The 144,179-nt window shown below is 39.9% G+C and overlaps 3 protein-coding genes across 5 annotated transcripts in view; all 3 read right to left on the minus strand.

Annotated features, from left to right (window-relative positions):
• Nucleotides 1-9,370: 9,370 nt before the first annotated feature.
• ypel1 (yippee-like 1) lies at nucleotides 9,371-46,303 on the minus strand. Of its 3 annotated transcripts, none has more exons than XM_086206922.1 (5): nucleotides 45,778-46,303; nucleotides 36,401-36,685; nucleotides 16,319-16,362; nucleotides 12,099-12,207; nucleotides 9,371-10,371 (listed from the first exon to the last, which is right to left on the minus strand). In XM_086206922.1, the coding sequence occupies exons 2-5, from the start codon at nucleotides 36,515-36,517 to the stop codon at nucleotides 10,282-10,284; spliced, it is 360 nt and encodes a 119-aa protein (XP_086063048.1). In that variant the 5' UTR covers nucleotides 36,518-36,685; nucleotides 45,778-46,303; the 3' UTR covers nucleotides 9,371-10,281. The 3 variants fall into 3 exon arrangements, with proteins under 3 accessions (XP_086063048.1, XP_086063050.1, XP_086063049.1); XM_086206924.1 differs by lacking the exon at nucleotides 45,778-46,303 and adding an exon at nucleotides 43,507-43,878; XM_086206923.1 differs by lacking the exon at nucleotides 45,778-46,303 and adding an exon at nucleotides 43,503-43,877.
• Nucleotides 46,304-49,241: 2,938 nt separating this feature from the next.
• On the minus strand, nucleotides 49,242-96,472 carry mapk1 (mitogen-activated protein kinase 1). The gene is made up of 9 exons (XM_086206925.1): nucleotides 96,120-96,472; nucleotides 62,729-62,911; nucleotides 59,217-59,406; nucleotides 58,118-58,234; nucleotides 57,109-57,223; nucleotides 56,240-56,371; nucleotides 55,230-55,339; nucleotides 54,918-55,046; nucleotides 49,242-52,791 (listed from the first exon to the last, which is right to left on the minus strand). The coding sequence occupies exons 1-8, from the start codon at nucleotides 96,263-96,265 to the stop codon at nucleotides 54,930-54,932; spliced, it is 1,110 nt and encodes a 369-aa protein (XP_086063051.1). The 5' UTR covers nucleotides 96,266-96,472; the 3' UTR covers nucleotides 49,242-52,791; nucleotides 54,918-54,929.
• Nucleotides 96,473-103,049: 6,577 nt separating this feature from the next.
• LOC147260366 (uncharacterized) overlaps nucleotides 103,050-144,179 on the minus strand; it is a 187,672-nt gene continuing 146,542 nt past the window's right edge. Inside the window, exons 25-55 of the mRNA XM_086206927.1 lie at nucleotides 139,529-139,669; nucleotides 138,173-138,405; nucleotides 137,380-137,465; nucleotides 137,223-137,258; nucleotides 136,653-136,694; nucleotides 135,370-135,496; nucleotides 134,983-135,079; nucleotides 133,495-133,638; nucleotides 131,677-131,754; nucleotides 131,278-131,355; nucleotides 131,007-131,027; nucleotides 130,645-130,683; nucleotides 128,343-128,375; nucleotides 128,220-128,234; nucleotides 128,090-128,119; nucleotides 124,832-124,858; nucleotides 123,578-123,592; nucleotides 123,419-123,439; nucleotides 123,126-123,146; nucleotides 122,696-122,716; nucleotides 121,083-121,109; nucleotides 115,929-116,017; nucleotides 115,703-115,840; nucleotides 115,128-115,251; nucleotides 114,282-114,326; nucleotides 112,769-112,840; nucleotides 110,325-110,472; nucleotides 110,181-110,237; nucleotides 109,832-109,915; nucleotides 107,576-107,735; nucleotides 103,050-107,205 (exon numbers count right to left, since the gene is read on the minus strand). Coding sequence (XP_086063053.1) covers nucleotides 106,923-107,205; nucleotides 107,576-107,735; nucleotides 109,832-109,915; nucleotides 110,181-110,237; nucleotides 110,325-110,472; nucleotides 112,769-112,840; nucleotides 114,282-114,326; nucleotides 115,128-115,251; nucleotides 115,703-115,840; nucleotides 115,929-116,017; nucleotides 121,083-121,109; nucleotides 122,696-122,716; nucleotides 123,126-123,146; nucleotides 123,419-123,439; nucleotides 123,578-123,592; nucleotides 124,832-124,858; nucleotides 128,090-128,119; nucleotides 128,220-128,234; nucleotides 128,343-128,375; nucleotides 130,645-130,683; nucleotides 131,007-131,027; nucleotides 131,278-131,355; nucleotides 131,677-131,754; nucleotides 133,495-133,638; nucleotides 134,983-135,079; nucleotides 135,370-135,496; nucleotides 136,653-136,694; nucleotides 137,223-137,258; nucleotides 137,380-137,465; nucleotides 138,173-138,405; nucleotides 139,529-139,669 — 2,532 coding nt within the window. The 3' untranslated portion in view covers nucleotides 103,050-106,922. The remainder of the gene's footprint in view (nucleotides 107,206-107,575; nucleotides 107,736-109,831; nucleotides 109,916-110,180; nucleotides 110,238-110,324; nucleotides 110,473-112,768; nucleotides 112,841-114,281; nucleotides 114,327-115,127; nucleotides 115,252-115,702; nucleotides 115,841-115,928; nucleotides 116,018-121,082; nucleotides 121,110-122,695; nucleotides 122,717-123,125; nucleotides 123,147-123,418; nucleotides 123,440-123,577; nucleotides 123,593-124,831; nucleotides 124,859-128,089; nucleotides 128,120-128,219; nucleotides 128,235-128,342; nucleotides 128,376-130,644; nucleotides 130,684-131,006; nucleotides 131,028-131,277; nucleotides 131,356-131,676; nucleotides 131,755-133,494; nucleotides 133,639-134,982; nucleotides 135,080-135,369; nucleotides 135,497-136,652; nucleotides 136,695-137,222; nucleotides 137,259-137,379; nucleotides 137,466-138,172; nucleotides 138,406-139,528; nucleotides 139,670-144,179) is intronic.

Below are 144,179 nucleotides of genomic sequence, written 5' to 3' on the forward strand. Positions count from 1 at the left end.
CAGGACCTGTCCGTGGAAATGGAATGTGGACAAAAGAAAAAAACGTGATATGAACAACACCCCCTCTGCCTCTCAGTGTGAACCCCTTAAACATGTAGAGACCCTCCTGTGGAAAAGCATGAACTGTGTAACTGAGTGTTGCAGAGAAGTCGGTCAGAAGACATGAGTGCTGTGAGACTAACACAAGGCGACATAAACAGCCAACACCACTACGTCCTGTCTATCTGCAGACACCATAATACAAACAAACCCATTTCTGCTCCTCCCTGTCTCTCACTGAAGGTTAGATTTGATTCACTCGAGGGCCAGCCACTCTGAAATATGTATGCTCTAAAAGTGGCTTGAGGTCCTCCAGATAAAAGCGTTCTACAACTGGAATATGCTGTTTCTCATGTCTGCACTCAGACGTCTTCAACCTACATGAACGCCAGCAGAGAAAGACGGATTCCATAGAAATTCAACTTCATTGGTCAGCACTTGACCAAGTGTCAAAAAATGGCAAGTACAATGTTATATACTATGTATGTTATATTATTATGTCTGGTGTTTCCAATCACTATCCCAACCCAGAGAAATCTGTTGCTGCAGCCAGGGTTGACCATGGGATTGATTTGACTTCTCCAAAGGGGATATGAAAGGGGGGGGGGGGTGGTCAATGACTGAAAAAGTCTACTTTGTGAGATCCCATAACTAACAAAAGCAAAAAAATAAATAAATAAAATAAATAATGCCTAGTAGGTGATTGAGCAAAGCTTCAGTCTATCATCTCTACCACCAGAAGCTAACTTCATCCAACATATCAATGAATTAATGTAGAGATCGAAGCAAGATGATAGAGCAGCAAAAACAGGTTTGCTTGCTGGGAGTAATGATGAAATGTGTGTGTGTGTGTGTGTGTGTGTGTGTGAGAGAGAGAGAGAGAGAGAGAGAGAGAGAGAGAGAGAGAAATATTGAAACACTTCATAACTTAATCTATTAATAGGTATAGGAATTTATACTCCAACTTCTCAGACATCATTGAGGGGTCACTAGTTGCCAAGATGAAAGTATACTCATGCATTTTATGCATGTAGTTAGCCTGTTTATAACCAAGTCAAATAAAAATACAGTCATATAAAATTTCCTCATCTTGTCAAATAATAACCATGCATTAGGTTTTAAAGATGTCGTAAGTTATTTAAAACTGTTTATGAAGTGTTTACAATACAACCCTGATGGCCAATCACCAAATTGAAAAAAATATGTTTCCTATCATATAGATATGGAGCCCCCCAGTGTCAACTGAGGACACATGCATTACCATGAGTATATTTTTGAAACTGCCCTCAGATTAATCATTTGTACTCCTAGGGCACAGCAGCACAGTGGTGCAGTGGTCAGCACTGTCCCCTCACAGCAAGAAGGTTCCGGGTTCGAGTCCTGGCTCCAGCACAGGATGTTTCTGTGTGGAGTCTCCATGTTCTCCCTGTTCCTGTGTGGGTTCTCTCTGGTACTCCAGCTTCTTCCCACAGTCCAAAGACATCAAGAGGGGACGAGGCTGATTGATACTCTAAATTGACTGTAGGTGTGACTGTGAGTGTGAATGGTTGTCTGTCTCTATGTGTTGGTCCTGTGATGGACTGGTGACCTGTCCGGGGTGAACCCCGCCTCACGCATGAAAGCCGCTGGGATAGGCTCCAGCCCCCCGCGACCCTGAACAGGATAAGCAGAAGAAAATGGATGGATGGATGGATGGACTCATACAGTAGGGCACTTTCACATTGGGCCCTAGTTAAAGCTGCAAGTAGCGATGAATGGGCCCATTCTCTGGCATGGGTGTCTTAGTTTGTCACTGTTCACAACGATCAACCAGTTCAATGCACTCACAACCATTTATATATTCTTTGTAAGGGAGGACTTACTATAAAGTGGTACAAAAATAAGTAACTTTGGAAGAAAGCTTTTTTTTGGCTGATAGTGGCATCTCTGCAACCTGACCCCAGATATGTGGTGTAAGATGGATGGATTTGAAGACAGTACTTTGTGCAAGGGGGGACACGTGCAGTCCTGATTGAAGAACAAATTGAAAAACTCTGGAAATGCTTCAAAACTTGCCAAATGTTCCTCCATTACCTTGCAAAGCAGCTGGTTTTGTGAGATCACAGTGTCACATGATCATTCATCACGTCAGGCTTCAAGTATTCATTTTTGTCCAGTTTGAACCAATCAATTTACAATAATGAGATGGGGGTGTGGTTTAGGTGGGACTAAAACAAGCCTGTTGGTTCGAAACAAATATAACTACCACATGGAAACCTTGCAGAACTTTTTGGGTTATCAACCTGAGAAGGAACTAAATACAACACTAATGCTAAATGCTTAATTCAGTCATATTCAGTGTGCATAGACAACAACAATAATTAAAGAAATGAGTTGTTGTCGTGATAGGTGACATGGTTATGGCCTAATCAGTTGGTAGTGCCAGTGCCAATAAAATACCTGCCTTGAGACAGTAACATTTTAGCCTCAAGCTTTATGCGTGTAATGCCATCAGGTTCTGAATTCAGCTATAGGATGCAAATGAAAACAAGGTTCTTTTCCTCATCATCAGCTGCATATCAATTATTTAACATTGTCTCATACTTCCTGCTCTGTGACTGCCAATCGAGGACACAGACTAAAAGGGATTTCTGTTTGTTAGGTTCTTCTTGTAACTTTAAGATGAAGGCAAATGGAGTGAAACAGACAAAAGCTGCTGTGTGCTTGAAGTCTGCCACCTCAAGACATCATAACTGTGTGGGCATCGGGCAAGGAGACAGTTTCTCAGAGTAATCTAAATATGTACTGCCATAGCAACGGCAGTCCTTAAAAGAAATTACAATGTACAATTTGTACTTTTATCAAATGATTCACATTTAAATAGCAGTGTAACAGTACTCTCAGCAAAATGAACCTACTGATAATCACAGAGCTTCAGATGCATTTACATCTTACATTTTGATTTGACATTTATGAAGCCACCCAGTCTCCTTCTTGAGCTACCACCTTATTGTGGGGGAGGAGTTTGTGTGTCCGAACGATCCTAGGAGCTAATTTGTGGGGGGGGGGGGGGGGGGGGGGGGTTATGCCCCTGGTAAGTCCACCCAAGACAAACAGGTCCTTGGGAAGGGACCAGACGAGGAGTAGCACAAAAGACCCAATGATGATCGACCAAGTTTGACCAAGTTTTCCCTCACATGGGTCACTGGGCCCCCGCTCTGGAAAAGATGGATGGATGGATAGATAGCATTTATGAAATCGAGTCACTTGCCTTTCAAATGTCTCCCCAGGATCAGACCATTGGTCTTTTTAAACAAAAAAGATGCTGTGTCAATTCCATTTAGTATTTCCTGATGAATCAACATGGACTTGAGAGAAACCATATTTTCCTTCATCAAGAAAGGACTGGAGACAAAAATCAAAACCTCAAAACAATTACAGTTACACATAAGACATTATCCTAACCACCCCAGTCCATCCATTCATTTAATTAATGTTTTCTTCCAGTCAAAAATGTTCTCCTCGTTCCCACAGTTGAATTTTGGAGAATAACTAGTCAGAATGATGAATGTGCACAGCTTGTTTCCAGTCAGTTAAAGTGTAACATTGTCTCTCAGCTTCGTGAAAACCTGGTTTAAGAGGCAGTCCTACAAGCATGTGATTGGTAAGTTCACAAATACTTTCGAAGCAGATACTGATCCAAAAATGTAAAATAAAAAGTATAAAGTAGAGTTTTGAAGCATCCATGTCACAAAGATTGTAAATTTTCTTTATAGAGAATTACAATTTTTTTTTGTCTGATCCATTTTGTAGGTTATACTTTAATATATGCTCCTATCACTCAGATAGTTTCATTGTCCAGTGTGTTGGCAAATGAGAGGGACTGCACAAGTCACTGCCTTGATTGATGCTGTGAGTAAGAAAAAAGGATTTTACTATTTTAAGTTTGTATGATTAAGAAAATATGGCACTGGGTGGGTGTATCCCGCCTCTCGCCCAATGTCATCTGGGATAAGCTCCAGCCCCCCCTAGTAGACCCCAAACCCTTAAGTGGTGTGGAAAATTGATGGATGATTAAGAAAATCAATGTGAAGTTGGCGCTCAGTGATCAACTTCAACAGCTTCTATCATTGTTTTACATTTAAAGGGCATTTTTTGACATATTCGCTGCCTGTAATATTTACCCCAGTTGGATCCTGTCAGGTAAATTCCATCACTTCTTCCACTGCAGATCAGCTCTTTTTTAAACTCTTGGTTCCTGTTTTTTTTCTACTTAATTTTAACATGCTAGTGTTTTGTTTTCATAATGTGAAACTTTCCAGATGCATTTCTGCAGTGCCCCTACAGGGGAGGAGAAAATAAACACTTGAAAACTAACAGCTTTATTTCAGTCAATGTCCTCATGGCATGGCTCAGGGGTAGAGTGGTCGTCTAGTAACCAAAGAGTCGCTGGTTCGATCCCCGACCCCGGTGACCATGCTGAAGTATCCTTGAGCAAGATACTGAACCCATAATTGCTCCTGATGAGTAGGTTGGCGCCTTGCATGGCAGCCTCCACCATCAGTGTGTGTGTGAATGGGTGAATGAGATGACACTGTAAAGTGCTTTGAGCGCCGCTAAGGTAGAAAAGCGCTATATAAAATTGAGTCCATTTGCTGGAATCTGAATCAAAGTAGTGTGTGCACACACCCTCGTCAACCATTCACTGATTTTATGTGATTGGTCTGAAATTTAAAGACATCAAAGCTATGTTTGCCAGCAGGCATGGTTCTAAGTTAAGTGACAGACATTTAATTGATGACAATTTTTTCAATGAATTGAGTCTGAATTAAGGGCTAGTAGATAAAAGCTGTCTTGAGAAAAGAAGACAACTCCTCCTCCTCTTCCTGAGTTTTCCAAGTACTTCACTTGGATCAACAGACAACTTTTTGCGAATACTCCCATAAGTTTTTGTTGTTTTGTTCTGTTGTTTTAAAAAAGGCACAGAAGGGCAAAAAAACAAAAGTATGTTTTTATACATTCCAGTAGCCAGACAAAATCAGAGAAAGTAAATCTGACATTTGACAGATATTTCATGACACTCTAAACCTTTTAAGAGTATTTCAATTATATACTCCTGAGATGTCGAATGAAACAAAAATCCATATGTTTGCTATATGAAACATGAATGACAATTTCACACAATCCACCAATCAATGCCATTGAAAATTTATTGTGATATCCGATACTTTACATTAGAGTGAAAACAGACATGTGACATGGTTTTACTAAGACAGAATGCAAAGCAATGTAGTCAAATAAAAAGCATATAATAATTTTGTTTTAAATTTAGGAAAAATAATAAAACAGGCACAACATATAGCCATTATAAATACAACATGCTTCAGACCTTAAACTGTATTGTAATACTCCTAAGAGAAGAACCCATACAGTCTTTTCCCCTGTATACCCATCTTGCCCTTGATCAACATCCTTCAGGTACATTTTAGACAGTAAATAAGTAGGTAGCCAGTGTCACAAAAATAAACACAAAATAACAATAAAAGTAAACAGTTTCAGCAGCAAATATCTACAATTTCTAAATCCAGGCTGCTTTGATGCTGTTAATTTCATAGAATCAAAACATTCTACAGAAAATCTGTCATACATGACAGGATTTTTCATCTTTAATTTTGGTATAGCAGTTGAATCTCCAGGAGACACTTGAACATCATCCCTGGCTTCCTTCCTGCCAGTGGGCACTGACGCATTCGATATAACCTGGCAATTATTTGGTACAAACTCTCAATGACACTGGCAACTGCTTTTTGTAGTTTCAACATCATCTGACTGATCAAAGGGAGAGTATTGAAGCTCTGCATTTGTGTCACAAAACTCCCAGCAAGCACTGCTGGTGCCATGTTGGAGGTCCTCAGGAAAAACTGGCTCTGTGCATATAGCAGGTCATCAGAGGAGGGGGTCTGTTCTGAAGCAATTTAAGCTGACATCAATGAGCTGGTAGATTTATTTCCAGAAATACCATTTGGTTGTCTCATTGCTACTCGTGTGAGAGAAGTACTTCTCCACAAGCAAAAGTATGTTGATTTTGAGTGAATGAACATATCTTCACTTACAGTGAAAACTGGCTGACTGAACAAAAGCTCCATCCCACTTCAGAAGCTGTAACTTTTGAAAGACGATGAATAAGAACTGACCCCACATCAATGCAACATCAGGATGTCAAATTATGACCCATGAATGTGTAAACATCATCATTTTTGGACTATAATTGCCGCATACTCTCCCAAAATGAGACTGTCCGATCTCACCGACGAACAGTTGCGCTCAGGTGCTCCTTTTCAACTTGTATAAGTCAATAATTTTCAAGTTCAACTACAAAAACAAGCAAATAACACAGCTATGAATACCAAGTAGAAAATTCCACAATACCCGAGTTCACGAAAAAGTAGCCAGGTTACCAGAACTGATGACCACAGGAACACTAAAAACCTGGTAAACACAATGAGGTCATGTGATAGCTCCTGACTTTACAAATTGGAAACAACCACCTAATTGGAACAAAAACCAGTTCGAAAGGAGAGGCATCTTCAGGTCAAAAGGCTTTCCCTGGGAAGCATCTAAGACAAACTTCAAAGGTTGCAGCTCTTGCATTTGGGATACAGCAACTTAAGTTGCAAATAAATTAAAAATTAAAACAATCTATAAAATCAAATCATTTTCAGTCAAAACCAGCAAAAAAATTCACTTGAGACTGCAAAGTTGTCCAGAAATACAATCAAGTGTACACAGCCAAAACAAAAACCGTATGCTAAGGACCTCCAACACGGCTGCCCGAGTGTGTGTTTCATTACCTGAAAGCTCTCAGCACAGGAGACACTGACTGTGGTGGCAAAACGGTCTTGGTAAAGGCTCTCCCTGTGACATGGTGGGAGATTCCAGCTCACCATCAACGTCTACACGGCTCAGCAGAGACCTAAACACCAAGCCTATGGGCTTTCACCACACGTGCTAAATAAACAAGCTACCCACCCCCCCCCCCCCAAAAAAAACAACAACAAAAAACCCTAACAAAATGGGGCAAAAACAAACAAACCTCGCAGATCACCGGGAGGGACGGTAAACCTCACAGCAAGGAAAAACAATTCTCAACTAAAAACAGGAGAAAAGAGAAATAAAACAGTTAGAGGAAAAGAAACTAAACATTCACTTTCCTGTGCAGGTGTGCATGCATGTGAGCAAATTAACACACACGCACACACACACGTGCACGCGCACACACAAGCACGCACACACACAGAGGTACAGTGAACAAAAGTGCTTCAAGTTGGGGAAGTAAAAGAACTAACCCAGTAGAAATGCGTATAAAACCTTAAATATTATGTACAAAATCTGTAACACGGGCCATTATCTCAGTTGTTTATGTCTTTATATCTTCAAGTAGATGTCACTGTTAACTATTTAGGATTTGCATTGTCTTTATTTTATAAGATAAAAGGTCTTGTGATCTGACTGACCTTGCCGGCAAAGTAATCAGTCACTGCTGATTTTTAAATCTCTCCCATCCCATTCCACCCTGACCCACCTCCACCTGCTGCTAACAACAAACCAACATATTTCAGTCCTCTTAACTTAGAAATAATATACTGAATAGCCATCTGTTTTTGCACCTCTAAATCTTTAAATAAAAAATATATGTATGTATGTATACCAAAAGTCATTTTTGTCCAAAAAAATTTGTGCACAGCTCTATGAGGATTTGTTGAATGTGATATTGTTGGCCACTTTGATCCAGAAGAGAGAAGACACATCGGTTCACATGAATGTTTTCCGAGTTATGCACTGCACAACAGAAAAACGCTGGGTTCATGTTTTGGAGAGGTTAAAGATTCATACTGCTTAGAGGCAAATCACAGACCGTGCCAATACAGACACAACTCTCATATAGAAAGAGATGTGTAAGCTTAAAGTGCAAAAGACCTACAAGAATGAGAAGAAATGAGGAGGTTTCAAGGGTAGCAGCAGAGAATAAGGAACCCTACTCTCCAGGAAACATTGAAAATGACAATCAATATTACAGGAAAGGGCATTAAAAGCAATACTTCACCCAGTATATTTTGTTTATCAAGTACTTGCAAAGGTGTGTTGAGTACACAAAGACATTTTCCCCTCCTGCATTACTTCTCCGAAATGCAAAATGAGGGTTTACAAAAAACTGCAAGTGCACCTTCTCATATAATCTACATTCAGTGTTATAAAATCAGATTCCCAATAACCCACAAACATTTTGATGTGAGCCAGGAACTAACAAACTAGGACATCTGACAAGCATGGGCGAGTTGGTTCACCTGAATGCACCAGCTGGTAACACTCCGTGCCTTTTCACTGTAGCAGTGAACACAAAGTTGTTGTAGTTGTTCTTTTGTTTTGGTTTTTAGCTCAAATAATTATGTTTGTGGTTTACTGAGCATAAAGCTGGATAAAAAAAAACATGGATTATAGCAAATAATGCACTTGCGAATTTGTAACCTTTCTTGGACAGTTCTGCTGTTTTGAGCTGAGTTACCATTTGCCTCTAGTTAAATAGACGTGGCTTGTTCTTTCTCCACTCTAGAGTCACAAATAAGTGTTGTAGGAGGGGTAAAGATCTTTGTGAGTTTAACACGCCAATGAAAGGCAAACTTTTAGATAATGACTTTAAATAAGGTCAAATGATTGAATAATATCTAACAAGAGAGCTCACACTCTCCTCTCACATCTGACAATCTGTCATTCATGTGTAAGAAGGCCATTAATAACTAGATGAGAGCCATTTGCCTCTAAACTGCAATGAAACAACAGCCTCTGCAAAGTGCAAATGAAGTACTGCGTTCAAGTACGCCGCTGCGTAATGTGTGACACCAAACACAATGCATATAGATATACACACACACGTTATATGCATATATATACATGTGCATGACAGTGTAAATAAATATAAATGTATGTATACACACATATACATATATGTGTGTATACATATATATTTATATAGATATATACATATATAATCCATGTTCCAAATCTATGTTCTACAAATATTTTCATAGTATATGGATATGTCATCATAGTATGTGTTTATATATTCATATGCAGTTGTGTTTTCATTCTGGACAATTGAATATTACAGTCGGCCATAATTTTTTATGATTCCCCTGTCTCAGATTTCTCACTTATGATATGATACTGTTGCAAAAAGGGACCAGCCACAATTGCATTTAGCCACGAACAAATATATATATATATATATATATATATATATATATATATATATATATATATATATATATATATATATATATATATATATATATATATATATATATATATATATATATATATATATATACACACACACACACACACACCAGGTGCTGCTTTTGATGCTTTTGGTGTGAACAGTACCACAAAAGGAGGGGTGGAGGTTGTTCCTCGTCAGAAAGAGAAAATTTACACACAGGAAAACAAAAATAGGTGTACAATCCCACACTACTGCAATCCCATCGTATGCCACTTTTTTTTCTTTTTTTTTTTTTTAAAAAGCACAATGTTGCTACATATTTGTAACTACAATAAAGTCCCTTTCCCCCTTGCTCCTCAACCGTCCCTGATTGCTCATTTGGACATTAGCAAAGAAAAGCATGCTCAGCTACAGGCAAATATACAACAAGCCAGTCTAACAAATAAAAACATGACAGACTTGAAAGGGAAATAAATGCTAACCAGTAACATCCATCTGCCATCAAAGCAAAACCTTAACCCAAATGTAAAACGGCAAATAATGTAACCGTTGAGGTCATCCCTCTCACTGGATGAGAGAGATAAAGAAAAATGTTCTTTCAGTGAAGTCTATCTCCTTCCGCGTAGTGGTCGGCATATTACCACAATCACTTGTAAGCGTGGTTCGTGAGGGGGAGGAGGAGGTAGGGTGAGTGTGAGTGGGCGGGGGCATTCGAACCCAAAAGCTCCAGAGCTGCGAAAGAGAAAACACAATCTTCAACCGGGACTCCTGTGATTTCTGCCCCTCTTCCTGGTCATCATTTTTATGTCATTTCGGTTTTTAAAATGAGCAGGTGTGCGTGTGAAGGAGGTTAGGTATGTAGGTTGGGTTTTCTTTTTTAAAGGGGGAGGGTTCTTTGGGGGGGGGGCAGGGTTGTTGGTGGTTGTTGTTCCACACAGTTCAATATTAAAGAGCATTCCAAGGTCAGAAAAAGAACAGCAGGAGCATCACTCCCATCCGTTGTCTTTGATCATGTGAGCCAGCTCGATGATGAACTTTCCCTCTTTGTACTTTTGACTGCTCTCAAATGCGTGCTCCTGAAAAAGCACACACACATAACACACCCCCCCCCCCCAAAAAAATCTTTAGTTCCAGGACATACGTACAAAGAAACAAGATGCAATACAAGCTCAGGTACTCCCAAGTAATATTACACACAGGAAAAAAAACTCTTCTTTGTAGCTCTAAAACAGTGGTCTAAGCCTACATTGGAAGTGGAACTGAGCTTCCACTGGCAACTACTGCTTTAGAACAACTGAGATGAAATAACTGACAGGTAGCGTTAGTTGGATGGAGCTCGCTGTCCATCTGTTAGCAGAGTAATGCAAAAATTACCTGCCAGGTTTTGAATCAATATTTATGGAAAGCTGCAATGCAAGTCCAAGGACAAATCAATGACTTTTTGGTGCTGCTCTGGGTCGAAGGGCAGATCCTTGACATTTTTCTCCAATTTCTTTAATATACAAGTAGGACTAACCTGAAGGCTTTGGGGCTTGAAAACCTCATTCACTGCCATTGTGACCACATCGGTAATTGAGTTGTGTGTTTTTTTTAAATTAGGCTACATCAATAGTAGTGGTACAACATTATGCGTATTATTCATGATGCACAGCATGTATTATCATGACCTTTTCTTAGACAGAGCTTAAACGTCATGGTTTGGAGAGTCACAGCTCTCATCTAAAGTCACCAGCAATGCGCTGTAATTAACCACTCAACTGCCAAGTTTTGAACACCATCACACTGGCAAGAAAAAGTCAAGTATCCGGAAAAAACTCCCAAATTTGCAGACCCCAAAAAGTCTGGGAATAGAAGCAGAATCCAAAAGTTTGTCTAATCAACTGAAAACTGTCAGTCACTGCTTAGCTGTCATACTTGCTAGAAATTTCTATGGCAACTGTTTGCTGAGTTAGTGTGATCTGCATTCCATTAAATATTGATTTGGGTGAATCTCTGATTATATGCAAGTAAATTAATACCCAGATTTTGGAAGGTTACCTGGGTTTTATGAAAAAACAACAATCAAATATTTATAGAAAAGGGTCCACATATACATGACAGTAGCAAATTTACATTGAATAGAAGAATGGATTGTTCCTGCTCTCTGAGTGGTTTTCTTGCTATTACATGAGAAGGGGAAAACCATTGAGAAGAACTGAAAGGAAAGGTTTGCTTCAGTAATCAAATGTATCCAAATGTTGCGCCTAAACTTGGTTCAGGATATCATGAAGTGTCTGACAATTTTCTCCACCTGCTTTATTTTGTGAACCCCCTCTACTCTACTGTGGGGCATTCCTTATACTCTTGAATTGTTTGAGTCACTAAAGGAACAGATCTAAGTAAGTCCCAGTGTCATGCTTTGCTCAGTCAGTTTACAACCTTCCAAAGTTTTTTTCAGACAATTATCAGACAAGCCTCTTCAAAAAAAATGGCCTGACATTTAATCACTGTAGACTCTCAGAGGTACCAGTCTGGCCGTCTGCAACCAGCCTTTCAGCACTGTAATTATCTCACATGCTTGGAGACCACAGAGTGCTCAATCTTTAAGCCTCAATACAATCCTAAGTAAAAAACAAACAAACAAGAAACAATTGTTCGTCAATATGGCTTTATCAAGTAAAACTTTAATAAGCCCAGTTTTGTTATTTTACCTGTACTAACATCATTTTTCCTGTTGGAAAACCAATTAGGCAACAACACAACAGCACCAGGAAACAGTAGGATCAGAAACCCAAAAGGCCCCAGTGAAAGGTGAAGGACTTACATATTTCCAGCCCAGGGTGGTTTTACAGTTTTCACAGTAGATATCAGCCACAGCATGTAAACCTGTGAGGAGGACCCGCTCCTCAGCTGGCCCGCAGCCAACATTCACCCTGGAGAGGACAGAAAGGACAGTAGAGAACAGTTACAGGGCATTGGTCCTTTCAAGAGTGACTGGATACCCAAAAATTAAATGTAAAACACTCACACTTAGACACAAATGGGCTAACAGCTCAACGATTGTAATTTGTATATATATATGATTTCTCCAAATAAGAATTATAATGCTCTTAATTGTATCTTAGTTGTAGTTAGAACAGTTTGACATTCTACTCACATTTTTTTATTTAAAATCTCTCGTTATTTTAACCAAGTACAAAAAAAAACCATAAATAATGCCATCAAACTGCAGCACGACCAATTTTCATGTTTCCTTGGAAATCAATCATTTTAGAGACAGAGCTTACTTCTTTTCTTTTAAAGAATACACCAAATTTTTGGAAAATTAGTCAATAATAAATCATTTCCAGAGCCAGAGCCAGACCAGACACAGATTCTTTTCTCTCCTCTGCATGTAAAAAAGGGAGCTGAGCCCCACAGAGATCAGCTGACTGCTAATCAGCTTAGCACAATGAATGGCAGTGGGTGGGAAGTGTTATCATTACCTCATAAGTCATCAAAGAGACAAGATACAGAATCTTCACTTGTGACTAGTTATATACAGAGTAGTGGAGGGATGAATCTGAACTAAGTTAGCATTGTTGAATGTTGCTGTCTAAAAAAAAACTACAGGATTATAGAATGGGTTTTCAGTTAAAAGATGTACATTCAGAGTAAACCACTGAACCTTTTTCAGGCATTTAACATTTGATTCTATGGAATATGATATGTCCCTAAGCACAGCACTCATGCATTTGAAAGATTGTATACCTTTTCAAAGTGGCAGTTCAAAGTGGCAAAACGTGACAACAAACATCATTGTGCTGAAAGCAGAAGCCTGAAGCTTGTTGTGGAGATGTCAAAGTCATGTGCCCACAGCATAGTTCATGAACATTAGCTTATCTACGGCAACATTAGTTTGATGTTGTATTCAATATGAGTATTGTAGTATGATGGTAGACTATTCCAAATGACTTCCAACCTTGCAGCTATATTACTTTCGAAGTAGCAAGTTACAATTACAATTTTCACAGCATTTGGTAACATCAATAAATTCTCCAACCGCAGGTCAGATCAAGATGATACCAAGTGCTACCCATGGGTGGCGATATTAATTTGGAATATTCTGGTCCAGTTTGTGTGCGACCTTTCCACTTGTGCAACAGCAGCTGTCATGTTAACAATAGTAAGGGCACTGATAAAAGGCCTAACAGATGTGTTAACTGTGAGGCTTCCATGGCATGCTGTGGAAGGTGGGAGCTGTTTTCCATTCTCCACTAACTTTAATCAACTTTCACCTCCACATTTGCTCGATATGCCACACAGAGCAAAGCTTTCACCAAAACAGGAAATACCTTCTTTAATTCATTCGCTAATGTCCTATTTAAGAGTTTGCCTATAAATTCTTCAACTGTAAGTCTTTTAAGCTTGTTCTCCTATTGTCAATTCATTCTGAACATTCAAATAAAAATTCTCTGCAATTCATGCCATGAACAACTACAGCTGCCTGATTTTGGAACATCTAATTGTAATCATTTTGACTGTTATAATTCTGCAAGGGAGACATTTTTGTGGGGCAACCACGAACTTAGCTACCATCTATCTTGAGCTCTTGTTATTTAGCCAAAAGATTAACTTTCTTGCAGGTTGTAGGATACATTCCTCCACCACTCTACTGCAATTATGATGGGATTTGTGATACTAGAAGGGCTGCTAATTTCTACCAAATTGTTCTCATTTTCATTAACAAAACATCACTTGATGTATCTGATCCGTATCAAAAAAATCTGTTTTCTTAAGTGAATGTATGTGTGTAGGCAGGACATTGCTGCAGCACCATGATATTTAATTTGAAATTATATTTTGGCACGCAAGTAGACTTTAACAAAGATTTGAAAATTGCAACAGACCATGTTGGGATTTTGATTAAATTTCAATTAATGGTGCAGGTCTATTAACAACCAGTGGCCTGAATTACAAAGCAAGATCAACATCAGGGATATATCCGAGTAAACTAACTTAACAAACACAAACAACCACAATTGCACATTCGTGGTGTCATAACAGTGGTCAAGTCAGTCAGGAGGACACCTCTCAATCTTCACTGACAAGGCAACAATCAAATATCAGTGTTTCGGATACACTTTTAGTGCTTTATCAGACCACCTGTCATAAAAATGAGAAAACAAATACTTTAAAAATCTTTCAAATATTAAAAAATGTTGTTTTATTTGTTTGGCAAATAACAAACGGAAATAACTAAATGATCCCTTTCTACACATAATAACCACAGAACTTCATATTTTGTATGGCCTCCTTTGGCTCTAATAACAGCTTGCATTCTTGCTGGTATTGCTTTTATGTACTTTTTGACAGTTTCTTTCTTTCTTTTTTTTTTTAAATTGAATTCCAAATAGTTTCTAGCTGTTCCCAGACTTGCTTTAGACGAAATTTTTGTGTGATCAATCTTTGAACCTGCTAAATCCAAAATTTATTCAATAGGATTCAAATCTGGACTTTGACTTGGCCAGTCCATCTGTTGCAGTACTCTAGATTCCTTTTTCTTAGTCAAGCAGTCTCTGCACAGCTTTGAAGTATACTTGGGGACATTGTTTTTGGTATATGAACCCATGACCAATCAGATTCAGTCCATGACACCATCAATTTTAACTAATGTGCACAAATAGAACCCCATACCATAATCAGATCTCCACCGTGTTTCACTATGGGTGCAATGCATCTGCCATTAAAACATTCTCCAACTTTTCTGAGACATAAACACGACAAAACTGACCAAAGAGTTCAAACTTGGACTGTCTAGGATAACTTCTTACAGTCATCAACAATCAAAGCGCTCCCTGGCAAATCCAAGGCGTTTCTGGGTGTTTGCAGGCCTCAAAAATGGCTTCTTAGCAGCTATTCTTCCTTTTAAGCCTTGTTCCAACAGTTGTCTTCTTCTGGTCATTCTGGAGACTTTCTCAGACTCTGATCTAGAAGCATTCATCACTGTTGAAGATCAGCACTGTTCTTCCTTGCACCTCTAGTACTTCAAATCTTGAGGTGTCTGACATCTGCTTCAGTTGACTTTTGTTTCCTGCCTCTTCCTTGGTGCAATTTGTAAGTATCATTCTTGACAACTGACTCCAAAGCATAATTGACCACAACTGTGAGAACACTTTTTCTCTCCCTATTTGTCTAAGAGACATCAAGCATTATCCAGTGCTTTAATGCGGACTCTTTCAGTTTCAGTGAACTCTCCACATTTAACCATTTTGAACAAGAATGAGGAATTTCAAACTGAATGAACCCTTTATACCCAAATTTGAGCCAGCTCACTGGGCTTCTCTGAGAAGTCAGATATAAATTAAGGGTTAGGTTCAACCACTAAAACAAGAAATAATAATGTGCTTAAACATTTTTTCTGTAAAACACTAAATTTGAAAATTCACAGATAACAATAATAATTGTATTAAAGCATTAGAAATATACTTTTAATTCAAGAGCTTCTACATATTTGTGTATTAACCACAACATAAGAAATGATTTTGGTAATTACCAATGCAGTTAATTCAGGGCAGCTGTGCCATAAATCTTACATTGGGTGGTAAATATGCTGAGCACTGTAAATACTGTCTGTGATATCACAGTTTGAAATCAAGAGCATCACGATTTAATAGCTACATGTCAAAAATACAGTACCGCTAGTCTTTGTTTATCATTTTTATTTGCGCCATAAGGTGTTTTTTTAAAGTGCATTTGTAGGTGTTCATGCAAAAATCAATTTGTTTTCTTGAAACTTGGAATGACATGGGCCTGTTTGGAAATGTTGTTTTGTGCACGGGCATAATGTCAAAATGACTTTCATAAAGGAGTTAATGAAGAGAGAACCAAGTTCAACTTCCAAATCCCGTATTTCACAACTCTGTACCGCTTATGATTTTCATTTACAAGTCTCAGAGCATTTGTAAATTTCAAGCATGTTCACAATAAACCAAAACAGAAAAAAGGCTGGGAACTAGGATCAAAATACATGAGGTGAATTGCAGGAGTAAGGCTTATACTTACACTGAATTGAACAGATAAGCTCTTCCTTGACTACCTTGAAATGACTGAAATGACAAAAAGAGACAGAAAAAAAAATAATTTAAGATACAATAAAATGCTGTACCACATTACCAAGAGTATGAAGTGTGAAGGAATGTCAGTGCCCTGAGGCCCTTTTTTCCTGGAGCCTGTTGAACATACCGCACTTCTTCTTCCACCTTGTCAAGGTTCCTATACAAAACATTTACCTGGAGTTAAATAAAACTGAGGCTGGGAGAAGAGAGCAGAGCATGTAAATGTCTATCATCTCCACATCATGCTGGATGCTGGGAGAGATCTTTCTTGATTCTGAAGAACTGAGGGTGTTATTTATGGAAGGTATGCATTCAGTTAGTGCTGCAGGATAAATCAGATCTCAGTTTCAGCCTGTGCAACTACATAAGCAAAAAAGCCAAGCAGTCATTTGGGTTTTATTTTGTATAAGATATTTTTATTATTGTTACTTACCTAATTTAGTAATTAAGATATTCAGAAAAAATCCCTGCACAAAAGCTTGTTTTACATTTTTTTAAGCATTTTATGTTTGAGTTGAGAAACACCAAATTTTGAAATCTTCAGTCATTTGTGTGGAATTTTCTTGATAGTCAAGTAGAATCATACCATTTATTAAATCGCAACTGAAATATTATACACAATAATGGCTCCATACATAACTTCCTCTACAAATTGTGCACATTCCTCAGAGAACTGATGCCAATTAGAGAACTTCTTTACCAACGTTCACACCACATAAATTTTATACATTTGCAGAGCAACAAAGCAGCTTTAACAACAGTAATTTCTAGTTTACAAGAACAAATCTGTGGATACAATCTTGCCATGGGCGGTTATTTCAGTTGGTCTTCTGTTTTCTGCAGTTATGCCCCTAACAACAACCTCAGTGCTCGCTATCAAGCTAATAGCAACCTACACACTAAAAATGGAAAGTTTTAACAAAGATTTTGATGAAATAGGGAAAGCTGCTGGGTTATTTCAGTGAACTGAATTAAATGTAAAAATGCCATTGGTTTTTGGTTGAGTGAGCCCATAGCCATGCTGACTTACAAAACCAACTGCAGTTGGCCACAAGGCTCTGTGCTTGGACCAATCCTCTTCACCCTTTATCTGCTTCCTCTCGGTCACATTATTAGGAAACACTCAATTAATTTTCACTGCTATGCTGACGACACACAGCTGTACTTATCAATGCATCCTTGTGAAATACATCAGCTGACTAAACTGGAGGCCTGTCTAAAGGACATAAAAACTTGGATGACCCATAATTTCCTTTTATTAAACTCTGATAAAACTGAAGTTATTGTCCTGGGCCCAAAACATCTTAGAGACACCCTATCTAATGAGACAGGTACCCTGGAAGGTATTACCTTGGCCCCCAGCACGACCGTAAGGAACCTAGGAGTTCTCTTTGATCAGGATCTGTCCTTTCATGCCCACATTAAGCAAAGTTCTAGGACTGCTTTCTTTCATTTATGAAACATTGCTAAGATCAGACACATCCTGTCTCAAAAAGATACAGAAAAACTAGTCCATGCCTTTGTCACTTCCAGGCTGGATTACTGCAATTCCCTCCTATCAGGTTGCACCAGTAGGTCCCTAAAGACTCTCCAGCTGGTCCAAAATGCTGCTGCCCACGTGTTGATGAGAACTAGTGGAAGAGACCATGTCTCTCCTGTACTGGCTTCTCTGCATTGGCTCCCTGTTAATTTAGAATAGAATTCAAAATTCTCCTTCTAACATACAAAGTCCTCAACAATCAGGCACCTTCATATTTTACAGAGCTCATTGTCCCCTATTATCCAGCTAGAACCCTTCGCTCCCAGGATGCAGGGTTACTGGTGGTTCCTAGAGTTTCTAAAAGTAGACTGGGAGCCAGAGCCTTCAGCTATCAGGCTCCCCTCCTGTGGAACCGTCTCCCAGTTTCAGTCCCGGATGCAGGCACCCTCTTGACCTTTAAGAGCAGACTAAAGACCTTCCTTTTTGATCAGGCTTATAGTTGGGCTGCTTAGGCTGGCCCTTAGATATGCTGCTATAAGCTGAGACTGCCAGGGATCTCCCATGGTGCACTGGGCTTCTCTCTCCTCCTCTCTGTCCTCCTATATTTGTCAAACATAAATCATACTCATACGTGTTACTAACTCATCTTCTTCTCGAAGCCTTCAGGCTCCCCTCATCCCAGATCCCTGGTGCTGCTGGAGGAGGCTGCAGCCCTGAAGAGGCTCAAGCTGCCACCTGTAGCTCCACCTGCTCATGTCCCCATCTGTCCATCAGTCTCTTCCTTTCTCTCTCTGTTCATCTCTGTCCCACTCTTTCCTTCTGCATATCTGTCTTCCTACATTATCTGTCTTTGTCTCTGTCCTGCTCTCCTGCTCTCTTTCCCCCCAAACCGGTCAAAGCAGAAGGCCGTCCCCATTGAGCCTGGGTCTGCTCGACGTTCCTGCCTGTTAAAAGGAAGGTTTTCATCCCCACTGTTGCAGGATGTGTTTGCTGATGGAGAATTGTTGGGTGTAAATTCATTGAAGGAGTGTGGTACTGGACCTGCTCTACCTGTAAAGTGTCATGAGATAACTTTGGTTGTGATTTGGTGCTATATAAATCAAATTGACTTGACTTGACAGTTAAAAAGCTTATAGAAGAGAAGAATATGATACTGAAATAATTATAGACATGTGAGCGTCCTGCATGAAGTGACAGTAACAGCACAGACACAGTTTACACACACATTATAGATTTAATTACTGATTTAAAACACTGCTGTTGCCTCCAATGAAAACTGTGATTCAGTTTCCTTCCTCACAAGGCTAGAATAAAAGAAATACAAGTAAGTGTCTCTAGGGGCTACAACAGACCAGATGTCCCAAATGCAATGTGCGCTTGTAAAACAACAGAATCCATGCAAAGCAACCCCTTTCAGAAAACCTCAATGTCCGAAGTAAACCTATTCATCTAAAATAGTTGGCAATTTTTCTTGCCCAACTATGCTGGTGTACTGGGATGTTTCATGGTTAAAAAAAAAAAAGATTGTCTACTGTTGGTTGGAATGTTAACAATGTCCCCAACAAATAACTTTTGGAGCATTTTCTCCTTCAATGCACAAGGTTTAAACCAGAGAGGCAGAGGAAGCAGCAAAATCTCCCCGGAATCAAACTGGGGACATTTCTGTTTAATATAAATCATCAAACCAGATCGGGTGAGAACTCAAAAAGAGACAAAAGCCAAAATTAATTCAACCTATATAAATAATCAGCACTCTTTGATGCTGCATGCCACATCTGGTTTGTTTACTACTGCTGATGAACTTGCTTTCAAATATGTGTTTGTGTGCATGCTGTACCCTGCATTCCTTCAAAAATGTGGTTGCACAAGACTTCAAAAATGAACTTCGATATATATATATATATGTATATATATATAAAATATATATTTTATATATATATATATATATATAAAATAAATATATATATAATATATATTTTATATATATAATAAATAAATATATATATATATATATATATATATATATATATATATATATATATATATATATATATATATTTTATATGCAAGTTGCAGTTAAGCACAAAAATGGTGGGAAAGACTTTTTGGGATCTGATATGCAGCAGGACTAACCAAGTCAGAATAGTTGGCATGAATCTTTTACTTGTCAGTGTGGAAACCTGCTTCAATTAAAGGAAGCAGATCTTAGACTACACGTGAGGACACCTCAGCTGGACATGATAAGCTGGGAATATGAGGGAGAAAACTCTAACTTAGATGCACTGTGATTCAAGCTTAAAAGGAACAAGCCAACTTTTTTGGCTTTTGCCAAGAAAAAAAGATATCCCTCTTTCTTGTGTGCTTCATTAAGGAGCTGAAAACCAAAGACAACAGCTGACCAATGGCGTAGCACAGGATTTTGCAAACAATTGCCCTGTTTCTTTAAACATTATATTATTATTAAGAAACACCTTGTGATGCAGCTTATACACATCCTCAGTAGAGTTCCCGGGCTCATTGGGTGTTTTGGGTCTTTACTCTCTATACACCCTCGCCTAGGTGACCCAACCGGGGGCGGTTAAAGCAGCGCGCTCCCTGCGTCTCCCCTCTTGATCCACAGCCACCTTCAGGCTTTCTCAGCAGCCTCGCTGATGTTTCTGGTGGTTCTTCTCTCCGGCAACCCTCCGATTCCAAGAAGTCTGAATGCTCGATGCACAGATTGCCCTAGGAAGCCCCTGCAGCCCACTTCTATTGGCTCACAGCGGGCCCTCCAGCCACTCTCTCTGCATGCCTCAACCAGCTCAAGGTATTTGACCTTCTTCCGCTCATGGGACTCCTCTATCCGGTCTTCCCAGGGGACAAGTTATGAGGTGTATTGTTGATAAAAAGTCCGGGTCTGGGTCACGGGGGCAGCAGCTTCAGCAAGGAAGCCCAGACTGTTCTCTCCCCAGCCATTTCTACCAGCTGTTCTGGGGGAATCCTGAGGCATTCCCAGGCCAGCCCAGAGATATAATCCCTCCAGCGTGTCCTGGGTTGGCCTCAAGGCCTCCTCCTGGTCAGACATGCCTGGAAGACCTCCCGAGGTAGGCATCCAGGAGGCATCCTCACCAGATGCCCAAAGCAACTCAACTGACTCCTCTCGACATGGAGGAGCAGTGGCTCTACTCTGAGTCACTCCCAAATGTCTCAGCTTCTCACCCTATCTCTAAGGGAGAGCCCAGCCATCCCACGAAGGGAACTCATTTTGGCCGCTTGTATTCGAGATCCTGTTCTTTTAGTCATCAAGCAAAGCTCAGGACTATAGATGAGGGTCGCAACGTAGATTGACCGGCAAATCAAGAGCTTCGCCTTTTGGCTAAGTTCCCTCTTTACCACAATGGACCACTTTAGCACCTGCATCACTTCAGACGCTGCCCCAATCCACCTGTCAATCTCCTGCTCCATCCTACCCTCATTTGTGAACAAGATCCCCAGATACTTAAAACTCCTCCACCTGAGGCAGGACCTCCCCCCTGACCTGGAGTGGGCAGGCCACCCTTTTCCATCTGAGGACCATGGCCTCAGACTTGGAGGTGCTAATTCTCATCCCTGCCTCTTCACATTTGGCAGCGAACTGCCCCAGCAAAAGCTGGAGGTTGTGAGTTGATCGAGCTAAGAGGGACACATCATCTGCAAAAAGCAGAGACGATATCCTCCCGCCACCAAAATCCAAAATGTAAAAACAAAACAAAACCAAAACAAAACCTCTTGTTGACCAAAGTGCTTCACAGGAACAGTGTGGGTACATTTAAATGTACAAAATGAATACAGGAAATAATAATGGTTCATATGGGTGTAATTGTGGTGCAGCAAAGCCATCACATTGGGTGATGACAGTCGGCCAGGCCCAGTCATCCTCGGCTAGCAGACAGGCCCCAATCGGCTTTGCTTTTTGCAAATGAGTGCAGCTGATAACTTTGTGGCTGCGGTTGAGGGCACTGAGTTAATACCACTTAATAGGAGCACCAGCTGCCTCTTCCTCTGACTGCAGCCACAGTCAGGGGTGAAACCTCCATTGAGGCTTAGGGTATGTCTTTAAACTCTCTGGCTGTTGTCAGTGTTTTTTCCAACCTGGAAAACTTTTAGTCTAGATAAAGGTGAGTTTCAAGATTATATTTTCTGTTCCCTCTTCTTATTATCATCATCAGCATTAACATCCTCAAGTTCAGTGATAGTATTTTAAATCTGCACACTTACAGTGCAGAGCCAGAAGACATGTGACCTTTAGCTGCCACAGGGAACTAGGCCAATCCCTGCCGAGTTGACAACAAGTCCTCTCCATGGTGTTAAGGCAGGGTGTGGGGGGTTTACTCCAGTTGACAAGTGCTGGGTGTCATATCTGGTCTTCACTGTGGCCTCGGCTTTGCCATCAAAGTAACCACTGGCTTGGAGGGTTGCATATCTTGCTGCTGTTATCTGTTTCCCACATTCTATTTTTACTTTGGCAGTGTTTTCTCTACAGCTCCTCTGTAGATTGCTCAGCTACAACACCATCAGGAGCAGGAGGATGCTTGCCACACAGCTTAACAGCAAGATCTTATGCATTAAATCCTTTTCATATTTTTTTAATGCTGCTTTTGAGGTTGCACTAAAACCCTGCAGACTCCTAACAATCCTACTAGAAAGCTCAACAGGATACTGCAATTGTTTCTGAAATTCAAAACAATCAAACTTTAAGTACTGCCACAGGTCTTTTTTATTGCCTTTCAAATCAAAACATTAGTGTGGTTCCCAAGCTTGTAGACTAAAACAACCACAGTTGTGCTCTTTTTAAAAATTCTGGTTCCCAGTAAATTAATTCTACACAACAAATCTCAAAATCTCTGAATCCTCTTGACCACATGGAGTTGAATGGAACAATAACTCGCACTGAGAAATCCACTGCTTTAGCCAAACACATATCTACCCCTGAGAAGCAAAATATATCATTGACTGCAGTGAGTGGTGAGTTTAGTGACAGCCTTGCAGGTAGATTTAATTTGATCCACAAGATGATTTTTTTTTTTTAACTGTTCAACACAATAAATCAAACTAAGTTTCAAAGTAAAGATTACCTCTGCACCATTGACAAACCTGTAAAGGTCAGCTTTTAACAATCTGTCTGTTAGCAGCAACTGTTACAGGTGCTCGGTTCTAATTTAAACCCCAAAACTCCATCGAAATACAATGTAGCCATTTTGAGGATTAAATGTCTTATATTGTAGCCTGTAAATTACCATGTGTCCTCCTTCACATCCGATGGTGCTCTTGATGTTGGAGCAGACAAGTCCAGGAATTTCACCAGAGAAACCCATTGTGTTTTGGCTTTTCCAGACCTGGAAATTGCTTTTTTCAAATTCCATGACTTTTCCAGTTTTTTCATGACAGTTTGAAATCTGAAAGGACTTCTCAATTTATTTTTCTGGAATATGAGATATAAATACAGTTTTACAGATTGACTGACTTGGTTAAATTGAATGGGGCAAGTCCATAAGCAAATTGACGAATTCAACCAAGGCTCACTCACGGTGGCAGGACTTTTAAGGTGGACCAGTGAGCAGACTCCTTCCTAGTGGCACAGAAAGTTGTTGCAATGGTTGTAACCATGAATGCTGCATCATATAAAAATAAGTAAATAATAATATTCCCTATTAGAATCAGTCTTGTTCCAGCTGTTATGACTTTTGCACCCTGGGCAGTAACGGAAGCAAAAGCAAATGTTGAAAATCTAATGCTCTGCATGCATGGTGTAAACTGTGCACTACATGAGATGCAATAACCAATTCATATGAAATAAAAGTCGTGTTTTTATAATGATAAAAAGGAGAGCACAGTAGCATTAAATCAGCCGCTACGTCTCAAACACCCCAGTCACATTTAAACTACCAGAGTCTTGGCAAACTTCATGCTGGATGGCAATAAATAGCTGAAGAATGGCGTCACTTAATAGCAAGAAAGGAAAAGTGTGATCAATCCATTAGAGGGGCTTCCATCAGTCTGATGGGTGAGACGAAGCCAAGGTTCTGAATAAAGTTCTCCTCCTCCTCCTCAGTATTCAGGCTGCATCGTCCCACAGGACCACGTTCACAGAGTAGGCCTTCACACTCTGTTCTCAACTGCTGCTCATGCTGCTATCTGATCTGTTTTGGAGTGGAACCCATATCTGGTTACAATGGGAAGGGAACTGACAGCAATGTTGAAAAGATGCGGTATGATCAGGATGACAAGAATGACTCATTTCCAATTTTGTGCCTGCACTTTATGTTTAAGTTGAAGATGTTGACTGAAATGACAGGATGTAAATATGTATGCATTGTAAACAATGCACACAGTTCTCAAACGATGGTGATAGGTCCAAACAATGTGGTTCGGACACAAAAGCATAACTTGAAACCTGAGAAGATGGTTTCTTGTATGATCTTGTGATATTGTGATCTTGCTAAGGCAATGAGAATGGCAAGAAGCATGAAAAAAAACTTGAAAAATAGTTTAATCTTTGCAGTAAAGTATAATGTCTATTTCCTACGTGAACCGCTTCCAAAGTTTTGCATCTACAAACTGCAACAACAATCAGAGGACATCCTTATAATATGTCTGTAGCTGACAGTGATGTAATATTTCACAACACTCTCTTTAATGTTAACAGTGTAGGAGGCTTCAGAAATATCTCAAGTCATCCTGCACTGACATGACTACACCACCTCAGTAACATTCATAATCCCACTAAGCTTTATCAGGGAGTTTTACTGCTAAAGGAGAATTTCATTTCAGAAGGTTGCCAAAACGAAGGGACGGCATGGCTCAGAGGTAGAGTGGCTGTCTAGCAACCAAAGGGTCGCTGGTTCAATCCTCACTTCCCCCGGTGACCATGTCAAATTATCCTTGAGCAAGATACTGAGCCCCTAATTGCTCCTGATGGCCCTGCAATGGACTGGCGACCCGTCCAGGGTGAACCCTGCCTCTTGCCAAATATCAGCTGGGACAGGCTCCTGGGATAAGCAGTATAGAAAATGGATAGATGGATGGATTGTCATATTTAGTTAGGTGGTTAAGGGCATTGAGGGTAGGGAAGGAGGGAGGTGCTGCCATATTGGCTGTGTGCTCAGGTTAATCCTTTCTTCTTTTAGGCTGCTCCATCTGCATCTTTGCTTGCCGGCTGGCAAGCCTTGAAGACTTGACACATAAGCCCATGGAGGGGAAACAGTTTTTCGTTTTTTTTTAAATAACTGGCTCAGATGATTTCCACCATTCAAATTGCTGCAATTGTGGAGGGAAATCTGCCATAACCTGCACAGTGCTGTGTTGCTGCTGCTGTATCTTTTGTTTTGTTGTTTAAAGTTTTCAGAGAGCAGAAATGTAATAGAAACAGGGCACTGCAGCACAGGGCACTTTAAATCTCACACGGGATAAGAATCAAACATGGATGTGGCAGGTGGCTCTGGGCAGCATGTAGTGGAAAACACCAGACTACAGTGTCATCTTCTCCTAAGTAATGTAATCAGCTTAGAAGGGTGGATGCTGAGGGCTGGTGATGTTGCCAAACCTCTGAAAGCACAAACGGTAACAAGGTGTGTCAGAGAGTAAAGGACATATTAAGAGACTTGTGAGCAGTGTGGTCACAAAATAGTAAATATTGATAAAAAAAATGGAAGTAAAAAGTATGTAAAGATACATGTTAAAGTGTAGAAACAATCAGGTGAAAAAAATAAAAGTAACCAATAGGGTTGAGTACTGAATGAATAACACCCCTTGGCATGTGGCAGTGGGTGGCTGTTCCATAGGGCAGGAGGGAGGTAGAACCTGATCGTATTTTGATACCGAGAGATGCAGCTGACTAATTTGTGGACTGTAGTACAAATATCACTTCCCACATCTACTAGGTGGTACTAGATAACATGTAAAATATATCATGTTGCATGTTGTACATAATACAACACAGTGTTATTTTGATGTTTGTTACATTAGGCTTACTTCTTGTAACCACTAGGTGGCCCTATGACTTAAATTAACACTCTTCACAATGACCAATCACCAAATTCTTAAGGTTTTTCTGGACAAATTTGAGGGGGATCTGTTCCAATTAGAGAGGTACATCAAGTGTAAAAAAAAAAAACCCTTGATGAAGTTTCCCATTGCCACCATGTGGCACTTTGATTAATCTGCCCCAAAATGGAAAGGATTCTTCCTTTCACACATTCTAAACCCCTCCACCATATTGAGTGAAATTCTGTTTGTACAAGTTTTTTCATAATTCTGCCAAAAAACAATGAACAAGCCCTGAAAACATGACGCTCCTCAGCAGATGTAAACAGACTGTGCTTTATGTAAACCAATTGTAAATAACTAAATTGGCGAATATCAATGTTATTTTTGTTTTTCTTTGTTCATGATTTTTCTTTTTAAATTATTCTTTCTTCTTCTCTCTGTAACTATGTAAATTTCCCCGTGAAGGGAAAAATAAAGTATTCTTATTCTTATCTGTTACGATCACTGTCTATCAACCAAACTAACAACATACATTTCTGCACCAAGACAGACTGCCTGCGAAAGATTCCCTCATTTAATCCAGTTATTTTTTTAAGTGGATTGTTCTAACTGGTGAGGTCATAAGAGCAAAGCGTTGACTGGGTCTTGGTGCTTATTGCGTTAACTCCATCAAGTGACTCTTGACAAATAGGCATCAGGTTGCCAAGACACTTCATTGACCCCTGATTGGGGTGAGGGGAAGTTCTACTTCTCTGCAATTACAGGGGTGTCAAAATTCCGTAACAAGGGAAAACCCCTGGAAATGTCAAGCTTGAGGGAACTTCAGCCAGGTGGCAAAGAGACTTAAACAAATAATCAAGATGGTTTCATTTCATTCAAAGTCTTCTTAGACATGATTTATCTCCAAATGAGGTAAGCAGTGGTAGTTGAGCCAACTGATAAAGGAACTGCAAAAACTATAGTAGCCTTCAAGTGAATGATCCTAATCCATAGTTGTGATACATTATTATCAGCGTATTAGGGCTGGGCAATGTAGAAAATAAAAGTCATGATTCTTAAATATTGTCTGATTGTAATGTTGTTATTGTCATTTATTTCAGAATTGATATATACAAATATATTACCCAGCCCTACGATGCATCCTCTATAAACCCTGTAGGCGACAGCTTGCAGCTCAGCCAATTAAAGTGACACATCATCCAAAATTTAGCTGTTGAAGTACTCACAAATAAGTGGATTGAGCTCACAAAAATGGATTTAAGATTTTTTTTCATTGCTGTGTCACTTCCTTTGTGACTTCAAAATACTGAAAGAGACAAATATAATTAGCTAGAAGCAAATGGTAACTTACAGCTATCAATGGCAAACCTGCCCAAAAAGGTCAATTTACAAAATCTCACCAGTATGACATGACTAACACATTCCTGTTGGCCCCCGTTCCTGTTGGGTTGTGCCGTACACGACACTTCGCCAATAAACCTGGTTCAGGGCAATGGGTTTTTTTCAGTTGTGCCCAAGTCAGTCTGAAAAATCTCTCCAGTCGTAGAGATCGAAGGAAATGACACACAGTTGAAGTTATTTTACAATTCATTTGTCATGATTGGATTTCATCACAAAATAATGTGATACATGACATCATGACTATTGTGATGCTCAACCTAATTTACAAAAAAACCTGAAAATAAAGCTGAAATACAATTTGCTGTGTACTGCATTCCTCAACAGAATAAAAAGACCTAAAACTTCCTTTGCAAATTATTACAATGACATTTGCTAAGTTGCACAGTTTGTAGCTACTATAACTTACACGACTCAAAATACAACTCTTATCAAAATAAGTTGTGATTCAATACTAGGGGCTACAATATCAATACAGTACGATGAAAAAAACATTGTAATATACTGCTGTATCATTCTATTGCACAGCTCCATCCAGAAGCCCAGCAGATCTTTTTGAAACAAACTGCAGTAGGTAGTGGAATCCACAGTTGCTCACAGACTGATGAGAAAAAGTCAATTACTGCCTGAGCTCTTGACAAAATGCCAATAATTTGTTTCGCTGCCTCCAGAATTCTTTTAAATATATTTTGTTTCAACCTGCAGGATAGTGGCAGCAGCTGATGTTGAGCATTAGCAAACTCAAACAAACAGTCTTCCTGAGCACTTATAAACATCTGCACAGTTCAAAGCATTTTTTTTACTATGCCTGAAGCAGGGCATCACCAGTCCTTGTTTCTAAACAAGACATACAAAACAGCAGAATAAAAACTCGATGTGATATAAATGGTTTGATAATGCACCACTATACAGGAGATATGTTCCTGTCGATAGACACAAACCATAGACCAAACTTTTCTACAATAACAAATGACTTAAGTAGCTGTGTCCAACACAGGTACTGTACTGTAATACATCCAGATTGCCTGCATTTCCTAGTTGAGGCTCCGGTGCAACTGGTTGTCCAACATGACTGCTCCTTTTACATCACCAGCCTCTCCCAGTGTGACGTCAGGAGCACCAAGGACTGAGCTCACAAATATCTTATTGAATTATTGATAATTCAGTAAGCACTTATAAATGTCCATCACAAGTCATAAGATAAGAAGAGTGGAAGAAGAGTCACCGCTGGGCTATTATGTACCTATTATGTATATATTATGAAGTGCGGGGAGTTTTGGACTTAATTTCCAAGACGGTTTAAAATTTGTAGTCCAGAGAAGTAAAATGCCTTTATTATCAGACGTTTGCTAATTAAGTAAAGTATGTGTTACAAGGAGCGACAACACGGTGGTGCAGTTGTCAGCACTGTCGCCTCACAGAAATAAGGTCCAGGGTTCGAGTCCCGGCTCGGGCGCGGGATCTTTCTGTGTGGAGTCTCCATGTTCTCCCTGTTCCTGTGTGGGTTCTCTCTGGTACTCCAGCTTCTTCCCACAGTCCAAAGACATCAAGAGGGGACGAGGCTGATTGATACTCTAAATTGACTGTAGGTGTGACTGTGAGTGTGAATGGTTGTCTGTCTATATGTGTTGGTCCTGTGATGGACTAGTGACCTGTCCAGGGTGAACCCTGCTTCTCGCCTGAAGGCTGCTGGGATAGGCTCCATCCCACAACCCTTTATAGGATAAGCAGAAGAAAATGGATGGATGGCTGTGTTGCAAGGATTAAATCAGTTTTGCGGTTTTCATGATTCCATCAACTAACCAAGTTGCAATTTACATCCCCATCTGTCAAGATTCCAAAATATATCATGAAGGTGTTAAAGGAATTAAATAAAAAGGTACTGAGTTGCATGATTACTATGAATAATTTCCAACAATGATGTTAACTGCAAAAGAGTTTTGTCACATACACCTGGGCCATAAACCTGATATTAAAAGAACATGAAGTTGTAGCCATTGAAGAAGGCAATGTGAAAACATACACCTCAAAATTCCATCTGTTCCTGAGTTATAGCCCTAAATAATGATGATTGATTTTGCAGATCACTGTGTTGACGTGATAAATTAACATTTTGGTTTCAGAATGACCTCACAGCACCATTGTTTCAATGAGATATTTGAGTGAAACTGTAATATTCAACATGTGGACTTGTGCTATGGCGCCAAATTTAACAAAACCAAAAAAACAACAACATTTAAAGTGTTCTTCCCATCAAGGATGGGTTTAAGTGTCACTGTTATGAGGAATCTAAGATTTTATTTTTTTGTCTGTCTTGTCACATATGATTCTGGATCAGTTAGCAGTCCAAATCACACCTATTGCAGTTACCTTGCCCCCAAAATAAAAGCAGAAATGTGTCTTTACTCTCATCCTTTTTTTTTTTTTACAGCTGACTTTGAGTACTTTAATCTGAAAAAATCTGCTAATTTATGAGAACAGGACAGATGGACAAGATATACTGTCTACTGAAAAGCTTCAAAATCTAAGTGCAGATTCTGAGAATGACACTTGTATGCAAAACCCCCAAACTTCTTGCACTTTATCCCCAACATATGAAGTATGAGCACTGCATCTGTGGCAAACTGGGGTCTGTCATCAATACAAAATTGATTTTCTACGTATTCTTAAGCATGAGCCCTGAGCATGTGCCACTCTGAAACCTTTCAGACAAACCTCATTCACAATCTGACTTCTTGTGCACATTTCCACCAATGTGAATCTGGCGCAGAGTTGAATCTGTCAACTTTGGACCCCATTTAAGTGATCTATGGAGTCGTGCTTTTGGGGCGTGTTCATTGTCATTTTGGTATTTAAAGGGCATGTTATCAGAGGGCAAACCATGACTAATGGTGCCAAGAGGTAGTCATTGGCACCTTGTTATTCATAGGTTTGTCTAAGATGCAACATCAATCAACCAATGAGTACCTCAGGTCATTCCGCTTGAAACCCAAGCTGTGCCAGAACTTGGCATGTTGCTATTTCAGTGGCGCACACATTTCAAGTTGGAAGAAGAGAATGCTTCTCATTGGAATACACAGAGGTACCAGGTAAAGGAACATGAGCACATTATGTTTACATACTGGGGCAGCAGGCATCCACCAAAGCCATAGGACGTGAAGCAGGACTGAGAGGAGGTGGCGGCCTGTGTTTCCATGTTGTTGGGCATCCACAGAACCATATTGTGGTACCACACATCTGCTCGTCTGATTGATGCGCCCTTTAAATAGCACTTCACACGTAACGCCATTGACTACTAACTAGCCTCTTCATGGTCTATGGTGCAAGCATGTTCTGGTGTATCAAAATGACAATGTTCATGCAGCAAGTTCATTTGCTTGTGTGAAAATGTCATTTGCACTGGCTTGAAAACAGTAACAATGCTTTTGCCAGCTTGCGCCATGCATAAAATTGGGCTCTTAATTGCAAAACATGCTCACTTTTCCATTATGTCACTGTATGCGGTATGTCTGTATTCATCCATGTATGTTTTCCATTAAGACTAGCTCCAAAACCACAATGGAGGACTACATCGAGTTTTAATGTGTTACTTCTGGCTTTTAGAGCTTGCATCCAAACACACGACTGGTTGTCTCTTTTTTTCTCATTTGGATTAGGGAGCCTATAAAAACTTGGAAACGGTGGTCAAAAAGTTCTAATATGTCTAACTGGTAATGATAATCCTGGATTGAGCTCCTGAAATAACTAGTTTCTAGTTCTAGATTAGCCAAATGCCATCCTGGAACCCATTTTACTGGCCAAAAGCCAGTTCTTTGGATATGTAAGTAAACCTGTTTCAGATTTGACTAAGGCATTTGAACTGTCTTGTAAAAAGGTTGTTTTAAGAAGGCTACATACTTAATTCAACTGACAAATGTTTTTTTTGTTTTTAAATAAAATGAAACTCGGTTAGAGTTGAATAAAAAAGAAACAGAATTACTTCCTCAACAGGAATGCCAAACAATCATTAACAGTCAATCTGAGTTTGAAGGAGATTAATTCCTCATAATCTCTGAGGCTTGATAGGTTAAGTGAGGTGAATATAAACAAGGAACACAAGGAACGATGATGCGCATCTTTAACAAGTAAAGCCTGTGAAATCCTTGTTGTGCAGAGGTTACAACTCCAAAAATTACCATCTTGAAGCCCCTGATCTTGCTGAGAAGAACAACAGTCTGCTGGTAGATCTGTTTACTGAGCTTGTTGTCCGGCTTTCACTAACAAGCTTCCAAGTCTGCGTGCTGCGAGAAGCAAATCTGTGTTGACATGAAGGAGGCAGGACTGATCATCTTCGCCCAGTCTGAAAAATCTGCTTTGTGTATATTGCCATTGCAACAGTAGCACTGTGACTATCTTATTATAGGACATGAAGGTCATCACTTCAGTCAGTGCGGTTCTGATCCTCTGATCATTTAGAAACTTGATTCACTCTTGGCTCATCAGCTGTCGGTTTTGCAGTGACCATGAAAGCAGCACTTGGCAGTGGTGTGTGTTTGTGGCTCCAAATGTCTGTTAGTGAGTGTTAACTGGACAATGCAGACTTCAATACTCAGATATCCTGTAACAAACTGAGACTCTAGAAAAGCAAACAAAAGGATGTAATCACTGTCCTGTTTGTGTAACACTCAGGGTTGGACTCAGTGCTCCCTGTGAACAATTCTGCCAGGACAATTTCATTCCAGGCAAAAAGGCTGAAGCACTGACTACATTTAAAAATCATTAATTCTAGTGACCTTATTCTACTTCAGACAATATCTCAATTAAGACACTGAGATTTTCTTATTAAAATTCAATTCATATTCCTGTTTACATGCTACAAAGCAAAACCCAACTTAGGAGTGGTATGTCCCCGTCATTACATCATTAAGTCTGAATTTGACCTGAAACCATATCTGTCATGTTGTGATCTTTGTATATTTGGAGTGGTTTTGTTTTGGTTTTTTTTAAATAATGCAAACAGTGTGCTTGGAGCCAGGTTAGTGACACTTTCTGGAAGGTGGGCCATGTATCAAAGCATTTTGACTGCCGTACATGTCACAAAAATGCCTGTCCATAGGGCTAGTGTGGGAATATTGCTATGACTGTCTTTGGCTACTAGACACGGAGAGCCATTATACAACACCAGTCTGATTAAGACAATACACCTAACCTGAAGTAAGCAATTATAAGATTGACATGGCAAGTATTCTGATTTTAGTAATAAGATTTAAGTGATCCATGCATTGCTAGTCCCATGTAAACAGGGCTGAATTTGCAATAGATATAAACAGTTCAGAAAAAGTATATAATATCCTCCAAAACAAACAAAAATTCCCAACAAGAACCTAAGGAATTTGGGAAGGGGCTGCAATTTCTGCATATGTTCCCCCCATCCCTGAGAATAATGGTTTCCACCTGGAAAGCTATTTAAGGGGAGAACTTTCCTCCTCACAAAACCAATAATGTTGCAATGTTGAGCTTTTTGTATTGACAAGAAAATATAAACTAGCCAACTGCTATTACTGCAGGCCTAGTTTTGAACTTCAACTATATATCTCTTCTAAAATCAACAGTGTTGTTTGGGAGAGGATGTGGGGGGATTTACATGCAGGGATCCACAGATGCAGCCACAGTGATTCATGGTTGAAGACTGATTGACAACACTGCACGGTAGCTTCATGATAGGATGAGAATAGAACAATTTACAGAGATTTTTGGAAAAAATATAAGAGAATGATGCAATGTTCCTTTTAATCAGAGAGCCTCTTAAAACTTCATTCACCTTGACTTCATCTCCGAACTGATATTGATCAACTGATATTGACAGCACAGTAAAAGAAAGACAAAATACAGGCAAAATCCTCACTACTATACAGAGACAATGTGGAGACAAATATTACAACTGTTCTCATCAGAAATACCTCAATAAAAACGTGAGTCATGTGAGACACAGTTACGGCTCAAGCTCAAGTGATTTCAAACCACATCATAGTGATTTCAACAACTGTAACAGCTTCCTCTATTTTGTGTGATATCACAGCCAGAGAACACGTGCAAATTCAAAGCTCAGCACTACACTACCAGCAATTTAATTCAGCAATTTCTGACTTATTTCAGGAAATCAAACAGAGTCCCAAAGAGTTACTAAATCTCATAGATGTTAGAGTGAATGCTGCCAGAAAAATACCGACATTTCTATTGATCTCTTGCACAAAGTTGGAGTAAATATATTGCAAACATTTGGGCAAAATTAGACCTGAATCAGTTCATGTTTTCTATACTTACATATAGAAGGAGGTGTTAAGTCAGTATCAGAGGAATTTCACTGCAGGGATCTTGCAGTTGTATACACAACATTTTTTCTCTCCCTTTTCTTCTCCCTACATTGGGTTAACTTCACTCAAGGTACACCTCTCTTTTTACAGTTTCCTTCTGTCATCAACCATGACAGAAATAACCTTCATGCTGCCCTGTAACAGTGGGCCAGTATGTATGTCAGTGTGTGTGGAAAACTGAACACTGTCCTGTCTGTCTGTAACATTATCCAGAGGCAGTTGAAATGACGAACTTATGGCGCACACAGCCTGGTCAGCTCCAGGAACAGCTGCTCCTAACTACAATTTCACCATGATTTAATTAGAATAAACTGATCAAAATAATGCCAAAATAAGGACATCATGAGGCTGACTTGTGCTAAATATAAATTCATGTTTTTTCAAGTCTTTCCACAAGATGACAAACAACTTTGAAATGTTACAGTTCTGTAGACTGAAGAAAACATCTCTGTTTGATACCAACACCCCCCCCCCCAAAAAGTTTATCTAACGCCTTTTCTAGTTTAATGGGATTTTCAATAAAAAATGAGTATAAGGACGTAAAAATTAACATTCCCTCAATGCAAAACCAGTTAAAATAATCGCAATTTGATATTTTGTAAACGTCGTGTAGCACAAGTACTACATGTGAAATCTGTTTTCTTACCATTTTTTTTCTTTCCACTGGGAAAATAAGGTGTATAAAAGGGATCATGGAATTGAGAATTTTTTTTTAGCAATGTACAAGCTTTGAAAATAGCAACATGCTACCAGTTTAAGCACGGAATTTTGTGCATCTTTTTTTTTTTAAATGAAAAGGCTGTGAAAGGAATCGTCATTTGCCTGTCACATTCTGCAACATCCCCCAGCACAAGTACATCCTCAACCTTTGGAAAACATTTATGGTGTAACTAAATGACAATGGGCATACTTGAGACTCTGGTGTTCTGAATGACTGGACACAGACGACTATATTTGAAGTTGAGCCTTTTTCCACAGTTACATGTTAACTTTGTAAACATTTTCAGATGCAGCTTTGATACATTTTCTTGGAATATTTGATGTATAAGAACTGGTTTTAACTTAAAACCAGCACACACGGATGCTTATTTGATACAAATTTGGATTCTGTTCAGGCCATTGAGGAAAGCCTTTCTGACTTGAAACAATACAACAATGTAGAAGATGATCGGAAGTTTCTGTGTCAGCAACTTTTGGTGATATTTGACTATATATACTGAGATTGCATTCATCAAATTCAATAAACAAAATTATAAACACAAAAGGCAACCTCTCTGACCACTAAACACAACAGGCTGAGTTTCTAACAAAGAAAGATTACAAATACGATCAAATAAACATAAAAACAACATAACCTGTTTCAGAGAAAACATGAGCAATCAGACACTGATTTCTTTGAAAATCAGCCTCTAAGGTTACCAGAGGTGTGCAGTGAGGATAACTAGCTCTTTCATTTTTCAAACTACAAAACAGACATAAAAATAGCCAAGGAAGCAACACTTGAATGACTGACCAGCTCTTTTTGTGCACTGCAGAGATGACTCCATAATAATAGCAGCTCAGGCTGTCAGCAAAGCCTCTGAGAATTTACTGGCAGCAAATAAAATAGAGATGCAAAAGCAGACAGGTGAGCAAGCTTTGGAGATGCAAGAAAGAAGGTGAATATCAATTAAAATGACATCGCTGTCAGCCCCCGAGTGCCATTAACCACGACTAATACCTCAATCGGTGCCGTAAGACTTCAGGGTTTAACCAGCCACAGATTTATCGTTCCCAAATATTACACTAGCACTGTCACATTTATATCATCCACAATGTCAACTCCAATGTAATTAACAACAACAAAAGTGTTGGTATGCTATTGCAAGAAACAAGGAAACGCTAACTGATTTAGCACGAGATAAGGATGAAAATAAAATGTAACAATAGATGCAAAAAATGTGTTCTACTCATGTTCTGCACTGCAAAGACTGGTGGAAAAACGAGTCCTAAAACACTGATGTGTGTCATTCGACTGTGGTGTAGTGCATTCATAGAAACGGCATTTGCTTTGCACTTCTATCAATTGAATTTAACCATGAAGATTTTGCTCTGGTGAAACAAAACAAATCGCATAAACCTTTATTTACGTTCATTTTTTTTTTAGAAATAATCCAAAATCCAGTGTAAAATTCCTTTAGCTTTAGGCTGAAAGAAACCAAAATATGTCATCTGTGCAGCAGTTTATTACTGTGCAAAAGCAATTTCAAATACATGCATGTGTATAATGAGTAGAAATAGGCAGGAAGTTTTAGACTTGAAAACTGTAGAGCAGTAAAAATAGTCAGTGGATAAACTACAGTTTTCTGAAGCTCCTTGTATGCAGCTTCAAAGTGCTGCTGTTATCAGCTGTCTGCACAGAAGACATACTAACCCAAATCTACTGAGGATAAGACCCATACTATGAAGGACTACCTTATACAAGCTCACGTAGATGAATCTTAAATTGGCCCAGTACCAGTACCAACAAACTTGGAAGATGACAGGTGATGGCACTACAACTGGCCTTGCCACTAGTCTCTTCCTGCATGCCTTTAGATTAACCAGCTTTACCCTCATTGTTATTAACAATATTTCAACTTTCTTTTGTATTGCAGGTTTATCTTGTGTTTATTAACCTTGATGATGGCACCAAACATGGCTGACATGAGATCCAGTGTGGTCCTTTACCATGTACAAGAAAGACCAGTTGAATGTCATGTGCAACACTGCAGGGAATGTGGAGGAGGAAGAGGGGCAAACTTGGCTGCGGTACCTTTGAGATGAGCTCGTCGTGATTGGCCAGGTGTGCCCGGCAGTGGATGCAGCTGTAGGTGCGATGGCAGGACGGCAGGTAAGCCTGGAAGGTCTTGGACTTGGTCATCTTCACCATGTCAGTGGGGCAGGGCTCCTCGCTGGTGTCAGGGCTGGCACTGGAAGAGTTGCAGCTCTGCTGAACTTGCTGACAGAAGAAGCACTGGAAGATGCAAGCAAAAGCCGTCGTTGTTGTGGAGTGGGTGTGTGGCAGACTCCACACAGACACCACGGGAGAAAATCAAACCTGCAGGAGGGAGAAGGAAAGTTGATTCAGTGAGATGCATTCATATCTCCTATTTTTAGAGCTCATGATCTTGATTGCATTTTCAAAAGAAGTGCAGCTCATTTCTGGGACAATCACTGGATCACAATCATCTATTATGTGATTAGAATCTTATGTTGTTGACCACTACATGGCTAATCGGGGATGTAATATCATGACGGGTCAAACGAACTATTGTCTCGTCAAACCCACTCAGCTTGTGTCACTTCAAAACCAAATGCAACTTTATTTTTAGTGGCAAACGTGAGTCTTTGTTTTTCCTCCCTGAACCAAAAAAATGAGGAGTTTCTCAGATAAAAGGAAGCTTTTGTTTATTTTCCTGTCTGCATAAAGTCTGTCCAAGCAATTACAGGAAATTAGGAACATCACATTTCTGTTGCCTGTTTGAATGCGATTTGCCTGTCACATTGACCACGACCACCAAAATCTTTCACTTCATCCTCGAGTCCCAAAGAACTTTCGAGGAAAATTTAAAGAATTTTTCTCAAGGTGTTATTGAGATCTATCATGTTCAGTAGGATGACACAGTACTTACAGCTTTTGTCAGTGCACACCAGAGTTAGATAGGGTTGCAAAAGGGTGGAAATTTAATGGAACATTTTTGGAAAAGTTACTGAAATTTTTGGAATATTTTAAACTTGTATTTTGGTAAAAGAGGTGGAAACTTTACATGGTCATCCCTGTGACTATATGTGAATAACAAAAATGTACAGGAGAATTTGGGGTAATCTATACCACCTATATTTCACCATGCACTATACATTCTTCCATCACGTTGACAGATTATTAGCATCCTGCACACTACTTCAGGTAAGACTTAATTTCAAAAACGTGTATTACAAATTTTTGCATGTTTATCTGCTTATGTGAACAGAATGTTTGTGTTTATATCTGTGTGTCTGTATATGACAAGAAAACACAATATATATTAGCCTCAAATTCCCACATATTTCCTTTGAAAATTTCCAATGTTGAATATTCATTGATCTTTTGCCATTGCAGTCTTAAGAACTATTCTAAATTGTAGCTAGCAAGTCAAATCACTCTACTGAAGGCTTTGTTTAACCAGTGATATATAATCACCGTGTGTAATCTCTAAATAAAATTGACTATTTTTGCTGAACATCAAGATCTGTACAAAAAAAACCCCAAAATACTTTAATCTGTGTTTCCTTTGAGACTATTAAGGGGACAATATTTATAAAACTGTACGAAACCAATTTTTTTGTCAAATAACATCCAACTTTATTGGAAGAAGCACCCACCGAAGCCTACCACCCTCCAGAAGGCTGCAGACAACCCTTAGATTTTCTTTTCTATGTAGGTATCAAGGTAGAACTGCACCCACAAACCTGTTAAGATCGGCCTAACACACCTCCATGTACTTTAGATACACTGGCAAGCACAGTCTAATTCTGTGTCTGTTGTTATATGCAAGTGATGCACCGTGAGAGAGCAGCAGAGGGTTCACACAAGCAAGGGAGTTTCACAGTCCTCTGAATGACTGTTGCTTCTAACTTCGATTTGACCATTACCAATTTAAAACTAATGCTAAGTATCTCCATCATTATGCTGATTTGTACAAAGTGATAACTGATGCCAGTCATGTTTTTTCCACCAGAAAACAAGCAAACACCCACTAAAAATGCTTGTTTTCTAAATGGAGTTTGGATTTGAACAGCAACATGGTACAACAATAAAATTGCCCAACTAAAAAGCAAAGGTTTTTGACTCAAACAACCTTTAATATGAATAGGATTCACAATTAAATTCTTTCAAGGGCTACAGCAACTAGTTTAAAAAATGGGTGAAATAAAATTCAATAAAAAAGGAGCTCTTGTGTTTCTCCGTGGAGTTGAATAGGGTTGGTGACCACCGGTTTGCCTAAACATCACCTTTCCTACCCTGTATGAGCTTAGTGATGTCACAGAACTCCCAGACCACAGGAATAACTTGAAAAATATATGATATGATATATATTATATATTATAATGCAATATAGATAGAAGGGACAGCCAAAACTACACATATATTCATGTGATTACTCTGAGCTTTCCTTAGAAAACCCAAAACAAAATAAAGCACAGAAAGCTGTATACAGCTTGAACAATGAGGTCTTACCACGGGTTTGGTCATATTATTGGAGTTTAATTCAGCGGCTGAGAAACACTCACTCGCTCATATGAAGGTCAGACCAGAATAGCAGATGAGACAATGCAGCTGAATCACTACAACGATGTGAATTTAGGAGACACAAACACTGCTACATGTCTACAGTATGCCAAAAATCTACCAGCGCATGGAGACCTGCAACATTGCCATGTGGAGACCGAGGGTTCACAAAACTAGGTACGAGATCAACCAGGGTTCAACGGAGGTCCTCTGCAAAACGAAGCACAAGAAATCAGACACAGCATCACTGACCTGACCTTTGAATATGTCATTTTGGATAATCATAAATATGGTTTTCCAGTCATACTTCAAGCTACATTTCATGGTTTAGGTTTTTTTTTTATTATCTCATATTTTTAAAAGAAATTACCGGAATTTGCTGGGGGAAAAGTGATTAGCATTTGAGCAAAGATAATAAGTTACTAAAGCATGACCAAAAATAACAACTTTTACAAAACAAGTAGCATAACAAAAATGCTAAATGATCTCTAAAGATTCCCTAAATTTATGTTTTTGAGGGCCAGACTAGTTGTGTTGGATAAAATTTTTGTATTACAATGCTTTTGAAAGACATCTGAACATTTACCAAAATATCCTCATATTCAAGGGTCCCTACTGGTTTAAAATGGGGACTGAACATCTCTGGAACTTTTATAGGCTAAGGGAGTCCTAAGCTAAATAATGTGAGAACCCCGGGTCAAGAATTTCCAAATGGCATATTTCTGTTGAAACCAAATATTTCTCTCTTTAACCAGGACAATCGAGGGGTAAGCTGTCTTCTGAAATAACCTGACATGAGGAGAAACCGAGAAACCTGCACCGTAGGCCAATACCTCAGAAACAACTAACAAGCGCTGTATTCCTTGTCCAACATCTGTTCATGCACAAGGAATAGCATTTCTTCCTGCTGCCCCTGACAACCCCTTTAGTTTATCTTGTCTATTTAATTATGGTTATAAATTATTGTATTTGTGTCTGTGGTCCACTGCAGCTGACTGAATATATGCATCAGTTCTCTCTGTGAACAAAGATGGAGATGGAGAAAGATGGATTTGGTAGAAGTGAACAATGAGACTTCAGGTTAGGGTGTTTTGCTCAGAGAAGCATTCTTCTACTTTTTTCACACAGCTTGTTATTACAGATGCACAATATTACCTGTGCATCATCTGTATCGACCAATACTGGCTTTAAAGGCAAATTATCAGCATGAGCAAAACTGCTGATATCTGTCAATATTACTAACCACGAAAAAAAAATCATGGCATGGCTTATTTTTCCTGGACTGAGTGCTTGTCATCATGTCTGTGGGGTGAGTGAGCTGGGCGCAGTGTGACGAGGTCATCCACTTGCTAAAACTGCTGATGGGCGAAGAGAGGGAGAGCTCCAAATGTGGGTGGTATGTATGGATTTCAATTGTCGGAAACAGACCGAAAATTAACTATTTGCAATGAATACTTAGCATCAATCATACCAGGAGGAGCCAAGACGCAGCCCGACAGTTACAATTTTGGGACAACAAAGATGGACACGGAGACAACATGTGCCCTTCAGGTAAAACCTGAGCAGCAACCTCTTCTCCATTTGTGTACAAAGCTAGCGATTCATTCCTGACTGGCCCGGGGTCAAAGGTGTCACTCTGAAACTGATGGAAAAACGATTATGTTATTGCTCTGCTAGCCCTCTTACAGCATGCTAACATTAGCTTGTTTTGCTAACTCTGTGTTCATCCTCATCTCAAATATATGGCAAATGTTCTTTTTTTTGTTTTTCCTTCATACTTGAGGGAAAACTGAAGTGAAAATATGTGTGAAGAGAAGCTTTCACAAACACAGCAGAGATCAGGGAGTGTTCCATAGGAACTGAACAGATTTCCAATGGTATTAACGGAGGGACAAGACACTCCATTTGGAAGTATCTGACTGATGTAGATTTGAAGTGGAATTAAAAGCAGCCATTTACAGCAACATTGAGAAGATTGTTGGTGATGTCACATGTTGACTCTCCGTTTGCTATAAATCCAGTAAATGTACAAGCCCTGTGGACAGATGTTCTGTTCCCTTCGTTAACTTTCAAATAGGCCCAAATTACCCTGATCGTAAGGATTGTCTCTGGGAGATCATCATCCAAGTATTCTTTTTTAGGAGTGATATGAACACAATGTGTATGAACTCGGTCAGAAATTAAATATGACATGTTCTACATGACGTATTCATAACGATTGCTCTTATTTACACAGTGAATTAATAGTACATCTTATTTATTCAATTTGCTGAAAGTCCTCTGCCAGTAGGACATCACAATAAGAGTATATACATCATATGTTAATCTGCTACAGAAGAGGGTTGATGATCTCTACGGTTAGGTAGGTGGATGTATCGCTATCTGTTACAATAATCCAATATTTGTATCCCTACTTGTAATGGTATCTTGTTTAATAATCTTTTTCTTCATAGGTGCAAAAATTAACTTCAGTCCTGACTTTTCACTATGACTTTTGACAGAGGCATGCCAACATGTCCCACCCACTACCATTCATTGTGGTAAACTAACTAGCAGTCAGCAGCTATCTGTGGGGCTACTTCATGCACGCACAGGGGAGAAAAGGGTATTTTTATTTTCTAGTCTGGCAATGGGGAGGGTGGCAAATAGGTCTATTTCTAAAAAAGTTAGCGTGCTCCTCTATGCTTCTCAAATAAGCAAAAAATAATATTTTCATAGATTTTGGAAAAAAGGTGAAAGAAAAGATGGTATTTGACAGATCTGAATCAGGACCTCCTGTTTCTTCAAAAAACCCAACTCTGAGACACATTATTACTCTGATAAGAACAAATTTAATAGGTGAAATGTGTGGAGGGGTTGTTACATGATGGCTCTGACTCACACTGCTTATCCCTAAGTGTAGTGCCTGTCAATCAAAGAATGTAGGCAGTACTGTGGCATCCAAGTTCTTCAGTTTCTGATGATAACAGGGCTGCTTAAGGGTGGTGCTCAAGAACAGTGGCATTCAATTCTTCCCCAACATAATCATAAAACACACTTGTTGACTGATGAGAGTTGCAAAAGAAACTTTGACGGAAATATAAGGACTTTAAAAAGTGTTAAAATACAATAAAATCCTGAGATCAAGTTTTCAGACCTGATATCTTTTGTACTGAAAGGAAGGAAAACTACCTGTTGCCATACAGAAAAACTTTGATTTTAAAAAAAGCATATTTATGACTAGTCTACAGTCTCACTCTCTGGCAACTCTGCACAACAAAGGTTGCACCTTGTAAAACAAGACTGCATCCCAGGGAGTTCAAACACAAAGAAAACCAGGGGCTCTGGAAGTTTCCAGTTCAGCTCAACGTGCCGCAACAGGAAGAGCAGCACCGCCGCTGAGACAGAAGCCAGCAGCCAGACAAGAAAACAAAGAAAGGAGCTTCCGCAACTCAACAGGAAACAGCCACAATTTGCTGCAAACACAAGCGCGCTTGCACGCGCGCGCGCACACACTCACACACACAGGTGGTGGTATTAGTGGTGGAGGGGTACATTCAAAGTTGCAAACTGCCCCCTGTCCAGCCATATTTATATAAATACAGTATAATCGGCACAGGTGCCCGAGGTATAATCCCTGCATGAAAAGATTGAAATCCCCTTTCTTAAGTAGCCCAGTTTAACCCCATCAGCTCTAACACACACACAAACAAACAAGACGTGATGTGTGTGTCATCAATGATTACATGTGCTTCCTTAAGATGGAAAGGGGAGATTGCCATTCAAACTCACACAATAGCATGCTGTTATTTGCAAAAACAAAATCATGCGTGCACACACACACACACACACACACACACACACACACACACACACACACACACCTTACTGTTTTATTCATAACTGCCAAATAAGGAAGTCAGCAGTTTGTTTGTTTTGGGCTCTTGTGAATCCAACTTGCTGACTTCTGGGTATTTGAAAGCAGCACATGGTCCTATCTGAGTCAACTTTTTATTGCATTGCATTTACTTTTTTTTCTTCCAGCAACACAAATTAACTAATTCTTTAAAAAATGTAGCTACGAGGTCAATTCGTGTCATGTCAATTTGTTGTTTTGTTTCAGCTTTCTTTGTCGTCTGATATGAAGTCTGTTTTTTTTTTTTTAACTTGTTTTAAGGGTAACATTAAGAGCGTTTGTCTCAGTCAGAAAGTGAGTGGAGTCGACAGGTAACCAAGGAGGAACAGCTGATATTCTAACTGAGCGAAGTGAAAACAAAGAGCTGTGCGTCTTTGGTAACCAACAGGAAGAAGTGTCCAGACAATAGCCTCGCTCCTTTCACAGAATCTCAACGACAAAACACCACATTTCCAACAAAGCCTGACTCTAATTTGCATTTCTATTGACACAAACAAGTTCCAGCCTCTTCATAAGCGCCGTCTTTCCTCTTTTTCATCGGCGATTCCTAAATGTGTTTAACAAAGAGCACGACGCCAGCAACAGTGTGACTGCGTGTGCTGTTTGTTTTCCGATCCTGGTGCAGTCTGTGAAGCCAGCACGACACCAGAACCATGTTTGCTGCTTGCCTCTCGGGTTTATTGAGCTAAATGTTGCCGTTGCTGTACTTACTCACCACCTGGATCAGTTCTGAGCAAAACGCAGCTTGGTGGCCAACTGCTTGCTGAAGAAAGAGATTTTTTTGTTGTTATTGTTTTTGGTTGTTTTTTTAGTTAAATAAATGATTGTCTTCGTCCCGAGTTCTGGTCCATGTGTGACGCTGCCAGACGGGAACTTATTGTTGTGTCCGCTGGGTGCTGACTGATCTCATTTTTCTCAACACGAGCTTTTGTTGTGTCTTTTGTGTGCGTAATGGACTAGCCTGCTTACTTTGGCACGGAAACGTCATCACGTGGGAGGGAGCTACAACAGTGAATGACAGCTAGGCTGACCAATACAAAGCTGCGTTGCATTTGGGTCCTGTGTGACAGATGAAAACCATTCATTTTTATGTTGTACTGCTTTACTTTTAGTTCGAAACAACTATATTTTTCCATTAAATTAACCGATTTTTATCAACGTTAATAAATGTAATCTCTTCTGCTAAATTTGTCTCAGTACACTTGGAAGTTCATATTAATTTCAACCGAATTATTAATTAGTTTGTATCAATTAGTTTGTATCAATTACTTTGTATCATAGATGTTCATAATATATGCGATTTTTACCACTTTATTATCCTTGTCTTGGATGACTGTATTGTTAATTAACTTACAGTGGGCATATTAGCCTCTGTTGATTTGTTGCTTTTTCATTTCCCCTCTTTCTTTTTAGTTTTTTTTTTAAACTGTCAGCCTTGTACAGAAGCCCATACATCACTTGAGGAATACGTTTGGTATCATTTTGGGATGTCAGGTGGTTACATTTTACATTTTTACATTCTAAATCCAAACTTCTCTTTTTTTTCATACAGCGTGTAACGTGAGCGAATTAGTGATCACCAAAAATACGTAATTACAGGAACAACGCAGAAAGTTTCACACGTTGTCGTCTTTGAAACGTGGTTTCTTTCATGCTGAAACCATTATTTCCCATGTACCGTGAACGCACCAATGACGGGAGGCGTGAGCTCACACATCCCCGGATGTGTAAATAAATACAAGATGAGAATATGAATCCGACTGATTCTTTTTCTGTTAAATGATTTTGTTTATTTTCATCTGTGACTCTCTCTATACCATCTCTACGTCACTCTGCAAAAAAAGGAGACCAGCCCATTTTAGATGCAAAGTGTGTGGGCTGATTACTGATTTAAACCTCGGAAAAAAATATAAAAGACGCCACAGTCTGTTATGAAGATGACACAAACTTAATGACAAGCAAAGAAATGTATATTTAAAGTATTACTGATCCAGGACTAATAAACTACAGTTTGGAAGAACAAGCTCCTTGAAAATAATCCAGTTCCCTTGAGCTAATTTTAGCAACAGATCGATAATCCTGGAAAATGTAGCCATCTGTGGGGGGCAACGCTGTATTTTATTTACGAAAAATCAATTATGGCGCTTTCTCCTCCTGTTGCAACTTCACAATTTGTATGTCAGTACCGCATCACAATGCACACATCTGAAACACAACACCATGAATGACGGCATTAATAGGTCCCAAAATAAATATACGCCAGATCATAATAACAACGCCCCCTACTCAGGTTTCATGCATTGCAATACATGCAATGTAAAACGACAAGAATTTTTTTTGTTTTCATTAAATCCCAAACATGCAGCACGACGTGTGGTTGCACGTAAACACATAAGCGCGCACACCGCAGTGGGGCGCGGGCCGTGCGCGCAGGAGCGTTATGAAATGCGTCCTTTCACTGTGTTTTTGTCGCCAGTTCACGTGGCATGAAGCCCCCCATCCCTCCCCTCCTCCTCAACAAAGACCAAAAAAAAAAATTTGACCGACATCTGCAGCCAAATAGGAACAGATATATCGCAAAAGATGATCTACTGGAAGAGCTAAGTCTTTGAATCTAACATGAGGACCAGATGAACTGTGACTCATTAAAGACACCAATGCAAACGGGAGCTGTAATGAGCGCGAATCCACAGAGGTATCATACTTGAGATAGGGGGAATATGACAACTTAAATAACAAACAACATAAATAACAAACTTTAGGACTCTGGAGAACATTATGGAAATAGGCCAGAATACTGTTATCATGCATAAATGGCATCGTCAGTTTAGAACATTATCCTAAAATAACATCATCCTATGATAGGAAGGAAGCAGCAGCAGGAAACAAACCTACAATACAAGGCGACCCATGTTTTAGAATATAATAAGACCAGTGTTACTTGATAAACACCTGTCCTCCAGCAGGTCACTGCCACTGTACTCACCCCAAAAACACTTCGCCTTCCCCCCCTTGGAAACAAAAATAACCCGAAGAAGAAATCAGCTGGAGCTGCTTGAGTCTGGATCTATCACAACATAAGGACACCTTCACCGTCCCACACAGCCAGCGGTAGCAGCAGCTTGACTAGGTCGAGTGCCATCAAAAACTCTTCAAAAAACATCGGTGTCCTCGGTGGATCTTCGCTGCGCCAGACGATGAAATCTGCGGGAAATCTCGGCCGCAGTAGAGTCACATCCGTGAGTCGGCTTACAGAGGGCGCATGTTGGAGCAGCCTGCAGCTTTAGGAGGATATCCAACCTCAGTAATATCAAGCTGAGCTGTCCTGTCTGCGGCCTTATTTATACTGAAATCCTAATCACTCGGTGATGCGCAGCGCGTTTCAATAATTCACTAAACATCCAGGACGCCAATTCCGTGGAGTTTCTACATCCGGATGAACCCAGCGAGCAAGCCACAGAGTCAAACTTGTACAAAAGTGAAATTGAAGCAGTTTTTCAATTATAATCAGCGGTGTTGCCTTTAAGTGTTGCGGGAAAATCTAGATTAGCAGGATTGGGCAGAAAAAAAGTCATCGATGGAAATATAACAATCGATTTATCCCAAGAAAGATTTGTACATTAAGTGACGAAAACATCAAGTACCTACACAAACGGCAGCAGCGTTATTTTAAATGTTGGAAAGGCAGTTTTAGATATTTATAAAAAGTACAAGTATTTTATGTTTTAGACTATGGGTCAACAAAAGAAAAAAATACATTAAGAGGGCAGAACCTGATTTATCTTTTCCCAACTTGGAAGTTCATTTTTTTAGAAGCATTTTTTTTATTTGGTGCCTTTATTTAAGCTTCCACTTTTATTCTGAAAACTTTGAAAATAAACTGATGAATTTGGTTATTGGCTATTTTTTGCTTTTTTTAATTCTTTTAATATTTTGATGAATAAGAGAAACCTCAGATGCCTTGTATAAAGCATGTTTGTCTCCAAACAGAATTATTCAAGTATAAATTGAAGAACGGAGTCTTTTGATGCCGCTGACGTAGGTAATTTTATTAAATCACCTGAAAAACACATTTATACTTCGAAATTTGAGCATCGTCGAGGCACTAGAAGGCATCAGGAGCCTAGCTACACAGCCGCTTCTACAAATAGCATCCAATCAATGAGAAGCATGATCTCAGAATAGCCAATCCACCGTGAATACGGGCGGGGCTAAGGCTAGACACCCAATCAACCCGAGGCCAGACTCTAGACTGCGCGCTCACGTAACAGTGTTGTTTTTGGCCGTGCGCGCACCACTAAATCAGACATGTGCAAAGCGTCAGAACCAATGATGCGCATGCGTGCCCGCACTGCAAACACGTGGTCGAAGCAAAACAAATAAACAAAACAAGCCAATAATCAATCAATAGATGAGGTTCAATTTTGACCTTTATTACATTTTCATTATAAATATTTATGTCACGAGTTCTGTCAGTATCATCATCAATATTATTCAAGCTATTTTTGTTTGGGAAGCAAACATGCGTGAATTTCTATTAATAATTTCAAATGTACGAACCTAAAGCCTTAAAATAAGGCAGGTTTAATGATCCTTATTCTGGCAACATATCCTGATCCCATCAAGGTTACTTTACTAACTACAAACGTGAACTGCAGAAATGTATCATGGCTGAGACTCAAGGCAGATTACTTTACAGTATTTACTATCACAACAGCGCTCCCCTCAGGATTTAGTGGCATTAAACTGCTGCAATGTGTCAGGTTATCAGTCTTTCCTGTCTATGAGTGATGGCAAAATATCAACAATATTGAAAGACAGCTGTTCAGACAGGTTACTCATGGGAGTGTTTGAATCCCACACATTACAGATCCTGCTGTTCTAAATTCTGAATGGAACAAAACATATTTTACAATGTTAGTGAGCCATAAATTGTAAAAAGATACCAAGTTTGAATTCAGCCTTAATAAAAATGTGAAATTGTTGTGTCACACTATCACATGGTAAGATATTTGTATGTGAAAATTATTTAAAAATTATGACTGTACTTTTTATTTTTTTTAATAATTTTATTATGTAGCCTGGACTACTGGAGAGGAGACAGCTCATCCAAGATACTTCTGCCAGAATCATTGACTCTGAGGACAATACAAGAAAGTAAAGCGCCTCACACTGCCCAAAAATGACTTCCTGTTTGTAGAGGAGGCCATATATTAAAATCCCATCGCCAGCCTCTAATCAACTTCAGTTAAATTCATCTGTGACTCATGAAACATCCAAAAACCTTAGGGTCATCTGGGACCTGTGTTTTTTGTTTTTTTTAATCTTTTGGAAATTCATGGATAATCAAATGAACTCTATCCAAGTACAGGTGAGCATAATTTAAAACTTACTGTCTTATTATAAATGTGCAATCTTCCTGCTATGATGGGTTCAAACCTTGTTTCCGAGGGTGAAAAAAAAAAGTTAAGACATGGCAGACGGATGAAAGTGCATCATGTTTTTGGGGTAGAACACATTTTTTATTGATAATTTTCTAATTAAATACATTTAATTGAGAAATAGGTTACCATTAGAAATGTTTATTTTGCAACTCTATGTATTTATCTGCATGGACAGCGGTTCACTGAGCGGCATCAAATACTGGACTGCATCTTGCCAGCTGACGTCAATATGGTGTTTTCTTGGCTTACAGAGAGAATTTACACTCATTGAAGGTACAGTGTTTCCTTATTTAAATTTTATGGCAGAGGTGAAAAACACTGAAAAACTTGTTTTTTTTTCCCAAAAGTGGCAATCAGTCTTTAATAACAGCAAAGAAAGGCTTCGTTCAAGTCAAATCCTTCACACGACAGCAAAATAAAACTGACCGATAAGTTCAAATGATTTCTATGGCAGGAAACCACACAATTACCTTTAAAATACAACCTTTTCTCCTTTCTGAAATGTTAACGACACAATACTGATCAAAACATACAGTGAAGTAGATCCACTGGCGACAACTCAAAGGAGATTAGTGTCTGATAGAAACAGAACATTCATTTTACAATAAAAATATCTGCACATAAACATCAAAAAGAAAGGAAAAAAAGGCTCAAGAAAAAGGGTGATGCAAAAAAAGTTTGCTTTTCATCTTTTCAATACAGTCACAAATCACACAGCTGTGGGAACAAATCTCTTTAAAATGTACAGAACTTAATAAGTAGAACCCACCCGCAATCCCTCCCACCCCGTAGTTGATTGTTTTCATTTTTAAGAGCGAATACTGCGATTACAACAGAGTCCCGACTAAACAAAAGCTGCACGTCAAATCTTGGATTTCAAGACTATCAAAAAAGGCACAGACAGACGGGTTGCACAGAGAACTCAGCAGAAGCTTATCATACAACGAATCCCAGTCAGGTTTCCAGTGCCCTCAATAACAGCAACCCCCCCCCCCCCCCCCCCCGAAAAAAAATATCTACAGGCAAGTCAAGTCCGGGCAGGCACCTCGGATTGTAAATCCCAACTACTGTAGAAGCAAGTGCATTTAGTAATCGTCGTGGGTAGCGTTTCCAGCAAGTGTGAGGCGTTTAAGGACTGTTACCTCACGTCTGCTCAGGTGACGTTTATGAGTGCAAAAAGAGTCATTTCTGCAAGGTCTATTTTTTTTTGTGTGTGGATGAGTTAAACCTCCGTCAACAGGGCCAACCACTTCAGAGTGCAATTTTATCATTCAGTTTAACATTATCATTAATGATGATTTGTTATATGCTGATCGTGGTTTATACTTTTTTTTAGATTGGAAGTATAAACACTTTATTTTCCATTTTCCAATTTATTATTTGAACTGCATTTTTTATTTTCACTTGTTTCTCTCATAATTGTTACATTTGTTGATGAATGATTAACATGTGAGGCATTGCTGCAGGCCCACATTTAAAGAGAATTGTTCAGTTTATGAAATAATTTTAAATTTGAATTTGGGTCACAGCATTCTTAAGTTAAGGAATGTTAGAAACTCGCTTACTTGCATTCTGGCAGACAGATTAAAAGTTATGACAAACTCACCTACCTCCACCTTTAAATTTCAATAATCGATCTGTGATATTTAGTTAATTTAATTCATACAAAAAATACGTTACTGTTGGGGAGTTATGAGCAAGACTAGTTCTTGGCCCAAGAACAGTAATTTCTAAGTCTAGGACTGCAGCCAAGAGACAGTCTCCGACATAACATAATAAAACCAGATTTTAATTATTCGTTTGGTGCCACTAACCTAATGACCTGATCTTCTCATGTACCACTTAGCAAAAAAAAAGAAAAAAGAAAAAATCCACACAATAAAACTACAATCTACTCCTTTAAGGTCTCAAGGTTGTTCAGCAGCTCACTGAGTCATTTACACCAATTTAAGCTGTTGCAAGACACTTCATTGGAACTCCTTAGTAATATCTGCATTTGTAAAATTAAGAGTCAGATAATCCAAAATACAAATTAAAACAAAATTCAGCTAACTATCGGCTAATCCGTTGTCATAGGTCACTGAGGGGAAAGGATTGTTTTTGGTTTGAATATCATAAATAAAATTGGCTCCATTTGCTGATGATGAACTCACACAGCACTAATCTTCCTTCTTCCAGAGCAGAGAAATGCTTTTCCAACTTGCAGTTTGACTTGACATGTGCGCAAATGGAAAAAATAAACAAAAGTCACGTTACTCTTTACTTGCCTTCTGAAATGAGCTTAAACATGACTTCCCACAGTAACTGAGTCACACTGTCACTTATTAATGGAAAGTTGTTGCTGTAGTTACTTAGTCAAAGCAGCCACACAGGTCTGAAACAATAATTTTATAGATTATTATACATGGAATTTATTACTTTAAGTGCTAGCAGAGTCAGATTATTCAGTTCAGGCAGACTTTGACTACCGAGTCATTTCAGAGTTCATTTCAATCATGAAGTCAATCAAATGACCAAAGGATTTTACTATGATCCAATGGAAGGTGAGGTGTATTGGGAAACAAAGTATTGAGGCCCATGTGTAAAACAGAGAGCTGCTATAAGCTGCAGTGCTGCTCAAAAATGGCACAGCTGGCTATATGAAGTCTCAGAGCTTCTGATTTTTGTATACTCAAGAGAAATTTCCGCATCAACGAATTCTTCAAAAGTCTAACAGTTACTGGCAAGAAGTTAAACTATAGTTTGATTTTTACTGCAGTTGTCTGTGAAAATGTGCAATTAAATGTAAAATTAAAAAAAAAAAAATCAAATGAAAAAAATGATCTGGCAGATTTGGGTTCAAATTCGTCAAGTCTTAATCCCATTTCTCAGGTTCAGGAAACAACATGCTTCTGTAGTTTTGATATAAATAAAATTATATGGTTATTCTCCTATTTGCAACAACCAAACTTTCTCAACATGCAGATGAAGGTTAAATTGAGATGGTCAGTGTGAATCTGTACAAATCTAAATTGATGTCGATGGGAATAAAAACAGAGAAACAGGACAAAAAGCACCATGCGATTGGGAGGTGTAATATACCACAAAGGTTAGAACAGAAAGAGCCCAGACGCTCCCAGCACATCTGCCCGGCTTGTGTGGCACTTAACATTGTTGTCTTTGTATACAGAGCTTTTAACAGTCATGCAAAGGGCACAGTATTTTTTTAACAAGGCGAGAGAGATTAACAGAGACGAGACTGAAGAAGAAGAAAGACAGGATGTCTCCTCCAGACAGAGTTCTGTGGAGTATCAGAATTCTTGTCCTTTCTTCCTCCTTATGAAAATATCATATTGTAAATACAGACTTACATAAATCGACTTTAGTTTTTCATGGCAAAACAATGGGTGAAACCTATCACTGCATTTTAATATATTTTCTTCATAAACTTAAAAAGCCAATGGAAAGGAAATTTTAAAGTTTCTGATAAAAGAAAATAATTGTAAATTCATCATTGTCTACCATCATTCTTGCCAGTAAAATATCTAAAGCCTCTTTTGAAATATATATATATATATATATATATATATATACATATATGTATATATATATACATACATATATACACATATACATATATTTTAACACACGCATCATATATATATGTGTATATATATAGATAGATATATTCAGTTCCAGATATATCTAGATAGATAACCCTATAGATATCTATCTATATATACACATTATATACATATATGTAGCCACACACATACATATATATACATACATACACACACACACATCTATATACGCGTGTGTGTGTGTGTGTGTGTACATATATAAAACCTTCTGTATATTTAGGATTAAAATAAAATATTTTATGATTAAAATATAGATCTCAACCCTGTGGGATGGCTTCAAAGCCCATACAGGCTGATTAATTTCATTGCATACATCAGTTGATTTAATCTGGGTTTTCCTATTCTCCGTCAAAGAGAGAGAGAGGGTGAGAGAGAGAGAGAGCGGGAGAGAGAGAGAGAGAGAGAGAGAGAGAGATCATGGTGTAACAGTGTGACAAATGTTAGAAAATTCAAAAGGCCTTTTTCATTGATCATTGATTGATCATATGAGTGATCTAATGTTGCTTGTGCAACATAGGCAGAGTTAAATAACATTAAGGGTTGCACCCCAAAAACACAACAGCTTGCCTATCATGATCATTTGACTTTACAAAAACATCTGGAAAAGGAATAGCCAGAGCTTTTGTGAAACAAAAAAAAATTGTTTGTTGTTCTTGGCTTAACCCCCCCCCCCCCGCACCCGAGTGTAAGCCGTGATAAGACACCCCTCACAACGAGAGAGAGAGAGGAGAGAGGAAAAACTGAATGATAGACTGATTGATTCCTGACGCCATTCCTGAGCAAAGTGGACTTGACGAGTGAGACCCAAGGAATCCAGGTGATGTGGACAACAGGAAAAAAATAAAGATTAAAAAATTAAAAAAAAAAAATCACAGCAACAACGTGGAGGCGGGGAGGAGCAGTGGCAACGCAGAAGCCAGTCAACAGACACATCTGTAGGGGAAGAAAACGGAGCTGTCACAGGCTTGCCTTTTTGAGACAATAAATAAACTCAAACACACACACTGAACTATATAATAACTTTGGCATTTAGATTGATGCAAGCAATATCAAATTAATATAGTATGAACCAGATTATATGAGCTACAGAGCTATACAGAAGCTGCAGGTTAGTTTACAGAGTGCAACAGGGATGATGCATTTTGTACGAAAACAGGGAATTTGGAATCAGCATCACTTCCCTCCAATAAAAGCCAATGGGATTTTTTCACTAGATTTTGAATTAGTGCAAAAACAGGCTTTGTGTCAAACAAAGGTTTAAGACTTCAGTTTTTAGTTCAGCAAGGTAGTCCTCACAACCACTTTTTCAAGAGATTTTTCATTATTTTTAAATGTAATTGCAAGATTCGAGGAAAAAAACTAATTATTAACAAACTGCACATATGCGTGATTTCAATGTAAGCAAAAAATCGTTGGGCTTGTTTTTCTCTTTCTTCTATGTGTTCACTTTGTCGTGGACAACATCTTTTTTCAGTCAGTTTAGCCACTTGTTAGAAAGCGCCATTTCAAGACATAAAAAGCACAAAACTACAAGAGTGCTGTACGTACTGATGCATTTTGTACTGTAGAACAAATCGTTTATTTGCGTGAACATCAGACCTTATTTTCAGTCATTTCATAAGCAATTCATACAACCAACTGACAGACTTTTGACAAACTAATTTATTCACAGTATTTTAATTAAAGGATTCATTCCTGTGTCTCTCTTGAGGTGAGAAGACATTTTTTTGTAAATAATATAGAAACAAACCACAAACAAAGTTGATGCCCAGTCAGGAAAGTAAGCGACAAGAATCGAAAGTACAGAGTCTGAGGTCTAGACTTAAGCTCAGAGGAACCACAATTAATCTGCAGTTCTCATAGCTGTAATACAACACTTTCAAGGTGAGCATGCCAGTCAATAATAATGACCTCCCTGGTCTTTTCAAGCTGTGAAAGACATATTATTTCAATGTTGTTGTGACAGGTGTCCCTCAATATTCTGTTTTCGGGGAAAGGTGATTCTGCAGCCCCGTCATATCATTTATGAACATAATAGTTAACAATTTAACATGCTCAAGATATCATGATATAAACAATATAGCTATGTGATGACATGTTGCCACGATGTTTCCCCAACACGTCATCTCACAACTGGATAAGAGATGGCAGCCGACGGTGATAAACGGCCACAAAGAAAACAAAGCACAGAGGGGGCACGCCCAAGTTGCACTTTGTACGACAAAAAGAGGCAAAATTTGGATGGAAATTATTGAATAAGTTACATAGATTGGCGGCACGGTGGTGCAAAGGTTAGCACTGTCACGTCACAGTAAGAAGGTTTTGGGTTCGAGTCCCGGCTCGGGCACGGGATCTTTCTGTGTGGAGTTTGTGGAATTCAGTGATAAGCTAGCAATTACACAACTGAAGGGGGACTGACTGCTTGCCTCCAGCATGGACTCAAGCCAAAGACTCATACAGGTGCATGTCAGCCTGAGAACTTATTACTTGGACAGTAAATTGATACGAGCCCTGCTCAAGTCTTATCTTAAGACATGTTTCTCCCTCAGGATTACGTGGGTGAAAATACTGATGTGAAATATTCAAGGGAGGTGTTTATAAGTGCCTTTTGAAATGGAAAAAACATACTTTTGGATAAACTGGTGAAATGTTAATTATACTGTTGTTTTGATGTTAAAGAAGCATTCCAAGGCAGGAACATAACATAATGATGTGTCGGTACAATAGAATACTGTATCAGTAATGCATTGTTAATACCATTGCTGCCACCCTGTGGTAACAGCTGTAGACAAATTAAGCAGTCAGCGATATGTCAGTACCTCATTGGAAAAGGACAGAAGCTATCAAATCACTTTGATTTCTTAAAATATCATCATGAAGGTTATTATCACAAATTTCTTTGAAATACGATGATACATATTGAATTATACTGGGTGATGCTCTTGAGGATTTGTAAACTGATGTTTGGAATTACTATGATGTCACGTAGGGGAGAAATCACCTACTACGCGGAAAACTGTTAAGCGGAGATAGAAACTGAGTCAGGCTTGGACACATACCTTCGTGAGCTGTTAGGATCTAAATCCCGGCTGGAAACGTGCAGTTTCTTCGAAGATGAGCTCCTTCAGTGTCTCTTTGGGTAAATCATCCAGCTCCATGTCAAACTTAAATGGGGCCTCAGCAACAGGCTACACAAGAAATTCCAAAAAAATATTGCTATGATATGGTTTCGATTTACGACAAGGCTCTACCTATAGGGTAGCACAATTAACTCCAAATTCAAAAACTAACTTCTGTTGCTCAGAGGAACAGATATGCATATGATACTTTCATCTGTACATAGTTTCACATCTTCATTTAAGACCACTCACCTCATCTGTGGGGTCGTAATATTGTTCCAAGTAGGGGTGCGCCAAGGCCTCCTCTACTTCAATCCTTTTGTGAGGGTTAAAGGTCAACATCTTGTCCAACAGGTCCAGAGCTGCAGAAAGAACACAAAACAGCAAGATTGTGAAAATGAAAATACAATACGCATGAGAGATTAATACTGATCATCTAAAATATTAACTGGATTTTCCACTAGAGGGCATCATGACATTAAAATGATGCCAAGATTGTTGTGTTAGTCACCCTTCAAGATGAATTTTTCATACGATAACATGACAAAAAGAGCTGGACAGATGATAAATTATTTACAATCACACTAGGAATATTTTCTCTCAATTGCTGTCAAGCAGCAATTTAAAATAGTTAATGTTAATCTTAACATTCTAGTTTACCTACCACTCTGTTTAAGGTACACTGTGTGGCTTTAACTGCAGCTTCTTCATCTCTGAGATCTTCTCTTCGCAACCAAAATAATTGATTGCATCTGACTTGGTGGACATTTGAACCATTAGATAAATGATACCTATTGAATAAATCAGTTATCATAAATGTTTAAAGTATGATTTTTATTTCCTCCGAATACTTGTGTACCAGAGGAACAGTCAACTTAGGCTTGAAATATTGTATCTTTTATCTATTCCAAAGATACTGGTTGGCTTATGATAAGCATTATGGATGTTTGATTAAGGAGGGTTTTTAAAAAAATTTTTTTTAGGATGCTTCCTGACCAGAAAACCTGTACAATTTTGAGAGGGATATGAATCTTGAACAGGAAATTTAAAACATTTCATTGTAAGAACACATTACTACACACGAACAACAAAAAGTTCACGTTTAGTAATTTGGGAAAAACTATACCTTTATGACACAGGACTGTTATTAAATATTACGAGAGTGAGTATTTGGCTGAAGTGATATTCCCTGTCTGCAGTAGAACCTCTAACACATTCATAACACTGGTAATTCAAGAGGAAAATGCAGGAGCATGTCTGACCTTTGGGATCAGCGTTTGGGAAGAGGCGGTTCCATGGCACTTTGCAGCGCAGTGGCAGTGACAAAAGATAGTTCCTAGCTTTAATGTTAATGATACAGTTCAGATCCTCCTGAGATGGGGAACCAAGGATCCCTGAGGGGCAAAAAGAAAAGCATGAACAATAATTAGTCCTCGATTTTTAGTAGGACTACCAGCTAAACATTAAAACATTTTAAAATTATTTCTGGGGGGAACTGAATGATGCAGAAACATAAAAATAAATATAGTAACAATTGAAAAAAATTAAAATAACAAATCAGTTTCTGTAAAAAAAAACTACAACAAATGGTGAATGGAATTAAAATACATTTGTGTATTTAGTAGATGGACAGATAATTCAGTCATTCTGAAATGGTATTTTAATTTTTTTAACATTCTCTAGAATCAGGTTCAGAAGATTGGTCCTTTTTTTTTTTCTTAAACTCATTTTGATATATTCTTTTTTTTCATTAGGTTCAACAAAATAAGAACTGAAAAAGAACTGGTATTTTTTTCATAATTCAGTAGTCTTACAGTTGTAGGTCTAAAATCATAAGGACAACTCTATTTATAAATGGTTTATTCTATTATTTACTATAAATGTTCTTTCCCTTTTTAGTGACTGGACTTGAATGTCCTTATCAATTTAAATGTTAATACTATTTGAGTTAAATAATAACTTCTTTTTTGGTTGTTATTCTTTCCTCATTGAAGAAGGGAGCATTATCAAAAAAAAAAATGTATGAACAAGATATGACAATATGTACAGACATAAACACAGAGAATTTCTACTGGGTTAGTATTGTTATTTTTCAAGGCGTAACTACAGTGCAAGTCTTTTCAAGTTTTACCCAGAATGTGGTTAAGCTGATCCAGGTAGTGCTTGCCAGGAAAGATTGGCCTGTTGGACAACATCTCAGCCAGGATGCACCCCACTGACCAGATGTCTATGGATTTGGTGTAGCCCTGAGAATGAGAGCAAAAGGACAGTCCTCCATCATGTAAGTAGTTGATTATCTCATATACTGAATAAAATTCAAGCATTATTACCTAGGTTATGTGCAAAGCTTGGCAAGGCTTTGAGAGGGAACAAAGGTTCTAAACCAGTGGTGTTTTCTTCATATGATTTATTTTCCAACAATAAATATGATCTTAGGTTTTTGTCATGAGTACATATATATTACTGGGTATGTATATATTACTATACATGAGTATATTACGGCATTTAAAAAATTCTGTAATTGCTTTCCAACTGAACTCGATGGATTTTTTCCTTAAAAAATAACAAATTTAGGCGTTGACGGATCATGCTGTGCAGAAAAACTTGAAGAATTGCACATTTTACAGCTGGCCTGTAAAATGTATCACTCTGTGTTACATTAAAAAGAACACAAAACGCTGAAAGCATCAAATCTGCCTCTTCAGACTTTGTTTCTGAAGAATGAGCAGGCAAAAACATTTCACATTTTATAGCACAAGAAGTTCAAGGGACTGCTCACACGAATACTTCAAATTTTCATCCAATTTATCATCATGTCCCCAGTGTGGGACATCCTGTTAGTGTCTCACTTGACAATGTTATTACATGTAAAAGGGTAAAACAGGTTAAAGTGAAAACAGAACATTTAAACTTCATACATACAGAAATTCTATCTAATACTCAAGTCAAAATAAATAATTCAAAATTTTAAGAGCACCATCTGAAACTGAATCATTACAGCCTGAAAGTGCAAAAAAGACACATTGATTAAAAGTTAATAGGGTTACAAAATATTTAGTCATTAAAAATTACCAGAAAAAAAATTCAGAACTTTTTTCACTACTGACTGTTGTCATGTCAACTACTTATGAAAGACCCACCTTCGAGTTGAGCATGATCTCAGGTGCTCGGTACCAACGAGTGGCGACATATTCTGTTAGAAAACCAGTGTGATCATGGTCAGGATCGGCCACACGAGCCAGACCAAAATCACAGATCTGAGGACACAAGGTATCACACTGAGTGAATTCAAAAATCAGAAGTTAAACATAAATGTAATCTTTCAGGACAATACTGTGGGTACAAATCAGACCAAGATGGCAGAAAGAATAGAATGGAAAACAGGTTGACATTTTCATAATATGATTATTCATAAACAATCAACAATAGACAAACTGGAATTTGAAGCCTTAAAAATGGGTGTTTGTTGCCAACTTATAGTTTGTAAAGTGTTAAATGCACTAAATAAGTTCTCATAGTTAAGTTAGGTGCCTTTAAAAACATTAGGAATCCATAGCAGTCGGTAATTAAATGTTTCTTTGCACATTACTCTATCTGATCCTTTTGTTAACATATATCCAATATACACAAATGAATGACAGCCCCTCCACTTTTTTTAACCAGAGAAAAGCTGTGAGGGGGAACCTTGCATTTACCAACTACATTTAAATCATCAAGGCAGTACAATTTGAACTAAAAGAAAAGGCTGGAGATGCCTTTTGTCACTGACAACACATTTTGGGGTTAAAAAATTGCTGGTAATTCGTTACAAAGGAGGACCAATACCTAATGAAAAGGAAATAAAGTATCATCAATGAGCATGTTAACATGGACTGCAATATTCTCATATACACCCATTTGCAACAATACTCCAAATAATAAATATGGAGAATTTAGATCCAAGTTACATTAGAAGAGAAGAGTTGACATCTCAGCTCAAAGCAGTGTTGTACCTTCAAAATATATCAGGTTAGTGACATGATTTCAGATCAAATTCTGGGGGAAAATTTTGATATAAAAATAAGTGACACTGTGCAAAGGCATCTTTAGTCCTTATAAAATATTCTAGTCATATTGTCATAAGCAATTCACATAAACACCTTAATCGAAAGGTCAATAGAGAGTCTGAGATTCACTGTCCATATGAATTTAGCCAGTGACAATCAGCCTTGAGAAGTCAAATCACTCTGAATAACCCACCTTGAGATCGCAGGTGGTGTTGAGCAAAAGGTTGGATGGCTTCAGGTCACGGTGCAAGACATTGGCAGAGTGGATGTACTTGAGTCCTCGTAGGATCTGATAGAGGAAGTAGCAGATGTGGTCGTTGCTCAGATGCTGAGTTTTCAGAAGCTTGTACAGATCTGTCTCCATGAGATCCTGGACAATATATCTGCAGCGTGTCGAGTTAAAGAACTTTAAAATGGGGAACTTATGGAATGTCCTTCTGTGCTTGTAACGTGTCGTCAATTCAATGTATGAGTCCCATTATTTTTCCCTGCTTGACCTGGGGGACATGTCCCACAAAAAAAAGTTTGCAGCATTGTAATTGAATTTAGAGTCAAACTATTGTTCTTTCAGATTTAGACATTTAACCTGATTTTGGTTAAACAGCTCGGCAAAGCCATAAAATATCTTGATCGGTAATGGTGCAATCACGATAGATCCATGATCCATACAGCTGAGACCAAATGGTCGCAGAAGTTCTTCAGTTTGTCTCTTCATCCAAACAACAATGCTCTAAGTGTAGCTACCCCTGTGAAACTACCCTTCAGGAGTCTTAAGGAGGAGTTTATGGTGACCAGAGAAAGAGAGGTGCTGCTGTAAAGACACTCCTGTGACATCAAGGTCTCCTAAGTAGGCATAGAAGTCAGAACTGGCAGGAAGTGGAAGGCCCAAGAGGCAGCTGACCAGGCTGAATCATGTCCGCAACACAGTGAGCTAATGGGGGCAGTAGCATCAGGACAAGCAGGACTTAGGAGCATCCAAGACCTCGCTCCAACAGGGCCAAGGGCAAGGAAAGGCAGCAGATGATCCATGAAGAGGTTCGCACAGGGGTGGAGGAAGCTCACTGTAGTATGATAGTAGGAGAAGCCATTTTTGACAGAAGTTGAGTAATAAATCCCAAACCCAAAGTAAGTTTCAATTCAGTAGAAAGCCTGATTCTCAGTTTGTCTCATCCAGCCAGGAAAACTCTACAGCCGCTTTTATTTATTTTTGTGTACCGCCCTCCTAATCCTTACTCTGAATTCTTAACTGAATTCTCAGAGTTTTTATCCAGTTTAGTTCTGAAAACAGATAGTCATTATTGTAGGTGATTTCAATAAGGGCGGCACAGTGGTGCAGTGGTTAGCACTGTTGCCTCACAATAAAAAGGTTCCAGATTCGAGCCCCGGCTCGAGTACTGGGTCTTTCTGTGTAGAGTTTGCATGTTCTCTCTGTCTGCGTGGGTTCTCTCCAGGTACTCCAGCTTCCTCCCACAGTCCAAAGACATGCAAGAGGGGACCAGGCTAATTGATACTCTCAACTGACCATAGGCGTGACTGTGTGTGTGACTGGTTGTCTGTCTCTATGTGATGGACCTGCGACGGACTGGCGACCCGTCCAGGGTGCATCCTGCCTCTCACCGAAGGCTGCTGGGATAGGCTCCACCCCTTCGCAACCTTGAACAGGATAAGCGGTAGAAAATGGATGGATAGACTACAATATTCATGTGGATTTTGATAACGACAGTCTGGGTACTGCATTTATGTCTCTTCTAGACTCAGTTGTTTTCCATCAGTCCGTTCATGAACCTACTCACTGTCACAACCACAACCTAAACCTCGTCCTAACATATGGAATTAAAGCTGAACATCTAGTTGAATTTCCACAGAATGCTCTTTTATCAGACCATCAATTAATCACTTTTGCATTTGTACTTATTGACTACACTCCACTAAGGAAAATTGTAGTCTCCAGACGTTTGTCTGATCAGGCCGTAACTAGATTTACGGAAGCGATTCCATTGGCACTAAATTCAGTGTCATGTCCCATAATAACAGAGGATGCTGTTGTCAACCTTCAAAATTGATCATTTTATCGATAGTGCAGCAGGCACCTTACCAACAACTTTGGACTCTATTGCCACACTAAAAAAGAAAACAATGACTCCAAGGAAACAAGCACCTTGATACAATTCCGAAACCAGACAGCTTAAACAAAAACCTCAGAAACTGGAGAGAATATGGCCTCTTCCAAACTGGAGGAGTCACATATACAGTAGTCTGGCAGGATACCCTTAAAACCTATAGGAAAGCCCTTCATAAAATTAGAGAAGCCTACTACTCGGCACTAATTGAGGAACACAAAAACAACGCCAGGTTCCTGCCTGATCCTTCTTCAGTACTGTAGCCAGACTGACAGAGAGCCACAGCTCTATTGAACCAAGTATTGCTATTTACCTGGGTAGCAAAGATTTCATGGGCTTCTTTATGACAAAATTCTACGTACGTGCCGAGGGTCACTGCAGAGGTCATCAGAAATGGGATCCCCTGCAGTAGACACCAGCAACCTACAAGGCAGAACGTCACCTTCATTAAAAGCTGGGGAGAAATCACAACAGCACCTGAATCAGCTAGGGAAGCTGCTTGCATCAGCATGGGACTGGCAGCTAAGAGTCAACTTAGGGAGACAGCTCAAATTCCCAGAAAACATCGCAGTGACCACCCTCAGGCCGGACATTGTCCTGGTGTCGGAAATAACTGGACAAGTGGTCCTGCTTGGCCTTCTTCTTTTGAGAGGAACATAACATTACGAACGTGATCAAATAAAATGGAAAATGTGCAAATTAAGATACAGCCAAACAATATCCCTGTAATTTAAACCATAATACATCCTGTAACTTAAACCATAATACATGTTTAATAAAATAAAAAGATGTTGCTACTCAGTATGTGTGTGTGCTCCATTGTGTAATGTTGCTGTCTAACTGATGTATGTTAGTCATGTGTCAAAGCAGACACCCTTATCTTCTATGTATGATCTCTACATACAGTGGTAGGTGAGTGATGACATTCTGGAAAAACAACAACAAAAACACAAACTAAACTGTTTGGTACATCATTACTCCCAGAGCACCTCTTCTTCTCTGCTACCTTTGCAGATCCTTCTGCCAGCTTGCTGTTGCCATCTCAATGATCGATGAGAAGACAGCAGTTGTTGAAATCAATAGATATCCGGAGCTTTATGACTCATTATCCTCTCATTAAAGATGTTTGGTTTTATCTCTGTCCTCTTTTGTGCTGTAGCGCAATGTGTCCCATTGGTGACAGGGGCATCACCTGATTATTGTCACATGACAAGATGCAATGCTACAGCATCAGTCAGAAATAACCAGATTGTGCATTGAATGAGAAAAACTTTTTAAAAAAAAATAAAGTAATGATCAGAATACAGTCAAATGCAACAAAGTAAAAGTAGAGTTCTGTCATCACAGATAGACAAGTAAAAGAAAAAAGCATATTGCATTAAAACTATTCTTATAAGCACAATTTATCCACAAGCTTACTCAATTCTAACAGTAAATGTAGCTGGTTTCCAGCCACATCTGACTCTAAGTATATTGACTGGAAAGATTAATTAAACAGTCAAGGCTCATAAATGAAGTTGAATATACAGCACATAATGGCGACACCTAACCTGAGTGTAAAAGTAAGAAATCTCTTTAAGGATACACGTCCTTCATCTGGTCGATGGTTGGTGTACGGATGATGTCATTGATGCCAATAATGTTCTCATGTTTGAAGCGCAGAAGGATTTTAATCTCTCTCAGGGTGCGTTGGCAGTACGTCTGGTGCTCAAACGGGCTGATTTTCTTAATGGCCACACGGATCTTGTTGTCCCGGTCGTAGGCAGAGCTAGATTATTTAAAAACATAAAACAACAATTGTTAGACACAGATGTGAAGGAATACAATTAAAGAAACAGATAAGTGTTTATTTTAGGTCAAACATGATTCATGATGTTTAATTCCAGATAACCTTTGAAATAAAAAGTGACATTACATATTACTTCTTAATTTGTATAAATACTAGGGATGCACAGTTCAGCAAGCCCAGCATTTGACTTTTATTGTGGTTATTGAGTCACCATTTGAGTTCGTTTAATACATCAAGTAGAAAAACATCCCAAGCAAATGACAGGAAAAACACAGATACTCAGACTTATCACAAATGATTAGGTAGCATTAAAGAACTCTGTGTCTTGCTGTCATTTATAGATGCCGTTTTGCTCGTACCTGTATTTTTTCTACACTTTCTCACTGAGGGTGGAACTTATGAGACATCTCTGTGTGTGTACTTAACAGTCCTTAATTCTACAATTTACAATTCTACAATTTCATTTAAAAGCCTGGAAAAAGAAAATCCAGATTCCAGGCTTTTAAAGACCAAAGTACCGAACCTAACTTTAGGTCTAACCTATCTATGGACCATCTACAGACATGTCAATCAACTTTCACCACACATGTAGTCAGTAAAAGTAGTAATCAGAATCTTTCTAAAAAGATGGCATTTATTTCTACATAGGAGTCCTAGATACATAATGTGTGGGTCAGTACTAGGCTACATTATTCACGGCAGGCAGACTTGAAGAGACCAGATCAGTAGGTGGCGGTAATACACCTATTTCCTTGTAGCTGTTTGGAGTTGTCCTAATTAGTTATTTTAGGTAGGGCTGTATGATTAATTAGAAGAGTCAAGATCTCAAATTTATACCTCTTGCAATCTTATTTTGGAATGACAATGATCTTGCCGTATTTTCATTATAGGCATCACCTACTCAAAAACAAGCACTCCTTTTTCCCCTCAAGAAAGGTCAACAGAACACTTAAGTTAGGATCCAGAGCAGGAGAGACTGAAAGACAATGGTTTGTTGCAAAATACACTTGACAGATGAAATATCACATGAACGGTTGTTTCACTCTGATAGTCCTCAACCATTCTGATATATTTTAAACTTCCCACACTGGAGCCTAATCAGCCTCTTTAAAACTTTGCCTCAAAAAACATACAACTATTTTTAGAATAATTATTTTTAGAATACATGCAATCATTGAACCAACAATTCAATGAATAATAAATAAAATCAAACATTTTCAAGTCTATTACAGGACACATTTTCAGGATCTCACACTTTTTTTCAAATTACTGTGAATTTGGTGCCTTAAATAAAATTGCAAAATCTAGCAATATTACTTCCTTTAGCTCTGGAGCTACATCATGTACATTTTGGCAATAGCGATTATATTTTTGCACATTACAAACAACAGAAATGACTGAAAATATGCACATAGTGGGACAAAATGAGAAAATCAGTTGCTATAGTGATGGGGGTGGAGGGACAGAAATGTAAACACAAGTGTGCCAGCCTTCTGCGAGGGAAATATGAGTGACCTTCCTTTCCACTTATGTGTGAGGAATGTGTATGTGTGTGGGAGGAAACTGTTTTCCATGCAACTGTTCGACAGAGGTAGAGACACCAAAGTACAGAGAGGCAGAGAGCCATAAGACTTATTCATAAAAAATAAAAAAAAATCACATACAGGGCACAGACATGTTTTCAGATTTTTGAACCATCAACAGTACAGCATTCAACAATTTCTGACAGAAGCTATACATTTATCATGTTATAATAGTTACATAAGAGTGATGCAGGGAAGACATTTTTTTGTGGGTCAACCTGGAAGGTAGCATTACTACAGATTTCTCTCTACAAAAAGCCAAGAGCCACGTATCACGCCCTCTACAAGTGTAAACAGAAGTTAACATTTCAGCGCCTCAGTTTAGAAGCAGTGTATTGAGTTGTGTCCACACTAAATTTCAACATATTGACTGAGCCAAGCCCCTTAGTTCCTTCTGTTTGTGAAAGCCTTTAACAAACAAGAGGTTTGAGGAAGTATAAAGCATGCAGAGTTGAGAGTAGTATCATCAGTACGCTCGCCTAGCTGTACTGCGAGAATCATGCTTTATCACTGAAAGCTGGGCTTTAATTTGTCAGAGCTTCATTCATTCAGTTAGAACTCACAACATACATCACACAGACAAGCCACAATATTAACACATTTATACTGTCACAGGGCCTGATTGTGTCTAGAAGAGGCCTAAGTCAGTGCCCTTATTGGTATCAAATCTGAAACACTGCACTTCACTTTTAGTTGAAGGATTTTAACTTGTAACCTATGGTGTTGTGATTATAGTGGAAAAATTTGATGTAAATAAATAAGGTGCAGTTGTTTACTGATCTGTTATACTGTGACACTCTAACAAGTCCAGCTTGTTAGAAAAAAGGCATACCAAGCTATGCTCCCAGATGAATGTTAACTGTACAAGCTCTGGCTGCACTGTATCAAATTAGGCTTCAACCAGCCACATTTTTACTAACAACATCGGCCTACAGTACTTCATTCGTACTGTACATTCACTTGAATGTAGTTATAATGAAGCTATATATGAAGATGTATATAATCAATTGACTGAAATCACAGATATTTGCAGTGTCCAATTTTCCTTTAGTTCATCTGCTGGGCTTATCATTAAATATATGTGATGATGAGTACTGTAGTTTGTGGTCTCTTAAATGACACAGTGCTGTTGCTTTTCCCATTCCCTCTACTTCTGTATTGTGCTCTGAGCATGCTCAGTACAAAGGATGGAGCATGGGGAGGGAGGGGGGCACTGTTTCCAGGGAGATGAGAATACAAGGCTTTACACTGCATCCGCTGTTATGCAATAAGGCTGTTACCATGACAATGTTGAAGGGGTAAGGTTGAAGGAAGAAGAAGAAGGGGAAAAGCTCACTATGCTTGAGGGCAACACATACCAAGACTGATCACATCCAGGCATGTACATCATAATCGTACAGACCAATACTTAGAGAAAGCAGCAAAGCAGCACCAGCAACACAATCTGAAGCTTTAGGCTTAAGTTAGGAATTTGCAGACTGGGATGGAATGACATCATGTTGCCACTTCAGATCAGATCACATCAGAAATCCTTTATTAATCCCTTGTGGGAAATTATTGGATTGCAGTGCTCAATTTCACAGTAAAAAACAATATATGATAAGGGACAGAAATAGAGAATCAAGAATATAAGGAGATATATTTTGTACATATTTACATTTTTAAACTGAATGGGATATTTGTATTGCACGATTTAAACAAAAAAAGCAACTCTATAGGATTGGCTGCATCTTAGAGGGAGGAGTTAAACAGTTTGATAGCCACCAGTAGGAATAATTTCCTGTGGCGCTCAGTGGTGCAACGTGGGGGGATGAGTCTCTGGCTGAGAGTACTCTTCCTGCTAGCCAGCATGTGATAGAGGGGGTGTGAAGTGTTGTCCAAAATGGTCCTAATCTTGTACAACATCCTCCTCTCTGACACTGCTGTCAGAGAGTCCAGTTCCCCTCCTACAACATGGCTGGCTTTGCGGATAAGTTTATTAAGTCTGCCAGCATCCCTCACCTTTAGTCTGCTGCCCCAGCACACGACAGCATAGAGCAGGGGTGTCCAAACTGATCCTATAAGGGCCGTGTGGCTGCAGGTTTTCATTCCAACCGAGCAAAAGCAACACCTGATCCTACTTAAATCAACTAAGCTCTGTCCACATAGCTCATTTGTTGGATCAGGTGTTGCTTTTGCTCAGTTGAAATGAAAACCTGCAGCCACACAGATGGCGCTGGCCACTACAGACTCATAAAACATCTGCAGCATCGTCCAACAGATGCTGAAGGACCTCAGTCACCTCAGAAAATAGAGGTAACTTTGGCCCTTCTTATGACGATGTTTGTGTTTTTAGTCCAGTCCAGTTTATTGTCCAAGTACACCCCTTAGTATATGAAGTCCTCCACCATCTCGGGATGGAAACGGGGGACAATGGAGCCCTAGTTCTCCTCATGCCTACCACCAGCTCCTTGGTCTTTGCCACATTGAGCTGCAGATGGTTCTACTTGCACCAAGTGACAAAGTTGTCCACCACAGCCCTGTACTCAGTCTCTTCACCCTTGTTGATACACCGCAGAGTCATCAGAAAATTTCTTAAGGTGGCGGGTCTCGGTGCAGTAGCTGAGAACTTCGATGGAATATGATTAAAAAAAAGGATCTGGAGGGTTCATATTTCCCTTCTTTTGTCTGAAGCAAATTACTTACAAACGATGTCCTCATGCAACTCATGTTTGAGATGTGATACGACTGCATGAAATATCCAGAAAAAAAAAAAATCTAACTGCAATTATTTTGACTGACATTGAGATTGAAATTTTCAGGATTTAATTGATAGAATGTCCAGACACCATATCTCTGAAGCACCACAATAGTCATTTTAAAAGTATTTTGACACATATAGACCTTTAACAAAGATTGTGCCTTCCTGCAATTTGATAATTTAATCAGGCCATATTGTGATTTAAATTAAATTTGATTATGTGCAAAACCCTGTGATGTTATTACAGTATAAAATGTAAACCAGTGATAATATAAACTTTTGGCACCATCTCACCTCATGTTTAGGTTTAATGTTCAGTCATCTTTCCAATGAAAGGATTGACTGAACAATCAAATTATTTTGAAAATGTAAGGATCGATTGTTGAAAATGTAACTACTCATTTAGTTTCAAATGACTGCATAAACGATTGTCCCAGTTATCTGCAATATCCAGGGTTTTGAAAAAAACAAAAACAAAACACCAGCTACACAGCAGATCCCTGGTGGAATACTCACTGCCATCATTTGATGTCGATGGACATCTACAAACAAATATATAACATTAATTATACAATGCACAACATAACCCACTCTCCCCCACATGTGAGTGCATGTGTCCCTGGTACAGGGCCCCCTCGTTAAGGCCAGACACCTCTCAGACACTGGGCAGATCCCAAACACTGCACACGTACACACGTATACACACACACACACACACACACGATCCCAGTCAGCTGGCCCCAGGTAGCCCTGTACCATGTCCACCACTATTGTTCCAGCAACACAGCTTCCAACCTGGGCAGCATGCACAGACGAGACAAATGGCAAGTCTAGCCCTCGCAGCTCAACAGGAGGCAGGGTATGAAATTAAGAAAATATTTTGGGAACGATTTTGGCCCCCATGTTTAAAAAAAAGTGGGTCATTTTTAAAATGATTGGGAGCCATTGTAATTAGAGCTTGGTTATTTTTAGGGCCCGGCCAATTTAATCCGCCGATGATAGCCGTTATAAAATGATCGGTAATCAGCCAAAAGTTGGCCAACTGACGGCCATGTTAACACGTAATTTTATTCTCTCATGTCGCACTCAACAGTAACCTCAGAGTGAGAGTGAAGTAGTGTACTGTAATGAAAAGCCAACAGCACATACTAGACTAAATTGATATTATCAGTCGAGCATGACATGATATGTTAGCAAGCAGAAGAAAGTTAGGTTAACCGACCTTAAATATTTGCTACCTTGTTAAACTATTTAACCGAGTTAGTCCCAGCATCATGAATGATGTAACAGTAACATTACAGTACCTCAAAGTCATATTACGCTCACTCATGCCACTGCATGCTACCAGACTAGATAAGACTGGATAATGCTTTCTCACTGTGGGCCAGTCGAGTTTCCAGTTCAAAATTGTTGCTGGCAGGGTACATCAAGATGTGTAAATGTTTGGGATAACTGTCTAAGACAAATGTTTCTTAGACAACGTCACGTAGTGTGGTTCTGTAACCTTCATCACACGCTTGAATCCTACATTTTCAGCAACGGGGTAGGGGCGCGTATCTTTCCATATAAAAGTTTTTAGTGATTGCTTCCGTTATTTTCTTTCCTCGTGTCGAGTTAATGGGTAGTTGAAGACTTTCCTTGAGTTTCCTTTGTTGTGGTCCGGACGGCTCATTCGTCACATTTGGGTGATGTCGCGACATGTGGTTGCAGAGATTAGTCGTATTCCCACGGTACTTTACTTCGAGCTGAAAAAGCTTGTAAATTGCTTTGCTTTTGTCAAGCACATTTTTCCCCAAGACTGTTTCTAAATCCGAAATGCTGCCATATATTGGATTTGAGACGATCTGGCGTTTTTAAAAAGGCTTTGTTATTGCTAGTGTCCAGAGTTTCTGTCGCCATTTTGTATGTTTTGCTCTGCACTCATAACACGACTCGTGGGATAAAAGTTCATTGCAGGAGAAGAAACAATGAATATTGTTAAAAAAAACAATCGATATTTGGACATAAGAATCGATATTCGGGTATTGAATGGAGAATTGATCCAGAATTGGTGAATCAATTTTTTGAACTCAAGCCTACTGTGAAGTTTTTGTTTGGGCTGCTGTTGCCACTGTTTGCTTGTGACTTGAGTGAACTGTGATTTTATCTGTCTGCAGTGGATTAATTTTGTGTAGCTCTGCTGTACCTGCAGTGTTAGTTAAAAGGTCCAGACTCACACCGCTCATCAACTAAGCCAAGCGAGTTTCTGTGTAGCACAGAGAAATACTGCTCCTTCCCTACAATTGTCAGAATACTGCTGCTCAACATTTCTACCTCTGTCTTTTCATAAACATATACACACACACTCACATGCACACAAACACATTCAAGCACCCGAGTGCCAGAGAGTTTAAACCTCCCGCTCAGTTGTTCTCCTTTGTTAGAGTCACATGTTACTGGTGAGCCACCACTACACTCTGCAGCCCTCCTTCCGGCTGACACTAACGTGACATGACTGTAACGAGTCACGCCCGCCATCTTGTTCCACCTCACCTCAGGCATCCACACGCACACATGCAACCACCCACACACACCCACACACTGCTTGCTTTGCCATACTTGCTTGTGATCTGTAGTTAGCAGTTGTAGCTTTTGATAGGACTTATCACACAGAAGTGATATTGATTGGAGACTGGTTTTGCTAATGTTAATAAATCCTGCTGTATTTTAAAAAGAAGTTTTCCTAGCGTTTTTGTTTGTATATTGTGATAAAAGCTGGTTGACAAGAGTCAGTGCCAAACTCCATTCCTTCTCTGTTCACTCAAGAAATATCAACATTTCCCCAAATATTGACAATTCTGGATGAATACCTTTTGAGACCGCATTCACACTTTGGTTATTGGTCCAGATATTCTAGTGGTGCCCTGTTTATTATTAATTTAAATGAATATGCTTTATTAATTTAAATAAGAATTAATATCAATCTTTGATAAATATTAACTATTAATAATCACCAAATTTCAGTTCTGCACTGCACAACAATGGCATTACCCTGGCCCCCAGCAATACCGTAAGGAACCCAGATGTTATCCTTGATCAGGAGTTGTCTTTCAACTCCCACATCAAACAAATCTGCAGGACTACCTTCTTTCACCTACGTAACATAGGCTAAGATCAGACACATTCTGTCTCAAAAAGATACAGGAAAAAAAAGGAAAATTATGTTTGCACATTTGGTCACTTAATGCTCTACCACCAAGAACTTTGAAAGTTTTGGCTGCATTTTCATCAAGATACACTCCCTGTTTATATAATACACTGACTACAATGGCCATGTTTAACCATATTGTCAAAACCAGCAATGCAACGAAATTTGATGGTACCCACCTTTCCTTTCCATGCATTTTGCAAAAACGACTAAGATCCTTGCTATGCTATGTGGCATGTGTTCATATGCTTTATTTCAGCTTCACATTAGGCTCTGAAAGTCAGTGGGTTTACATGCACAATTGCAGCTCTAGCCATCTAATTATGCTGCTGTCAGTATCTCAGTCTACATGAATTGGGAAGAATCAATTCATTCACCCAATTATGTCTGCCTCCAGAATGGTGGCGCCATGCCACCTTACACCGAGTTACAGTCCAACTTTCTTCCAGTTCACCTTTTTGGTCACACGCCAAAATAATTTTACCAGTGGCAAGCAGTGTGTGCTCTGAACTGCTGACTTAAATCTGAAACTATTAATCAGAAATGGACAGCTCCTTAACCATAGACAGTAAGTTTGTATCTTAGTTCAAAATGGCTGGTTTTCATTCATTCACCCAATTATGTCTGCCTCCAGAATGGTGGCGCCATGCCACCTTACACCGAGTTACATTCCAACTTTCTTCCAGTTCACCTTTTTGGTCACACGCCAAAATAATTTTACCAGTGGCAAGCAGTGTGTGCTCTGAACTGCTGACTTAAATCTGAAACTATTAATCAGAAATGGACAGCTCCTTAACCATAGACAGTAAGTTTGTATCTTAGTTCAAAATGGCTGGTTTTTCATAATAACAATAAATAAGGATTTAAATTTATATAGCACCTTTCAAAACACCCAAGGACGCTTAACAATAACACAGAAAACAACAAGACAACAAATTAACAGGCGAAGGCCTGGGAGAACAAGTGCCTCTTCAACAAGGATTTAAAGGATTCCAGGGTTTGGGCCTGGCAGAGATGTACTGAGAGCAAGTTCCCTGTAGTTTGCCAGCCATGTTCGCGATCTGACTTCCAGGTTTAGCACCACATGGATCCTATGGAACACATGCATAATGCCATGCTGATTACCAAACAATTGTAGCATGCATGTTTGAGTAGTTTGACTTTCAGTCACACTATCTAGACATGTCCAACTTTTTATTTGGAAAAAAAACACATTTACATATACTTTAAAATTCCAGTTTTAGTTGGAGTAACACAATATTTCGATGTTTTCTCTCATCATGTTAACTTGCAAAGGATACTTACAAGTTTACACCAAATTTGCTCATCATGAAAAATCAAACACCTTCTCAGGAGTAAAAGAGCAGATCTGTGATTTTGCTTTTCAAGTTCAATAAATTTCTAGATTAAAATGATTATTTAGGCCAGACATCTTCAATGTTCTAATTCTGAGTGGATTGCTGTTCAAATAATACTTTTCATTGTGATTTTGACATTGTTGCGATGCAATGAGTCAAGATTCTCTTCTTTCTGTACTGCATGCAGCACTCTGTGTCCGTCTACTCCAATGGCTGCTCCGCTTTAATTCAATCAACATCCTGTCAGTGTTATTTTTCGCTCAACCTAATTCTGATTGTGGGCAGAGTAGTGTAATGTGGGTTGGAAAAATAAGATATCTGGTCAATCAGCGAGTCTGGTTCAAAATTGACTGAACAGATAAGCCAGTTTCACTAGCACCTAGTAGCCTAGACTTGACATAAAAAATGTCACAACAGCCTTCGGACATGAGGCGGGGTTCACCCTGGACGGGTCACCAGTCCATCGCAGGGCCAACAAATATAGACAGAGAACCATTCACACTCACAGCTACATCTACGGTCAATTTAGAGTATCAATCAGCCTAGTCCCTACTGGCATGTTTTAGAACTGTGGGAGGAAGCCAGAGTACCCGGAGAGAACCCACAAGCATGGGAGAACATGAAAACTCTACAAAGAAAGATCCTGTGCTTGAGCCAGAGTTTGAACCTGGAACCTTCTAGTTGTGAGGCGACAGTGTTAACCACTGCACCACCATGCCGCCTTATTTGCAATAACATTATCTATTAATCTGCAGGATTTAGTGGAATCAAACCCTTGGAAACTGCTTGGACAAAGGTAGGCACTTTCAAAAAATACTTGGCAGGTAATTTGATCAACTCTATGCTTATCATGGCTTCAACCAGTCAGGTTGGTGCTCTTTGCTACTTTTTAAAAGAAGAAATACTCTCCAGTTCTGACATAACTGATACTATTGCAGTATCTAACCTCTTCAGGAGCTGCCATTGTTGTTTTGAGCCTACAGCATGAATGCTGTCAAACCTAAGCCACACCCCTGTCTCTTTTAAGGACAGTGACTGGCCGCACCGCTTTTGGTGAAGACACAGGCACGTAACTTGGAGCCTGGCAAGATGGATTATCCTGTGATCTTGAGAATCCAGCTGCAGAGTCAGATAAGATTTACTGCAGATCCTGAAAACAGTTGGGCCTATTAGCTCTGAGGTGCAAACCAAACACTTCAACTATGGTATCTTTCAAATTTTTCACTGTCACTGTTAACTTCAGCGTAGCATTCTTTAGGCAGACATGGTATTAAACAGTTATTGATGAGGCACAATTCCATGTACCAGTATTTGTTTAAAAACAAACATTGTCCAATCTTACGACATTTTTAACCTATTTTACGAAAGCAGGCTTTCACAAATAAACAGTAATAGTGCTCTATTGCGTTTTGTGCAACTTGGTTTCATAACGAGCTTAATAGAGACCACAAAAAACACCCCATCAAACTAAATACAGATGTGCTTCCATTATCAACTTAATAAAGACAATTAAAGCTTTTGTGGTTCACATTTGTTCACTGTCCATTATATTTAGTCTGCCAATTTATCTGGCACAAAAAATCAAAAGTAAACTTGGTTACAAAAAGTGCAGCAACAACACAAGCTGAATTACTGTACATAGCAAAAAGAGAAATCTTGATATAAAATGGAATTTTTAAATAACAGCTGTGTCCCATTCAAGAGAAGACTTCAATGGCCCATTTGTACATCTTTAAATGGTGTCAACAACATCAAAGTCAAAGATGGTTTCTTTTACAGCGAGCATTTAGGTAAACACAGATTTGACTGTCCATGAGCAGTGACAGCCGTGTACCACACACAGGCAAATCCTTAATGAAATCTTATCCAGCAGGCCAACAGGCCTCTGACAGAAAGCCCCGTATTAGCATAGTTTTTTTCTTTTTATTCCTCTGCCTACAAGAATTCTGCCTCTCCCGTATGTCATCATTGTACACTATCCAGCTCTGAGGCGCAAACCAAACACTTACACTGTGGTATCTCTGCTTGAGCTCATTATCAGCAAGGTCACAGATTTCAGGACCAGTTGATTCTCCACAGACATTCATCCATTAAATGTATATTTTACACGAGGTGTACATCCTGCCACTTGCATCAAGAACCCCTTGGATCCCTTATTGAAGATAACTTTTATACAGAAATATGAATATAAACAACCATGAGTTCTTCTTGACCAATGAAGTTTGTCTGGATTGCTTTGTAATATCACATCATTGAATGCACGTCTTGTGCATATTGCTACTGCAATTCAACAAATATACCATAACCATTTGTAAAATATCTCAGAATAAATCTTATTACTTTATAGGTAAGAGTATATTTTTTGAATCTCTATATACATTATTTATCATTTTAATTTGTTTTGTTTGAACTCTGCACCAGTTTGGATAACCAATTCAAAATCACTAAGGCTGAAAAGTCATTTTAAATCAATCAAAATCTGATAATTTTATTTAACATCAGTTGTGCAGAAATGCAAGAAATAACTTAATTTGTTAAGAAATTTAATTGCCAACTTTTTTGACAATCATCATCATTATTTTTCATTTTTATTCAAAATGTCAAAAAATTGCTAGTTTCAGCTATAAAAGATTTTCCACTTTTGTCATTTTTTGAAAGGTAAGGGTCTCAGGTTTTGTCATCTCAAAAAATACATAAGTGTCAAGGAGCAGCTTGGATTCCAGGCCATATTTTCACTATGCAGAATCATTTGTTTATTACACATAGGATTCATCTTCGTAACAATGTATTTTGAAGTGGTTCTAGACCAACTGCATTATGTGGATTGGATCAGGACTTGGTATCAGCAGATACCAAATTTAAAATAACTGATTAATATTGGGTGCAAAAACCTTTTTACATTTTACTACAACTGGGAGCAGTAAAGGCAGTAAATGAGTCATTCCAATTACATCAATCAACGTATCCATCTCTCCATCAATCATCTACCAATCCATCTCCATACATTTGATAAACTGGAGGGAAACTTGACCCCATCTGCTTGCTGACATTCCCTTAATGACATGTAAAGTACAATAGACATTAGCAATTTATACTGGTATTTTCTGATTAGCTGAATGACCCAAGTCCCGCAGACCTCCAAATACAAAGAACACTTGGCAAACCTATTTGTTTTATATATATATATATATATATATATATATATATATATATATATATATATATATATATATATATATATATATATATATATATATGTGGTTTCTCATTTTACAACAGGTGAGGCCACAGTGGTTAAGCACACACAAAAAAAACCTATACAAGATAATGTGGGCCTCACAATTTTTTGTGAGGTAAATTTAACATATTTGCTTTGTGAGCACATTAGAGCTACTTCATTTAAGGGATGAGACATACACGTTTGTATTCACAGAGGCACTTGTGTGAGGCTGCTTTGAATCCAACCTTTACATCTGTACATACACATTGGATATACGTCCATGAGATACAGTCAAGTGGCCTTCATTTATAGCATCTTCTCTGGCTTAGCAACACTCTAGCCTTTTGACAATTTTGCCTCATTTATTTATTCATTCATTTCATGTACAGTAATGACAGAGGCTGCAACGCAAGATACTAATCTGCTTATCAGGTGTAATCTGGGGCTCACTTTCTACATTACACAATTAAATATTACTGGCCACTTCTGCAAAATCTACTTTGCAAGAAATCATAATTTACATGTAATAGGAATGTCTGGTTCCCATGAACACCAGTTTCAAGCAACAAGCAGCACTGCACATGAACATTTCACAAGCCCATTGAGCCAGAAGTCACTGTGCTCATCTTGACAGGCATAATCACTGAAATTACATCTCAGTCTGAACTGCACAACAGGATTTCAAAGTGTCAATGCACTCATTCTCTCCGTCCCTCTCCCATTGGCTAAGGAGTAGTGATACTGATGTCAGAGGGGTTGCCATGGAGATGAGCACCACAGTGGCATTTCAAGAGGATGGCTCATGGCAGAATGAGGTAGAGCATCAGGGATGGCTAAGAATGAGGCGGGTCAAGGAGTTGAGTTCAAGATTAACAGCAGCCAAGTCTCATCAGGAGTGACAAAATATGAACTTTTGGACTTAGGGTTCAGAATGATTCACCAAACATATAAATGTAGCAAAAATTAGACCAATAGTTGTTGGATTAAATAGAATCCAATGCAAATCAGTAAACTGCATTATTTCTCAAGATAAAAAAAGAAAGCAAAAACTAAATACAATTTCTGGATTAGTTGGCCTACACACACACAAATCCTGAAGTTAACAGATATGGTATGCATAGACCTTGTGTCAGTTAACACAGTGATTGCCATGTTACTAGGGACACATACCGAGAACCAGTATTTTTTGGCCCTGGTTCCCAATTGAGTCAGTACAGGAGTAGCGCTAAGATTTTGGACAAATGAAACTTCTAACGGTATTTTTATACAGCTAACATCGCATCATAATGACACTGCTGCCATTGACAAAAGGTGATGATGTAGCGCCTGCTTGGCTCTAGTCATCATGTCAGCCTTGAAAGCCAGATGGGCAAAGGTATGGGCTAACCTTAAAAAAAATGGCTCAATGCAATATTTGTCCCAAAGCAGTTGAGGACAAGGGGGGAAACACCAGCAACTTAATGAAACACTTAGGAACTCATGGAATAAAGCTGAAGGAGAGCGGTGTTTTTGAGTGCTTATTAAGCCAAGAAGCTAATGCGAACGCTGTGCCCTCAGGGCTACTTCCCAGCATAATCTCCAACACTGCTTTGACAACAGCAATTCCTGGTATACTTGTTAAGTTTGTAGTTATTAACTCCACAAGTATAAATCACCATTACCTCTCTAATTGTAAATAACATTTATCCTTAAGGGAATGTGAACCAAGAAGTAGCCTCTACAAGTCCGCTAATGCAGAGATCCCCAATTACCATCATCAAACAAGGGCAAATGAAGATGACTGCAGAAAAAAAAGAATGTCACAGGGCTGTTACCAAGTTTATTGTAAAGGATCTACAGTCCTTCACTACAGTGCAGTCCAAGTGGTTTAGGTCAGCGTTTTTTAGAGTGGGGGCCGTGGCACTAGGGGGGCCTCAGTAAATCAGGGGGAACATAAAAAATAAATAAATAAATTTAAAAAATTGAATCTAATTTTTTTTAATCATTATCATAAAATATATTATATTTTTTAAATCATCGTTATAAAATATAATTCATAATATTATATCATATCAAAATGTTATGCGGCACAGAGGTGCAGTGGTCAGCAGCACTGTTGCCTCACAGCAAGAAGGTTCTGGGTTCGAGTCCCGGTTCGGGCCCGGGATCTTTCTGTGTGGAGTTTGCATGTTCTCCCTGTACCTGCGTGGGTTCTCTCTGGGTACTCCGGCTTACCCACAGTCCAAAGATATGCAAATGGCAACTAAGCTGATTGAATACTCCAATTGAATACTCCAAATTGACCATAGGTATGACTGAGTGTAAATGGTTGTTTGTCTATATTTGTTGGCCCTGCGATGGACTGGCGACCCATCCATTATGTATCCCGCCTCTCACCCGAAAGCCGCTGGGATAGGCTCCAGCCACCCGCCACCCTTAACAGGACAAGCGGAAGAAAATGGATGGATGGATCAAAATGTTATTTGTGATGCTCATCTTTCCAGTTGCTTTCCAGTCAAATCATCATTCATGACGTCATTAAGTCGTGTGTAGACTTGGCGGTTTGCTCCATTTATCAAGCTGCTTTGCTCCTCAAGCTAGCATAGCTATCTAAAATGGACAAGTTTTTGACAAGAAAGACTGAAGGAAAGGACCAACATGTCATAATACAAGGGCCGTAGCAATACACTAATCTCACGATACGATACACGATATTCAGCTCACGATACGATTAATATCTCAATATTCAGCTCATGATAAAATTCAATACTTACATCCTTTTCTGAAAGATTTTAAAGGGACAAAGTGATTTTGGTGACATCTTGTGAGTGTTCCATTTACTTGGATTGAATTAATTAAACTGAAAGCATCAATTACACAATATATGGCTCTGACTGGCAGCTTGCAAATGCTGGACAAAATGAATCAAAGATGTGGTGAGAAAATTAGTTTCATTTATTGAAACTGAGTGCAAATTGTAGCTTTCAAGCTTTTGAAAAGTAAAGTGAACAATGGAGAGTTACAGTGCAGCAAGTGGCCTTCTTTGGCAGCTTTTTTAGCTTGATACTGAACATATGAGGTAGGTAGCCACCAGGTTAACTAAAAATAAATCATGGCAGCCAATAATTCAATTCACGGCTGACAATAGCATTGCTGGGGCTCCATCACGTTCACCATGTGCCTAAAGCCGGTGTTTTCCACCACCGAATATGGTCTCAGATCCTGACAAATAAAGTAGGCAATGGACTCCGTAATTTTCTGCAACCTCGGTGAAGAAAATGGGAACTTGTGGCAACAACCGCCGTCACTGTCCAGCGTGGTTTGTTTCGGGTCGCGCCGCAGCTTCTTTGGCTCGGTCTCAGTTGGCATTTCCTTGTCCAGGTGATGACGTTTTAGGTGGGCTCGCAGGTTGTTGGTATTTCCAGAGTACTGAACGTTTGTGTGACACAGTTTGCAAAACGCCATACTTTTGTCTCAATCGTTGCTTTCCTTTTTGTTTTTGAACCAAAAAATGCTCCCAGACATCTGTTTGAAAATGCAGGCACTGGATTTATACTCGCCACCATTCTCCTGAATCTCTCAGCTCGAACCGGATGAGAAAGGCATCGGCGTCTGGGTAACTAGAAATGCTCTACAGCGACACTAGGGGCTGGCAGCCCAAATTGCTCTTCCTGCAAAGTGCGGAACACTGGGAATTTGAATGGGGCTTAATGTATTAGTACTTGCGCCTAAAAAAACGATACTCGGGGGAAACAAAATATAAATATATATCACAGAATCGATAAAATTGCTCAGCCCTACATAATACAGTGACAAAAACATGTTGTCAGTGATATTCTTCTGCTTAACAAATGTAATAATTATTGAATAGTGAATACAAGTAAGAAAATCATTCTAAGTGTGGATGTTTCTTCATATATTTTGTAGCATTGTCAGTAGGTTTGCAAAGGGGGTACCCAGCCAGAAGCTATTACTGTTTGGGGGGCCATGGCATGGAAAAGTTTTGGAACCCCTGTTTAGGTAACAAAGCTGTAGCAGATGTTGGCTTAGGCTAAATTGCTAACTGCTAGACAGCATGACGAAGTTAGTGAGTGTGAGCACCTTAAGCTGTCCTGTTAACTAATTTTGTGTTGCTTTTTCCCCTGATGATTTTTAGGGAGATGACAAAAGCCCTTTACCCAGGTTACACCCCTCCTTCCAGGGAGATATTGTCAGACACCTTCATACCTGCTGGTATGAAATTGAAAAGAAAAATATAAAAGCTGAGCTTGCCAATGTGTCAAACGTGGCCGTAACCAGCGATGGGTGAACAAGAATTACACAGGATCACTATGTCACCTTCACACTCCACTATATTGATGGAGGCCGACTAAGACAGAGAGTACTATTGACCCAGGTAGTATATGATCCACAAAGTGGTCCAGTTGTGGTTGAATAAATGATGTTATTGATGTTGCTGGTGTTACACCCTTATGTGGTAATAAAAATGGTGATAAAGAAAAGGAATCTTTTAACATCTTTTTGCCATTTTATTTACACCAAATTACATTATGTAGTAATATCGATAAATATCGGTATTGATAAAGAGTATCAGTATTGGTATCGGTATCAATGAAATCCTAACGATATGCATCCCTACATGTTACTATACCTTAATCCCCTGTATATACACACAAGACACTGGTACAATAAAGGAGCAATGAACTAAAGCTGCTAGCGTACTATATGTTTTGACAACTAAACTGAGCAAAACTCCGAGTACAGCCTTGCCATTGTAGACCACTACAATGAGTGCCTGGACCACCAAAACCTTTCATCCCAGTGGACGTGTACCATACATGAAAAAATTCCCTCCAGGCACTCCTGGAATATTATATTTATGAGGCAATAACAACTGTGTACGTCGATTACCAAAATGATTTCAGTTTATCCTTCTGACCCGGTAGATGTTTGTGCCAAATTCCCTCATGGCTTTCCAGAAATATCATGTTAATGGGCATGGCACAGGGAGAGGGACAAGCAGACACCCTGAGAATATATTGCCCCTGCAGCAGTTTATCTGCTATAGCTACTATAAAAAATCTTCGTGGGTGATATTTAGTTGTTGTTGTTGTAAGGGGCGGCATAGCTCAGAGGCAGAGTGGCCATCTAGCAACCGAAGGGTTGCTGGTTAGATCTTCACTTCCCCCGGTGACCATGTCCAAATATCCTTGAGCAAGAAACTGAACCCCTGCTTGCTCTTGATGGCCCTGCGTGGGACTGGCAACCCTGGCGACCTTTAATGGTTAAGCGGAAAGAAAATAGATGGATGGATGGACATTACATTCTGTATAAATCTCACCATTTCTTCCACTTATCCAAGACAGAGTATTTTATTCCATTTCTAATTTTTGGCATCACTGTCTGCACCAGTCATCTGGTGTTTCATGGAGTCTCAGTGGTTGGCGCAGTTGTCTCACAGAAATAAAGTCTTGACTTAAGAGTCCCATTCTGTCTGTCTTTTTCAATCTCCTTGTACATTGTGCAATGACAAATAAACATTCATTGATGGGTCTGTGTGGGTTTCCTTTTGGTGCTCCAGTTTCCCTCACATCAAAAGACAAGCATCTTAGTTTAATTACCTCTGTAGGTGCTGGTAGAAGATTTGGAGTTGGTCTAAGTGCTGCATATGGCCACTCACTGCTCTGTAAAGGAGGGTTTAAATGCAGAGGACAAGTACCGCTGTACCATGTGACAATAAAGACTTCCATTTCATCATCATTAGGGCTGAGCAATTTTATTGATTCTGCGATATATATTGATATATATTTGATATATATTTGATATTTTGTTTCCCCAGAGAGTATCGAATTTTCGGCCGCGAGTATCGATGCATTAAGCTCCATTCAAATCCCCTGTGTCCTGCACTTTGCAGGAAGAGCATTTCGGTCTGCCAGCCGCATGTCCAGCATTTGCAAGCTGCCAGTCAGAGCCATATATTGTGTAATTGATGCTTTCAGTTTAATTAATTCAATCCAAGTAAATGGAACACTCACAAGATGTCACCAAAATCACGTTGTCCCTTTAAAATCTTTCAGAAAAGTATTGAATTGTATCGTTAGCTGAATATCGTGATATATATCATATCGTGAGACGAATATCGTGTATCGTATCGCGAGATTAGTGTATCACTACAGCCCTAATCATCATTGCGCATTTATCTATTTAAGAAGATTAAAAATATTCCAAAAAACAAACAACCAACAGCTACATGTACGTAATATAAGCAGACAGAATAGGTCACATCGATCCTATACTACTTTGTGTGCACAAATGCAGAAGGCAGAGCACAAAACTATGAAACTTGCCAACACTTGGTTGCTTAGCAAGTTGACTTTTTTAGCAGTCTCAAAACAATGTTTTTATCAACTGAATTGATAAACACAGTGGTACACAAGTCACATGGAAAGTTACAAGGTGGTTCTCCACAGGAACCAGCTCTTGGTTGCCATCTATGTTTCACTTGACATGAACACAGATGAAAGGCTGATGACCATATATCTTTTTAAATATAAAACCCTTTAGTCAGTCTAAACAGGAGCAACTTCAGCAGCGTTCCCCCATGATCTAACTGTTCATGTGGGCGGGCTGAAAATGTGGAGTATGCCTAGGCAGCCTCCAAGTATCACACTGAGAGAGATCTGCAGTATCTTGTGATTGTGTAAGCAGACAAACTGAGGCTTGTGTTAAGAGGCTCACAGTGTAGCATCAATCTGCTCAGCCCTGAGCCACAGAAAGACCTGACATACAACAGCCTCAGCGTCAACAAGAGACTATTGAAAACAAAAATAGGCCTTCTCTGAGAATGACACAGACATGCCTCATTGTTGACTGCCCTCTTTCAATAAAGTCAACTACATTTTGTAATATTCACACTTAACACTAAAATTCCATGCTGGTTATAGTTCTTTCATCATACAGTTAAGACAACTTAAATGTTTTTATAACAGCCCGAGTTCCTAAGGAGTAGTAAAAGTCTTGTAAACCTGTATTCCCAACTTGGCCTTTTTCGGAGTTTGGCATTTTCCCGATTAAGAGATGTGGGCTAGGCAATATTAGTCAGGTTTTCAGAGTATTCTTTGAGTGTGTATACAGCATATTCAGAATGTGCATAAGTATCTTTTTTATCGCAGTTAGCAATCTTGTGGCACAGTTTGCTTGCTTAGAGCCAGATAAGGAAATGCACAAGCTCAAGGCTTCCAGGGAGACTGCTACGTAAAATATAAATCTTGTCCAATTGTTAAATGCATCAAAACGAAATAAAGAATAAGAAGGGTAACACTTGTGATCAGTTGCTTTTTTTCCCCCCACACCAACATTTATTGAAAAGTAAGTGACAAAAGGTAAAAGTGAGGGTCAGTAAATTTGGGCTGTAAATCACATTCCTGTAACTAATATTCACAATACCCGTGTTTGTGAGGGGGAAAAAAAAAAATCACCATTTATAAATGTTTGTGCACATTAAAATTTGTATGAAGAAAAACAGGGAGTACGTGTGAACAAATATCAGTGGTGAGGCTACAAGACGATGCTGCAGAAAAACAGGAGGATTTGAGGACATCAAGATGCAAATTTAAGGCAGAAAATGGAGTGTGAAACTCAGATGGATTGAGCGGAATTTTAATATTACCTCTTAAAGCTCATTTGTGGACAAAATAGTCCACAATTGACAGATTTATGTTGTTTTTCTTCTGTGGTTTAAAAATGTGAGTATGAAATGTGTATATCTGAAGCCAAAAGGAAGTCTTTCATACAATACCAGTAAATGGCAGCACCATTTGCTGCCACAAACTTCCTATGCTTGAAATGTATTTCAAATGCAAATCAAGTGTTGTATCTGAAGTACACAGTGCAGATGTGCAGCAGTTTATCTGGCTGCTCCACATCAAAATCAGACCAACTGACTAAAAATCATAGGTGTCAAGAAGTAAACAGCAAGGCAAGTACAAGAAGGCTGCGACCGATACATCAACCACTCCAACTACCTCAGAAAGCTGACACAAGCATGCCAAAAATGCAGGAAAAAACAAAACAAAAATACACACCAAGTAAAAGCTGGGTTATTCTTTTAACAGTTGCAAAAATCACAGAAATTACTGCTGGACTTCATGTTGCTCATAATGATATTGATGCAGTCATTGAAACCTCTGCTAAAGGTGTTAGCAAACTGTTGCTATTTTACACATTCAGCAATTCAAGATAATCATTCATTTAAGTAAAGGTTCTATCCATCTGGAGTTTCCTTCAGTTCTGATGAAAATATCTGGCCATATGCATGATGAAGAACAAGTTTTGGGAACTGCTCAATCCAAGGTTAGATACCTTTCCCTCAATTACGTTTGCATTCGGGAGGTGAAACCCAGAGACCACCTGACCATTATTTAGCTTCACACAATGAATGGTAGTGGATGGAAAATAGCAGTATTACTCAATCAAAAGCCTTCAAGTACACTTTTCTTCAAAGCAGTTGTTGCCTGTACTAATATACTAAACAAAAAAAGATCACAGGAGTACTTCATTATTAACAACTCAATCAAACATCTTGGATGGCAATCTGTATAGTTGGGGGTGTAAGGGATTATGAATTAATTTGACCTGCTGTGGTGCTAGTGAAAGAAACAACAAATGGACCAGAGCAGCAGAGCAAGAGACACCCCCCCCCCCAAAAAAAAGCGACAGATTCTCTCTCCTTATATTTGCTCATATTCTCTTTCGTCCAGGTCATAGGTATCTAGGGGAATTTAATGAGGTCAACTTTTCCAGACATATAACTATATCCAGTTGACCTGATTCAATTCCTTGATAAACTCTCTCTCTCTCTCTGGATGCATTTAACATAACAGCATCATATGGCATCAAATCAAGACTGCAAAGAAACAAGTGAAAGATCTCTATGGCTTGTTCATCTATCTGGCCAATGCCTTTGGATCAGTACCTTATTCATTACTGTGGGATGCCTTTAATTTCTTCCAGGTGCCAACTACAATCACAAATCTAGTGAAACATGACTACCATGAGCTACAGTTTTGCCTCACAACATCAGGTTTCACCACAACGTGGCAACTGCCGGAAGTAAGCATCATAGCAGGGTGCACCATCTCCCCACTGGCTTATACAATGGCAAAGGAGACCATTATCAGAGCCTCGAAAAGGGTCGTGGGAGAACTACTACAATGTAATCAGAGGTTACCACTGATTTGAGCCTATATGGATGCTCTAACAATACTCACGACAACTGTCCCCTCCATCAAGAGACTGCTGGAGTAACCTCACCAAAATATAACATGAGCAAGGATGACATTAAACCCCAAGTGCAGAAGCATTTCCATCGTGAAAGGCCAAGTCACACACCAAAGATTTCATAGGAGTATACACCTGTCCCAAATGTTTCAGAAATTCCAGTAACAAGCTTTGGAAGATGGTATTATGCAAAGCTCAAACACACCGCACAGTTTGAACAAATACAAAAAGATAAAAGGGCTGTACATGGAGCGCAAAAACAAGACCTTTTTGCCAGGAAGACTCAAGCTGTGACCCTTTCTGTTTGGCATACAACCAAGACTCTAGTGGCCTCTTTGTTTTAGATCCCCATCACCGAGTTTGAAAAGTTGGAATGGGTTATAAGCACTGAAGCAGTGGCTGTGAATCCTATGTTGTTTAAATTCCATTGGACTGTATGGGCATGGCAAGTTGGAATTAGAGCTGCACGATCATGGACAAAATGCTAATCATGATTGCTTTGATCAATATTGAAATCACGATTATTATTCACGGTTATTTATCCATTGTAGGGAAAACGTTTTTCTTGAACTTTCATTTCAAATAACTTTGAACAATTCTTTCATTAAATAACAAAATTTTTTAAATTACCTAAGATAAAGGGCTAACTAAAAATAAATATGCCATCACAGAATGGAATCACAAAGTGCAACCAAATGAAAAAAATCCAAGACTACGCAGAAAAGGTAATGAAATAGTGCTTAGGCCTACAGGTTTTTGGCAAGAAACACCAGCTTGTCCACATGTCCTGGCTTGAGAGACGAGCGAAAGCAGGTCACTACATTTAGAGTCTCTGAAGTTCTATCCACCAATCCAGCGGGTCCTCCTCCTCAAAGTCAAGGTTTGCACAGTGTAGGTATGACCGTAGCTAAGAGGCCACAGCTTGTTTTTCCTGGTGGGGAGAGGATGGTGTGGTTCCCTCAGTGGTCTAGAAGAAGTTCTTCTTTTCTTTGAGGTGCTAGGTGCATCCTCTGCACTGTCTGCTGTCTCACTACAAGATCAGATGGGCCCTTCTCCTTGAAAAGCGCATAGTATATAAAATAGGAATACTAAATTCAGTCTAATCAAACATATTTAACAACCTTATTCAGCATGTACTGTAGATTACAGCACATGAATGATTTTATTGCACATTTTAATCCTCTTCATTTCATTGTTTTTTGTAAATGCAGTATCTATGACATCACAATTGTTACTAACCACGCTCACAGACGCAACCATCTCATATGTAAGTCTGGCCTGGATTGGTGCACCCGTCTTCACTGACATATCTCAGCTTGAACCGTGGATCAAGAGCAGAGGCCAGGTCAGGCAGTTCTTTTGTTTCAGGATCCTTGTTTTTTCCTTCAGGTAGCTCAGGATTTTGGTCCTGATGGTGTTTGTTGGGTCTGGAACATCATTTTTTGCTTTAAGAATAGAGGAGCTGAAAAAGTGGAGGGCAGGCTTGATAAAGGAAACACTGACATACTTCTCACTGGACAGTGCATCAGTAAACTCAGTCAGAGGGTGGAGGGATTAGCTGATGGCTTCCATGATGTCAGTGTCCTGCCATGTTGGGATGAGGTGTTTGGACTTTCTATCAGAAGACAAGACTTGAGAGATGGCTCTCTGCTGCTCCAGGACCCTTTCGATTGTTGCCTTTCTTGATCCTCACCTTGTGGGACAATTCTGTCTTCAGTGCATATTCCGGAAGCTTCAGCTCCTTTTGAGCCAGTGCTAGCTCCCTCTTATGCCTCCAGCTGTAGGAGAAAGTCAAATCAAGTGAAGTCTGTTTTATTTTTTAAAAAGGGCCAAATCACAACAAAAGTTAGACACTTTATAAGTAGAGTAGGTCTAGTACCACACTCCATCAATGAATTTACACCTAACAACTTTCCATGAGCAAGCACATTCTGCAACAGCAGCGACGAAAACAGGCGGTAACATTAAGCAGACCGATTGGGGGAAAGACAGATCCCGTCTGACCATGCAGATCCCTACTGCATGTTCAATCCAAGGATCTCTCATTGCATTCTCTATAAAAGAACACGAGATTCATATGTAAAATTATAACAGAATGAAACCTTGTATACACTTCCTTTTTAATCTTATATTGTTGTGTTGCTTTAAGATGTTTTTTCCCACTCACTTTTTTCTTTTAATCTTATTTTTCTATTTTATCTGCTCATTTGTAAAGCTTTTTAAATATAAATATTTACACATTACATGAAATTGGCTTGATCAAACACATTTGGTAGTCAATCTCCATCGTGTTATCATTGTTACTAATGTCACTGACAAAGTACTCATACAATCAGCTCAGATTACATAAAATTCAATATGCACTTTTAAAAAATATCTTTTTTACTCATCCTACTCACCAATTGCTAGATGGAGCCTGTGGCCAAAGCACTGAAGCCTCGTCCATTTATTTAAAGCTACTGCTTTGACGACATTTGAGCCATTGTCTGTTGTGATGCAGACAAGTCTCTTCGTTTGCAGGCTCCAGGAGGCCAGCGCTTCCCTCAGTCCCTGCGATATAACTTCTCCTGTGTGGTCTTGTGGGAAAAATGACATCTGCAGGCACCGAGTCTTCATTGTAAAATCACTGTCGATGTAGTGAATTGTTAGGGACATGTACGGCTCCATTGTTCTGCCGTACATGTCTGTCAGTCGTAGTTCCAAAGTCACCAACAGCTGTGATATCCCTCTGTTTTTCACCCCGACATTTTTCGTACAGTGCAGGTAATGCCACGCCAGAGAAATAATTGTGCAAGGGGATCACATATTTCTTGTCCAGTGTTTTGACCATTTTTCTGAAATCTTCACTGCTCCCAGTATTTACTGAACACGTCTTTGGCCAAATAAAATGCTATTGCATCCATTTTGTCATCCATGTCTTCTGGAGGTGGATGGATACGATGTTGCCCTGTGCAGTGTTGCTGTTATGGTTGCCTGGGTTGGCAGTTGACACGGACTTGGATTTTGTCAAGTACCATTTGCTTTGGCCTTCAAGCATTGGTCATACTTGAGTTTGTAGTGTTTTTTCAGGTGGTTGAATAAGTTTGTTGGGTTGCCCTGCACCAGAGACACAACTCTATGGCACTCTTTCCATATGATTTCTTTTTGCTCAACATCACTTGACCTGGATCCAAAACATGTCCAGACAACAGACGATCAGAATCAGAATCAGAAATCCTTTATTAATCCCTAGCGGGAAATTGTTGGATCGCAGTGTTCCTTTTCACAGTAAAATCAATATATAATAAAGAAAAAAAATAGAAAATCAAGAAGATAAGGAGATATCTTTTGTACATATTTATATGAGTGAATGGATGAACCCTTTGAGGTACAAGCTCCTCACCTCCAAATGTTGCTCTAAAATTACTTCACCCTTCTGCTCCTGACATTTTCTCGCTCGCTTGTCAGTCTGGCAGCTTAATGAAGCCCGAACCTCTCGTTCATCCCCTAGGTGGATTGCTGACTGTTGGTTGAAGAAGTGCTTGATTTTGATATGTAACAGAGCCCGCACTTTAAATGTCAATATAGCAGACGATCATGTAAATTTAATCATGGCGGCCAAAATCGTGATCGTGATTAAAATTTGATTATTTGTGCAGCCACAGTTGGAATAACTGATCACAGGACTGATAGGAGAATTCAAATGCACCAAAGCAAGGTTCGTCATGACTAACTTACAGCTGAGCGATTACTCGATTTTAATCGTCAGCGCGATATCAAAACGTGCGATTAACACATCACAAAAGTCATGTGTCCATGATGAGATGTTCATTTTCACATGCTGCGAAAATAAACCAATCACATGCAAAGTTGTTAAATTAGCCACGCGTTCAGCCCATGACATTAATTGAAGGTTTGGTGTCAGCTACATACGGCATGTGTGGTGATAGCCCACACTAGCAAGCCAGTGGAGCCGAGGGCAGGTGCGTTACGTGGATGATGACGCAGAGAAAACTAGCGAGTGCGAGGAAAATGAGGTGGACCTAGTGGCAAAAAAAATAGCTCCTCGCTCATTTGGAGCTCTTTTGGTTCAAACGAGACAACGTTGTACAAGCCCAGGAACTGTATAACACGTGGGGTGGTCGTGGCAACTACGAGGGGAAACAAAACCAATCTTCAACAATACCTGAAATGCCACCACAAAGAACTGCACAAACAATTCAAAGACAGCCAAGGCGCAAAACAGCCGACAACACAAAGTCTGCATAAAGTCAAAGGATTGCAGCAACCATCCATTTCTGTGAGTTGAGCAAACGCGACTCCACATCCACGAGTTTGCCCTCCAAGAGGCTCTTTAGCGAGTGAGAGAGTGCAAAGTCTGCCCTTCACTTAAGAGATGTGGTTGGACAGGTACAGCATGGGAGAAAAGGGTTTGACCTTATCCCAAAAGCACCTCTGTAGCACAAAGCAATAACAGTACAGGAGAGGCAGTTAGTGGTAGAGGAAATCAGGAGAAGAAGGAGGGAGAGGGACATGCCAAAGCCGTCTCAATGGCCAAACAGGGGAGATGGACCAACTGGGAGGGCCTTGAGAAGAAAAAACTCAGCTTGCTTGAGACATCTGGCAGATGGAGGGAGCACGGCTGAGTTTTATCATCAGAACCACATATGACCTGCTACCCTCCCCCCAAAATCTGAAAGAGAGGTATGGAGAAGATCCCATCTGTTCCCTGTGTCAAGCACCTGCAGCCCTAAGACACATTCTATCATGGTACATGACAAGTCTCATCCAAGGGGGCTATACGTGGGGGCATAAGCAAGTAATGGCATCAATATTTGACTTTAAGAGTACCGGCACAAACAACCTCCCACAAACATAAGCAGGAAGGGTCAACTTCAAAAATTTCACACCAGCTGGCCAACATCAAGAGCATCACAAAACACCTAAGCATGTAAGCATCCTGCAGTCAGTGCGAGATTAGAAATTAGAAATGGACCTTGATAAAAAAGCTTGGTTTCCTCCAGAAATAGTGGCTATAACACTCTAGCTAGACATGGTCCTGTGGTCTCCAACAACAAAGTTGGTGTATGTTGTGGAATTAACAGTACCAAGGGGTTGAAGAGGCCTATGAGAGGAAAAAGAACAAGGCAGCTGAAGCATCCAAGAATGGCTGGAAGACCAGCATCTTCCCAGTAGAGGTGGGATGCAGGGATTTTGTTGCCACATCTACCACCAGTCTGCTGAGAAAAATTGGGGTGATGGGTTGGTCTCTACAATAGGCCATCAAGTCCATGGCAAGTGTTGCCGAAAAAAGCAGTAACAGGTTCAGGATTAAGCCTAAGGACCCCAATATGGCAGTAAGGTATAGACAGGTAGTATTCGGTCAGGCTGAGGCCTGACTCAGGGAGAAGGATGCCCCTGCCATGCAGACACCATCAGGGATAAGGAGGGTGTGGCATGGAGGGGGGTGTACCTGGGATGCTGGGTACACGATTGAGCCCTCTGGAGAAATCGATGGGCTTCAATGACATACCTTAGCCTCCTTTTCACCACCCCACACTGAGTACTACTGTCAAAAGTTTCCTACAAAAGGGATTGAAACATCTAGTTTTATTTGCTTTACTAATTACTTACCAATACTCTCCTTACACTTCTCGAGTGATTTGTCTCCTATTTTGCATTACATGTGCTTGTCTTGGTAGCATGAGGCAGCAACTTCAGCCCATGCAAATTGCACAGACAGTCCAGCTTCTCCAGGATAGCACATCCATAAATGCCATCACAAGGAGGGCTGCTTTGTGTCCCAGAACAGTCTCTTAGTCCCAGACTATGGAAGGGATACCAGGAGATGGGCCAGTACATGAGGATAGATGAAAATGGCCATAAAAGTGTATCACCCAGCATCAGAACTCGTACTTGCTCTGTTGTGCAAGGAGGAACAGGCGGAGCACTTCTAGTCCAGAGGACAACTAAATGACCTGCATCATGGTCATTGTTTTCATGTGTCAAACCAAACTATTGAAAATAGACTGAATTAGGGTGGCATAAATGGCACGCACTGTCACAGGTTAACACTGAGCACAAGCGATTAGATGCAAGTCTGGAGACAACATGGTCAACATTATAATGCCTGCCACATCATCCAGCATGGCCAGCTTGATACTGTGTCAGTGATGGTTCAGGAAGGCATATCCTTAGAGGGCCACACACAGACTTCCACGGACTAACCAAACTACCATTCCATTCATGTGAACTGCCATTGATTATTGGAGTGAAATTCTCAGGCCCATTATGCGTTGGCCTTAGGTCTTCCTGGCACAGGGGAATGCCTAGCCTCATGTGGAGTATTAAGGCAGTTCCTGGATGATGGAGACATTGATGCCATTTACTGGCCCTCACGTTCCCTGGAATGGAATCCAACCGAGCACCTCTGGGACATAGTGTAAGTGCATCCAATGCCACCCAATAATACTATAGAATGTCAAGCTCACTGATGTCCTGATTTAACCTATTTTTTTTAATTACAAAATTCTGTACTAAGAAAAAAGTTTCAAAACATACTGAGAATCTGTTAAACTTCAATGATTACAGTCACTACTCCCTCAAATCAAAGATATAAAAAAAAGGTATCGTATTGGACCAATATGGACTTCATTTGACAGGGGAAGGGTCTTAACTGATGCACTACTGAAAGCAGCATCTAGATAACCAGTAAGAGGGCAGCATGGATCAACAGACTGCAGCCAAGAGAAACTGAAGCTTTTTTCACAGAAAGTATAATAAAAGGTGTGAAAAGTTATAGTCCAGCCCAGGTGAAAAGTGATCTCTGAGAAGTAAACCTGCATGCAGCAATGACAGCCACAGTGAGTTGCCAACTAACAAAAATGTTTGGTGTTCCTTAAAAACATTAAAAAAACCTGGCTTCTTTATCTGTGTTTAACTGCTGAGTTCCAACAGGGACTAACAGCCATAATAAATGTCACAATCACTGACAGTAGCACAACCTTATGCTACTCGTTTAGGGCATTTTGGTCAGGTCTTTGAATACAACTTGTTCAAGCTTGGAGGATTTGGTGCAACAGACGCTTCTTCTTAAACTTTGGAGGACTTGGTGCAACAGACACTTATGCTTTAGCTTTGGACTCAAAACAATCGCCTCGTTGGACAACAGATATAAAAATGCAACACTGGGCCAAAGCTAGGACAGATATGAGCATCTGTTCATCCCTGTCTAACTGGATAAATCAGCTTTAATCTCAGAGTTTGTTTACTTTTGCTCATTACACATGGTTGTATTAACTAATATCCATTTTTGAGGGTTTTTTTTTTACATTTATTTACAACAACTTTAAAACTGCACTCATTTCAGTAGGGATGAATGATACTGGATTTTTTTTTTTTTTATAAATATGCTTACAACTTATTGGGTTGATAGCCAATTTTGGGGGGGGGAATATTCATTGAAAAATGAAAGTTAAAAAGTTCATTTTGACATTCACATTTTGACGTTCACATTTTGTACCGACTAAAAAAAAAAATGTTTGTGAATTTATTTATAAACAGATGATGAGCAAGGGGAAAGAGACTTGAGTAAAACTGCCCCATCGGACAGCTTCAGATATTAGAAAAAAAATAGTGCTCTTCTATGCCGAGCAAACATAACAGGGTCTTCACCCCGGGGTACCTCCGGGCACAGGCCCTAATTATCAATATCAGCAAATATAGATGATGCACTGATATTTTGGTGATATTTCACATCCTTATATTTTAAAACTAAATGTGACTTTGGTTGACATCAAGTTCAAAAACGCTTATTATTTTACGAATAAATTGTGTATTATGTACGTGATTAATTGAAAAGTATTTTGGTCCATCTGTCCTAATGTCACAAAATGGTAATCCCCGTTTCCCAAAGCCAAAGATGATTAGGGAAGGGAATCAAAAAACATTTCTTTTTGAGAACCAGTTCCCAGTGTTTCAATTCCTTGGAATCACTTGCCAGTTATGAAAACATTCCCTAATCGACTCCAGTGGGACATCACCACACACGTTGCATTGCCTAAGAAAGCTACACAACGTGTGTGCCAAAGCCATTCACCAGTGCAGCCAGCAGGAAACATGGCACCTAAGCGGCACAACTGCTCGAAAGTTTGGTTACATTTCACGAGGAAAGGATGACAACAGGGCAACTTACAATACCTGCAAAGTGGATATTTCATCAAAGGGAGGAAATACTACCCATATGCAGAAACATTTGCACACACTGCATGCAATAACACTGAATGAATGTTGCGTTTTTTTTATCTGTTCTGGTGTGAATCTCAATCCAGTAGCAGTGGCAATGTTAGCATGTCCTCTGTTGTCCGCTGTTAATACTGCAGGTAACTAACCAACCAAATGAGAATTGATAAGAGAATCAATAAAGAACCTAATCGTTGAGCAGAATCATAAAAATCATAACAATTTGTGGGCAGATCTGAAAAGGAGTGTGCGACTGGACGACCGACAAAACCTGACATAGTTACACGAGTTCTGTCAGGAAGAATGGGCCAGAATTCCAGCCAAGTACTGTGAGAAGCTTGTGGAAGGATACCCAAAACGTTTGACCCAAGTTATGCAGTTCCAAGGCAATGCTACTAAATACACAAAGCCAAAGGGGAAATTTTCAAATTGCTATTTTTCTATGAAATTATTCACAGTATGGAAATATTAAAATGATCTAAATTAAACATAGTACTAGTGAATATTTGGTACCTACATTTTTCAGGTCATGTAATGTAATGTTTTTTTGGCTGAATGATAGGAAAAATGTTATTATTAAGACAGATATTGCAATGTAACTTGTGGTTTAAGTGACTTTTGTTATTTTCCCTCAAACAGATATTAAAATTGGTGATGGGATTTTTGTTTGGGTCTGTACCAACCAAGAATGATCCTTCTAGGCCAGTACATATCTGTTGTAGAGCTCTAAATGATGGGACCTGCGAGTTCAGGGCAAAAAAAATGTGCAAGTGGGTCGGGTCAGGTCGGACGTCGAGCCGCCTTTTTTTCACACACACACACAAAAAAAATTGTCAGTAAAGAATGTCTCTCTGTCTGGCTGCCTGGAACATGTATCATGGAAGGTGGTGGTGGCAGACCTGACAGTGCTGCATGCAAGCCTTTAGCCTGGCCCTGGAGGAGAAGATGGAGTTGGTGAAAAGTAAACTTTCTGAATTCAAGGTGAATTCATCGTCGTTAGACTCACTACTAGAGGAGCTGAGGAATCAAAGTGTGGAAAGTGCTTGCAGTGGTTCTAGATTCTAATGGAATGGATACTGTGTATGAGAAAAAACATGCGAGAGGAAAGCGGGGGGGCTGCGGGCTTTAAAACCTGCAGGCCAGGTCAGGTCCGGTTGTAATTTTCAGGCCCTTTAAAAGCTCTACTCTCTAGCACCACAATGCTTCATTTACAATGGCATGTTATGTTGTGACACGTGTGACCGTAAAAAAAAGCAGCTCTCATGCTTTGGTCATTGCACTGACCATACTTTGATTAATTAATGTTTTCAATGATCCACTATCAAAACGGCAATTACAAAAGTTCAATTAACTGTTTTTGCCCTCATATAATCAAGTGGATTTCTGAAATTATGACAATCACAGGCTTTTAGCTACTTTACAGCTTTAGGCTTTTCAAAGCTTCCACAATTGGAGCTTGAATTGTAAACCGTACTTTATCTAGTCTGTTCACCTTTAGCTCCAGTATGTACCATTCATTTGTTGATAGGGGATCAGACAAGTAACAACATGCTTTTGATGAGTTTTCTATTTTGCAGACAAAGAGATGGAAAACAACCTGCTGTGTCTCCTTTGTGTAGGCTATGTATCAAATCAGTGTTCTAAGAAAACCCTGCTCCTATCCCTACTGAAGGAAGAAGAAGTACGCTTCTGTTGTAGCTACTTACAGGAGAAAACAGCTCTTTTTTTTTTTTACATAGGAAAAATCTGGAATGGCATCCACTGTACAAAAAGGTGTACACACAGCAGATTGTCTTCTGGACTCTGAGTGAATTATTAATAATTGGTCATTAACATTATAACATGGGCTGAAGTGGTATCATGTGGTGACACATAGGAAAAAGGAGTGTATGGTTGTGACTGATGAACCTTATCAACTGGCTGTGAACCCATGTCCTAAAGAATATGAAAATATTGCAATCATCACTCCGCTACAAGATCTCCCATCACTCTCAAAGTTGGTAAATTACAGTCATGAATTCTGATAATTACAGTATTTTACAGTCCAACAGATTAAAAACTCAACAGAAAAAGAAATACAAAATCCAACACTTGGGTGCCACTTTTTAATGCAAGAAAAATGCAAGTCCCCCCCCCCCCCCCACTGATTTATTGCCCTCAGCCAATATAGAAGACTCTACATGCATAGCCACACTAAAATTTTCACACTCACTCAGAGACCACAACAGTTACAGGAGTTGCTGCCTCTCGCGTCTAGCCAATAACTGTGTACATGAATTTACTTTTTATTCATCTATTCAGTATAGATCTAATCAGGTAGTCCCTGATTAATCTGCAGATTATTTTTATGATCGATCAATGAATCTTCTGGTCCAAAAGAAGCATGCAAAATGTCAGATTTTTTTGCCGATATTTCACAACTGATAGCTGTCATTGACTGCTTTCTTTAATATCAGTATAAAACAAATATATTTTAGTGACATTTTGCTCAGAAAAACATATGCATCCTTCAATCATATTTATTGATGTTTACCCATTATTAAATGATCACGGAAGAACTGCCTTGACCAAGACTGTAGACTATTGAGATCGGCCATCGACCCAATAACAAAATATTTTCAAAAATCAAAAAAAATCTGCAAATGCCAAGGATATGCCAACATAAATGAAGGTACAGAGTTGCTGAAATATCAAGAAAGTTTAAAAAAATGCTCATCACAGCTCCCAGATCCTAAAGCAATGCATCTACATTGTTTTTTTAAATCCCCATTCAACATTCCAAATCTCAAAATGTCTTCATTTTTAACCATAAATAACAACATCTGAACAGATTAGACAACAATTAAAACAGTTTGCAAGTTTCTTTCAATCAAGTAAATGATCAGTTGTTGCACCCTACACTGAATTCTTCCATACACTGGATGTATGGAGCCATCAACATCAGCTAAACAGCGACTAAGCTAAAATTAATTTGCACTTAAACTCCGTGTCTGACTACAATGGGTGAGACGACATGGAAATAAGATGCTTAATATAGTCGGGGAGGATGACATATTCAATCCGATTTCAACCAATACACTGTTGATTACTAGTGTATATAACATTGTGTTAAAGGGAATTCATATGAATAGTAGGTGGAAACAACCATAAACTATTAAAACCTCACTGCAATCTTGAAGTGGAAACTTACTAACTCCCATGTTTGAAAATTTGCCAATTTAGTTATTTCAACTGCTTTAGCAGATGGCAGTACGATAAAAAATAAAATAAAATAAAAAACGGGAAAACGATGACATAAATATCTACAAATATTTTCACACAAGTTAGTGGCTACCAAGTTAACTTATATTCAATGCCTCATAATCGATACAAAAAAGCATGGTACATTATGTAGGCTAATTCAACTGTTTTCCTGACAAACTGACTTTTATGAATATGGTATTAGCACTGCTGCGTGCTTTATTTTTGTATCATTGTTATTATGGATGTGGTTTTAGCACTGTTGCGTGCTAACTAAAACATAACATTGGCTAGAATATGTTAGATAGCGAACAGGCTATACGAAGATGTGCTAACTTATGTAAGACGCCTGATGGGTTAACAGTCTTCGGGTACACTCACCAAACCATCCCGTAGGCTCCTTCCCCGATGTAAGAGAGGTTGCTGTACCGAGGCCCGACGTCGAAGGCCTGCCCGCGGACAAGCTCCGTTCCCGGCCCGGGGCTAGGGCCGCAGCCAGCAGGGGCAGACACCGCAGCTGTCGCCATTATGAGGAGTAGCGTTTCAGAACGATATGGAATATAACAAAGCGACTGAGAATACAAAAATGTATGGGTTAATGAATGTCGTCAGCAGAGTTTGTGCGGTGTAGCGGAGGCCTTCCGTGCGTGTGGAGAGGTTTTCTGTCCGTGAATGAATGTTCAGAGCGACCACACCACTGCTACGCTGTCGCAAGCAGGCAAGCAGCAGGGCACAGGCTCTGCTGCAGGAAATAACGGAGGCAGTCATGTGATCCGATGATTTCTTTTTTCTTCCCCTTTTCCTGTTTTTGGACCCCTGGTGTCCCATGGTTACCTCTAGGTCCCTTCAGCTAGCACAATGGTCATTGAGCCCCCCAAGTTATATCCAGCTTCTTAGTTTTGTTAATTGGAAGGGAACGTTCAGCATGAGTCTAACAAAGCTGTACATGAGGAATATTTACAACGTCATACAGGGCAACTTGTCTGTTTTCTAACTTGCCATCAAGGCCAGAGCAACTTCTAAGGGGGCAAAAATAAACCACTGGCCCCCACAGTGACTTTTTTGGCCTTCCAAAAGTTGGCATCACTAAAGGCATTTGCAAAAGTTCATGATATATATTTTGTTCAGCAAGAAAATCTCTTCTTATTAATACCGCTTGTATGATTTTTGAAACTTTAATGCAATTACTAGAAATAAAAAGCTAATATTTGGTGATAAATGAATTACGATACAGATGCATGACTTCAAAGTCACTATTCTGTGTACCCCGTAGTCTCATTTTCACTCTTTCCAGCAACCACCAAATTTAAAACACATGAAAAGTTTTGAAAGAAAACTTTACTTTGAAGGAAATACACATACGTTGCAAAAGTTTGGAACAATGTACATCTTAGTTACCACTGTGGCATACAATAAGCAACATGTTTCCACACAGTGTCTTCCTGGGACGGTATAGGGCTGGAACAATAATGCTGCTTTAAGATATCTGACTACAGAGCGGAGGGGGCCAATTTTGGAGGTCAAGAAACCAAAGGGTTGCTGGTTCGATCCTCACTTCCCCCAGTGACCATGTTGAAGTATCCCTGAGCAAGATACCGAGCTCTTGCCCAGTATCAGCTGGAATATTCATCAACACACCTGTGACACTTAACGGATGAGCAGTTTAGAAAAAAGATGGATAGTAGGGGTGCAACGAAATAGTCAACTCACGAAACAATACGAAACAGGGCTCACAATACAAAATAAAAATGAAAGAAAATCAGAAATGCAAAAATCAAATATTCTTTACTTTCTTCCTTAATATGCAGACATACAAGTTGTTGCTGTGTCAGTACAAAATAAAAAGCTCTTTGCTTTGAAAAAACAAAATATTTGTATTTTCCCATTATTTAGACTACAATGCAAATACAAACATAAAATTTCAATAACAAAAAGTGCTTTGTTGTTGTAAACAATGACAACTACATTCTTGAATAAAAAGGAAAACAAATATTAAATAATCCTCAGGGCTGCAGTCTAATCTAGATCTATAATGTGTGACCTCAGTGAATTGTGATATTTAGCCTTCAACAGGTGCGTATTCTTCTATGGTGCTAGCAGTGCTCGCCGCAGTGCACGGTGCCCTGTACCGGCAGTTTGCACACGGTTTTTGTTTTATCCAAAATCGTCTAACCGTTGCCTTGTCTTTTACATAGGAAGGCAAAATAAGTCCACACAACCGATTTGTTTGATGAAAGAGCGTCCACTACTTGTTCGAACTTGTCTTCCTCCATTTAGAAATAATTAGTTTCTCTTCTTCTTCTTCTTCTTTCGCGTTGCTACAGTCTTTTTCTTCTTCTTCTTCTTCTTCTTGTAATATGTGTATACGGTAAGCGAGAAGGTAAAAAATCATTAGGGTTAGTGGTGCACAGCGCCGCTTCGCATTGTTTTGGTTTTTTTACATTGATTTCTATTTTGTGCGTCTTTGAATTTTTTTTTGACATTTTTTATTTCGCTAAATTTCGTAACACTCCTCATGGATATTTGTTGTGATTGTTTGTCATCTTTCTCCTTCCAGCCTGTTCACCTCCCTGTGTATCCATCATTCTCTCTTTATTTGTCCCTCTATTTCCTTCTCTGTATCTGGCTTTTTCCATTATCTGTCTAAACTCAGCCTCACTTTCCTGGTCTCTTTCCCTCCAACCAGTCAAAGCAGAAGGCAATTCCACTGAGCCTGGATCTGCTCAATGTTCCTGCCTGGTAAAAGGAAGGATTCTGTCACTGCTGTTGCAAGACGTGCTTGCCATGGAGAATTGTTGGATGCAAATTATTTAAAGGGGTGTGGTGCTAGACCTACTCTACTTGTAAAGTGTCATGAGATGACTTTGTTGTGATTTGGCTCTATACAAACAAAATTGATTTGACTTGACTATTGACTCTGTGCTCATATTACGCGAATGACAATATTGATTTTGTCAAGCCCATTCTTGAGAATTTTAAGGCTTTTAATATTGACATTGTCTTTTCTGGAGCGCAAGACCCTTTCTTCTCACAGAAGAAAATGTGAGCCGGACAAACAAAATATTCAAAATATATACATAATGCCTCCAAGACAAAACAGATTCTGTATATAATTTCTTATATCTTCTTCTTGCTGTTAAAATTACTTGCTGTTACAACCACACATTGCAAAACTTGAAATGTTAAGGAGCAATTCTCAAAATAATTTTCGATATGTATATTGCCTTCATGCAGCTGGTAGGTGGGGAAATTCGCTTTTGGAAAGGTCCCACTTCGGCACTGGCCCGGTCCCCGTGCACTGGCGGGGCGTGCCGGGGCCTGCTGTGGCAGCTGGGGCATGTTTGCCCCCGGATGCTGAGGAGGGAGGGTTAGGAGGGGGGTGGAGAGGGAGGGGGAGGTGGATGGTTTGGTACCTGGGACTTGCTGGCCTGGGACCCTGCAAACATCCCCAGGGGGTCTCGCCAACATTTGGGAGGGGTGCGCTTACCTCGGCCCTGTCCTTGGGCGGGCTGAACCCTGGTGCGGCGTCTTGGGCTGCCGTCACTCCCGGACAATGGGAGGATGCGGGGGGACAAAGGAAGGTTGGGGGCTGGCCTCCTTGATGCTGATCAGACTGGGTGTCCTGACCATGGGCTGCCGGCTGGGGGTCCCACGTGCGGGGTGGTGGACCCTCTGCCCGAATCTCCCACTGGCCACCCCCAACACCACCGCAACCAGCCGACAGGCTAGACTTTCTGTCGGCTGGTTGCGGTGGGGATGGGGGAGGCCAGCGGGGCCAGTCTGGAAGCTGGCCCCCTGCAGGTCCAGCCCAGGCCTCAGCCCCTCTCATCACCTCTCTGTCCCATCACATCACATCTCATGTGACACTAGGCCTTGAGGGGCTGGACCCCCCAATTTTAATCACATCGTAGACATTGAGGGCTTGGGGGAGTGCATGGGGATGTACAGGGAGACTCTGCCGTCTGCAACCGGCGATGCTCCCATGCCCTGGGTGCCTCCCCCAATTTTAACTACATTCTAGTCATCCACATCATCACATTTACACTCCCACGCACGACACGCATCCTGCACCCATGTTGGGATGGGGGGGGGGCAGCTGGGGCGGGAAGTGAGTCCATTGCTGCCCCTTTGGCTAACTGCACCAATGCGGGCCTGGGGGCCTGACTGGTGCTCTTGGGATGGGTGGTCTGCCTCCCAGTATGGTGGTTGGGCTGGGGTTGGTCGCGGGCCTTGCCGTTGTGTGGTGGATCCCTTGCTGGCGGTTTTACTAGGTCTGAGGTGCCCTGGACTGCGTCCGCATCTATGGAGTAATCAGCCCCTGTATGGGCGGAGGAAGATGAGGATATGATTTATTTATTTTTCTAAATTTTGTCTGGGGGTGGCGGTCCCAGACGTGGGTACCTTCGGCTCACCCTGGCAGGCGGGCATGGGTCTCTCGGGTGAGTGGGGGGGTTGCTGGCTGGTGGTGCCTTATGGCCTGAAGCTTGGCCTGCTCTGGGGGGATGGGGAGAACAGGGGATGGGTGGAGGGGATAGGGTTGGGGGGTAGCTCTGTCCGGGAGCGGTGGGCCCGTTCGTTATAGTGGGCTGTGGTTTGCACCGTCTGGGCGTGGGGTGTTGGCAGGTGTCGGCCTCGCAGCTGGCGGGCTCCTTATGGGGCTCTGGCCGGATCTTGGGCTGGAGGGGCTCCATGCCCCTGGGCTCAGCTTGTGCTGGGGGGGGGGGGGGGTGCCCAGTGGGCCCGGGGTCCTCTGTCTACCCTGTCTCTCTATGGGCTGCCTCCGGGCTGGGGTGTGCCCTGTGTTCTGGGGAGTTTCTGGGTGCCCTGGTGGCTTGGTCCTGACCTGCCTGCTATCCTGGACAGGGGCGTGTTGTTCCTATTCCAGCTGCCTATCCCCTGAGAGGCAGGGTAAAACCTAGACGGGTCACCAGTCTATCGCAGGGCCAAAACATATAGACAGACAACCATTCACACTCATGGCCACACCTACGGTCAATTTAGAGTTCCAATTAGCCTACTCTCCATTTGCATGTCTTTGGACTATGGGAGGAAGCCAGAGTACCCAGAGAGAACACACGCAGGTACAGGGAGAACATGCAAATTCCTGTATTAAAATTATTAAAATAAAATGTTGAGACATTTAAAATTGTCATTTATTACACAAAAGCTTTACAAACTTTTGTTCTCTATGCTCAAAGGTAGGTGGTTTGTTTTATATAGCTATCCAAGACAAAAAGTGTTTCTTATGTGGTGTGTTACATAAAATAAATCTAAATGGTAATATGAATATCCATCCATCCATCCATTTTCTTCCGCTTATTCCCATTAAGGCTCGCGGGGGGGCTGGAGCCTATCCCAGCAGCTAAGGGCAAGAGGTACACCCTGGACAAGTCACCAGTGGTTATATGAATATATTGAAATTTCGTTCATTTTTGCAAAAATTAATGGTAATGAAACTCCTAGGCTGCCTTAGTAGATGAATGAAGGTAACATTTACAGAACTTTTTCGTTGTGTTTTTTTTTAAGGAAAAAAAGAGTGATGACCCCCTTAACACAGACTTTGTTTAGTTTCACTACCAACATTCATCAAATTTATGCCACTGACAACGGGAATAAGAACACTTGAGAAGTTTCTGAGAAAAGACTTGATGCCACAGCTCTTCTGAACCTGCATCAAAGTCTTGCTAAACAAAGAGGAACAGATGGTTGACGTCAAAGCCTTTAAGATTAAGATGGAAGAGGCACAAAATGTTGGCTGTCCAGACAGAGGAGACACTTAGCTTTACAACATTACACGAAGAAATTCAATTGTAAAACACTGAATGTCAGTCACATGTAAGGAGAGGAGATGAAACATCGTACTCTTGAAGCTTCACAGTTTACAGCAAAATGAAATGTTTCAAAGGACTACCTAATTTAAAGATGTAATGTTATTGTTCAGTGATGTGTCATCAGATTTTCCTATCCAAAACAGTCCTTGAAGCCTACTCTGGATTTTCTTACACTGATGAAGCTGTGTCCCAATATGTCACAGGAGCTCTTAGGCTACCCCTTTGGATTCATTAGTCAACAGGAACAAGAATCTTTTGCCCTTAACAGGATAGGTGGAAGAAAATGGATGGATGGATGGATGGATGGATGGATGAATGGAACTTTAATGCAAGTGTCTGTATTTAACTGCTAGTTGTCCCCCAAACAAAACAGGGACACACAGGTAGTAAGATAACCTAGTGCTATCCATCCATCCATCCATCCATCCATCCATCCATTTTCTACCTCTTATCCTGTTAAGGGTTGCGGGAGGGTTGGAGCCTATCCCAGCAGCCTTCGGGCAAGAGGCGGGGTACACCCTGACAGGTTGCCAGTCCATCGCAGGGTCAACACAAATAGACAGACAACCATTTACTATCACAGTCACACCTACAGTCAATTAGGAGCATCTAATTAGCCTAGTCCCCAGTTGCATGTCTTTGGACTGTGGGAGGAAGCTGTGCTGCCAATCTCTCTTTCACTCGCTGTCTTCTACACAGTGACTTCTGCCTATGGTAACATCACATGCATGCATCAGGATTTACTGATTACATATTTTCTTTTATTAAGTATCAATACACATCATGTATTACATATACATCAACGTTAAAGACAAAAAGTTTTTAAAAATTGTGTTTGTGTCAAGTGCATTTCGTGATAGGAATTTTACGATCCCAACTAGATGTGCTGAAAATTATTTTGAAAGTTTAAAGCAGACATTGTGTTTGCCAGTTTGTGGCCACCTTGTAACTGTTGGTTTCCTTTTCACTTTGCCTGCAAAATTAATATGAAACCTAAGAACCTATGAAATTACAATATTAATGAGCCTGGCCCTGGTTCTACTCAGTGCATATGTTGTGTATTATTTAAAAATCTCTCTGACTACCCTATTCCTTTGCCTCATTTGGTACTAGAAATGGGGCGGTTTACCCTGAGGCCTTCGTTATGTCCAGTGTGTGATGTACTGCTAGGTTAGGTTGACCCCTGTGTGAGTGATCCCAGAGATCGGGGAAACCCTAGTGTATGGAGCACCCTGGGAGTGCAGAAGTTCAGTGCAGGTGCATTGGGAATGCCAGTGTGTGTGAAATCATTTGGGTGTGCTTCATAAGGGGCAGGGTAGTGTGATGATGGGCTATCTCTGCGGTTGTGTTTGTGCTTTAACAGCCATATCATCAAGCCTGATTCTTTGATGGTTTTGTCAGTGAGCATGTTTGCTTGGGTTCAAGAGCACCCCAATGTGGAGTGATGGCTCGCTCCTTTTCCCGTAGTCCATCCATCAATTTTCTACTGCTTATCCTGTTAAGGGGGGGGGGGGGTGATGGAGCCTATCCCAGCAGCACAGTGCAGCGCTACCCACTGCACCCTTTTTCCTATAGCACAACTTGAAAATCCAAGTAAAAAAAACTATTTCTGACGATATGATATGGATGCATCATAACAGGTGGGAAGTGCTTAGCTGCGCCAACAAGGATAGCACCCAATGAAAGGACAGGATAAAGGTAAAGTTGACAGTTTTATTCTACAACTGCAAATAATCCTACAAGATGAGTGAAATGCATACAAAAAGCCAGACCCTCTGCCTTGATTAATAAATATTTTATATACAAAATATTGTTACAGTTAAATTCAACATTTGTCACATTGTAATGATAAGTACTTTACATACATTTGATCAATCTCCATATTTCACGTTACATAAATGAAAAAGATCACAATTCTAGCTGACTTTGTATACAATAAATACATGCTCTGCCCATGGGGGCTTTTATTTTTTACAAACTTACAGTTAGTTTTAGAGCGCAAGAGTTCAATCATTACTACAGCAGTGGACATTGTAAAAGATCCCACTTTTTTTTCTTACACTCAAAGCTATCTGTAGACCATTTTTAATTAGTTTAAGACAGCAAGGCCAAATTAAATACTATCTCCTCTAAATCCTTATTGGTTTTATAGGTGAAGCTAACGTGAGGCTAGTTTTAACAAAAATGCAAGTAAAAAGTGGGATGTCTACCATGGCGACAGCTATCTGCAAACAACCCAACAAGACGTCGACAGAGCTAGCTGAACATGGCTTGTTGAAAACTTGCATTCCTTGGCACATTGTAAACAGAGAGTGGATCAACCTAAGTTACACGTCAGTCAATTGACCAATGTTTTGGTTTCACAAGTCCAACTTTGGGTTGCGGCTAACATCAGAAAGCAATCAAGATAAACAGAAAGGTATGATTAGTGCATGCCTGGCAAGGCTGTGGCATCAAGACTTTTGTTAATATCCAGTTATTTAGAAAGTCTGAAGAGGTCCATACTTGGCAGAAAAAGGCAGAAAAGCTCAATCCAAAATCTTTGACACCGCTTTGTTCTGGTCCAAAAGTCAGATACCTTGAATTTCAATACCCATAAATCTTTGCATCTGAAGAGGTTCAATGTTTTTTGCTGTACCTCTAAATATCTTTGAGTTGGCTACATTAGCTAGCAACTTTTTTAAGGCTACATAAATATTATTAAGGTACATGTAAATTCAAAATCAAGTGTTTCATTAACAGGACTTTATGTCCATATTCATTATAGTAATGTGGGGAAAATAGCTGTGACATTAAAGGGAAGCACACAATGCTGGTGTCTTGATGTGTGTTATGGTGTGATGGCATGTTGGAAATTGCTACTTATCCCTATCTTGTTTCCAGAGGTTGACATTTTATTAACATTTACTTCCTAACATCTTTACATGCACTATATCCTTGTATCAGTTGTGCTAAAGATACTGGTTTGCTGCATCAAAGGATATGAAGTTACATGATGCAGCTGCATGTGCATGTTACGCTTGTGGTGTTCTGTTTTTTTTCATTTGGTGTGACACTTTGTTGGTTTGAAAAAAATTCCCAAAGTCAGTTAAAGTTTGACCTGGTCTTGCATGTCACAAAAACAATTATTCCTGCTAAGTGTGATATTTGTTCTTGCTAATAAATTTCTATGACTGTTATGATTAGCTGGTGGAAGGGATTATTTGAGCCTGAACAAGCCAATGCTGGTTCATCTTGGTTGAATGAGCCCTTTGTTCCTAAATCACTGTCAGTAAGTCATAGGCTCTCCTTTAATAAAATGGCCCAAAATATTATACCCTGATTTTAAATAGTTTTCAGGTGTAACAGAGGTGCAACAAATCAATGTTGTTTTAAAGGGACCTGTCATTTTCATAACTGTAAATTTGATGCTGTTACTATGTTCATTGAAAGGTTAGAATGATTTGCTCTTCTATTTTGTCTCCATGTACTTGAATATCATGGATGCAAGAAGAAGTCTTTATTGTGACGTACACCGTACATGAATAAAGAGAACTGAATACAGGAAAAGTACTGACCATCGAAGCCAGTGTCACATAGTGGGCAAATTGCGTACTGAGTACTGCGTCCGTCAAGTGAACTATAGCAGCTCAAAAAGAAATTGTCCCAGGTATTTCAAGAGATGCAGCGTAAAACAGTGGCTACTCTTTTGAGCTTCACAAACCACACAAAATGACTCGTGCAAGATCAGAATTTGACCCATTTGGTCCATTGAGACTTGGAAAGTGTCACTCAAGTTGACAGGGATTTGATTTGGAGTTATAAGGCTTGTCCCAGTATGCTGATACTATTCTCCTGTCCTGACCATAGAGCATGCTCACGAACATTTCATTTAATCCTGGAAGCCAAATTTTTGCCTCCTGTGCCCCTGAGCAGACGTCATTAATGGAATGGAATTAATGAGACCCTGCATAGGTTGCTATATCTAGTTCCCTTAATTTATGTTCTGTTGAGATGGTGAGGCATAATAGCAGTGTAATATTCCTGTACAAGAAAGGCTATGTGCTGTAACATGAGGGAGAGGTGGTCCACGCCAGCCACCCTACACAGGAACTACTTTTACCCAAGAATCTCATTCCTACCCATGCTCTCCAAAGCCTTTGACCACAGGTGAGTGCTAAGTAAACTAAGTATATATCATCCCCTGGATCATCATACAGATGAGCTCAGCATTTCTTGTTTCTTTGGGGGTTGGCCCAGCAACTTTCTAATAATGGATTGTCCCATATACTGTGGAACATGACGAAGTACTCCTACAAATGGCACATTCAATGACATTTATTTAACACCATTTTAAGGAAACATGGAATTAAAAGTCACTAAATGTACATTAGTCATAGAGTCAAGCTGACTAATGATATTAATTCTAATTGATGATGTCTGTTTGTGTTAACATCCTGGGATTAAAACACATAGGCAATCCAGGTTTCATTGGCTACAAATGGTCTGCATGTTATTTAATTTATGTTGAAGATTGGACACTTAAGTTCCTCTTCAATGACCTGAAAACACTTTATATAATATGTTGCTGATGTATAATGTATGCTTCCATCTTGACACATCTAACCCCTATTCATCACTGTTATATGAATATTAGGGTGTTGGTTCTTCAAGACAAACAGTTGGTAGCTGCTACAATTGGGTGCTGTTAAGCCACCACACAAGAAGATGACAGAAAAAAAGAGAACCAGTCAAAACTCAAACAGTGTAAAACCATATGGAAACTGCTGTAAATATGAACTGCTCTGGTTAATTAATGTGTTCATTCAATAAATGTCACTGTCTCCAGCTCAAAGAGACCTTACGATTTCTTCGGCTATTTTTCTTTCTTCCTTCAGCTTTGAAGTCACGCTGATCATGAATTTATTCTCTCAGCATTCATTGCAATTTGTTGTAATTTCTTTTTATCACAATATTCTGCCTGGTCTTTACTGTCTCATTGGTCCACACCTAAGGGGTGCAGATTCTCGAGTAATTCAGCCGCTAAATTTAAATAATCAAAATCAGAACCTTGTAAACTCCAGTGTCAGTCTCCACTTTATGTTGTTGCCCAGGTTTTTGTGTTTTTTTTAATAATCTGCATTTAAAATTGAGAAATACGTGCATGAGAAAACAATGAAAGGTTATGCTAACTATGGTCATACTTTGTTCATCTGCTTTGATCTTTTTTGGACTAAATAGCAGTTTCCTGATGAACATAATTACATGTTTACTGAATGGTCTCCTCTTTCAGATTTGGATTTCTTTAAGACTTAAGGTGTCAGATGGTCTTGTTAATACTCAACTGTCTCTGCTCTTGAGTCAGCACTACTGTTCATCTGCCCTCCTCTACAGGGCGAGTGTCAGATTTCAGCTTTACAAACTCCTTGGCGACCTCATCAGCAGGCCGCTGGGACAGAATACGCATCACTGTCAAACCGGTCTCATCCGTTTCAATGCGTGACCCGAGAGGACACCAGCACACGCAGGTCTTTCGATCAGCGACATCACGGAGCTGAACGACAGCCAAACCGACCACACGGTCTGCCCGGCCAAAACAGTAATCCTTCACAGCAACCTGGAGCTCATAGCAGTCTGGGGATTCCTTGCCCAGGACACTGCAGAAAAGAGTAGAAATTAAAAAAAGAATGCATTGACTAATTTATGGACAACTGAGGCAGATTAAAAGTTTTCATGTTCATGGGAATATGCATGGAATTTTTAAAAACAAAATCAGTGAATAGTGAGCAGGGGGTTTGTAGAGATTTTCTCTGAAAACATCATGAGGGCAGTGAGAGTAAACCACAACAGCAAAGGTAGCTAAACAATGAGCAAAATTTATCAAAGAGCTCTATAAAGCTGTGGTGAGCAGCAGAATCACTGATGATTCCAGCAATACCATATTACCGTACATGCTGATAAAAGAGAAAGAAAGAAAGAAAGAAAGAAAGAAAAAGGCCTATTTGTGGGTTGAGACTTGAAACTCACAATTGGAAAGCCTCGTTGAACTTGGCCGTCCAGCTGTTATTCTTGGACTTGGTAGTGAATTTGCGCTTCTTGTCAGCCAGGAAGGGACCAACCATGGAGACTTCCACAAAAGGGCGAAACATTCCTGATGTCTGCCACTTCATGTCGTTGACAGCGATTACTAAATGGAGAAATGATGGGTAATAAAAGAGGGGAAGAGGGAAGAGTATTGAAACAGATTTAGTGTAATAAAAGAGGAGAAGAGGGAAGAGCATTGAAACAGATTTAGTGTTCACTGATAGCGCTGCTGGCTTTATAATTGTGGAGGTATATATATACACAATATATATATATATATATATCCATCGTCATCTTCCGCTTATTCCTACACATTAAGGGTCGCGGGGGGGCTGGAGCCTATCCCAGCGTCAATGGGCGTGAGGCGGGGTTCACCCTGGACAGGCCGCCAGTCCATCACAGGGCCAACATACAGAGACGAACAACCATTCACACTCACATTCATACCTACAGTCAATTTAGAGTATTCAATCAGCCTAGTCCCCAAATTGCATGTTTTTGGATGGTGGGAAGAAGCTGGAGTACCAGAGAGAACCCACGCAGGCACAGGGAGAACATGGAGACTCCACACAGAAAGATCCCGTGCCTGAGCCGGGTCTCGAACCTGGAACCTTCTTGCTGTGAGGCCACAGTGCTAACCACTGCACCACCGTGCAGCCTTATATATGTATGTATGTATGTATGTATGTATGTATGTATGTATGTATATATATATGTGTGTGTATATATATATATATATATATATATATATATGTGTGTGTGTGTGTGTGTGTGTGTGTGTGTGTGTGTGTGTGTGTGTGTGTGTGTCCTACCAGTCAAAAATTTGGACAATATATTTTTTTTCTTTATTTTCACTACTTTCTACTTTGTAGATACATACTACATACAAGAAAGGAAGACCAAAAGTCTCCTCTGCTGCTGAGGATAAGTTTATTCAAGTCACCAGCCTCAGAAATCGCAAGTTAACAGCACCTCAGCTAGACCAGTGGAAGTCTGTGCTTTGGTCTGATGAGTCCAAATTTGAGATCTTTGGCTCCACCCGCCATGTCTTTGTGTGACACAGAAAAGGTGAGTAGATGGTCTCTACATGCATGGTTCCACCATGAAGCATGAAGGAGGAGGTGTGATGGTGTGGGGGTGCTTTGCTGGTGACACTGTTGAGGATTTATTTAAAATTGAAGCCATACTGAACCAGCATGGCTACCACAGCATCCTGCAGTGACATGTGGTCCCATCGGTTTGCATTTAGTTGGACCATCATTGAATTTGAACAGGACAATGACCCCAAACACACCTCCAGGCTGTGTAAGGGCTATTTGACCAAGAAGGAGAGTGATGGAGTGCTGCGCCAGATGACCTGGCCTCCACAGTCACCTGACCTACACCCAAGAGGGTTTGGGATGAGATGGTCCGCAGAGTGAAGGCAAAAGGGCCAATAAGTGCTCATCATCTCTTGGAACTCCCTCAAGACTGTTGAAAAACTGTTTCAGGTGTCTACCTCATGAAGCTCATCAAAAAAATGCAAAGAGTGTGCAAATCAGTAATCAAAGCAACGGGTGGGTATTTTGAAGAAACTTAAACATAAAATATATTTTGAGTTATTTCACAGTTTTTTGTTGACTACAAAATTCCATACATGTTCATTCGTAGTTTTGATGCCTTTAGTGATAATCTACAATGTAAGTAGTCATGACAATAGAGACAAAACATTTAATGAGAAGGTGTGTCCAAACACCTACTGATTTGGGGTCACTGGGTCTCACGATAAAGCTACAGAAATTTACAGTGTATGAAACAATAAATGGATTTGCACTGAAATAGTTTTATAAGATACAGGAAACAACATATTGAAATAAAAAGGGTGCATCCTTCATTTCCTGTCTATTACATAACTTATGGTACTGACTTACACATCATGGAAGCTGTTGTAAAATGCTGAATATTAATACTAACAACAAAAATAACAACAAAGACAATAAGAATGACAATAATTATTAGTTATTATATTCTAAATAAATAAATAATGCCAGTCCATAAGAAGGCAACTTAAGCAAATAATGACTTTACATCTTTGTGAAATTTTCATTCATTATCTTTAATTTTACGCATGGCTTTTACCCGTGTTTCCAAATGAACTTGTTAGTTATTATAATTTAACTAATCCTAAATGTTTGTGAACACTGAGCGAAAGCATCTCACCTCTGACAGTGACCTTGCGGTCCTTCCCAAGCATCATGTCGATCTGCAGCACAGCTTCTCCGATAGGCTTCTCCACCCCCGACCCTGCAAATGGAACCAACAAATGACATTTCAATATAAAAACATTCTCTAAATTTGATCTCCTTTTATTATTTTTGTCTTTATCTTATTGCTGTTGCACTGCTCTACTTTCTTATCAAATTATGTTTCAGCTTTGGGCAAATTTGTTATTAATACTGCAGATATGATGCAGGAGATTTGCAGCATAGTTAAAGAGGAGATAAGACTGTTAGTTACAGCACAGTAACCTGATAAGTGTAGAGTTTGAGTGTAGCGGAAGCATGCTTACCCCTATCAGGTCGAATCTTCTCATTGCCAGTGATTCTAATGCCCATCCCATTATGTACTAGAAGAACAGGAATTGAGGTTATTGAGTATCTTACATCAAATAATGGAAGTCTGAACGTTTCTATATAATGTACAGCAGTGTAACCTTGCGAGTGTTGAGTCGTGACAAATGTCTTGATGAGAGCGTCTGTGCTCTGGGAGTAGAGAGAGAGTGCATAGCGCAGTGATGTCAGCTCAGGACTTTTCTCTACAAATGCCTTCTTCAGTCCATTTCCACCTGCATGGAAGTATTGCTGCGAGAGAAGTGAGGATAAATGAGAAAATAACCAAACAAACCATTGAATTCAATGGAAAATTGCCAAAGGTGGATCATTTCGTGATAGCTTTTAGCAGTAAATCCATCGTATTATCTAAATCATTAAATACAGTGACATTTCCTAATAAATTAGCATTTTTTGGAAACATCTTAAAGTTAAAGTGAAGGCCTAGAATAATTTATGGAGCACTTGTGTGTATTATGTATTGTTTTGCTTGCGTACATATTTTCACTGTCAGCATCAAGTGCCATTTGTACTTTGATTGAATCTAGCTCATTATTTCACATTTTTAACAAAATCTATAAAAAAAAGCAGATAAAAAGCACCATCTTCCCCATACACTGTATAACCCACAACTTTGACAGAGCCTTGTCAAATTAAAGAAAAATAAAAAAAGGTGTACCTGTATGTTTTACCCTCAATTTTTGTCTACATCTAACCTTGTCAGTGAAGTTTCAGTGTTTTTTGGTGAAAAACATTTGTATGTATTTTTACTGTTTTAGAGTGTTGGTGGGCAGCACAGTGGTGCAGTGGTTAGCACTGTCACCTCGTAGCAAGAAGGTTCCGGGTGCGAGCCCCGGCTTTAGCACCAGATCTTTCTGTGTTGAGTTTGCATGTTCTCTCTGTGCCTGCATGGGTTCTCTCTGGGTACTTCCTCCCACAGTCCAAAGACATGCAAATGTAGACCATGAGGCCCTGGGCTCTTCAAATAATCACGTGAAATCACACTGGATCCAAACACAGCACATGCATATGTTTTATTATCTGATGGATGGATGATGTCTTTCAGTCATTACCCAAAGCTCATGACCATAGTTGAGAGTTGGAACGTAGATTGACCGGTAAATCGAGAGCCTCCCCTTTTGGCTAAGCTCCCTCTTCACCACACCAGCCTTGTTTAGCACCAGCATCACTGCGGATGCCGCCCCAATGCGCCTGTCAATCTCCCGCTCCACTCTACCCTCACTCATGAACAAGACCCCGAGATACTTAAACTCCTCCACCTGAGGCAGGGCAACCCCCCTGACCTGTAGTGGGCAGGCCACAGGTTGGGCCTGCCATTCTTCCCAATCACGCCCCTCCAGGTCACACAGTCATTGCCCACTTGAGCGTTGAAGTCCCCCAGCAGGACCATGGGGTCCCTAGTCAGGGCACCATCCAGCAGCCTTCCCGAGGACTACCAAAAGGGTAGGTATTCTGAACTGCTGTCTGGTGCATAAGCACAAATAACAGTCAGGACCCATTTCCCGACCTGAAGGCGCAGGGAAGCAACCCTTTCATCCACCGGGGTAAACCGCAACCTACAGGCAGAAAGTCTGGGGGCTATCAAAAAGCCCATCCCAGCCCTCTGCCTCTCTCCCGGAGCAACTCCAGCGAAGGAAAGAGTTCAAGCCCTCTGAAGGACATGGATTATGGACCCGGAGCTATGTGTCGAGGTGAGGCTGACTATATCTAGCCGGTAATGCTCAACTTCTTCCAACAGATTGGGCTCCTTCCCCACCAGAGAGGTAACGTTCCATGTCCCAAAAGCCAGCTTCCATGCCTGGGGATCAGACAGCCAAGGTCCCCGCCTTAAACTGCTGCCCAAACCACATAGCACCGGACCCTTCTGGTTCCTCCTGTGGGTGGTGGGTCCATGGGAGGAAGAGTCCATGTATCCCTTTCGGGCTGGGCCCAGCCAGACCCCATGGACTAAGGCCCGGCCACCAGGTGCTTGTCATTGGGCCCCTACTCCGGGCTTGGCTCCAGAGCAGGGCCCCAGTGCCCCTCTGGCTGGGTACACAGACTCATTGATCTATCTTCCATGAGGGGTCTGTTGAACCGTTCTTTGTCTGGCCATCTGCCTAGGACCAGTCTGCCTTGGGTGACCCTACCAGGGGCAAAATGCCCCAGACAGCATAGCTCCCATGGTCAACAGGGCACTTAAACTCCACAACGATAAGGTGTTGGCTCCAGGAGGAACTTTTTTTTTTTTTTTTTACAATGCCATAGAAACAAAATGCAGCAGTCTAGATGCAACCATCCATCATTTCCTCTTGCATGTCTTTGGACTGTGGGAGGAGGCTGGGGTACCCAGAGAGAACCCACGCAGGCACAGGGAGAACATTAAACCTCCATACAGACGACCCTGTGCTTGAGCCACGGCTCAAACCTGGAACCTCCTTGCTGTGAGGAGAAAGTGCTAACCACTGCACCACCATGCTGCCTGTAATCTAGACGCAAAAAACATTTTGTCATGTTCTATGCAGATAAAATGTAATTGTACACTTACCTTAATAGTCTCTAGCCCTGCATCAATGATCAAACACTGTTTGTGTGTTAGTGTTTTAGCTTCAACTCCTCCCTGCAAATTTAAGAGAGAGATATTAGACACTTTCCTTAAACAGCTACCAAAAACTGAGACTTAAAAGCCCAGGTGGAAAAGTTTTGTACTTGAGTGAAAGTAAAAGGTAAAAATGTCTTTTAGAGCCCAAGACACAAATTTGTAAGAACTTAAAAGGCAAAATACGCTTTTGGCGTGAACTATCATTTCAACAGAAAATATTATACTGTAGCTGCTACAGACAATATTGTTGTATTGTTGTTTGTTGTATTAATGTATATCCATATAAGATTGTTGATTACAGAGTGTAATTATGGTGGAAAGATGCATGCATCATGACGATCTGCCAGCCACTGGACTGGGTAAAAGTCAAAATAGAAGTTCAAGGAATGATTTAGAGCAGGTGCAGCAAAAAGATTGTAGCTATATTAGCAAAAGAAGTGAGTTGGAATCAACCATGATTTTCTACTATTAATTAAATAGAAAAATAATAGGAAGAATTTGAATGTTCATTGTCTTGATGTCTTGGTTTTAGTTTCCCTGCACTTGAGAGATTTTTTTAAAGAGTGGGAGGTGCAAGATGGCTTTGCCCATGTACGGTACTATGGTGGTTTATTAGAAAGTTAATTTGTTTCATGGGCCATGAACAACATGGCAATGACATAATATGCCTCAAAGAAGACTAAAACTGTGCAAAAAGGTAGCAACACATACACATACACATACACATCTAAAGCAGATAGTAATGTGAGCCGAAAATCCCAGATGAAGAAATACACTTTGAGTGTCTAGGCTCACACTTCTTACTTTACTGTATTTTCATCAGCTAATCCACAGAATTAACTTGAGTCAAAGTCATAAAATGCAATAGACAATGAAAGCCCCATATTATATTATGATTGATTGCAATTATAAGGTGTGGTCAGTTTCAGGGAACATTCATCGATTGAGTCATTCCTGCATTTATGCCACTTGATTGATTGTAATTGATCAAGTTACAGCAAGAGCAGATGTTCCGGGTATGGAGTTGGAACAAAGGATGTGCCATTCTCCCTATAATATACCATTCATCCATCCATTTTCTATACTGCTTATCTGTTATGGGTCACAAGGTATTATTATACCATTAAAATTTAATAAGTAAAACGGTAGCATGAAGTTGCTATCTGGTTCAGGTTTTAGGCAAATTTAATGAAGTACAACGCTCTGTCTACAAATGTAGTACAATGACTTTTACTCATCCCTAGGTAAGACATGTCATAGCAGGATCAAGTCCTGGTTGAATGCATAAGGGCCCCAGTCCATATAAAGTAAATGGGGCCATAATTTATGTGTTCACGTTACAATTGCTTATATACATGGCTTTTGTGAAAAGGGCTTATAAAGTACAGCATTTCAATCAAGTAACTGTCCTCTGCTGCTTGAAAGAGAGCAGGCATTCATTCTCTGACTTGGGCGTTACCTTGAGATTAGAAAGTCCTTTAGCTGCTGTGAGGAGTTGGGCACCCTGAGAAGAGAGACAGAATGAGGGAGTGTTGTCAGATCTTTTTAATCACAAATGAAAATATTCCAGCAAAAATTGAACATACTAAAAAAAATCTTACAGAAGAAAAAAAAAATCTGTGATATTTATTTTTCCAAAAGAAGAGCACCTGCTACAATCCACCACTAGATAGTGGCAGAGAGCTGGTGCTAATATTACTGACACCAGCAGCAGCACAACAGCAACATCATGCTGTTAAAGACAACCTAAAAAAAAATTGATTTTTCTTGCCAAGACAGTAAATGCTGTATTTGGTGGGAAAGGGGCTTGTGTGAACTTCTACTTCTATCCATTTATCCATTTTCTTCTTCTTATCCTGTTAAGGGTCGTGGGGGGGCTGGAGACTACCCCAGTGACTTTCGGGTGAGAGGCGGGGTACACCCTGGATGGGTCGCCAGTCTATTGCAGGGCCAATGTTCAATGGTTATGGTCAATTTAAAGTATCCAATTATCCTAGTCCACATTTGCTATGGGTGGAAGCCGGAGAACCCACACAGGTACAGGGAGAACATGCAAACTCCACACAGAAAGATCCCGTGCCCGAGCCAGGACTCGAACCCAGAACCTTCTTGCTGTGAGGCGACAGTGCTAACCACCACACCACCATGTCGCCTGAACTTCTGATACCAATTTGACTAATTTAGGGACATTTTTGGGACATTTTTGCAATGAGATTATTTTTACCATTTTCAAAGGGCAGCATGTACTTAGGAAACAGTTCAAGGGTGAGGGTCAATACTGGGTCAAGTTTAGGGTTGTGCCTACCAGGCTGTCATTGCTCTGAGGAAGGATGATGGTCTTCTCTAGGCTGCTCAGGACTATCTTCCACAAATCTTTCAGGATCCTCTTTAGCACCGTCTTCTCACAGATGTCAGCGAAGATACTGAGACTGGATCACACACAATCATCATGTTGATCCAAAAGTCTACATTGCACATTTTTATTCATGCATAATTCCTCCAGAGTAGGCTGTCAGGATGTTTATTCAAGGAGATATTCTGCTGAAGATTTCTAGGTTGCTTGGCTCCTGGATTTTCCTCACTGGTTTTAGCAGTTAAGTAAGTTTGTCTTTTCAATGACCATAATAATGAAATTTAGAGCGTCTGAAGGCAAATGTCTCATGGAAAAAAGCGAGAGATTTCAGGATGTCTACATTAGCAAGGTCAATATGGAGCATGTTAACTCACAGCTGTGCTGGTGCACCCCAGTGAACTGACCTTCCCCTACATGCAGTAACATGACATCAAAACATGTTATGTTGGAATAGAAAAAAATATATACAGAATAATTCTATGACAATTATATTCGAATACTCCATCTTAAAACCATCATTGACTTACTTCCCATCAAGAAACTCCATGAGGGGCCTCAGCATGGCATCTGCATCTGCCTCTGCTGTGTTGTGGTTAGGAGGACCTTTGATCTGGTAGAGGATCTCAGCCATCTGACGCATGCAGCCATTGATGCGAGTCTGGAAACTGAAGGTGGCGAGGAGGAAAACATCTAAGCCAGATGTTCTTTGATCACGCATGGAATCATTTGTGTATGTGTGTGTTTGTGTGCTACCTCTTGGCAAACACAGTGCTGAAGTTATCCAGGATGGTGCTGAGCTTCACCTGAAGCTCATTGAGGATGTCAGCTGCTTCTGTGTCCAGCTGTAATACATACATGCAGGAACAGAAAAAGTGGCATTTGATTTTTTGTGTTTGCAATCAGTTACACAACACAACATGGGGGTGCTGCTTCCATCCATTTCACTGTGAAAGTCCCAGTCTACAGATGACAAGAGTTTTATCCCTCTTTTTTAACCTCACCTTCTTTCATCTCACCTCATGTCTTATTTTTAATTAATTTAATCTAATTTAATAATATTATATGATATTTAATAATATTAAAATACACTTTTATCATGCATTTGTTCTTCCCAGTACATTACTTTGAATTGCAATATGTTTCAATAATGCTAAATAAATATGCCTATAATGGACTTTATCACATGGTTCCATTTATATTTCTTTAGTCTAAACAGCCACTCAAAGTGCTTTGCTACACAATCACACATACATTAAGACACTAATGGCAGAGGTTAATGTACAAGATTAGGGGTTAAATGTCTTGTTAACGGACACCAAAGAGAACAGAAACCAAAGCTGGAAACTCCTGTGCCTTTTTCGACAAAAGTGCTATTGACTGAATACATCAGAAGGAACAGTGCATAATAACATCTAACGAATGACAAAATGACAAAGAGTAAAAAGTAAAGACATTCATTAGCTTTCACTTCTCCTCAATGTAAAGGACACAAAATGGCTGCTGTGATTGAACACGCAACGTTCTAATTAAGAGATGACATGTGCTTTGTACAGTGCATTTGCATGAAGTGACAGCTTTTGAAGAAACCAAATGACTAAAAGATTAGAAATTTACCACGACTACAAAACCTGTGATTAACTATTTCATTGATAAAATCAAATAAATTCTATTAATGTATTGATTATAAAATGACATACAAATGTGCACTCAAGACAGCGCAAACAGTGAACTCGGCCAACTCCAATGTAAAACAAACACAAAAAACAGCAACAACAAAAAACAATACAGATTTTGCATTGTATTAAACTTGAAGTAATTGGTTCTTCCTCAGCACATCCTACACACAATTTGGTGAAATTTGGCATCATAATTTCAATTTAATACTGCTACCAACCAAACATCAATAAATACATTAAGTCCTCACCTGGTAATGATTGAACATTGTAATTGTGCTAGTGCAGCAACAGATCTTGAGTGATCAGATGAGTACAAATGTGTAACATCAGAGCTATTTCTCTATGTCAGTGGTCGACGCTTCACAGAGGGAGTATGAGTCAGAAAGTCATGAGCATATTTAATGAGTGTAAGGACACTGTTGGATGGAGAATGAATACAGATGAGAAAATAGGAGAGAAATGCTGATGAAAATACAAACTAAAAAACTGTGACATACAAGACTTCAGCTGAGAGGAGACAGAGAGAGGAGACGAGCTCATTTATGTCTCTTCATACTTTTTCAACAGCGTATAAAAAGGAAGCTTCAAGCTTAAAAGAGAACGCCATTTCCTGGAGCTCAAGCAGGTTTTCAAGAATGTAGAGTATGAGGTGAAAAAAGCACTTCCTCTTGCCATTTACCATGTTAACTACACAACAGAATTGCACATGTTGAACAATATGATATATGTGTGTGAATCTATTATCTTAACTGGTATTAAATCATGTAAAACACAGTGTGCTCATTGATAGTGTCTAAATGAGGTGCAGTGCAAAGTTTGAAGCCTGGGGTCCATGGGGTCTGACTCTGGGGTCGGAGGTTTGTCTGAGATGAAGAGTCAGAATGAGATGATTGATTAAAAGCTCAAAGGCTCTGAGAGGACATAGCTAATGAGATTACATCTTGAGTTACACATGATTCTGGATAGTTTTGATACTGTCAGTCTGTACGAATGCAGTTGTAGATACAACTGCTCTAGATTAGGGAGTAATGATATTACATTATGATTAGATGCCCTCAAAGTTTTGTGACACACCTCATGGACCTGCTTCTAAAACAATGGACACTGCATTATTTGAGGTTGATGTACTAAAGTACTAAAAAGGGAGACGCTATGAAATCTAAAATTGGCTCAAAAGTTGTTAAAGAGTAATACTAATTTTACCCAGGTATTTCAGACAAAACCAAACTGCCAGTACTCATCACAGTTTGCACCTTTAATTAGGGCCTGAGCATGAGATGAGACTTTCATCAAATGCCCAGTTACAAAAGTTTCCTGTTGTAGGGTGAAATGTAAAAATTGTGTCCCTTAACCACGGTATAAATGGTAAATGGACTCAATTTTATATAGCGCTTTTCTACCTTAGCGGCACTCAAAGCGCTTTACAGTGTCATCTCATTCACCCATTCACACACACACTCACACACTGATGGTGGAGGCTACAATGCAAGGTGCCAACCTACTCATCAGGAGCAATTATGGGTTCAGTATCTTGCTCAAGGACACTTCGACATGGTCACCGGGATCGGGGATCGAACCAGGAACCCTCCGGTTGCTAGACGGCCACTCTACCCCTGAGCCATGCTGCCCATACATATATGGTATAACCATTCAACAAAAATTCACACTCTCACAAAACTCAATCATTATTTTCTTAAGGTGTATCTGACCATATCATTATCCAAAGCTCATGACCATAGGTGAGGGCTTGAGCATAGATTGACTGGTAAATCGAGAGCCTCACCTTTTGGCTAAGCTCCCGCTTTACCACAACGGACTGGTTTAGCACCAGCAACACTGCAGATGCCACCCCAGTCTGCCTGTCAATCTCCCACTCCATCCTACCCTCACTCATGAACAGATCCCGAGATACTTAAAATCCTCCACCTGAGGCAGGGCCCGCCCCCAACCTGGAGTGGGCAGGCCACCCTTGTACGGCTGAGGACCATGGCCTCAGACTTGGAGTTGCTAATTCTCATCCCTGCCGCTTCGCATTTGGCTGCAAACTCCCCAAGCAGGAACTGGAGGTTGTGACTTGATGGAGCTAAGAGGACAACATCATCCGCAAAAAGCAGAAAAGTAGAAAACATCATCCCGCCACAAAACTCAACCCCCTCCACCACCCAACTGCACCTGGAAATTCTGTTCATAAAAGTTATGAACAGAACCGGTATCAAGGGGCAGCCATGCCAGAGTCCAACCCTCACTGGGAAAAAGTCTGACTTACTGCCAGCAACGCGAACCAGACTCTCACTCCTCTGGTAGAGAGAATGAAAGGACTTTTGTAAGGGGCCCACAGGATGCTCCTGGGAATATAGTCATAAGCATTCTCCAAATCCCCAGAGCACATGTGGACTGGTTGGGCAAACTCCCATGCCCCTTCCAGCACCCTAGCGAGGGTGAAGAGCTGATCCACGGTTCAATGGCCAGAACGAAAACCACATTGCTCCTCCTCTATCTAAAGTTCGACTATCACCCTGGCCTTCCTCTCCAGTACCATGGCATAGACCTGTCCAGAGAGGCTGAGGAGTGCGATCCCCGACAATTGGAACACACCCTCTCTTTCCCTTTCTTAAAGATGGGGACCACCACCCCAGTCTGCCACTCCGAAGGCACCACCCCCGATGTCCACGCAATGTTGCAGAGACATGTCAACCAAGACAGTCCTACAATGATCCTATAGATAGGATCTTATCCACACCTGGAGCACTGCCACCGCAGAGTTGTTTCACTGCCTTGGCAACTTCTTCACCAGAGAGAGTATGGGGGCTATCAAAAAGCCCACCATGGCCCTCTGCCTCTCACCTGGAGCAACTCCAGGGAAGAAGAGAGTCCAATTCCTCTCAAGGACTTGGGTTCCGGACCCGGAGCTATGTGTTGAGGTGAAGCAGATTATATCTAAGGCTCAACCTCCTCCACCACCTCCAGTTCCCTCTCTGCCAGAGAGATGACATTCCATGTCCCAAAAGCCAGCTTCCATGTCTGGGGAGCAGACAGCTAAGGCACCTGCCTTGGTTTGCTGCCCTAATCACACTGCATCCAACCCTTTCGGTTCCTCCTGTGGGTGGTGGCTCCATGGCGGGGCCCTGGTAACCATCAGGGTTGGGTACACAGACTCCTTGTTCTTTCTCTCATGAAGGGTCTGTTGAACCGTTCTTTGTCTGGCCCTTCGCCTAGAACCAGTCTGCTTTGGGTGACACTACTAGGGGCAAAATGCCCCCGTCACTCAAACTCCTCCACCATGATAAGGTAGTGATTCCTGGTCAAATTGTGTCATTTTTGAAAATTTAATTTCACACAGGTGCAGATATGAGTAAAGTTTCTGAGTAGCTTACATTATTGGCAACAATAATAAAATGCATTATTTCAATTACATGTTAATAAGGAATTTTAGCTGGTATCCTCTGTTTTAACTTTCGTGTAACTCAGCTTCCAAATTCGTCTGTAAGGTCTGCTGGTCTGAACCCCAGGGCCTTGGCCTGAATCAGGGGTGAACCTGTGGTGCCTTTCCTAGTTGTAAATTTGTAATCAGAACACATAATGATAGTAAAGCTGACAATCACAGTACAAGTGTTGTCTATACATGCAGCTATGTTTAGACTATGTGAGGGTAAAATTTGTGCAGAATGTTCTAATTCAGTATTCCTGGGTAGTGCCCGACAGTATGACTGTTTACGAATGTCAGATGTTCTTGGTGGAGCTGACTCAACCTCATCTCACAGCAAACTTTGTACATCCTTAATGGACATGTCCATTTAAAGTGGTCAAGTGTAAACCATCTCTGAGTCTCCAGCCTGTTTCTTGTGTTGAATGACTTCATCACATCTAATTCCTCCTCACATATGTAATGATATGATGCCGGTGCGAATCAGCTGTTTAGTTGCACAATTATTCGTTGACTTTAAATGATATTATGCCGCACATCTGATTCCCTTTCAAGAAAAATAACAGACTGTATTAATAAACTTAAATATCATATTTTAAATTAAGAGCATCTCTACAAAACCCTCAGGTGTTTTCTGAAAATTCTTACTTCATTTGGTGTATTTTTTAAAGACTTCATGAGGGAAATGAAAAGCACACAAACCATCTAGCATATATTTTCTCCTCCTCTCTAGATGAGGAATATCCTCTACAGGTAATACATGTTTGTATGACTCTCTTCTTAGTTCTCTCCACCACACAACTATACCTTCTTTGCGGCAGCTGAAGCCTCAGTCTTCATGGAAAGAGACAGAAAAAACAACAACAAGGAGACAGAAAAGTGAAAAGAAAAAGTCAATGTTGAACAGTAATTAAAACAATAATGGAAACAAGGACTACACACAAACAGGGTTGCTCAGGATGAAGCAAAGGGTTCGCTTTAGGCATTTTTTTCCCCCTATATTGTATGGTGGACAGCAACAGTGAGAGGGTGGTTTTAATATCAGCTTTTTGTTTACTGTTGTCCCTTTATTTGGTTGCGTCAGGATACTGACGTCACCTGAAGAAATCCTGCACACTGTCTCACCAAAATAAATGATATGCAACACCCTAGCATTTACAGTAACCGACACAATGGATGGTGAGATTGTGAGGAATATTCTCTTACATCACGACAGGCTGGAGCCTTTCTGGGTTTGTCATGTGTGTATTATAATTTCTCAATATAATGTATGGCTGTGATATAAGTATAAAGTTGCTGGAAGAATTGCCCAGGTTGATGGAAGAATCATAACATTGGAACGTTCTCCAAGAACATGATGAATAGGATTGCAAACAGTTGCAAATTTCAATGGAAATTCCTAGTAATGTAATGGAATTAAGGATATAGGGATTAAGGATCTATGGGAGCAATGAGAAGGCATTATATAGGTATTAAACTGAATTAACAAGAATAAATTGGACATGCTTTACAACTAAATTCCACTGTTAGAGGGAAATTTAACATTCCATTTTATACAACATTCATGTTATTCATTGGTCAAAGATAGAAACCACGACAATTCTATCACTAAAAAGATGGAGTAAAAAAATGACTTTTATTTTTTAATATTTACATTCATGTTTCGTATTCATGAGAATACAAATTATTTATATCTGTCAGCATATGATGAAGTGAATATTCAATGTAAATGACCCCCAAATTTCCTGCTACATTTCTATCTTTGAATTAATGAGATCAAAGCAGAAGAATCAGCAGCCATAATGTGCATCCAAATCTATCAGACCTCGAAGTATCACCACCACCCCAGCCTGTCCCACGACGTGGACTTCCTACACTTTTAACAACAGTAACCACCTCTGATCATTTTAAGTTATCAAACCAGGGAATTTCTGTGCCATCCACAAAAAGGATCCTAATTAATTTCATTTGGCATTCATTCCTTTGTGCCACCAGGTGGTTGGAAAACAATGTGTGTCCCCAACATGCAGTGTTAGGAGATTGTGGTCACTTCATGCATTTTCTTTGGGATAACTTTATTTTGTAAGTGCCGAGAATCAAATTAATGTTCCCCTCACATATTTCCAAGTGTGTGAAAATGAACTGTATTATAAATTGAATCAAAATCAGTTGGTTGAATAAGATAAATATAAAAAGTACATTGGAAATGATATAATCAAAAAATACATTTTCATAAAATCTCATGGGTATGCTGTCATTATTGGCTTCCACACCAGGATGTTAATTCACATGGATCCAGAGAAAAGTAAAAGCACTGAGGTTCACTAAATTGTTTCCTGAAGTGGCAAATGTTAATGAAAGGATAATGTAAGATGCAAAAAATGGTTGACAAGGGCAGGAATAAAAAGAATATGACCAACCTTGTTCACTTCCTCTTTAGACTAATGAAAAAAATAAATGAAACAAAAGATGTCAAAATTTCATACATTTCTCCGAATGAATATGTGAGCATTTTCATGGAGGAATATTTTTCTTATGACAGCAAAACACTCCCAAACCCTCTACATGTAACTACTGACAACAAGGTATTTAGATGATCGTGACCAATTGTACTGCCATTTCTAGAAAGTGACATTGCTGTTGAATTGCATGTATTTGATGTTTTGCACACCAAAAAAAACAACAACCCACAAACCATGTTTTGGCAACCCACACCAAAACAATCTTGAGGATACATAAAACTTAAGTTCTAAAATGTAAGTGGCTGTCCCAACAGAGATTATTTCAAGGTTTCTAAATTTCTACTTGTTCCCTACACAAAAAATGATTTGTGGTGTTTCAACCACCCACCTGTTTGCTTTTGGTGTCCTCCTTGGAGAGAAGAAAATGAAAAGTTTGAAAAGCCGAGTGGGAGGATTGGGAAGGGCAGCAGTTAAGGTAACCAAATTTGGTTGAGGGACTCCATGGCAATGATAACCTCCAGGTTGACATACAAAAATAACTCATACCCTGAAGCACTCTCCTGTATATCGTGTTACGTTTGCATTTATAGCTTATAACAATATATTATTCTTTATAAATACATGAGTCATTTCCCCAAAAGCTCCAGCTACACACACACACACACACACACACACACACACCTTTTCTTTCTTGGAATCAGACTGCAAAGATATGAAAGAAGGAAAAAAAGAGATGGATGAGATACATGTTAAACATTAACATTAACAACACTGATAAATAATTGAAAACAATTTTTTTAAATTAAAAACGTAATCAAAAAAACTGTTCTGTTGGCTCACCTTTTCCTTGTCAATCTTCAAGAAAAAGAAATGACAAAAAAATGAGAGAGCAAAAAAAAAGAAACAAGTTAAAGTTGCACTAAGCATTGTTGCCTTTTGTCACTTCCGCTGACGTTTGTTATAAATACCAAACAAAAACAGAGCAAGCTCGCCCTCCCCCGTGTTTCTGTAAATGTCATGAATGTGCACTGACATGGAAAGCAGACCTGTGCTGCGCTAACGTCGCTAAGATGAGTGAGAAAACTCCAACCGTTTAGTGAGTAAATTGATATTCTGTCTTGTGTTATAAATTATTTTGTTAGGTTATGAGTTACCACTGATTTACTGAAAATTATTTTATGAGCTTATGCGAAAGAGATACTTCTTCTAGAATTTGTCCTTCCAGGAATCAGTGCGAGTGCTGGCTAGGACCTATAGAGTAAGCTAGGAATAACAAACTTTTACGCTGAAAAAATGACTTCCATGTGTTATAGCTACAAGTCCACTCAATCGACTCTGCTTATTCCCCAATGTATGCATGTGCACTAACCCCCTCATCCCCAACCATCTTATTGGTGATTGGCTGGAACGTGGCTACATTCTATGCACTCAGTGTTTCCTCCAGAGACCGGACTTTTTCATAGTGTATTCAGGGAGCAGGCAGCTAACGGATCAAGAGGAGATGCCTACCATTTGAGACAAAAATGAAATCTCACTGAAACCTGGCATGAAGGCTTAGTGCACCTTTAATGGTAAGGGGGAAAAATGGAAACACTGAAAGACACATGCACGCATACACAGACAGAGTCATATATCTTCCAAATAAAAATAAGGACACTGATAATGATCTCAGTGCTCTTAGATGACAGCCAAGAGGAGAGGAATGACTTGATGTAATAATTATGACCACAGCAATGACAAATATCAGATGACATCAATAGTGAGAAAGTTAGGTATAATGGTCTGATTCCAGATCAGCCATATTAGTGAACATGAGCTGCTGTATTAATGTGACCGACATTGAATTACAGGCCTCCATTTGAGGCAAGTCCAAACTTGCATAGCTGCGCAAAATCATACAGGCTACTTTTCTACAATGAGAGTGCAAATAGGGATCTGAAGCTGAATATTTGGTCAAAGTTGTACTTAAGTGTGCGACAACAGAATTTAAAAGCAGACAGAAAAGACTAGTTCACATGAACAACAAAAGGTCCCAGTTAAAGGTTATACTTTGAGGATTTTAAAAACTATTAACTATTGATTTGACCAACCAACCTTTTTCTCCATGTCTTTGTTGTCAACCTTGAGGTGGAAAATATGAGCCAGGACAAAACAAATTGGGGCCAGAGCGTAATGGCAGGGTAGAAAAGCAAAACAGCAATGTGAGGAGAAGACAAACTGAAATCGTTAAGCAAACTGAAAAAGAATTTTTTTGAAATCAACATTATTATATTATTTTGTGTGATTATGTCATTCACTCTCTTCATTGATTGTCAACCAAACTGTAGTTCTATGATGCTTGACACTAATATATATATATATATATATATATATATATATATATATATATATATACATATATATATATATATGTGTGTGTGTGTATAATTAGTGCTGTCAGGCAATTAAAATTTTTAATCTAATTAATTACAGGATTTGTAATTAATTAATCTAATCAATTGCATTTTAATCTCATATCTGCTGAAGGTCCCCAAATAAAGAATTCAAATTGTAGGAAAAACAAAATTGTAGTGCATGACTAATCAAATGAATACACTAAGAAGAGAAGATTTGAAATCTACATTTTTATTGGTGATAGAATAAAACCTAAGTCAGGGCATCTTGAGTCTCAATTAGGCCCTTTGACTAGTGACTTATGTGTGAAGTGACATGCCACTGCCAAGCACAGGTTCTTCAATGGGCCAAGTTTAAAATGCTTGTGTCTGGGTAAAATTCGCATTGAATTGCCACTCAAGTGTGCTATAAATAACCCCTTAAGGATCACTGCCTTTTTCAGTGATTTTGTTAAAACGCCATGCCAACATTCAAAGCAGCACAGCTGCCACATAGTTCAAGACTTGTAACATTCTCAGGTGTCTTGCAGAATTGTCTATTTGATTCTGTGAGATACTGACAAGGCGATACAGTGGTTCGGATAAAAGTTTTTTAGTTCCGCCCAATCTGTCTGAATGTTGACTAGGAAAAACTAGGTCCATGACCTACTAGGGGTGAACAGGCATCACTAGTCCACAGACACAGGTCCTGACTTCATGCAGTCCAAATCTGAAGTAAATGTCAAAAAATGACCTGTATACAGTGTTTGGCACCCATAAAGTCCTATGTGTTGTCCTTGGGTCCAATTTAGAGACTCCAACAGGACATCTGGATACCCAAACACAATACCATCAGATCCCTTTGCTTAACAAACACAATATGGGTCTGGCTGGAGCACGCAGGTAGCTCATAGTGCAACAACATCAAAAACTATAAAACTGTAAAAGTTTTCATAAATTTTCTGAATTGAAATTGAATATGACTGACAACAATAACTGTGAGGCTTTTTTGAGGCTATTTCAGCCTCTCTATCCCACTCATACACTCAGACTTACGGTAGATAAACGTGTCCCTCCCCCCTCTCACGCAGCTTATTCACCCGTTCCTCATGAAAATCATCAATCAATCAATGCTGACTGGCCGGAATAAGTAAAGATAAGCATAAGCAAACAATAGCATGCCTATTATTCATTGTTTGTACATGAACGCGCATCTAGAGCATCTGGATCAGTTACTCATAGCTCCATGTCTGGGTCCACTTGTGCAAAATATTGCTTGATGTCTTTACGGCCGACCACAGGCTCCTCGTTCGAGTGTCCAAGGTGGACGACTGAAGCACCATTTCAGCCTCTTCCTCTGCCAAAAATCACTTACTGGCTATGTTTTCCCTCACTCTCTCACGTTCACCGGCATCAACTACTACAGCGCTGCTTTACGTAGTCAAGCTAACTTTACGCACGGCGAGAACGCAAATGCCTTGTTGTGGCGCACCAAACTTGATACAAAGTACCGTTTTTTTCATTATTTTATCGGCTAAAAGAATATTTAGTTCTCATCGAGAAAAAATCTCATAGGCAGGAGTAAGAGTCAATCGAATGACTCATGGTCCGTTCTGTAAACTGGGGCCTGGTTGGGGTTTCAGCGCTGTGGCTCAACAATCCAGGCACTGATTGGCTTGTGATATATATACTGTATATATATTTATGTGTGTGTGTGTGTGTGTGTGTGAAAAAGGCAACCTGCGTCGTCCAGGTTTCACACAACCTTCCTGTCACATCCTGATTTTGTCATTGTGCCGCCTGTCAGGCTTCGCCTGTAGCTTCTTCAGCTCCCTTCCAGACTAGCTAAAAACTCCATCCTCCTTCGCTGCATTAGCGCTCGGACATTTTCCAATCTGCCCCGAGTTTGTTTGCTTTACAAAAGAGACAACATTGCAATGCAGGTAATGACAACGCTAACGTTCGACTCGGCGACATCCATGTCGTTTGTTTACCTCTCAGTGTTCCGGCGCATGGTTATGTGAAATGATGACGTTGTCAGCGCAATGACGTACAAGAGAGAAAAACACAGGCAGGTCTTTTAAGTCCTGAATGTGCCCTAATACCCAGCAACGCGGTTCCACGCGGTTGACACGGGTTTTCCAGTGTGAAAAGGGTATTAGTCAGCCACAGCCCTGCTCCTCATGTTTGTTGCCTAGGCAGCTCCTTCCTCCTCTTGTGTTCTCCCATCTCTTTCTTTGAGCTTTCCTTGAGTGTGTATGAGGTGTATGAGTGTTAATGAGGCATGGTCTGGCTTTACAATGTCGCATTATTATTTTTAAACACCAGACAGTATTTATGTCATAGACCAAGAAGAGGCTGGTGTTTTGTCAATGGTGTTATGTGTGAGGGCTATCAATCCAATAAGCAGATGTGTGGCATGGCAATGTGGCTCTATTGATGCCCAACAATGTGGAAACATTAGCCAGACCCCCTTCACCCTTGATGTTTTCGGTGGATGCCTGCTGCCCCCTAACATAAACATAAGACGTGCACATGCGCCTTCACCTCTTGCACATGGATGACTGTTATTCCAGTTGAGAAGTGTTCTCTTCTCCTGAGTTGAAATGTGTGTGCCTCTTAAATAGCAACACAACAAATCCTGGTGCAACTTGGGCTTTTAAAGGTTATGACACAAGGAACTCTGATTGGTTTGATGTCACTCCTGTGAACAATTATTCATCTAATGACTGCCTCTTTCCACCCTTGTTTGCACTCTTTGATAAAACAATGACAAATCAATGAAGCTCAATCCTCCAAAATGCAAAGACAAATAGGATAACATGCTCAAAAGTGATATACTTACCATTTTTAGCCAGAATATAATGTTGTGTTTAATATGACATCAAATTTCAAAGATTACAAGAAAGTTACACAAAAACTATGTTTCTAAACAAAAGATTTCTGCCTTGACGCTTCTTTTGGCTGGATTCCTTCTTACCTCAGATCCCTCAGAGTCTGAGCAGCCAGACTGATGGACAAAAAAGTAAGAAAATAAGGTGAAATGAGGGAGGAAAAAAAATAACTCACGAGGAAATCATATGGAGTGTAAATGAGCTAGAAATTCTCACCTTAGACTCCTCTGACTGCAGCCAAAAGATTAACACCCAACCCCCCAAACAAAAATGGATATTTTATAAAATAATTATGAGGGGAAATTAGCCAAAGTTAATTTTGCTGTCTATTCTACCCACCATGTCGTCCTCTCCTTCATTTTCAGTGATCGCCTGATGGAGATGGTACAGAAATAAATAAATGAATAAATAAATAAATGTGGGACAAAGAAAATTTGTTTTTATATAAAAATTATAGTATATACATGGGAGATATTTTTATAAGGAGTACTGTTCTGCTGAAGTCTTGCAATATCAGAACAATTTTTTGACAATGTTACGAATACAAAAGTGAAAGGTAGCAAATAATGCATTCAACACATACGTGAACTGTAATTTTTGTGCTGCAGGGAGGTACTAGATGTATGCAACACACACACACACACACACACACACACACACACACACACACACACACACACACACACACACACAGGCACTTGCTACTCAAGTCTTTCAATCCATGTCTGTAGAAGTATTTTTTCATTGATCATCTTCTTATGATGCAAAGCAAACCTTAATACAACCAAAACATGAGAGTGCTGAACCTTTGCACCATTATACTATTTTGACATCAACTGAATCAAATCCCAGCAGCAGCTATGGATTTGGAATTGAATGGTGAAACATCAAACATGGCCATATATTTGGATACATAGTGTACATGAAACTTTTCTTAAAGTATTTTGTCTCAATTGTGTAAATAAAGCATGTTTGGGAGCATAATGCTTTCAGTTAAAAAAAAAACTAATTTGTGCAGATAACTGTTGTTATTAATTTTGTATTAATCTACATTGGGATTTTTTTTTACGGGGTCACCCCCGTCTGGCTTTTATGCTCGTACTGTAAAGATCAATGGCTGGCTGAAAGTGACCACTAAAATTCATCAGGTTTTTTTGAGAAACAATTCTGGTTGATTTTCTTTAAACATGCCGTGAACAATGTTAACAAAAAGAGTTGTCCAACTCTGTTTTACATTCTTTTATGCAGTAGAAAAAGAAGAAAAGAGAAAAAAAGAAAATATGAGACCAAAAATGAAATATGAAGAAAATATGAGCTGTCAACAGTTTTAGCCAAAATATGTAAAGTAGTACTGCAATAGTATCAGTTGAGTTGAAAACAGATTTATCAATCAATGATCAGTCTGGAAACACACAAACTGATAAATAATAACCAACATTTCTGACATAATAGAAATAAAATAACTGGTCATAGTACCAGATTATAGACATTATAAAGGCACACTGCACATCGGACAAAAAGCGAACAGGAATCCTGTCCAATTCTTCAGAGGTGGCTTATTTACACCAGCAAAAATAAAGATTTAACGCTGGATTCATGTGACTTTGGACTGATAAGATAAATAAGTTTACCACAGCACATATTCACATGAACAGAAATAATTGTGTCGCACAAGTTGTCATATAGAATGCAGAAAACTGTTTTTAGTAGTACACGTATTGAATATCATTTTGTAATCACGTATAATGGATATTGTGCAGGAATTATTGTTAACTGCTGTCCGTGAAGGGCACCACGGTGGTGCAGTGGTCAGCACTGTCACCTCACAGCAAGAAGGTTCCGGGTTCAAGCCCCAGCTTGAGCACAGGATCTTTCTGTGTGAGTCTCCATGTTCTCCCTGTTCCTGTGTGGGTTCTCTCTGGTACTCCAGCTTCCTCCCACAGTCCAAAGACATCAAGAGGGGACGAGGCTGATTGATACTCTAAATTGACTGTAGGTGTGACTGTGAGTGTGAATGGTTGTCTGTCTCTATGTGTTGGTCCTGTGATGGACTGGTGACCTGTCCAGGGTGAACCCCACCTCTCGCCCGTAGGCAGCTGGGATAGGCTCCAGCCCCCACAACACTTAACAGGATAAGCAGTAGAAATGGATGGGTGCTGTCGGTGTAGTGTAAGCTAGCTTTGCTCCTAGGTTAACCCCCATCCTTTTCCTTTGTTTTTCATTCTCAAAAATTTAGAAAAAGTGGTTAATGTGTTGTTTGAATGTTCTGAGCATTAATTTTCAAATCATCTTCTTGTAGCATCTATGCTGTTCTGAAATTACAACTTAAATTTTGATTTTTGACTTTCCAACAACAAGTAAGTACAGCTGAAACAAAACATCACAGATGTACTTAATATTGTTATTAATGGAGCTGAGCAAGCATGCAAAATGGGGCACACATGGGAAGCAGCCATGGTTAATGTCACTACCGTCTGTCCCAGGTCTGGCAGGTTTGGCACGTCTACAGAGAGTTGCAAGAGTTGGATTTCTCCCGTAATAGCAGATCAAAGCTGACCGTTGGCTAAACGTTTAATACCACTGAAAGGTCAAGTTATCCAAACTGAATGTTAAGGTGTAAGGTATTGACCGGTTCACCCACCTCCTCATCAAACTCCTCAGGCTCCTCCTCATTCTCAAGCTTTCAGGAAGCAGCAGCAACGTCAGAACAAAGTGACTTTAGCACAAATGACATCAGGTGGAGAGGAGTAGGTGTATTTATAGGAGTTTACTCTGCAATGACTGGGACTCGAGGAAAAACGAGGAGCTCTTGTCTAATTCAGGATTTGGCTAAATCTAAACTCATACATTATTCGGTAAAAAGAAGTGTCAAAGTCGGTGGGGTGTCACAGTTGGTGGGTTTTTTGCTTTAATAAAGTAGTTGTTTAATTTGGATGCTTGTGATAGAGGAGGGGTGAAGCAACAGGCAAGAGAGGAGAAGGGGATAAATAAACCTAAACCTACCCTCTCCTCTTCAGCGGTTAACTGTAGAGAAAGACACACACACTGAGTCTCACATGTGACTTCAAATAAAGTTAGACCTATGCCCATGCAGAATGTCACACTTTTCGCAAAGACAGCAGTTTTCAGTTGTTTATAGTGAAGAAAGCTTTTAGTTTTTATATAAAGTTTTCATATTCAACCTAAAAAACAGGGAGAGTGTGATGGTGAAATGTGCTGAGAAGAAAATCTGTCAGGCCTATTGCCAGATGAATCTATGATAGGTGTGACTTACCTGCTTTGCTCCCATTGACTCAAACATTTTTTCTAGCAGGACCCTCATTTGCTGGATGTTGTTCATTAGCACACAGGGCTGAAAAAAGGGCGATAACAGGCACAAGTTGGCAAACAAGAAAATGAGGGTGATCGAAAGAAAGTCAAGAAAGTCAAGTGAAGTAAGAAAAGCAGAGCAAGAAATTTAAAAACAGGCAACAGCAGTGGAATGAAAGAACCAAACAAGGCCAAGCAACAGAGATAGAAGAGTTACTGTGGACAGCAGCAACTAAAATATTAATCCAAGTCTTAGAGAGAGAAAGGGAGGGGAGGCACAAGCTTGCTTTCAAAGTGCTCCGCTTCCCTCCAAATCAGTGATGGCGTTTTGGTATCAGAGTGGCGGCACAGCAGCAGTACTCACTATCTTCTCCTTATCGCAGTAGGAGGGAAAGCTCTTTGCCAGCAGGGCCGAGTACTGAAGCAGCACTTTGGTGATCGTCTGAGAAAACAAGATGATTCACTCTTAGGACATGCTTGCTCTGTTGGAGCTGTAGACTACTTACTCTTATACATACATACATATATATATATATATATAGATATAGATATATAGATATAGATATATACATACACTGTATATATAAGCATAAAAAGACAAAGACAACTAATTTGAAAATTTTCATTGACTGCCTCATTAAAGTCCTCATCTCCAATTTCTATCAATCAAAACAATAACAAAAGAAATACGTTTATGACTCCTCTCTTGATATTGATTTTTTAAAGGATGATTAAAAGTTTCTTTGCTAGTAAAACTAGCTGAACAAACCAAAACTTTTTTTTGTACATATAATATGCATAAACCATGTGCAATGTTTCAGCAAATTTACAAGGACTGAAAATTTAAGTTTTTGTGAGCAGGGCCTTCGCCCCTCACTCACTCCCAACAGTGCCGCTATTCTAGTTCATTCCCTGGTCACTTCCCGTCTGGACTACTGTAACTCCCTCCTGTTTGGTCTCCTGCACAAACTCCTCCATAAACTCCAACTGGTCCACAACGCTGCCGCCCGCATAGTTACAAAAACCCCTGCCATCTGTCACATCACCCCTGTTCTACACAAACTCCACTGGCTCCCCATCAAATTCCGCATTGACTATAAAATCCTCCTCCACACCTTCAAGTCCATCCACAACCTCGCCCCTCCATACCTGTCTGATCTTCTCCACATCAATATCCCAACCCGGTCTCTTAGGTCTGCCTCTTCCCTCAGCCTAACCGTTCCTTCAGCCCGTCTCTCCACCATGGGGGCACGAGCCTTCAGCCGCTCGGCCCCCCACCTCTGGAACTCACTCCCCCCTGACCTCAGAAACTGTGAATCCATAGACTCTTTTAAATCACACCTCAAAACCCACCTCTTCAGACAGGCCTATGAATCTGTGTAGTTTGCTCTGCTCCAAAATGATTGTTGCTTTTTTCATTTTGCTTGTTTGCTTTGCACTGTTTTGCTGTGTTTTGCACTGTTTGCCATGTTTTTAACCTTGTACGGCAACCTTGAGTGTCCTGAAAGGCGCCTTAAATAAAATGTATTATTATTATTATTATTAAATTTGTTGAATATCCATACGGAGCAATTCACATATAGCTGAAGGGATAACAAAAGCCTATTGTTCCCAGAGTACGTTTGTGGAAAATTTGAAGAGATTCCCTCAAGGCGCTTAACACTCAACAATCAAAAACATAAAGGTCACAACGACCTTGATGTCCGATCACAAAAATCTTTTCAGTCAGTCCCTGAGTCCCAGTGTACATTTGTGGCAAATATCTATGAAGGTGTTTCTGAGATACTGTGCTAACAAGAATGGGAATGAGGAATCGTATGCACAACCCAAGAGCATAATGCCAGTTGGTATGGCTTAAAAAACATTTCTTTTGTACAAAAAAGATCAGGAATGATGCCATTGCCACACCCACAATGAATATATACAACATTGTGTATCTTTTCTTTACGGACATCTAAGCTTGGACATCTCTTGACTTGAATTATTAAGGTAGATGAAAGGCTTTAGCGCTGTTCTAATGAATGGGTCGCCAAAGGAAATATCAAAAAATACTTTATAATTTAATATGTATATGCTATCTGAATAAAAAAATAGATGAGCCTGTGCAGCAGCAAATATGCAGGAAACAAGAGGAAAACATAAAAAGAACACACAGTGATGTAATCAGGGTTTTATAAGTGACCTTGGCAAAGCGGCGGTTATAGTTGGCCACCACTGCGGGGTCTGGGCAGTCCAGCTTCCTAATAATCTCAAAGCTTTGGTTTAGTTGGGTAAAAATGTCCACCACGGAGCTGGAAAACAAAGCGTGCTCCGATGTCTGCTGGAACTATGGAGGCACAAGGAGACAAAACATAAAACTTTAATTTATTTTATTCTCTTTGAATATAACCTCACCCATCATTCCCTTCAATGATAAACATGCCCTTTTTTTTTCCTGTAATCAAATAATAAACTGTACCATTCTTATTTCTGCTGTTAATAACTGTGTTCTTGCATAACTATTTTACAGTCTAAAAACAGATTTCCAGGGACTTCCACCAATACAATCCATGTCATTCACTTCAAATAGCTGCTGGTTTCGCAAGGGAACATTGTAGCACTAATCATAAAACTCCACTTCAATGAATCAGATCACAAATGTAAATGGTGCCCAGGGGTGGGTGTGGTAGTTTAGAGGATCATGTTAAAAATTTCCCATGGGGCCAATCCTACTATTGTCTTTCATAAACCATCCATTTTATATACTGCTGATCTGTTAAGGGTTGCGGGGGGGGGGGGGGGGGACCTATCCCAGCTGACATTGGGTATTGGGTGAGAGGAGAGAAGGATACTTCGATATGGTCACCGGGGGAAGTGACTCTTCAGTTGCTATATGGCCACTCTACCTCTGAGCCATGCTGCCCCCTGTCTTTCATAATTTGCATCTTTCAACCTTCAGAATATGGATTCTTGGCTGGTCTTTGAGAAACAAGGGGAGCGAATGAGCACTTAACAGTTCCTCAATAAAAGCTTTCTCTAATGGGTTCCACGTAACCTCCCATAAGAAAAGCCATTAGGATTCTTGAGAGAGTAAAAATGATGTGTAGGGATAGTAAAATCACATCTAATCAATCAACTTCTAGGAAACTCAGAGGATGTCATCCCTGAAACTAAAATGCAGCTTCATTAACACAAGAGGATACAACACTTGTCTCGAGCCCTGGCTGTGTGGAGTCTCCATGTTCTCCCTGTGCCTGCGTAGATTCTCTCTAGGTACTCTGGGTTCAACCACAGTCCAAAGACATGCAAGGGGGGACGAGGCTGATTGATACTCTAAATTGACCACAGCTGTGGCTGTGAGTGTGAATGGTTGTCTGTCTCTATGTGTTGGCCCTGTGATGGACTGGTGACCCGTCCAGGGTGTACACCGTCTCTGCCTGAAGGCAGCTTGGATAGGCTCCAGCCCCCCTGTGATCCTTAACAGCATAAGCTAAGCAGTAGAAAATGGATGGATGGATTTGATTTGACAGATTTCTTGTTTTTACAAAAAATATAAAATGAGAACTAAATATTTGACAAAAGACACCAAACATTTCTGAGCTGTAAGAATTTTATGTTGAGCTGCTCTTCTTTGATGAAAGTGTTTCTCCAAGCTTAAGCCCCCCCCCCCAGCCTGTTATCTTTGACTCACCCCTTCTCTTTTGTCTCTCTCCAGTGCTCCGTGCATAAACTCCATTGACACCTCCTCATTTTCAGCCAGCCAAGCCAGCACAAACTGGAGGAACCACCTGGCAGAATGACACAAACACCAACTCTTTTATTTTTCTTTTAAGTTTCAATAAATAAACAAGAGGGTGTAAAGAAGAGTGTCTCATATTCAAGAGGGTCTTATTTTTAAGGGAAAAGAGCATACAAAGTATTCCATTTCAGTTTAACAGGGCAACAATGGACAAGTCTTTTCTTGGTTAATTGTTTAGCTTCTCAATTGTCAAAAATAGGGGAAAACTGCCAATGATAATTCCAAAAATCTGGAGGGGACATGGAAAGAGTGAGATTAATGAGTGGAAGTGTGTCTTACGCTGGGTAATCAGGCACCGTGTCCATGAAGCCCGGCAGGTCCTTTACATATTCATTATAAAGCCACTTGACTTTGAAGTGCAGGTTCATATAGTCAGCTGGTTTACACAGTTTATGCTTCTCGTGTTCTGTGAAACACACACAAAACACACACATAAGATTGTGTCTCAATTTATGTTCCTACACCAATGTGGTGAAGGATATAATAACCAATGAGCAGATCATTCTGAACAGCCCACAAACAGTCAGGTCATGTGATTGACATTCCTCTGTCATCACCTGATTCATAATCTACAATTACAGTCCAGTAATTTAAAAGGAAACACAGCCACTTGCTCATTGCCAACTGGAAATTCAGAGATTCTGTAATCCAAGTATAATCAAAATCTAATCAATTAGTTTTGTCTGTGTCACAAGTAATATACTAGAAACAGAAGAAGGGGTAACAAGTGATGTTGATGCATATATGTCAAAAGCCGAAATAACCTCTCAGAAAAAGTTCTTAAGATCCTTCAAAAAAATTGTATTGAAACCACAATATGATGAATTTGATATTGTAACAAAGTAAGAGGGTTAGGCCCACGAGAAATGTTTTGAGAGGGAAAAGTAGGTTATTTCAATTCAGACTTTTTTTAGGAGTTAAATCAGAATTCAGATTTAAACTCAGATTTTAAAATAATTTCTCTTTTTTTTAGACTTTCTTAGTTATATGTCATAATTCTGAGGAAGAAAATCTGAATTCTGAGCGAAAATTTGTACTGTATCATCACAATTCAAGAATTTTTTTCTTTTACAGATATATATATATCACACTATTGTAACACTTTACCTGTGAATCTATTTTTAGTTTACATGTAGGAGATTTCAAACAAATCAAAAAACGATTTTATTTACCCGTGCCCATTTAAAATTAAGTTGTCTTTGGACTAAATGTTTGGTAAAAATTCATGAAGGTAATCTGCTATGGGCATCAGCAGAATTTACTATGAAGATGCAAAATTTCACACCTTAACACACTTCAAGAGGCATCACCATCAGAGATAGTACGTGCCTGTTTTACCTTCCTCTTGTGATGTTCAGAATTAAATGTTCTATCACACACAGAGGGTGCTAGGGTTGAACAGTTAGTCAAGATAACCTTGCGCAATATAGCTAAAGAACAAATGTTTCAGAAATATCTTAGCCTGCAAATGGCATTCCACAGACACTGTATGGGACAATGCACACATAAGGAAACAAGCAAGTTATTCTTTGTTTATCATGTGTTACAAACACACATCTTACCAGCACAGAAGTGTACTCTGCGGATGCGGAATGTGATGGGAGCTGAGATGGTGACAGAATTGCAACACAACCAGTTCAGACAAAATAGAAGACGCTTGATGAAGCAATTACTGAGATAAGGATGGCTACAGAGATGGACATATAATGACAGAACACCCATAAATTATGCAGTCTAGAGGAAAAAATAGCCTTGAACTAAGTCTCCTGAAGGACTCCAGCCATCAATTTTATACAATGATGGGGGACTAGCCCATCTACAAAGATGCTAGTTGGACAGTCACTACAGCCACAACATGAAAACTAAAGCCAGAATATGGAGCAGCCAAGTGGGTTTCAAAACATGAGGCTTGCTCATTCTGCGACATCCACAACAAAAGTGCCTTTGATTAAATTCATCAAATCTAAAAGCTCAGAAGAAAATACACTGTAAAAAAGACTGGCAGAACAGGAAGCTCTCAAAGCTATGTCCTTGTATGTTCGAGGACATTTTTATAGCCTTTCCTTAGGTCTATAAAAGTGTTTGGATGACAGCATTGTACTATCACCTACAATATACATCTATAACATCACCATTATTCCGGCGGTAGTGGTCAGTTTTATCCAAAACTGTAGAGAAAGTGGCAAGGAGGTGAAATGAGAGGATGGAAAAAAGGTAGATTGTCTGGATTGTTGCTGCTCATCATTCTCTCACCCACACAAATGTACAGACCCACACACACAGTCTTACCCTCCAGGGCGTATTTCATGTCCTGAGCAAAAAGCATCCACATGACCTCTGCGCTGACTTTACCCACGTTTAGCTCCTGAGGAAACCTGAAAAGGGCGCACACAACAACAACACACTGTAATACACTGACAGATATTTGATAAGCAAAATGAGGCTATTCGAGTTTATATATATATATATATATATATATATATATATATATATATATATATATATATATATTCACCCTACTGAACTGTCTTGGTCATACCAGGTAGAACAACCACATTCTTCCTCTGTCAAATGTGGAACTGTCAATTGATCTTTTCACCCAACAAAAATGAGTCTCACCAGGAGGGACATAGTGTGTAGGACAATCACACTATTTCTCCTGGTCCCCCAGACAGGCGCCTCTGCTGACCAGAGGAGGTGCTAGTGCAGCAAACAGCACACGCATGCTCATCAGAGACTCAGGCTTCCAACTCGCAGATGATTGTGTCTATATGGACGTCCAATAAAGCCAGAGGCAACAAAGGGACCAAGACCTGTGACCCCAGTGTGGGTACACAATGCAACAGAAGCTGCACCACTTGGGCACCCCACCACTGACTATTTATTTATCTCCATCTCTGACTTACATATGGAGTAGAGGTGGGTCATTATTGAATATTCAAACACTTATATGATAAAAAATTAAATAGTTTACATAACTATTGTCTTAGAATATATAATTTCCGTTTGTTTCACCATTGCTTGGTAAGCTTGCATCACCATATCTAAACATCTAGACCTAATAAACCAAACAGAAACTGACTGGTTGATGATGGCTGTGTAGGCATTCTTGTCCTCTTCGATGATAGAGACGATGAGTGTGATGAGTTTGGGCCAGAAGTCTAAATTCTGAATAGTTGGGCCTGGCTCCTCAGGCTGACTCTCCTCTTTCTTCTCCTTCTCCTCTTCATCGTTCTTCTCCTCTTCCTCCTCCTCCTCGTCATCCTCATCTTCTCCTGTTTTTTCTGTCTTCATCTTTTTTTTCTCTGGCTCCAGCTGCAAGAAGCAAAAAGACAGAAAACTATATATTATAATTATCTATTATAAGTTAAAGAAAATAAAAAATGAATAGTTAGATGTAATATCAATATCACTAAAAATGAAACAAAAAGGAGCTTAAGTGCTCTGTGACTGCATAAGCAGAGCTGAATAACTTACTGGAATTATTCTTCAGGTTCACTGATGTCTGTTTTTAAATGTCTCCATTCATATTTATATGTCAGGGCTTTTCATCGATTAAGCATAAAAGAGTTTTCTCATCCACACTGCAAAGTACAGTTAATTCAATACCAATCAATTAGTTGGGATGCATTCAGACATCCTTTTTTTGATACAATAAAAACACTGAATCTTCTGGAAATAATTGTCCAGCTGATGAGACTTCATCTGCTGTTCCCATATTTTTGCTTACTTGTGGGATACATATTAGATCTGTAAATCAAATTAAATTAAATACTATGTTTTTGGACCTGCTCTACCCTAATAACCCTAATCCTATTAGGAAAATGTCACTTTTGTTGTGACTTGATGCATATAAATAATAAATGTACTTGACTTAATTTTACAAGGACCTCGATCATTGGAATCAGTCCAAAATTCTGCAATAATGCTAAAACTAGCAACAGTGACATGGCTGCTTGATGCATTTGTGAAATTAACGTAAAAAGTAAACAAAATGTTTGTTGTTGCATGCTGAGGGTTATTTGATTTAATGATAAATTCTATTTTCCTGATGCCTCTGCCTTCACTGCAAATTCACCAACAGACTGATCATGTTAAATGTCTGACTTAAAGTTGGATTATTTTGGTTTCAATAATGTAGCAGCTACAGAAAACCTAATTTACATGGAAGATTGTCTGAGAAAGATCACCTCAACATAGCCTAATTGATTTAATTATTGACATTAAATTCCATCTTTCTCAAAGAGTTATAATTTCATAATTAAATAGTTTTAATAACTTTTCCAGTCCAGGAAAAAATCCATGTTTATGCAGGTTTTTACAGAACAGTAGGGAAACATGAATCACTTGTGTAAGCAGCAACTGCAAGTAAGGATTGTTTATCTATTTATTGACATCTAATATTTATATTCATGTAAGGGTATGCTTAGTGACTGACAGGTTGGGCAGCAGACTGGAACTGCCGGTTGAAGAGCTCCTGACAGTTGTTGAAAATGTATTCATAGGTGGAGTTGAGACAGGCCTTGACACAGTCCCGCACCACATTGGCAGCCCTGGGTGGACTCTGGAGCTCCAAGACCTGGAGGATAAGAGACAGGGGACAATAGATTACCTAAAAAAAACCCACATAATCTAACATGAATGTTGAGAAGAGCCGTGTGTTCCAGCTTCAAGTCCCGGCTCGGGCACGGGATCTTTCTGTGTGAGTCTCCATGTTCTCCCTGTTCCTGTGTGGGTTCTCTCTGGTACTCCAGCTTCCTCCCACAGTCCAAAGACATCAAGAGGGGACGAGGCTGAATGATACTCTAAACCAGGGGTGGGCAATTATTTTTTCCATGGGGCCACATGAGAAACACAAAATATTGTAGAGGGCCGGGCCAAAAGGCTGAACTCAAATCTGCAAAAATGAATTGTATCTCTTTATTTAAAAAAAACAGTAAATAACATTGTTTTGACACGCTGGTATGAGTATGCTATATGTTATAATTAAGCAATGAAAAAGTGAGGTTGTCTTACAAAAAATCCTTTATTCAATCAAATTTCCCAAACCAATGGCAAAAAAAACATTGTAATAGCTTTGAAGCCCTACTTATGATTTTTTTTTGTAGACTTTTATCCTTCAATCCAAAATTTTTAATAAGTAATAGAAAAAAGGTTTTTTTCACCCCAAAAGTTGAACTTATGCAGTTTTGGAGCCTAGTGTATTTATGACTTATAATATTGAGCATTTTCAGTCACATTCACTCTAAAATACCCTCTGCGTTTCAAATACTGTTGGCAAGAGGTTTTTAGCATTCTAAGGACATCACGATATTGTCTTTTTGCTCCAAACATTCAGCAAGACACATCGTATTATTGAACTGTCATTGAACAGAACTGAACTGTGATTTTGAGAAAAAGGCTTCCAAAGAAAGTGTCCCAGTTCACTGCTTATTGGTGCCTTTACATGCCTACATTTGTAGCCTAACCACCCAATTTGGTGGGTTTTTTTTTTCTTGTTCAGTGACTGAAATCTAGTCTCTGCTGGGCTTTAATGAGTGCATCAAAGTCAGGTTGAATGTTTGAGGTGGAGATGCGAAGCACAGCTGACAGATGATCATCAGTGAGAGAGCTTCTATACCTGGATTTTGTAAACTTCATCATTGAGAATGTTTGTTCACAAATGTAGGTAGAGCCAAAGAGAACCAACATCTTCTGAGCATGTCTCCTCGTGTTTGGAAAGTTCTCCTCCTTAAGAGAAGAGTAGAAATCCAGCAGAAATCCTGACTTAAAGTGCTCTGCCAGTAATGCATCAAACTGCAGGTCAATGAGCTCCAACTGCACATCGCTGGGTGCATTATCTACACTGCAGGCAAAGGGAGAGGATATCATGTGCATTTCATCCTCGATTGTTGTGAGATCTTCAAGTCGCCTTGAAAACTCACCATGCAATGCTCCTAACATGGATGAGTACCTGCAGAGTTGATCAGCTGATGGTGGGATTTCTTTCAGGGTTTGCATGTGAGTGAGAATGTTGGTCTCCAGTTGGCTTGAAAGAAACTGCAGCTTTATCATGAAAGCCTTCACCAGGCTGTGCATTTGATGAACCAAAAGGCCCTTGCCTTGCAGTTTGGTGTTCAGGTCATACATCAGTGCAGTCACATCGACAGCAAATGCAAAATCTGCCATCCAGTCCTCATCTGAAAGCTCTGGGATGTCTTTGTCTTTCTTCTCACAGAACTGTGGTATCTCTGCTTTCAGGTCCCAAACTCTTTTGAGCACTTTGCCCAGGCTGAGCCATCTGACAGCTGTGTGGTAGCCAATGTCACTATGCTCTGACTCATGCTCCTCTAAAAGTGTGACAAACTGTCTGTGATTCAATGCCCGTGCCCTGATGAAGTTTACTATTTTACGAACATCAATAACATGGCCAATTTTTAGCACTGACTTGCATAACACATGTTGGTGTATAATACAATGCAAGAACACCAACTTTTTACCTGCGTCGATTTCAGTCACTTTATCTTGCATGCGTTTCAAAAGTCCAACATTCTTGCCAGTAAGATTTGGACAACCGTCCGTTGTGACGCCTGCTAGTCTGTCCCACTTCAGCCCCAGGGTGTCCAAACAGGCATTTACATCCGTGAACAGATCGCTCCCTGTTGTCGTCCCTTTCATCGGCCGCACTGCTGCAAGCTCCTCCGTAATCTTGAAGTCCGTTATTCCACGGAGAAATATGAGTAGCTGAGCTGTGTCGCGGACATCACAGCTCTCGTCCAAAGCCAAAGAGAAGAAGTCAAAACTTGCCACTTCGTGTTGCAGTTGAAGCTCTAAATTTCCCGCAATTTGCTCGATCCTTCTCGTCACGGTTCGCCTGGACAGCGGGACTTGTTCAAATGCGCCTTTTTTGTCAGGGCGTATTAGTGCTGCAGAGTCCACCAAACACTCTTTGACAAATTCCCCCTCCGAGAATGGCTTACTGTTTTTAGCAATTTTGTGGGATATCAGAAAACTGGTCTTGGTTGCAGCATCACTGGGTGCGTGAAGCTTGGTAAAAAAGCCTTGCTGCTTTTGCAGCTTAGCTAGCAATGCTTCCGATGTCCGCTCCCTTTCAGCATCACTCACGTTTTTGTATTTCTCCGCGTGTTTCGTCTCGTAATGCCGGCTCAAGTTATAGTCCTTAAACACAGCGACCTGCTCCCCGCAAACTAAACACACGGCTTTACCTCCGACCTCAGTAAATAAGTACTTGGCGGTCCATTTTTTGTTAAAGTTCCTGCATTCAGCATCTACCTTTCTTTTTTTAGTAGAACCGGACATTTTTGAGCGCTAAAGTCATTTTGTTACTTGCTTGTAACCATGGAAACAAGGAGCTAATCATCTTGATATACTGTGCGTCATTACGTACGTGAATAAAACAACTTCAAAATAAAAGCACCGCAGTTTTATTCCATGCATGAGGTCAAATGAGAAAACATGTTTATTTTTTAATTTCCAATTAACCTTACGCGGGCCAGTCAGAGTCAAGCAAAGGGCCGTATGCGGCCCGGGGGCCGTACAATGCCCAGGTCTGCTCTAAACTGACCGTAGGTATGAATGTGAGTGTGAATGGTTGTCTGTCTCTATGTGTTGGCCCTGCGATGGACTGGCGGCCTGTCCAGGGTGAACCCCGCCTCCCGCCCGAAAGCTGCTGGGATAGGCTCCAGCCCCCCCCCCCCCCCGCAGGAATAAAGGGAAGAAAATGGATGGATGGATGCATGATAACATAAACAAATAGATTCATGACATGACTTCTGTCCATTTAGGGAATATCTTATTAAATTTCATTTTTTGATCTTGATCTAATGCAGTACTTCTCAAATAGTAAGGCGCGGTGAGGTGTGTGTGTGTTTGTGTGTGTGTGTGTGTGTGGGGGGGGGGGGGCTGTTCATTCTTTCATCATTCAAGTCTCCAGGCACTAGGTGGCAGCAGTGCTCTAACTAAACAACAAGCTGCCATTGTCGGTCGGTTCAAGTGCATCCTACAGAGCAACCTATTGCCCACAATGCACAGCGGACTTCTTCTTCGTCCCCTAAAAACTTGTGGACGCGCGAGCCAAGTTTGTGCCACCAACAGTCTCCCATTCTTATGCAACAGGAAGATTTATAGTCATTGTTGATGACTAAAATTGTGTTCACACCAAAGGCGACACGAATTTTCGCGTGAACACAACTTTACAGGTGTGTTAATGTGCTTAATAATAGAGAATGAGTGAAAGGTGCGCTCAGAGTGGAGTGCAAGACGACAGCCAAGCCAGCAGGTGGGGGCTTTCGTAAGTGCTGTCTACCTATTTGCGGTATCTGTGCTCTGCCAGCAGAGGTCGTGCTTCACCACCAATTTTCTAGGGTGTCTGAATGGTGCCGCCGCGTTTAGGTTGTAGGAGTAGGCTGTAGCGGTAGGTCGTAGCAGTAGGACGTAGGTTGCCACTTGGCAATTCGGACGCAGCAACGGTAACCAGCATCAAAAGACCAAGAAATACTGGGAGCCTGCCTCGCCTTTGGGTTTATCGTGAATACGGTCGGCAATGAGGAAAGACTTGTGTGTGTTTATATGCCTAAAAACTCTGGCAGCGGACAGCATGATACCAAACAAATTATAACAGCACCTGGAAACTTGTCAACCCAGTTAAGTCAGTAAGCCACTGAGCTGTTTTTTTCAGCGATAACTCAAGTATCGCCCACAGGCCAGTTGTTTTGTGAGCGCAGCACACGTAAATAAAAAGCACTATTAGCTTCGTACAGTGTTGCCCACCACAGGGTAAGGTGCAAAAAATAAATAAATTAATTAATTAAAAAAATAAAAAATACACAATAGCAGAGGAGCTCATACTCACGGCAGCATTGGATATGGTCACAATCATGTTAGGTGAGAAAAGTGCTGAGACACTGAATACTGAATTCCTCTTTGCAATGACACGGTCGTCAGATATATGGAGATGCACATTTGATTTTTCATCCTTTCCGGTAAGCTAAATATAAGCAATATTGTTGCAAATTTGGCACAAACAAAAACCAAAAATTAGAAAGTTATATACCTTTATGAAAAGGAATCAGCTAATGAATTTGCCTTCG

The sequence above is a fragment of the Aulostomus chinensis genome, chromosome 6, assembly GCF_037954235.1.
Source record: "Aulostomus chinensis isolate RoL2024-O1b breed Wild chromosome 6, RoL_Achi_v1.0, whole genome shotgun sequence".
Classification (NCBI taxonomy): domain Eukaryota; kingdom Metazoa; phylum Chordata; class Actinopteri; order Syngnathiformes; family Aulostomidae; genus Aulostomus; species Aulostomus chinensis.

Bases quoted from the DNA above. Each gene is read 5' to 3' on its own strand.
- ypel1 (XM_086206922.1), bottom strand. From the start codon at position 36,517: ATGGTGAAGATGACCAAGTCCAAGACCTTCCAGGCTTACCTGCCGTCC. The intron at 16,363-36,400 runs GTACCGCAGCCA...TTGTCATTTCAG, and splicing joins ACGACGAGCTCATCTCAAAG to TCATTTCAAGGTAGTCAAGG. The intron at 10,372-12,098 runs GTAAGTCCTTCA...GTGCTTTTTCAG, and splicing joins CCACCCTGGGCTGGAAATAT to GAGCACGCATTTGAGAGCAG.
- mapk1 (XM_086206925.1), bottom strand. From the start codon at position 96,265: ATGGCGACAGCTGCGGTGTCTGCCCCTGCTGGCTGCGGCCCTAGCCCC. The intron at 56,372-57,108 runs GTAAAACTTGAA...TTTGCCCCTCAG, and splicing joins TCAGCTTAACCACATTCTGG to GGATCCTTGGTTCCCCATCT. The intron at 55,047-55,229 runs GTGAGTGGTCTT...TTTCTTGTGTAG, and splicing joins ATTACGACCCCACAGATGAG to CCTGTTGCTGAGGCCCCATT.